The 136,510-nt window shown below is 43.6% G+C and overlaps 1 protein-coding gene, 1 long non-coding RNA gene and 1 pseudogene across 6 annotated transcripts; all 3 read right to left on the bottom strand.

The window, feature by feature from the left end:
• Window positions 1-5,381: 5,381 nt before the first annotated feature.
• On the bottom strand, window positions 5,382-7,138 carry LOC118792103. Its single transcript, XR_005005594.1, has 4 exons — window positions 6,928-7,138; window positions 6,650-6,805; window positions 6,283-6,400; window positions 5,382-6,032 (listed from the first exon to the last, which is right to left on the bottom strand). It is a non-coding gene; the product is annotated as an uncharacterized LOC118792103 (long non-coding RNA).
• A 19,768-nt stretch (window positions 7,139-26,906) lies between these two features.
• On the bottom strand, window positions 26,907-110,182 carry LOC118792089 (signal-induced proliferation-associated 1-like protein 1). 5 transcript variants are annotated; one of them, XM_036549798.1, is made up of 24 exons: window positions 109,954-110,182; window positions 92,140-92,269; window positions 85,632-85,686; window positions 57,543-59,233; window positions 56,365-56,495; window positions 53,615-53,803; window positions 52,940-53,114; window positions 50,769-50,872; window positions 50,002-50,159; window positions 45,270-45,849; window positions 42,494-42,768; window positions 41,916-42,194; window positions 41,635-41,778; window positions 37,400-37,542; window positions 35,615-35,709; window positions 35,018-35,460; window positions 33,812-34,021; window positions 33,330-33,489; window positions 32,686-32,908; window positions 31,936-32,088; window positions 31,655-31,772; window positions 29,829-29,910; window positions 29,417-29,571; window positions 26,907-28,940 (listed from the first exon to the last, which is right to left on the bottom strand). In XM_036549798.1, exons 4-23 carry the CDS (start codon window positions 59,011-59,013, stop codon window positions 29,428-29,430), a joined length of 5,277 nt encoding a protein of 1,758 aa, XP_036405691.1. In that variant the 5' UTR covers window positions 59,014-59,233; window positions 85,632-85,686; window positions 92,140-92,269; window positions 109,954-110,182; the 3' UTR covers window positions 26,907-28,940; window positions 29,417-29,427. The 5 variants fall into 5 exon arrangements, with proteins under 5 accessions (XP_036405691.1, XP_036405688.1, XP_036405692.1 ...); XM_036549795.1 differs by having other exon boundaries at window positions 26,907-29,571; XM_036549799.1 differs by having other exon boundaries at window positions 26,907-29,571; window positions 29,829-29,907.
• An 11,652-nt stretch (window positions 110,183-121,834) lies between these two features.
• On the bottom strand, window positions 121,835-126,775 carry LOC118791867 (annotated as a pseudogene).
• Between the last annotated feature and the right edge of the window lie 9,735 nt (window positions 126,776-136,510).

The raw sequence follows: 136,510 nt of genomic DNA, 5'->3' as shown, positions 1-136,510 counted from the left end.
TAGGTGAATAATTAGGTGAAAAATGGATACAGTACAGTGAGGTTCTCAATGGAAATTTTTCCCCTAGAGGTCAATAGGAAAAAAGCCAGAAGAAACCCAACCCTAAAATGAGCCATCTGTATCTTGATGCATTGTGGTAGTACAGTTTTGGTTTTAGATTAATTTATTCCCTCTGTGTCTCAAAGTCTTGACATTATTTAGTCAACAATGTAGTTCACACTATACCAGGGTGAAAAATAACAAAATCTGAACGAATACAAAAAGCCTATTGGAAACCTTTTAACAGACAAGGAATTTTTTCAGTGACACCAGGACTTTTCTTCCAATTCTGTAGGCTGTCAGTGGATGGGAATCATTCAGGTTCTCTGGATGTAGGACTTCCACCTCTGTGTAGTGGTTTTCAACCAGCTCATATGATCTGTAATGTTCGATGTAGCAAGATGTCAGTTTTCTTACAAGAAATGACACCTCACTGGCCTCAATAATGACATGTAGAATCTTGTAGAATTCTGGTAATCCTCCACAATGTCTTGCAGATATAATCATACCATCCACATATCTAACCCCATGGAAATGTACATCAGAGGACAAGGATACTGTAATTTGTTGAGGGTGCTGTTTCTCAAAAGTTGATTTCAGTGGTTCAGCTAAAGAACATACCTTCAATGACTTGACTTTCTCAACACAGAGTGGTGGTTTGAAAAAGCTTGGGGCATCAAGATTATATACCACCATCAGCTGCTTTTTTTTCCCAAAGTCATCAAGATGTTCTTGAAGTTGTGTGTGTCGTGCACTATTCTCTTAAAAAACTGTGCTTAGCCTCGAATCGCATGGTCCATAAGTCAACTAAGGGTCCAAAGCAACATATTAAGTGAGGATAATGTTCTAAGTAGTGGTGTTTTGGCAGTAGTTTTACATCAGGAAAAGCATCGGTGAGCAATCTTTTATGATCACCTATTTTGCTCTCAAGATAGCACAAGGTCTCCTCTGAAAAGTTTGTGGAGGCAACCAACTCTACAATGTCTTTCAAATCCATTAGGACTTCCCAAGAGGGCTCATGCTGTGGCACAAGGTTACCAGTCATTAGGGGGAGTAGCCTTAACAACACCCAATTTTCGTGCCCATTTCCACCTATGGTTCTCTTTGAGAAGCATGATTTTGCAATTTTCTGAGGTTTGTTAAGTCTGTCAGAGTGCTTGTATGGAAAGGACTTGATACGATCGTTAAGTGCTTCAAGTGTAAGAAATCCTTTTGAAATCAGTTCTTTTATGCACAAAGCTAGTTCAAAGGGGACTATTCCTTCAAAAAGGTCATGGAGAACATCAGGGGGAAATCCAGTGACTGGATGGAAATGCAACAAATGCTTGAGTAGAAAACACTCACATTTAACTCCATTTAAAGTCTGTAGCTTGTCATCATTCTTGATTGCATCCACATAGGTATCATGTAATACAGGGGTTCTTAACTGAAAATGTCCAATGTCAGTGGTTTGAATGTCATCTCTATTAGCTAGACAAAACGTGCAAAACTTTTCAACTTCCTGGTCCCCAGCAAGCCCATGATTGTCTGCAGAAACACACAGGACAGTTCCTTTTACAAACTGGTTCAACTGTTCAATGAATACTCCCTCATTTTCAAGAGATTTTAAATAATTTATTAATGGGTCTAGAAATTTCGAACAGCCAAAGAGTGCAAGCTGGATTGAGTGAAGGCTGGAGCGAAAGTTTGACGGCAAATTTAGAATAACCCAATATACCGCTGTTATTTTGTGTTTCTTTCTTGAGGTGCCAAGAAGGTTACAAATTTCAAAGTCATCTATGTACAACCCTATTGCAATTCCTTGGTCCTCAACTCCTAAAACTTGTTTTCTTTGTAGTACTGTCAATCTCTAAAAGATTTGTATTGTCCAAGTAAAGTTTCTTCACTAAAAACAACCTTGTCTAAAACATCTCCTCTGTTCAAAAGATTTGCCAAGAGTTGGGAAAATGAAATGTACACAAAACTGTTCTTTTGTTTTCGGTCATAAACATATTCAATTGGCTCAATTACTGAAAAACATTTTCTGAAATAAGCATTCCTCCTATGATCGGTTGAAAGAATTCCTTTGTCTGATGTAGTTACAAGGATGAGGTTGATTTTAAAAATGGCCTCTGATATTTCTCTAACAACAGAAGGCTCAGTGTTATTGTTGTATTGAAGCTAAATATCTTTGATACTTTGCTCAGCATGAAATCTAGAAAATGATACTATAACACTTAATTCTTCAATTATCTGCTGTGCTGCACTTTTTGAAATATGTAGAACAGTTTGCATGCAAAGGAAAAGTGAGGCAAGTTTATGCTCAAGTGTCTTTTGAAAATCTACACTGCCTAACTCAGAGTCAGTACTTGACTGCGAACCAGTGCACGTTTCAAATTCAAGACTTTCTTCAGGCTCTGAGCTTAATGATTGTTCACATGACCCCTCCTCAATTACAGTTGACAAGGATATTTTCAAGTCTTTAAGAGAGTTGTTTTTGTGTTTTCTACTTCGGTGCCAACTGAAAGATGAACTCACATTGCTTTGGAATTCACAGCCTATGTAAGGGCATTTAACAGTTTCATGATTCCTGAGGTGTAGTCCAATATGACTGAAGAATTTATCTTCAGTACAAATGTCCTTAAAGTTGCATAATTCACAACAAAATGTAGTGATTTCTTGCCTTCTCTGTCTCTTAGAGTGTGACCTTGATAAGTGGGATCGGAGCACACCTGAGGTCTTGAATGAGCAAGCACAATCTGTGTATATACAGGGCAGTGGCCAATCTGTTCCTTGGTGTCTGTGGTGGAGTTTGTGATGTCTAAGGAGAACCTCAGTACAGGTGTGGCGAAACTTACAGAATTTGCACTGCATCCATGTATGGCTGGATACTCTAAAAATACAGGATAAAAGTATTAGTACAATTTATTGGTCCATATTAAATATTCCAGAACAACATTAACAACTTATCACTAGTTCGATGCCCAGTCACCTCTACTTCATCAGACATCAGAAAAGAAAACATTTAATATTTTTTATTGGTGTGGTATCACTTTACTTGACTGATATTTGATCTGATACATGTTCATAAACATGCAGTTAGTTTATCAATTTTGGTGCATTCCAGCTAGCTAGCTATCTGTTACACAGAAAAGAAACCGCTGCACGTGACTTGTCTTGCCAGCTGCCAACTTTTTCTGGAGCTAAATTAATGTTACCCAAATAGGAATGACTTCTATTATAAGTTACAGCCTATAATGTTAGTTTTTGCTTTGCTATAACCGTCTCTTGCTGATAATGCTATCCTTTGACCTTGCAGCGATCAAATAACTTTAACGGTTGGCGGGTCTAGCTAGGTGCCTAGGTAGATATAAGGTTAAGTATCTACCTAACTCCAGCGGTTGTAGTGCTTGCTACCTATAAAACAAGTAAACTGTCGCTAGCAATTTTACCCTATGTAGAAAGATACCGGTCATACATTCAAAAAATACAGCTAGCCAAACTCACAAAAAACGAACATGAAGACGACATGGGTTGTGCTGAGCATGATTCGGGAAGGACTCAGCCAGACATTTCTCCGTTCTCGGCTGAGATGGACGGCATAGCGCTGCAACGTGTCTTTCGGTTTAATTAAAGGCATTAATTTTTAAGGATTCTGTTATTCTACAGTATTATTGTTTCTACAGTCATGCACCGCTTAACGTCCATTCGGACAACGTCCGTTCGCATATACGTTCGTAGTCCCATAAGGTTATAATAAAGTTTAAAAACCCGATCGCAGAAAGGGACGTAGCGGACGTAACCGGACGTAGTGAAGGCAACGCTTCCCGCACGCAACACGTGTATCTCATGTCTCATGGAAATAAAGCGATTTCGTTGCCAGGAGTATAATGGTACAGTACATAGTATAGGCCTACCAAATAGTATGGTGTTCGCACAACGTCCAAATCACATAACATCATATTTCACAGAACGTATCGTGGACGTTAAGCAACGCATGGCTGTATTGTTATTTGTTAATAAAAATCATTTTCCAAAAGCTTTGGTGTGTTTTTTTGCATGTTCGTAATCCCGAAGGGTTTGGTTGAACGAGGTCCTATCAATGCACTTTTTGTGACATAATAACAGCATGTGACATTTTTTCTTATCGGATAAATTATAGACCTTCATAATTTACTCATAATAGGCTCCGAAACAGAGACAACAAAGCGCAGTGAAACAGAAGCGCAGAAACAGCATTGGCTACTAGCTCCAACAAATTTAAGATTTGAGATTTATATTTATTTATAACTTCTTTATTGTCATTTCTCACTACTCGCATACATTGAAACGAAATTTGTTCTCTGCATTTAACCCATCCTATACACTCATCGCCGTCACTGCTTACGGAGCCACAGTATTTAAAAATAGTCTCAAGCCCCATTGGAAGCAGAGGGAAGCATGGCATTGTTGCAGCTAATATCCTCCCAGGGTGACAAACTTAGCTAGGGGGCGGTCTAAACCATTACGCCCATTACGCCCTCTGTTCGAGTCCCAGAGTAGGAACTACTAGGCGATCGCCGGCTACTTTTTATTTCCCATCGCCGTCTCTGCTGACGGAACCAAGATATTTAAAAATGGTCTCACGCCCCTCCAGAAGCAGAGGGAAGCATGCCATTGCTGCAGCTATCATTCTTCCAGGGTGACAAACTTAGCTCGGTCGAAACCGACCCTCTGTTCGAGTCCCAAAGCACGAGCTCGGCGATCGCCGGCTACTTTCCCCATCACCGTGACGTTCACTGCTGTGAGTGAGAGGGATGTCAGGCGCCCAAGTTGAGATGGTATATATTTCCACATTTTAACAATGCGATTAAAAAGTATAATTTTAGTACAAGAATGTGCTGATAAAATGTATTTTGCAGTTCGCCTTTATTGACAGCCTACACTTAGAAAAAAAGGAATATCCGAATCCCAAAATTGAAAACCGAATACCTACACTGTAAAAAACAACTATAGAATCTACCCAATAAATCTGAGGTAACAATTTGCAGTTTGTTTTGGGTAGATTTGATTCCATATTTTAAGTATATAGTACCTTAAATCAAAAGGTATGAAACAGTAAAAGAAATTAGGTAAAGTCTACCTTACATTTCTCAGTATATTACACAACCAATTACTCATAAAAATTGGGTAATATTAACTCTTGATCGTTTGTAGGCAATTGGTAATCTGTTTAATAATTATTCATAATTAATCAATATAACTAATTAACCATTACTTATTCATGGAAGGTTAGATTTACCCAAAAACTTATTCAGACACAGGTAATCATGTCAATATTTTTAATCAATCAAATGATCAAAAAATAAAGAAAGGTGGTGCAAAAGAACCCTCTTCACTCTGCATATTTAAATGAAAAAACACATCTGGAACACCTCAAACGTGGATTTCAGGATTTTTCACCCAAATACTCAATACAGTCCTAATGCCATTAACAGCTTCAAATGGAACAACTGGATCACAAAACATTTCCACCGATACGTGGATAAGCCATTGCTGTAGCGGACAGGAAGAGAGGAAGGGAGAGGGCAGAGGCAAGAGAAGATGTCAACAACTTCAAATCTGGAAGTTTCTTGAAGAACATGTGCAACATTATGCACAACAAGATCACACATTTCAGAACTCCATTACAGTTTCAAAAGTACAAGTTTCTGTGCCAGAACATCCTTGCAAACAGTTCATTCCATTAGCTTATTTTTGAGGCTGTGGACCTTCTTGAGCAGCTTTGCTCCATCAAGCTCCAGAAAAAGTTTCTGGAATACTTCGAAGGTGTTCTTGAGCGTCTTGGGATATTCAAGGTTGAGGCCATAGATCAATCCCATCAACAGCATACATGCCTTGGTTCAGTTTCCACACCCACTCAGCACTTGGTTGCTGTCGATCACAACGGACACTTCTGTTGGATCCTCCTCAGCCGTGACATTATGGATCACTATCACCTTCATGGTTTGGTCCGTGTAGTCCTCATATTCGTCCTCCATGTTAAAAAGAAAGAAACAAAAAGCATATGCATTTTAATTTAAGCATATTAACAAGATGCTGTTCCAATACATTTCAGTTTTCCTGGTCAAAGCATTCATTTCAACACAAGCAGGTTTTTTGTATTCATCAGCAAATCAATAAAAGTAGGTGACAAATTAAAAGGCCCAAAATTTCACAAATGGTGTTTCCACATTTCCCAAGATGTAGGAGAGGAGAGGGGAGGATGTGTAGCCATGTCAATACCTTGATCAATCATTTAATTACATTCCTGGCGGTCTTGGAAAAGCTCTTCTTGCCGTTCCCCAAGGTACTCAATGAGGCAACAAGCAACTGCATCCCTTTTTTCTCAATGCTCTGGGACCTTAAGGAGATGCATTTTAGTGAGAATACTTACAGTTGAAGTCAGAAGTTTACATATACTTAGAAGTCATTAAAAACTAAAAAAAAAAAAATTATCACTCCACAGATTATACGTTAATCTATAGTTTGGCAAGTCGGTTAGGAGTTCAACTTTGTGCATGACACAATAAACCAACCAAACTGATTATTTCACTTTTAATTCACTTAATCATTTATTGCACATTTGTGAAAAAGTTAAACAAAACTACACCTCATTTACAGTGTCCAGGAGAGGATGCATCCTAGAACCAGCAGCTCCTCCTTTTGCACACATCAGCTGCAGAAGATGTGGTGTGTACCCATCAAGTTTCAGCATGAACGTCTCTTCCAAGGAAATTGAAGTTATACGACGGAACTCTTCTTTGATCTAGTAAAGGAGTAAAGGGACAACATAAGAAGCTTTCAGTGATAGACACCAATTCTCAAAGTTTAAGTAGACAAATGAATGTTTCTTGGTGGAAAAAATAAATATTTATCAAATATTCTTACTTGAGCCTCATTGAATAATGCAGGCCACCTTTCTCTGAGGACACTGACAGATGGGCTGAGGGTCACCACTTCGAGTCTTCAACTTGAAAAGGTTTTGGACATTTTTCTGTGATTATCTTTGCATTATTCTTCTTTTTAATTTCACTAACTAATTCAAGCCTCTCCTTCCCCAATGTGTCCTGATTTTAACTAACCAAGCAACCAAGGTGCTCAAAATATTGTCTTTCGGTGTCGAAACAGCATGAATTATACAGTAGGCACGTGAAGGAAAGGAGCTGGCCTGGTTTTGCTGTCTGTGAGTGATACCTAGACAAATGTGTCCGTAATGCACCCATGTCCTAAAGGTGCAAGGGCAATCAGAGTGGAGACAGGATATGGACTGGTTTCGACTAAAACGCCCATGTTGTAATCTGGTGTGTTTCCATAGGTCCAATCATTTTGATGTGGTTAAGTTACATATTTTGCAAAGCCAGTTCATTTTCATTAAGGTAGCACTCCCATAATATTCCTCAGGTTGGAGTCTTTGGTTCTGGTAACTAAAGTCTTAAAATCCATGCATCTTCTTTTATTGTGAAAACTTGCATATCCAATATTATATAATATTGTATAAGTTTAGTTTGTATTTAATTAGGCGTCGTATAAGCCACGTTTTATATTTTTAGAAGCGAATCTTGAGATCGCCATTTTCCACGTGGGATGACTGTATCTGTCTCCAAGATGACTGACTATACATCTCTATATTATTTCCCCAACATTGCAGGTAAATGTTCGTAATTTTATAAACCCTTTAATTGTATTACTAGCCTTGAAGAGTGCACTTGATGTTCTGTGCGCGTTTCAAATGTTAGCCAGCTACATGGTGTCTCGGTGCATTGTTATTTTTAGCCACCAGATGTCGCCGTAGATCAAGGTATTGTGTTCCATTTAATGTAATTCCGTAATACAAAATGGATGGTAGTAGTTTTTTTCAATTGCTGTACGAATTTAGTGTTTTTCAATTTTATTTTCTAAGAGAAATACTCAAACACACTATACGATCATACCACCAAAGTATTTGTGTCTAGAAATATTTTAAATGTTGGCATTGTATAATATAAACCCATAGCACCACTCTGAAGAACAGCTATGGGATGACTGTATCTATCTCCAAGACGACTGACAATATATCTCTATATTATTTCCTCAACATTGCAGCTTGGTAATAAATACTGCATCCACAAACGCAAGTGTCCAGTGTCGTGACTGGGGAGGCCGGAACAGACAAGAGAAAGTCACAAAAGCACAGCAAATACACACGTGCATGCTCACTTCGTCTTGTAGAATGCACAATGTAAGGGATAATGGACGACACGGTGTTCGTGTAGCATAATGCACGTTCGAAGTATTAATGCGGCCACGACGCGAAGCGGAGTAAGTAGTTAGTAAGCCCAACTTACTGGCAGTTCAACTTTTTACATTGGAATTCCTACGAATATGTTTTTTCTCCGAGCGATTTCTGCCCTTTTATTAGACAGTAAACAGGTGTCTGTTGCTAATTCAAATTTTCGCTTCAAGCGTGCACGCCGACTACAACTCTTGTGGATTATCTAACCATTTAATAAATTATCGTTTACATTCCCGATATTATACACAGCAACATCTTAAACAAGAATCGTATTTTACCTTCTGTCCAGCAGCTCCACAACCGACAGTCGACAGCGGGAAGCAGAGTAACCGTCACTCCAGACAAATCGCTCTGACTTAATCCCACGGTGTAACGCATGCGCACATACAGCATTGATGGTGTTTGGGTACATTTTATGATAGTTTTCTGTGTAACACTTTTTACTGTTAACAAATAGGTAGTGCATGGATGATGTAGCTATTATTTTACGTTTCACTTGCTGACTAATACAATAATATAATAAAGGAAATTTTAAACGATTTGCATGGATTGTATTTACCACCCTCCAAATTCATTTTTGTACCCAACGAACGAATATCCGAATAGTCAAATATTCGGGTCCAGCTCTATTGTACTGTTACGTTAAATAATTAATTACCTTACACTGACTGTATGGAATTGTTTTAAAATGAATAACTGTCATTAAATGACTGGACACCTACCTTAACTATTCTTTGTGTAGGGAAAGATTGAGCGCGATCTCAGTAGCAAGACTTTCCGCAGTTGCTCGTCTTCTCCTCCCCCATTCCGCAACACAGCGAATTCATTGATTGACAGAGCGATCCTCTAATCAGACATTACAGCAACCGTAACCATACAAGCAAGGCCCGACAAGCTCCAACAAAAAACAGCATATATCTGTGATATAGCAGGGTGGGGTTTTTACTAGGGGCAAAATGTTTAAAAAAATGTGCCCGGATAAACTGTAAGAGCGATAATCGATAGGCCTGTATGGACAGAAGAGAGAAACGTCAGCTTCATCTCTTTTCCCCAAACCGAAAATGAATATCGAAAAAATGTCGTTGTGGATTAAGTTATGAGGATGACCACACTCGCAGCACAACACCTCGAACGGCGACAAACACCCATACCAGGATACCTAACGTATAGTTTATGTAATTAAACTGTTTAGCATATGGGCTAACGTTTGCAATCTGGTGAACGGTAACCACAAACGCAAGATCTAATGATCCACTCGTTGTCATAGTTTGCTATAACCAGAGATGTTCACAAGTAATTTTTTGCAAGTCCAAGTCAAGTCTCAAGTCTTTGAGCTCAAGTCCAAGTCAAGTCTCAAGTCTTTGAGGTGCAAGTCCAAGTCATGTCTCAAGTCTTTCGCCTTGAGTCCAAGTCAAGTCTCAAGTCTCTGGTTGAAGTGAGTGCCCTTTCACTCCATTTGGTCTATCCATAACACTGCATTGTTTTATCCAATGAATTCAAAGCATGTACTGTACCATCATCTATCCACTACAGTATCACAATTGATCAGTTGTAGGTTCACTGTAAAATGAGTATTGCAATGCAATGTGAAGAATGTGTGTCTGTGTTACTAACTGGATGTATAGGCCAACCTCACCATGTATTATATTTTTCAATATTTAAAGTTTTAGAAAAACACCTGTATTGAAAGTGACCACACCATGGAGCAAAAATATGAAGACTGATACTTGTTGTTATTTAACACTAATACAGAATGAGAAAATAACCAAAAACGAAATAAAACAATTACAACTGATACTTTACTCATTGTTATATAACAATATTACAGAATGAGAAAATAACTAAAAATGAATTGAAACAATTACAACTTGAAAGTCTGCAATAAGACCACTTGACCTTCTAAACCTTCTCGGTCAGTCAAAACATGGCAACAAACCTAATTGCCCTTCAGTGCCTTAAGACCTAAAAAAAAATTGAAACAGAATTGTTACATTTTAAAAAGACCAGGCTTGATAGTGTCTTTGCTGTAAGTCGGGCTCATCATAAGTCCTCCCTGGCTGAAAACCCTCTCCACAGGGGCACTAGTGGCCGGCACAGCCAGAACCCTCATGGCAACAAGATACAACCTCGGGAATGTCTTTGAATGTCTCTTCCAAAACTCCAGACAATCAACTTTGTCTTCATCAGACGACACCTGGATATAACGGATGAGCTCAGCCTTAACAGATGAGCTGTAGTCCACGCATTTCTTGGTGCTTTTCTTCCGGTAGCCAGAGAACAGACGTGGAGTTTTAGCAGGTGGTGGCTCCTCCTGATCATCTCCACTACTGCTGCTGTCAGGTACAGTCACTTTCCGAGCCTCAGCCAAGACCAGGCCTGAAAAAGTTCAATAAAAACCTTGCTTAGTCATAATATCATGCGACTGATACAATCAGTGCACTGTAAAAAGTGATTTGTTAACTTTACTTTAAAGAAGTATGGAAACCTGTTGCCTTAGAAAAACTAAGTAAACTTGTTACGGCTAAGTAATAATCCATCATTACTTAGCCATAACAAGTTTTTTTCTTAGTTTTTCAAGTGCAATGGGTTTCCACACTTTTTTAAAAGTAAAGTCAACTCTCGCTTTTTACAGTGTGTCAATGAATCAATCAAGGAAGACAATATACAGTACTTGGCATTTTTAACTTTGCATAATATGGTTGTCATATGTTTGGAAATGGTGTATACCTACCTATTATCATCTCCTTAACTTCACTCTTGAGCTCATCTGGTACTTGGACATCTTGCTCTAGCCAAAAGAGGCAGAATGATGGATCTAGTAATGCAGACATCATGTACATAATATCTCCAAATGGAAGATCTACTGCCGGTTCACTGGAGTCAACCATTTTGACATTCACAAACATCCCCTTAAACCGGTGTTGGAGGGACTTCTGCAGCTCTTTCACGAGTGACGAGTTGCATTCAGCATCCTGATGAGATGGCTGTTCAGTGAAAGCACACAAGGGAGAGCTGCACTGAGGGTCACCACTTTCTCCCCTTGAGTGAGGTCTGTTGCTTGAAGAAATGGGGCCAAAATTTCCACAAGCTCTTTCAGCTGACCCCATTCTCTGGCTAATAAACACAGGCCTTTATGATCTTGGGCCTCCAAGAGTGTATTTAGGCTTTGGGGATCCAAGTCAGTGACTGCCTCCACAAGGCGCAGAGTGCTGCTCCATCTTGTTGCTACAGAGGAGGGGATGCTGCGGTTGGCTCCATACTCTGCCTCAAATGCCTCTTTTAGCCCACAAGTGGAATGGAGCAAGCTGCAGAATTTTGTTACCTTTGCCATTGTGCTGTTCAGAACTTTTGTATCTTTAAGTCCATCTCGCACAACAAGCTGTAGTGAATGTGCAAAGCACTGAAGTCTCTTTTGCCGGCAGCTGCTCTGGATAGATTCCACATCATCATTGTAATCCTCACTTACGTCCTCCCAGAGGTTCCCATTTTCCAGGTCATCGGCATCATCTTCACTACTTGTAGCAGAAGGAAAACACACCGTGAAAGCCTTCTTCATGTTTGACGCATTGTCAGAGATAATGTAGTCTAACTTGTGCTTGATGTTGAAGTTGTCACATACTTCTTCAAATTTTTCACTTATTCTCTCACCAGTGTGTGACCCTGTGAATCTTTCGCAACTTAACAGAACTGATTGAAGACTTGGGCTGCTTGTAACGGGTACCGTGACAACGGCACCGTGCGTGAGCAGATTGACTCCTGTAGCACAGGAGAGAAATGAGGAGGCAGCGTGTCAGGTTCATAAACTCTGCAGTAATTTATTCAAGAATTCCATTAAACAAATGTATCTCTGTTACTTAAACTCATTTTATGATTCACATATTACAAATGAAATGTCTTTTTAACACTACCATGAATTTCAGTATCTATATCCATACAAAACTCAGAATAAACAAACATTCCAGCACCACATACGTATTCACTCACTCTTCATACTGATATTTTACACTATTTATCAAATAAAATGTATAGACAATGGTAATATTAACCAGCTAAGTGACTAGGATACTTGCAAACTTGCAAACAATTACAATGGCTTTTACCATCGCAGCACTGCAAAGCATACGTTAAACCAACATGAAGTGCTTCGTTTGTAACTTCATATATTCATAACTTCAAATATCATTTTTAAATCGTAACGGTTCTTATATAGACTCGTTGAGCAGAACAGTTTTCTAAAATGGTGGGGAGCTAACATACAGTGAGCTAAACGATACACTCTAACAAGGTAAGCTCATAAAACATTTTCGCGTGCACACGCGCGTGGGGAAAGTGTGGACGTTGAGCTGATTAGCTCTAACAAAATGCATATGTCGTCAGTAAACGGCTATTTCACCGGCGCTTGCTCTCTCGATTCAAACTCTTTACGTACACAGTCAAAACAAAGCGCTAACGAAAATTAATCGGCTAAAACAGTTCACTTACATTCCAAACACATTTCTATGTGACTAAACCCTAGTTTTGTGACAGTTAAGTATATTAACCCACCTGTAGCACAGGAGAGAAATGAGGAGGCAGCGTGTCAGGTTCACAAACTCTGCAGTAATGAGGAAACCCACCATTCACGCAGCTACCCGTCACCCGACCCTGCCCCCTGCTGGTCCGGAGCAAATATATCTCGCTTCACATAGGGTAGAAAACCAGCTAGAATGCATAAATTTGGGGGATACCTTTTTTTCCCAAAATAAAATACATTAAATTGTACTAAGAGAAAAGACAAAGATTCTTCACATTTTCATATTTCAAACACCAAGGTGACACTTTTGTGGTCGTCACATCTTGTTATGGTGTACCGACTGACTGGACAATACCTCTCATCTACCTGGACATAAAATTCCTGAAGCTGGGCTTGTCAATCAAAGACAGTGGCAGGTTGCATGAAATGATGAGGTCATGAATGATTGATTCAGTGATGGCCTTCTGTCTAGGATGACCCTGGTGGTACACTTGCACGCCTCTTGTCTGAATCAAAAATGAGTCAATGCTGCTCTGTCCCTCTCCAGTTGCCTTTTTTTCTAGCTTTGCTGAATTCTGTAAACATGTAGATGAACATGTGAAAATAATTTGCTTAAGTGCTCTACAAAAATCGGCTCTAAACTGATATTGCAACGTTTCAATCATGTTTTCTGTTGAATAAAAACGTGGGCAGCTAAAAGTGGATATGAACTAATGTCAAAATAACAGGGTTTTTATTAAGTATGCTTTAATAAAGCTAGCCCATTCTTTTAAGAGTAGGCTAAACCCATAAGTAGGCTACACTTAGGAATTTGTGTAGATAGGCTACTAAGGAAATCGTATAGACTAATATTCTGCTGCTTTAACACATCCCATCTAGCCCTTAAAGCTAGTCAAATGTTAACCGAATAAGACTGTAGCGTCATGTGGTCAACAATAAAGATACAATTTGCCCGAAGCCGTCTTTAGTAGACAGTTGTTGCAAGTGTTAGCTCGGTACTGGTCCGCACACCTTACATATCCCTGCTCGTTTATTTGCGCTCTGCGTGAAATCTTTATATCCAGAAGTGATGATAAATGGCACAGCAGCGGATGAAGCTGCTGTCGCCATGGTCAGTGCTTTTTGACACCTGAGGCTGCGCGTGCTTGGTGCATGAGTTACGTTGCGCGTAATGGTAAGTGAGATTGCATTCAGTTCGCTATGTTTCCCCAACGTTTATGCACCAAAAACTGAAATAAATTAAGACAAAAAATACAATAATTACATGAACTAAAGATTGTTTACGAGTCTCAAATCTCGAGTCCAGGTCAAGTCTCAAGTCATTTGAGGTCGAGTCTCAAGTCACTGTTTGTGCGACTTAAGTGCGACTCGAGTCCCCATCTCTGGCTATAACCTACTGATTAATATGTAGCTATATGCCCTATATTTTAGAAAATACTGATACTGTTGTTTTTTGTAGGTAATAACTTAGTGATAACGTTATTATGTTAGTTTAATGTAGACTAGTGATAGTTGGTTCTATGTGCGACAAAGCGTTGTCGAGTAATCCGGTTTCGAAATCACAGCAAATTTCTGCATTGTCTCCAACATAGTGCTGACATTACATCCGACGTTGTACGAAAAATAAACACAAAATGATGCATTTCTCCCATCTCCCAGTGCCATCCCGTTTTGTTGTTTCTCCCGGGAAACTCCCGTAATTTCCATTGCAAACTTTATTATTAATAATCGTCATACACGGATCCATATATCTTGTATGTTTGTCTGACGTTACCCAAGTTGCCAGATCGTCTATGAAACACAATCTACACATACTACATACAATTATTTATTTACTTATTTATTTACTATCCAACGCAACCCCCCCTCCCTCCGCCCTACTACGAAAGTTGTCAGAACAGGTTGCTTGCAGTGTCTGTGGTAAAATTTACTATTTGGTCAGAACAGACGTGAAGAGGGTGTATTAGTTTGACAGCTAGCTAGACAGCTATTAGTAATATGACAGTTGAGAAAAGTGCGTGAAAGCCAAGTTGGCTAGCAAGCTGTCTAGCGTTCTACTCTGAAGTGGCTATTCTTACGAGTCGTAACAATCAATTTTAGTCTGTTCTTACGGAAAGACATGGATGGTGGCGTTATTTTCGGACTTAGACAAAGACATGGAAATGGCGGCGTCTGCTCTCCACGAAGGGGCAGAATTTGACTCCTACGAGTCACTTAAAAAGACCGTGGGGGAGTGGGAGTAGGCGAGCAGACCTCAGTGAATCTGACAGCTTATGCTGTGATGCATGCCTTGATTCGTAGCCCATCATCTAAAGTGTGTACACAAAAAAGCGCCAAAGCGTAGAATGTACTTCTGCAATTCATGTCATGCTGCTGAAAATTTCTAAATGCAGTTTTGACTATTGCTTTGCCCGGTTGACTTTGACTTTTTAGCTCACAGAGATGATTATGTCATGGCCAATTTCTACATTAACTTTAGTTTCCAAACAGATAATGCTTGCAACTGAGTGGTTGTTTTTTTTCTCACAATCTCATCTAGTCATTTCTATGGAGATTCAGACATTGACTCAGACAAGGAGGAAAAATCAGCAAAAAAGCGAGGAAGGATTCCAAAATCTCTACCATCGTGTCCAGCAGCTCCTCATATTCCACCACCACCTTCCACTACCTCTCCTCAACCCACTGAGTGCTTTAGAGAAGACTGTCTGGGTAAGGACTCAATTCTCCAGTCCATGCATGCTGCTGGTGTTGCCATTGTATCTTACTGGTCATGATGCTACACAACGTTCTTTGGACACATACTAAAATTGATCAAATTTCATGTACAATTAAAAAATGCATCAGTTTTTAATAATCCATGTCCATGTTATTTTATATACCTACACAAACAGTGGATATGCAAGCTTATCCATAGCTCAGGAGTAAAGTGTTTGTTTGCCATGGAAAGAGTCATGGGTTCAAACCAGCCAGTCACATGATGTGAGTTGGTTCAGGAGTCCAACTCCATAATGTTGCAAATACCCTTGTTCAGTTTCTCAAAGCTCTTGGGCCTGCTGTTGCCACTGTGCCTAGTCACAAACATCATGTTCATAAGCTGAGCTCTGCTTGGACCTTGTTCACTGCTGCTGGCAGCTATATTTATAATTATATTTCTTACCAGATGGTTTCCACCAGAGTAATTTCGATTAAATTTGAACCAAACACGTAACAAAATATGGCAACACTCTTACAGGTAGCTCACCTCTCCCTTCAGTGTGGTGACTTGCTTTATATTTTAACCAAATGTCTAACAAAACACACCAACATACCTTGAGGTAGCTCACCCCTCCCTTCAGTGATCCCTTCAAAAAATCAGACCGTTGTACACAAGCAATTGTATGGGTGTTCAAAAGAATTTGCTGTTTGTATAGAGAAATTACTTGCAAGATGTGCAAGTGACCACATGATGTTGAACTTGTAGGTTTGAGAATTTCAGTTCTGATCTGAAAAATGCACTAAAGTGACTAAGAAAAACTGTAATGTTGATGAAGCTATATCTATGATGTATGATAAGAACCTCTCTCTCTCACCACTAGCTATTATTACTATTCCACTTACACCTTTCCATGCTCCCCCTCCTCCTGGCACTCCTCCACTCACTCCACTACATCTGAGGAGAACTGAGTCCCCTTCCACAAGCCAGGGTTACAGGCCTACCTGGCGTGGGCAAGAAACCATTGCCTGCTCCGGTGAGTTTTCTCCAGTTACAGCTTCTATGTGACCTTTATTATTATAAATAAACTTGCCATTCTCATCTACTCAATGAAATCTTCTTTAATGAGTTGTATGGAGCAGAGTGAAATATATCCATATATACTGTATGTTCTCGTATGTGTTATTGATAGCTGCAGAAGTCCAGATCCTGAGTTTGCTGCAATATTTGAAGCACCAGCAGGATCAGCTGATTGGTAAAGTAAACTACCTAACTAGCAAGCTTAGCCCAGCTGTGGAAACAGACACACCTCAGCCAATTAACTTTGTGCTACAAACAATGGAGGAGGTGGACCAGTCTGAGGATTGGTTGAGAGATCCTGCAAACTCTCAAATGAAGCAGAAGCTGGTGAGTTTTAATCTCATTACAATTTTATTTTATATTAATTCTGAACAGTGTTCAGTTTTATAATGATTCAGCTGTAATAGATTTGTTTTATAACAATACAAACATTTTCCCTGAGATATTGATTTCACATCTTAAGTGTTTCTCTTCAACTTCAAATCTCCTAAATGTTTACAGCAGTGCTCATAAGTTCACATACACCAGCAGAAATACTGATTACTTATGGGAAATATGACTGGTCATGCAGACGACATTTTATTTGTTTGGGAATAGTGCTCAGGTGAAGCCATTAATTATCAAATGGGCTCTTTTTACCCATTAAAATCCATGTGTGTGAACTTATGAATGTACTATCAGACCAAACATTCAGTGGTATGTAAAACTTCACCAGGGCCAGTTTGGTGTTTTTAGGATCATTGTCAGTTATCATTATGTTAATATTGATCATTATGTTATCATTATGTATAAAAATTCCCAATTATGTTATAATAAATCACTTCATTTCACCACTGTTCCAAAACTGAACAAAAGCTTCTATGTAATCAGAGAGTGAATCATAAGGTGAAAGGTATCATTGATCCTAACAGATTCACAGATTATGACTCTTCAGTTTCTCTCAGTGCTGGCAAGCTGTTTAACCTCTTTAATTATTCCACTTTCAAAATTTGAGTTTGTGTAGATGTAACAGATTTTTAAAAGTAATCAGGACTTTGAAGATCCCTATTACATTACTTAATCTTCAGATTTTCTCTGATTCTCTGCATATTACCATCTGGTAATAAAGTGTAACTTTAGGTTTTGCGCTAGGGTCTGCTGCTGCTTCACCTTTAGATTCAAACTATAGATGAATATCATTTAGTTTAGTCTTTTTTTTAAGTCCCTTTTTCCCATCATAGAGTTCCTCCCTGTCCACCATTGGGGGCCACGACACCAAGAGAGTCACCTGGAATATCCTGACGAGGATATTCCCAGATGAAGTTGCCAGAGGGATCAGATGGAAGGGTGCGAATGGGAAGAGAATCTTCAGCCAGATGGAGACTAAGACATTGCTCCTCCGTAAGTAATTTTGATATGATAAACAAGTCTCACAGCAGTCATAAAGGTGCGGTCGGAGATGGCAGGCGTTGCAGGCGTTGGTTTGACTCCGAACAAGGGGGGTGGGACCTATTCTCTAAATCTAGCTTTCTTGTAGGGATTTTTTGCAAATCTCCGACCCTATCTTTACAGACGCTGTAAGCGACATTGGATAACATTGCATTTGTTTATGTATATATTTCTTACCAGATGGTTTTCCCTTTATTATACTATCTTGTCATATCTTACCTCTATCTTATCTTTGGATCTATGGATCCAAAACGGATGCGGTCCGGATGTGTTGGTTCCGGACTCATCCCGTGGTGCAAGTGGACTCCGTTCTGAACCCGCTATGCAAATCCGTTCCAGAGTCTGTGATACCTCCAGGGTGGATCCGGGGCGGAGTCAGTTTGCTGTCTGGGGAAGGTGCGGCATGTGTTTTATCTTTATTTTTCATATTTGTACACGTAACCATAGGAACAGTTGGAGGTTGTGAAGTGTCTCATAAACAATAATCAGCAATCGCCTCTATTGTACCCTCGGAATAAATCGGTAATTTCCGTCGTAAGAATAGTGAAAATTTTTATTATTACAACAGTGAACGGCATCCAAGTCCGAAAATAACCTCTTTGCATGCGCCACCAGAAATCCAAATAATGCCATAAGAATAGACTAAAATTAATTGTTACGACTTGTCGTAAGAATAGCCACTGCCTTTTTTATTGTAGCTAGCTAAGCTAGCTATGTGTTTGTTTGCAAGGTGATATTTGTATTTGTCAGCGGAATATGATAGTAGCTAGCTAGTTACATTTATTGTTTTGTTTGTATTGTAGCTAGCTAGCTAGATTTGTGTTTGTAAGGTGGCATTTGTACTTTACAGTTGAATGTGCAAGTAGCTAGCTAATTTGGCTTTCATGCACTTTACTATCAACCAATACCGCTTCATCATGTCTCTTCGGGACAAATTTTACCATTTGTACTGCAAACCAAGATATTGACTTCTTAAGTACCAGTATCTTAAGTACAGTATCTTAAGTACCGTTTGCTAGCTAGCTAGCTAGCAACTTAACATTAAGTTTTTTTCCAGTCTGGGGCTTGTGTTTTTACCCACACACCATCCCGTCACCAGCATCACCACGTACAGTCCCAAAAGATTTTTCAGTAGTAGTAGTATTGACAGGTTAGCTAGCTAACTAACGTTAACTTTGGCTAACTGGATTTCTGTGTAGTTAACATTAGTGGTTGGTCTTACCTATATATGTTTCTTAAAATTAGATGTTGAGTCCTTGGATGATGACAGCATTTACACAGCTGTAAGGCATAACTTGCACTGTACTGTGATGTTGTTCCCCTTTTCTGCTTTAAAGACAAACTGATGGTGAAATTTCCACCCAGTGAGAGCATTTTTTCACTAGAGGCCATGATAATGAATTGGTAACTGTAAGATTGGCTATGGTTTCACTCGACATTGGAGTGGTGTTGAGACTCGTTAAGTGTTGTAATGTGTGCGTATGTGCATGGTAGTACATCGTTTAAAATGTATTTTAAAATTGTAATCCTGCTAATAATCCTCATTTTTACTAAATGTATCGGTAATCTGATTACGTGTTTTTTTCTGTAACTGTAACGCCGTTACATATTCCGTTATTCCCCAAGCCTGCATATAATTTATCCCTTCCTTTAACTTCCGTAATTTCTTTACAATCATCTGTTTGTTCCAAAGCTGTGCAGACTGATGCCATCAACAACTGTAGACATAGCAGTTTAACTGCTGTAAACGTAGCAGATTAGCTGCTATCCTGTGAAAAAATATGTGTGTGTGTGTGTGCACGGGTTAGGGTGTACCAAAAAAAAAAAAAAAACTAATTTAGTGCCATGTGTAAAATAGGGATGTGCATTTCCATCACTGAGGCCAGTGCACAGTGGTGGAGCAAGCGGAGGACAGAGGGTGCGGCTGCCCCGGGCCCACGGTTCGTCCAGTTATAAAGGGGCCCATCTTGGGCCCAATCTGCCTGACTGAACATGCGATTTTTGTTGTTTAGTTTAATGTTTTGAATAAAGTTTGCAGTGGCGCCCCCAGAAAATGTTCAGTGGGGTGGCCAAGTGGGGCCAGTGAAAATCTTGGGGTGGCTCTAACATGATAACCGCCGGGGGTGGGGTATGTAATAACAGCAATTCATTTTCACAAAAACAGACTCGGATATTTCGCTTTTAATGGCCAAATGCAATAGAATACACTGGATTTTTGGATTTAAACAAACTGAATTTATGGATTTAAATGTTTGAAGTTAAAATCCATGGATACTGAACACAATATTTTTCTCCTCATTACAAAACGATTCTGTATCATACGGGATGCTTGGCAACACTAAGTGACACAAGAAGGCTGTGGCATCTGGCATGAGTGAATTATTTTTTTTTTTGTGTTAGCTAGCTACATACAGTGCAATTGTGGGTAAAAGCTATGTAGATAATTTGATTCTCTAAGCCTAAACACGATTAATGGCGATGACAAAATAGGCTATATCTGGATTGAAACTACAAAAACACAGTTATGTTTTAAATGGCAATGTACTACTAAATGATGTGATGTAACCAACTGGCTAATAGGCTATCTGCAATCAACGTAGCCTGCTTATTTATATATAGCAACCTAGGGAGACCAGACTTAAACACATCCATCTTACAAGAGGAAAAAACAACAAACATCTGAAATCTGCAGTAAAAACAATAAAATACGCACTTTTCCAGTTCAAACTTGGACAAGTCCTGTCATTATTGATATAATACATTTATTACAAATAGCCTAAATAAATGTAAAAACTAATTTAAAAAAAAATTGGCTAGTGGGGTGGCCAGTCATTTTTGTGGGGGGGGGGGCATGGCCACCCCTTGGAGGCGCCCCTGAAAGTTAGTTTGTTTGTCTTGATTGCCGCAAAAAAAATAAAAAGTCAGACTGAGGGCATAATGGTTTCGACCAACCCCTAGTTAAGTTTCGTGCTGCAATGTTTATTTTGAATGAGCAGAGACACAATAGAGTTACAAAAAACTATTCGCTGTCCAGTATGCTTGTGTAAGTGTACAAACAGAAAAATTACGCCCTCTGTTCGAGTCCCAAAGTAGGAACTAGGCCATCGCCGGCTGTCTTGTTTTAGCCTATTTCCCATCGCCGTCACTGCCTCATTGTAATCCGCATTTCTCTCCGTTCTGCCCTTCCATCTCCGTAAAAAGTTTCCCCTTGGATCTGTCTTGCATCTCCATGCAGCCTATAATAGGTTGTATAAGGGCCCACTAGAGGTCCTCTCCCCCTCTGCAATGAGCCATCGGCTCCGCCCCTGCCGATGCGATACACATCTCGATGTATTGCCAATGATCCGAAACATTAAAGATACATATGAGGCAACTACTAATGCGATACGATATGATTCACCCCTATTGCAATGCAGTGCAATTCAATATGATTTGATCCAACACAATGCGATTCAACGCGATACGATGAGATGCAAAAGAATATGATGCTATGCAGTTTAATATGGTACATATAGTTTGATTTTATTTCTTTGGTTCTTCTTAAGCAGACAGCAAATCATAAATTAACTAAAAAAGTGCCAATTGTACTTAACATATTTGTTTCTCTAGCTTCAGGTGAGTACTTGAGCTAATCTTGCTGCCTGTGTACTTTATAGCGGCACGGCATATTTTTTGTAGCAATTCGATTGAACATGTAGCTCTTCCTCCTCCATGATAGTCTGTGACTCGCCCCTACACGCCTCCAACTCGCGCGAGACTTGGCCGAGAGACTTTATGAGAATTGGCCACTGACAGCAGCGGAGATGAGAGCGTGAGAAATGGTTTAGAGAGGAGGAATCAATCCAAATATGAACTTATTGGTCACAAATTATTGGTCACATTTCTAATATATTAATAATAATGGCATAGGGCCTCCACTTATAGTTATATATGAATAAATCGGATTTTACAAATGCAAAGATGTTAGAAACGCTGCATCCTGAGTTCATCCCACATTGTATCCGGTGCACACTTTTTTAATCGAGGCAATCGCATCTTGAACTTTTAGGCCGGTGCACCGATGCGGAATATTACATGGCCCACACGGGCAAACTCAGGGCGCACTGGCATACACACAGCCTTTACTATAAACAGCAATGCTACAGAAAAAAGGCATTCACAGTGCATCTGCAAGCTGGTAACAGCTTTTAGCTTTCTAAACCAACAAGTACAACATCTGCAGCAGTGCAGAACACCCTGTTTTACTGAGGCAAAATCACAACATCCTTACAGAGACACAAATCGAGCCGCTGTGCAATACTCGAATGAACCACGGATGTCATTGTCAAGCATGGGTGTGCAATAATTCATACGGACAAGGAAAATATGTGATCAATATCCAACATCCATATTTTTTGTTCTTCTAAAAGTAAATAGGTTCAGATATCATGGCACAATGGTTTTGAGGCTCTGCGGGAAAACATGGCCTCAGCATTTTATTTTAGCAAAGTTTGTGCTCTACATGGAAAGGGCTTTATTTTAACACTGGAGAGGTACACGTTTGTTAAAGGCTTTTACAGTGAAGAGATGTTTTTAGTGGAATTCAGACATTAGAGAGGAGCCAGTGGCCTTCTTGGGTGAGAAACCACTCCCCCACTCATTCACTCACTCAGCAATCAGAGTGGAGGCTTAAAGAGCAAGCATAACCGCCCTATAGTAGCAGTGTATCTGACCAGCTCACAGCAGCGCTGCAGGGTGCTCTGAGCTTTCCATTACAGGCTGCACTTCACCACCGTGCAATACCGATACAATCCTCCACAAACAGGAGAGTGGTTTCTGCACACTCTGGGGAAACAGTGCCTCCAGAGTTGATCCAGCATCACTCAGTACAGTACATGATTCAGTTGTACTCTGGACCCTCAACCATTTTGTGCAAAGAGTTAAAGCTGATCTCAAGTCAGCTCTGACTGGACACACTGTTTCCTTCCTTTTGTGTCCATCTTTTGATCTGTCTTGCCATATTTGGTAAAAAAACAGGCCCTGTAATCCTTTCTTATGGATGAATCCTGATTAGACAGACACATGGGCCCAGTTGTTCAGAAGTAATCTGATCGGATTTCGGCTATCGGATTGGATCAAATCTTGAAAATGGGTTGTTCAAAAGAAAAAAAGGAAATCGGATTAGATCACGTAATCCAGTCTTGGTTTTGATCTGGATCAAACCTTCAGTATGTGTTGTTCAAAACCTTTTAGTAGGATTGGGATACCTTTGATCCAAAAAATCAGGATTATCCTGATCCCAGCAGAAGGGTGGATTCAGGGTGGATTTCAGGAACAAAATGTAATAAAACTTTAAAATTGGTTAAAGATTAAAGATTAAACTTTTTGAACAACTGGGCCATGATGATATGTTCTCCTTCAAGGAATAAGTAATGACCTAAAAAACACATTACCCAATGATCTGCATTCCTCTGTTTTTAACCTATAGGCTGAAATAAGAGATCTGTCCATATGTCATGGAATCTCAAGTAGCTTAGTGGTTATAGTCATTCATTTTTAATACAAACTAAGCTGTATGACCTCGGTTTTATCCTGGCTGTATCATCAGCTGATGATGACTAGGAGCACAAACCGGAGGAACAAACTGGCTTTGTTCCACTGGGGATGGGTTGGCTATGTTGACCAAGGTTTGTCCATCTGACTGCACACTAGTGACCCTTGCTGGTCAGTCAGGTGCCTGTAGTCTGTCTGTATAAAGCTGTCCATGAAACGTCTCTACTCATGGCAAGTTTGTGCCATAATGCTCGCCGCACATCAGCTAAGGTGGAGAGGGAAGGAACCATTTAAAACAATACAGCCAGATTGAAAGAGCCTGATTGCGTGTTTAGCCAGGTAAAACCCCTACTCTTTGTAATAAGTGCCACATGATCTTTAAAGACCACCAACCAGGACCTCTGTTTAAATGCTTGTCCACAGTCATAGTTTGGTGTGATTAATGGGGAAAGTGTCAACATATTACCATAATCATTCTCCTTATGGGTGAGAGGTCTAAATGAGATAGTAACTGCTGCAGCCACCTGTGTAAGATCCTACAGCACTTCTACTCATGTTTACATACTGCTGCAGGTTTGAGTCATCCCCTGGGGGTGGACTTAACCTGTCTCAGATGCCTGCCTGCAGATGGTCAGGGAAGGCACAGAACATCTACAAACAGAGAGCTGATTGGAGAAGAAAGGACAATGGCAGCTGCATGGGGAGTTGGAATTTCATGTCACAATAATGATGTTACTGAAGCTACACAACAGAATGATGTAATACCATAGTAATAATGCTACTGAAGCTACACAACATAACAATGTCATGGGACTGACAGCAGTTTAGGTGCAGAAACTGAAACATGGATCGCACAGTAATTTAAGCAAATTATAGGGCCAACATCCTTAAGCTCACCACTCTCTCCATCCCAAAGGCCTATCAGCTCTCTGGAAGATCTCGTGCAGCTCTAATTTTGGCCATACAGATTATGTAACATAACAGAGAGAATGAGGAAGAAGTGTTCTTTTCAAATAATGTGAACTGTGAAAAGATCCAGGCAACATGAAATCTATAGAATTCTTAAGAAAGGAGTCCGCTTATGTTATTGATTTAGCCAAAGCTCAAAGGTAACAAATACAGCCACTCAAGCACAGAATATCAGTACAAGATCTGATGTATATCCAATTCTGAGCCTCTAAATCAGAGAGAGTTTCCTCCTCTGCATAACAATGATGGTTATGTGGTGTCCATTGGAGCCAGTGGGCAATATGAAAGACCCCAGCCTGAACACAGATCAATCCTGTAGAGAAAGAGATTGAGCCGTTATCTGGACCCTCTTGTCGTGTGGGCAACAATAATACATCAGTCACACATGTAAAAAATGTCTACTCAAGTATGGTAAATATCAGTTCAGCAGAATTCGGTATTTATGGGGACCATTAGCAATTACAGCCAGACTGGGAGCCAGTGGTGGATCGACCCCCATGGCTAAATGCACTGGCCGGTTATGATGGAACTGCAGAGACAGTTCTTTTCAGACATAGCAAAGTCACAGGATCTATAGGTCTTGCACGTTCCTAGCAGAAAGCAGAAAACTGTTAAACTTTTGCCACCCTCTTGGAACCCTCTTGGAATGCAACTTCAGTGTAAATACAGCTGAGGTGGGGACCACTGTAACTATTTCTAAAGGATACATGATGAATGTGCACCTACAAGCACTTTTGTGCTCTGTATTTATATGTTAAATTTAATCATTTAGCAGAGGCTCTTATCCAGAGCAACTTACAAAAAGGGTGGGCTAAGAGCTAGATGTTAAATCATCAGTATCTGAACTTATAGTGTGAGTCATTACATAACTTACAGCATTCTGCTATAGGGAGAGGGTGCAAGAGGGAGACTGGGGATTTAGTGTTTTTATTTAGTAAATATATTTGAGGATGTAACTGTTGAGAGTTTGGTGTTAGTTGAACCAAGATGCCGATTGAACAGATGAGTTATCAGTCTGCGAATTAAATGTGCAAACCATGCAAATTAACTGTGTGATGGAACATAGTTGATTATGGCGCAGTCCATCAGCCATCTAGTCCTTTACTAGGCAGGGGAATTTCATAACATGGAAAAATAATGAAATTTAGCTGTCATGGACATTACACAGCCAAACTGGGCTAAGACCAAGTCTGGCCAGTGGCCCAGAATGAAGCCTTCCTACTTCCTACCTTTGCTTCATGATTCACTGATTCGAGTGGCCTACTCAGTGATGCCAACAAACATTTCCCTCTCAATGGGGGCCCTCATGAAGGAGGTGGGGGTGGGGTGAGGGGGAGCAGGGAATACTGAAGGATGTGTGTCAGATTGGTTCCAGGAAGCAGAATAAAACTGTGGGCGAATCCCTTCTTGTCTATCTCACAGTGTACTCGTTAATGCTGCAATCAATCCATCTCTGGTGAAGAGCACTTGAAGCCCTCGGAAATCACTTGCAGGCCCCTGGTGCATTCAGCTGAGTGATTACTCACCATAAGGTGCAATTATCAGATAGTTACCTTGGAAAAATCGACCTTCATCTGTCCAGATGAAGCATTGTAAAAAGAGAAAAAGCAGTCTACTGTCCAATACAGACAAAACAAAAGCTCAGCCCTGTGCACTGGAGTGATAAAACACAGAAGACTTCACACTAAGTTGTCCTAAAAACATATAAATTCATTTATTGAGTGACCGCAAAAGTGATCACAAAAGACACTTCATATCCAGCTGCAAGCAAAACCTTGTCTGACCACATGCCAAAAATTACAGCACCTCAATCTTTTTTTGCAGAAACTTTAATACTGTGATCACTTCCACTGTATTATCTTTAAACCTCTACATCTTACAAAAAGTAACAGAATATGTAAACAGTAAATCATTAATTATATTCTTTAAAATAGACATGTTAAAATGAGATCTGTGAGAGAGTTTTTCACTTGGGAGAAAATGCAACACAAGAAACACACTCAAACTTGCATTTAAAGGCAGCACACACAGGAAGCAGCAGTCCAGTCTGCCTTGTCCAATCACAAGCAGACATTTCTGAAACCACACTGAGGCCACAACAGCTCAGAAGAGGAAGAAAATAGAAACAGTTCTCAAAGGATTCCACACAATGTGTTTTTCTGACTAATCATAATAATCATATATACAAAACAGACTTTGTGCAAATAAAATTTAAAAACAAAAAATAAACATTCACATTTTAAAAGTTATTGAAAAGGCAGAATACGCTAGTAAATGCAACTGAGCCAGAATGCAGACATACAAAAAATGGATAACAACACATTTGCTGAGAATGGACTAAACCCTGATTCACTAAAACAAATAAAGCTCACTTGCTTGCTACAAGACTAACATTGATGGGAATTCATTTTGTATTGATTTATACTTTGCAGACACAAAAATTAAATGAAGGATAAAGATGATAAAACTGACTTTTTGTAAATGTAAAATAGTTACTACTTGATCAAAAATAGGAGACCAAAGTGTCCAATATTCCTAAGATGTTCACTTGACCATCTAAAGTGCTCAATGCACCATCTGAATTGTTCACTTGGCCCTGCAGTGTTCACTACACCCTCTGAAGTGTTCAATAAATCCACTGAAGTATTAACATGGCCCTGCAGAGTGTGCACCTAACCCAGTAGTGTTCATGAGGACCTACAAAGTGTTCATTACACCTTGTGAAGTATTCACTAGACCTTCTGCAGTATCATGGCAACAAAATGAAAACTAGAGGAAAGGTTCTCCCACTTCCAATGATTCCTAGAACAGAATCAATGCTTAGCTATAAACTATTCATTTCTAATCTAGATGGGGACAGCATTTGTGAGAAATTGGAAAATTACAACTTCTGCACCTCAATAAATCTTTTTAAATTGCCACAAGTCTTGTGTACACAATACTCCGTGGTGAGTAGACTGACCGTGCAGATCACCCAGCAGCTGTCTGAAGCTTTGAAAGTAAACCATGAAAAATCAATTGACTGCTGACTGCATAACCACTCCACGGGTGCAAGTGTTGGGGGTAAACAAAAATGCGAGGAGTTTTAACAATATTTACAATTAATGTACAAGCCAGACAAGCTCTATAGTGTTGCCCACAGGATTAACATCTGCAGTTTTAGCAGTCAGAGGGTAACAGAGTATTAGTGTATGGATTCAGCCTGCCTGCCACACCTTACTAACTGCTCCTAGTTGGTAAAAGAGCTGCTAATCTCACACTGTCCACACCTCAAACTCACAGAACCCCAACTTTACCAGACAAAATAACCTCACTCTTCTACATTGCAGCTTACCCCTAAGGATTTCTTCAAATCATTTTCTTTTTCCAGACATTTAAGAGTTCTCCCTTTAGAAGTGTAATGGGATTTGTTTGAGAATGCAGGCAACATAGTGAATACATATTTAAGCATGTGGTAGAACGTGCTGAACTGAATCAAGGAATAAAGGGAACATTCCTTGCCAGGAGGACACAAGGCCATCTTGGACCGATCCAATGCCTTTGAATGTGGGCGATACAGACATAAATTGATTTTTAACTAGACTGTTATATTTTCTGTTCATCACTAGATGGCACTGTAGCTACACAAAAGCAGGCAAAGGTAGATCACCACAACCACAAGCTCCACAGATATTTAAAAAAGAACATTCAACTGAATCATCATTTAAAAAAAACTCAAATGGCTACTGAACTCATGAAACTGACTCCTCTAAATTAACTATACACCTTGACATCTGTTGAGTTGAACGCATAGAACAACTTGGCATTTCCATATATAATACAAAGAAATAAATTCATCTGTAACTATCCAAACATGATTGCTCCACAATGTTATATTCTTAGAAATGGCCAGGCTGGGAGTTCATTCATCTCCTCAGTACCTTGTACCACAGACTCACCACATGGAGATGTAAAAAATCCTTTCCCTTTTTGACAAGGTGCAATTAGAATAACCATATCCACTTGACCATTAACATTCATTATTATCTTATGGCCCTCAAATGATCTGTCTGTCTGCGTAATATTGAATGAAGCCAGATATGTCATTATGTTACATCAAAATAAAGAGCTGTAATATCACATTGCACCCTGGGATTATAACATTAGATATACCACTGCACGCTGGTATCTGCTATACACTAGAAACCCCCCCCCCCCCTCCCAAAAAAATGCTTCAGTGCCCGTCAGAATGCTGCGGTAAGTCGTGGTGAGTTAGGCTTCCACATGCAGGGGGAGATCCACAGAGTCCTTCAGGAGCTGTGGGCCAGTCAGGTCTGGGATGAAGAGGATTGGGCATCCCAACAGCCTGCCTGCATCCCTGGGGATCACCCAGACCCTGGGACCAAAAGGCTGGCCAGGTCTAAGGCCTCCCACTCCTGATGGAAACAGAGGGAGACAGAGGTGACAGAGAAGCAGGAAGGAGCAGCTTGCTTAGGAGGACAGCTCTTCCTGCAAAGTGTCCACAGGTGTAAAGGACAGGGACAGCTATCTGCTAACAGCAGGAGAACTTTTTTGTTCATTTTTGACTTTTTTTTGATTGAGTACTGGAAACACCAAGTACCCATAAGAAGGCCCTTCAATGGCTGCTGTGTAAGACCCAGTTAAATATGTCCACATTCTGAGACCTGCAAGAGGGAGAGGCCAAATCTTCAGTGACTGTCACAGCAGGGAGGGACTGTTGCTCTGAAAGAAGAGGTGGAGAGTAACACAGAGTGGGGCTGGGGCCACTGGGCAGTGACCGGTCAGGGCTGGAATGGGGTCATGCAAGCTGTGGCCCCACAAGGCTAGGGGGGAAGAGGACAGCAGCTCTTGGTCTCTTGCCTCCCTGAGGCAACTAAGGCCTGGACTCTACCTCTGCACAGCTCAGTTCATGTCGATGGTGTTGAAGACCCATTCGGTGAACTTCTTGAGCTTAGCTGAGGCATTCTGGGATTCCTCCTGCAGGCGCTGGTTGTCCTCCCATAGGCTCTGGATCTGGGCCTGGAGCTTGGCCTTCTCCTCCCGCTCCTACAGACAGAGACAGAGGACCTGGGAAGTAACACCAGCCACAAGCTACATAACCTACTGGGCTGAACCACACAACTCAAGCTGGAATGGTCTTGGGCACTAAAGATTCATAATGCAGTGTATTTGTGCTCTTTAAAAATCCAACTATGATACATAAGCCAGCTGTCATTTCCCACAGGAGAAGAATGGAAGGATGTGACCCCAGCAGCGTGGTGCATCATGGCTGAATGGGCAGCCTGGCCGATGGCCTCTCTTACCTTCTTTAGCTCCTCTTGCAGCATCTTCACCATGGCCTCCAGCTGGGTGACCTTACCCAGCAAGCTGCCAGGGGGCTCACTGCTGGAGAGGAAGAAAACTGGCCAATCAGAACCAGAACTGCAGGGATGAGCCATGCCCCTGCCTTCTCCATAAGCCAGTCTTACCTGTTCCAACAGCCCCTTAGGTTCTTATGAAAAGATCCTCCTAAAATTGCATTTTTCTTCTCCCATGAAGTTTGAGCAAGAACTTAATGAGAGAGAGAATTCTGCAAAGACAGTGACTGGAAAAATGCACCTCCTCTCATAGATTTGCTCAAAAGGAACTTAGGCATATTACAGAGCTACTCTCCAGAGAAACTGAAGAACAATTGATAATCAGGAAAGTATCTGGTATTTATAAACACCTTTTGTTCTTGAGTATATGTGTAATAAACACCTTTTGTTCTTGAGTATATGCGTAACATAACAATCCTTTTTCCCTTATTGTAGATCATTGCTGAAGGACAGTAATACTTCTAACTATTTGATCTATTGAAAAATATATTTTAAAAACACACTGTCTTCCCCCTCCTGTGTCCAGAACCCTTCAGCCACTTCCAGCTTTTTGTTTCCATGGTTACTCAGAAAATTTCTCCATGAGATATATTCTTGGTCACATCAATATCACTGGCTGGTTTTGACTGAACAAATTATTGGAGTGTCCTACATTTTGAGGTTGCCCAGCAATATCCACATTATCAAGGACGCCCTCACCTGCAGTACACAGTGATACATTTGGGTTACAAGCTAGCTGCTATTGTATGTATCGGAAAGTTACCTGAAAAACTACATAAACATTGGTTTACTGGTCATTACCTACCCTACAACAGTCATTCTAAACTCCTTATATTTAAGCCATTTGTGACGGTGCCGTCACTATAGTTGAGTATGCGCTCTGACTGTCATACCAACAAGCTCTTTGGCATCGCGGTCAAAGTCACATGTTTGGTACCCCGTAGACCCGGGTTTGAGGCCGGGTGGGGTGACTGCTCTCGCCCTTCGCTACAAATGGTGTCAGCAGAAGTGGGATGGCTTGCCGCAAGGCCATCGGAGGCGTGCCCTGTGTGTGAGCCGTATGAGGGACCCCCAGGTTCAGTTGATCCTGGTGTGTGAGGGACCCCAGAGATGGGTGAAGCACGGTGTGAGGGACCCCAGAGATGGGTGGGGCACCCTGGGATGGGAGAAGTATGGCAAGGGAATGCGTGAGGGACGCCTTGGTGTGAAGTGCATGGGCTTCCCGAAGGGAAGGGCAGTGTGAAGGAGTGCCGTCACTACGGTTGAGTATGCTCTCCGACTGCCATACCAACGAGCCTGGCTCTTTGGTGTCGCGGTCAAAGTTGCATGGCTGGTACCCTGTAGACCCGGGTTCAAGGCTGGGTTGGGTGACTGCTCTTGCCCTTCGCTACACCATTGTTTGTTTCATGTTACATTTTTATGAAGTTCTTGATATAAATATTTGAAGAGATTGAGGGGGATTTTAAAGACATTAACTTCTTGACTCTTATGAAATTAATAAAGATTTTCCTACAGAACAATTGATCATTAATAACTAATCCTACATAATATTTTCATCAGATGGATCTCAGAAAGCGTTTGGTGCATCTTGCCTGGAGGCTTCAGACACATAGAATGCTGATACTACCCATACACACTAAACAGCGCATACCTTGCTGGGGTAAAAGTCAGTACTAATCCCAAGTATAAAATCACACTAATGCTGGACCCTTTACCAGAACCACTGTGTCTGACAGTCTGGACTGGGTTCAGTTCCATGTGCAGATACCCACCCATGGGAAGGTCTGGAAGGCAGGGCAGCCTGCAGCTCAGCATGCTGGGGGCTGGAGGCAGAGCTTCCTCCTCGTTGGTTCCCATCTCGGGGGGCGAAGAAGGAGGAGGAGCTTCGGACTAGGAGAGAGAGAGGGTGAGGGGGAAAATGATCACTCTATTGAACAGACATGACGACACAGAGACAGAGAGGGTCCAATTAAATGAGAAAAGTGACATTGACAGGCAGTGTGAGAGGCTGTCACCAATCACCAGCAGGCCCTGCCCTGTCCTGCTCTCTCACCCTCAAAGGCCTTGGCAGCGTCCACCAGGTTTGTCCAGTCTAGGCCACTGTCTGTATCAGCGTCCGGCAGGGGCATGAGGCCCAGGTCTTTGGGTGGCTGCTTCCGGCGGTCATGCAAGTCAGCAAGGGAGGTGTCTGAGGCAGAGAGGTCACCTGCACAGAGGGGGCAGGACGATAGCGTTGTGAAGGCGGAGTTGGGATGCTCTTGGGGGGTCCGACTCTGCTACTACACACCTCCTGCTCTGGGCAACCCCTCACATCCAACACATGCTGTTCTGGAACCTCATGTGTGATGCCAACACTGTTGGAGTATTCCATGTTAAGGCTGATTCATGCTTCAAATTTGCATGCACTGTGGCATAGTGGTAGCAAGCAGGGTTCATAACCAAAATGTCACTGGTTCGATTCAAATTGGCCAATTTGCATTCCAGATGTGACAATATTCATGAGTCATCAAATGCAGCAATTCCGGTCATCTGCATAGCAATTCACACTGTTACAAAATCTGGGAGTTGTGTGCATTGTTACTCGTTACAACATTGACACACCCAGCCTCAAGGGTTTCCGTGACATGCTACTATCTATTCAGACTTCAGTTTCAGAGAAATGCAGTTTGTAACCACTCTTTTCTCTCAGTGTAACCAGTAGGAGCTTTTGAAGGACTTATTTTCTGTACATGTCTGGCATGAGCACACAAGTGCACTTTTTCCAGGGGGACCGGCCACCTATGTCAGCCAGGGCAAGCCTCACCATGCAGGGTGACGCCCAGCTTGTAGGATGGGCGTCGCAGGGGGACCCCGCGGGTGGTGGGTGAACGCGGCACTGTGGAGCAGCCAAACAGCATGTCGCCTGACAGCACCTCCTCCAGGACAGAATCTGCCAACGACGGCAGGCGCTGTCCCCGGTAGATACTCTCATCTGACAGCGTGCGGTGGAGGGAGCGGCGGTTTGAGCCCGGGACTGGGGACGAGGGCTAGGAGAGATAAAGAGGGAGAGAGAAAGATAGATAGAGAGGGAGGGAGGGAGACAGGTAGGGAAATAGGGAAAAAGAGAGAGACAGATGGAGTTTGAGATTGGAAGAGACCACGATGGAGAGAGAGAGAGAGAGGGCGGAAGAAAGCCGGTACAGAGATGTAACCAATCCTGATTCTGTCACTCAGTACTTTGCAGCAGCACTATCTGTTGTAATAAAAATTCAACCAAAAGATCAATCTGAGAAAATGAGACAATCTGGCAAAAAGAGGGTTTTCAGAAAGATAAAATGCTTCTTAAACAGTTTGACTCTATAGTGGTGTGGAGGTGGTATAAGGTCAGGGACAGGGTTAGGGTTAGCAAAAGGGTACCTGTCACTCCTCCCTGTGGGGTGAGAGAGTTAGGATTAGGGTAAGGGGTACCTCTCTCTCCTCCCTGCGGGGTGAGGGGCTGTCCACAGTGATGAGCTTCTTCAATTTCTCGTCCACACTGGGTTTGCCCTGGCGCTGGGGCGAGTGCAAGTCTCGCTCAGGCACTCTGTGATGGGGCTGCCCACTCTCCGGACTGTCATTCTGATGGCGCCTGTGGGACAGAACCACACAGCACACTGACTGCTGCTTCCAATCACATTAACCATGACTCCTTCAACATTAACACTGACCCCTGCTGTGGTTACATTAACACTGACTCCTGCAGCGTGCCACATTAACACTGACCCCTGCTGTGGATGCATTAACACTGACTCCTGCAGCATGGTGTATGAACACTGACCTTTGCTGTCAGTGCATTAACACTGACCCCTGCTGTGGGTGCATTAAGACACACTCCCATGGTATCCCAACAGCATGGTGCATTAACTCTGCAGATTAACACTGACTCCTGCTTTCCCAACCCTCCTGCTTACTTGCGGGTGTCACCAAAGTCCACAGAGTTGATGGTGCTGCCAGGTTTCCTCCAGCCAATCAGGTACTTGCTGGTGGCACCCTGCCGGGGGTAAAAGCTCTTAGGGCCGGGAGCAGTCTGGGAGGATGGAGAGGTGGCAGTTTCCTCACGGGGCGAGCTGCGACTGGAGGACAGGACCATGGGGCTGCCAGAGTGCCGGGAGCTCAGGGCACTAAGGGAGACACCAGCCACATGAAAACACCATCATCACAGAGAGACTGGTCATATCAAAACATCACCTACCCACAAAGAGAACAGACTACAACATCATCCCTATACACAATGGGCTGGTAGGACTGGAGAATAAAGGTAGCATGGATAAGTGTAGGTTGTTGGGACTGCAGGGAAGGTAGGTTGGGAAGGTAGCATAGTAAAAGATTAAAGGAGTAAAGGATGCTGGGAGAGTAACAGACAATGTGTGGGAGTGGAGGACGCAGAGATGAGTGGCTTAGGATTTGGACTATGTAACTATGCAACCATCCAATCAGGGAGCACAGCTCCTCAACAGACATATTTACTGGCATCTATCAGATCAGGACAGTGTGTTCTGATATGGTCTGGATTGGGTTGTGTATTCTGATGAAGTCCACATTGGGCTCTGTGCTCTGATTTGGCCTGGAATAGGATGTGTGTTCTGTAATGGTCCTGATCGGGTCTGTGTTCTGATGTGGTCTGCAATGTAACCTACTATACGTAGTGAATCATGCCATATTCAATCAACAAGAAAACACCGTCAAGGACACAATGTATCTAATGTATGCTTCTACTGTCTGAGATTCCTCAGCCAGCTGCTGAGAAAAGTCTGATTCAGCTGAGAGACACCAAAGCACTTCTATGCAACTGCATAAAGAAGAAATGTTTTGATGCTTAGCACATGCACAAGCCTAATAGTTCCCCATTGTCTCATATTTCCTTTGTCTGGGAACAGTGAAGCATGGGCTTATTAATTCAGAAAGGCATTTCTAGCAAGGATGACACTACAGCAGTTAAAGGCCACAACTCCTGCAATTAACTGATTATTTGAGATTTGGAATTATTATTTAAAACTGTAAGGGACTACACTGCATTAGTGTCAGGAAAAAGTCTGCAGAAACACAGCTATCATTTCCTAGAGTGTTAGCGTTGCCCCTCGGGGCAGCCTTTTTTTCAGGGGGTTGGGGGGGTTTACCTGGAGTGGGATGACATGTCCCCCATGCTGTAGGAGCTGCTGTCCCGCATCAGGGGGTGGGCGGATTTGGGCCTGATAGGGCCCTCAGCAGCTCCAGGCGGGATGGGTGACTCAGCGGCCGGGGGGGACCTTTCCAGCATGCGCCGGCCCCCCTCAGTGGGGCTGTGCCAGGGGGACGTGGACCTCTCACGGGGCCCAGGGGCCCCTGGCGCCAACAGTGAGCTGGAGCTGCCATGCACCGCACCATATGAGCCGCTGCCATCAATGCCACTGTCTGACAACGCCCCCTGCAGGATGCCGCCCCCGAAGCCATTGATCTCAGAGTCAGCTGGCTCACCAGGACCACCCCCCATGTCGTACCACTTGTCCTCACTGTGGGTGCTACTGGAGGCTGTGCTGGACAGAGTGTTGCTGCTGGAGTGGGCGGAGTAGGGTGACTCGGACTGTGCGGGACAGGGAGGGGGCGGTCAGGCAGAACACTTCCTTTACACAAGGACACTCTTCCTATTCTATTGAAACACCTTTCCTCTGCAGTATACATAAATATAGTAACAGTTACGCCACAGGCCAAGGGTAATGTATGAAGAGCTCCCTCACCTGGCTGCTCTTTTTCGGGGACAGATGAATGACCTGCTCCTGCCTCTGAATGCGAGGGGCACCAGAATATGGGGGGCCCGACTTGGTCACAGTGTCTGAAACACACACAGGAAGTTGAAATTACTGCAAGTATAGGTGCAAACACATGCACTCTCTCACACAGACACACACAGACACATGCACAGACACTCAAATATACACACGCATGCACACACTCACATATGTACCAACACACATGCACACACATGTGAGCACACACACACAGACACCACTGCTTTCTTGACCATCTTGCACATCACACACAGCCTCAGTAGACTTTACAGTTATATCCCTCTGCAAGCGTCACTAAGACCTCATATCTAAAAGCAGCCCAAATCTTGTGTGGTTCCATATTTACACTACTTAATCTCTTTTATGAGGATGTACCTGGAGTAAAGGAGGAACAATGTTATGTAACTGTGCAAATCAAACACAGACATGCAGATGGCTGCAGAACACTGAGAAATAGCGCATTCTGTTCCAGAGGCATGTATGAGGTCAGAGAGATGCAGTGGTCTCTCACTACAAATGGGTCTGCCGCTCTCTGAAGCTGGGTGGATTCAGTGACTTCCCAGCATGTATTTGCCCACTTCTTTGATGGATAAAATGGAGGCAGGGGTTTTGGCATCAATCCTGGGGGCTCCCAAAGGGAAACATCATGTCTGTCACCTCCCATTTACCAGAACCAGCAACAGGGGTTAGATTCACACACATGTAAAAACACAGACTATCTGAGAATGGTAATATACTGACTGCATACAGTACAGAAGACCATAAAAATAAGCCCAACAGCAACAGTCAGTCAGAGCCAGACAGATTTCTCAGAGAAAGCAAGGTGATGTTTTGACAAGGCTGAAAGGTGAGCAGAAGAGGGGTTTACACAGATCTATGTCAGGACTGATTTCTGTGGTGGATGAAACATCCAATAGAGGACAATATGTCATGCACCAAAGGGTTCCTGATACAGACAAATCGGCTTCACAGACTCTTCAGGAAAGATAGAATAGACTGAGAGGGGATGGGACAAATTATGGAAAAGGAAATACACAGGACAGGAGGGCAATGAGGAGGAGAGAAGCCCTCCTATCTTAGGACAATTATAGATCAGTGTTAGGCACTGTGTGACAGCTATTGTGATGCAACTGTGATGTAAGTCCAGAATGCATCTGGTGCTAATGGTTGCTCTTGTCAGCCAGTTTCCTTGTGATCATGTGCAATGATCAGAGATGTTGTATCTGTTTTTAAGGCATTTCCTCTTTACTGCCTTACTGCACTATATCCAAGGGCAGCTCTCTAAGCTGAATTGTATGTATCCTGCAGAGACAGCCTTGTACAGCTGTTTTATGTTTTCAACATTAATAACGAGGATTCCTTTGGGTGATGAATAAAATTATTACGTTTGACACTGTTCCTGTGTGAGTCCAGTTCAACACAAGCAGCACAGCAATCAATCCCTAACCTATACAAACCAATACAAGTCCTTTGCCCTTCACAGTAGAGCACTGTGATTGGTTCAGATCAGTGTGTGATTGACAGCACATGGAAGCTCTACCCATTCTGGGGTTCATGCAGCCTCTGTCTCCTGTTAGGTATAACAGCAGAAAGCTTGGACTTAAACTCAAAATTCAGAGGTCTGGACCATCAATGTTCTAGAGACCTCTGGAGACTAAATCTCTAGTCAGCTGAAGTTATCCTGCCAACAACGTTCCACTGCCCCACCCCCTCAGGTTCTGGACTCATTCTCACCTGCTGATCCTCGGTCAGATCCGCCCCTGGCTCCGCCCCCTTCATCTGCCTTCGGCCAGCTGGGCATGGACTTGCTGCTGCTGCTTGTCTCTCCAATACCTGGCCTATCCACAGAGACAGGGGAGTGTCTGCTGCTCCCAAACCTGAGAGACACACACAGGTACACATATACGCACAAATATACAAATACGCACAAGTACACATATACATATGTATGCACACATATATACATATACACAAATATACACACATATGTACACATGCACAGCCACAAATATACAAGTATATACTCACACACATACACACATAAGCACACATATATATACACATGCACCGGTCTTCTTGTTCATCCATCATAGATAATGAGACGTGCTATGGTCATCATCGTGTTTTTGGTGGGTGCACATATGGCTGAACAGACTAATCTGAGCCCGGAATTCTCTGTGGCACACTGGACAGGTCAGGGAGTATGCAGAGCTCTGAGGTACAGCCACAAGTCCTTCCTTGGCAGATTTGCGCTGCTGCCTCTTCAACATGGCACAGGAGCTTCTTCTGCTCACAGCGGACTGTACCTTCCTGGACTTTTCTTCTCCAGGCAGGCCGGTTCTGAGCTAGGGATTCCCAGCTTTTCAGGTAAAATCCAACGCTCTTCAAGGAGGCTTTCAGGGTATCCTTGTAGTGTTTTTTTGGGCCACCTTGCGCTCGCTTGCCAAAGACGACTTGTTTTGGCAGTCTCGTGCATAGCATTCTGATCACGTGACCAGTCCATCTGGGCTGTGCCTTCGCAAGCAGGGTGGGGATGCTAGGAATATTGGCCCTCCTGAGGACTTCAGTGTCAGGGATTCTATCCTGCCACTTGATCCTCAGCAGTTTCCTCCAACAGCTCAGGTGGAGATGGTTCAGTTTCCTGGCATGGCGCTGGTATACTGTCCAGGCTTCGCACCCATACAGAAGAGTTGGTAATACAACAACCTGGTAGACCTTCAGTTTAGTCTCCTGCTTGATGCCAGTCCTTTCCCATACCGAGTCACACAGACGTCCAAAGGCTGCACTGGCTTTGGCAATCCTGATGTTAACTTCATCATCTATGTGCACAGCACGAGACAGAGTACTTCCAAGGTAAGTAAACTTGTCAACAGCTGAAAGCTTTTGGTCGTTCACAAAGATGGTGGGCTCAGTGTAGGGTTTTCCAGGAGCAGGTTGGTACAGGAATTCAGTCTTCTTTGTGTTGATTGTCAGGCCAAAGTTGTTGCAAGTTGAGGAGAAGTGGTTTATACTGGCCTGTAGTTCTTCATTTGAGCCAGCAGCCAGAGCACAGTCATCAGCAAACAAAAGTTCTCGAACAGTGACTTCCTCCACTTTGGTTTTAGCTTGCATCCTCCGCAGATTGAATAGCCCACCGTCATAACAGTAGATGAAGCTAATCCCAGTGTTGTTGTTCCTGAATGAGTCTTGCAGCATGGCAGAAAACAGCAAACTGAAGAGCGCTGGCGCTAAAACGCAGCCTTGCTTCACTCCATTTGTGACTGGGAATGGATCAGAGACTTCTTGCTGGTCTCTGAGCCTGGCCATCATGCCTTTGTGGAGTTTGCGCACTATGCTGATGAACTTGTCTGGACACCCATTTCAACTTGAGGCAGTCTCGCAATTGCCTCCTCATTTATGCATGATGGCTGATTGAGGACTGTGCTGAAGTGCTCGGCCCACCTTTTAAGTATTTTGTCCTTCTCTGTGAGGAGTGTTGTTCCATCTGCACCCAGGAGAGGAAGTTCCTGAGTGTTGTGGGCCATAGATCTGCTTGAGTGCATCATAGAAGCACTTGGTGTTATTAATATCAGCGTAGGACTGAATCTCTTCAGCTTTTGTGCACAGCCAGGTGTCTTGCATGACTCTGAGTCTCTGCTGAACAACCCTGCGTATGTTGAAGAAGGCAGTTTTCTTTAAGCTTGAGCTGCTGTCATTCAGGAACGCTTTATGCAGGCGATGTTTTTCATCAAGGAGTGCTTGGATTTCTGCATCATTCACATTCACACAAACCAATCTTGATGTATGTGTGTGAAAACACCAAGTGATTCAAGGGCTGTAGAATGAGGCACAATCTTGAGGGCAGTCCAGTCTGCCTCAGCATCTGTATGCTCAAAGCTTAGAGACTCCAGATGATGGTGTAGAGCCTCAACAAAGGCCAGTCTGGTGTGTTCCTGTTGAAGGCGAGTGATGTTAAGACGCTTGACACGTCTTTTTCCTTGGGGGCGTCTAGGACGCTTGATCCGGAGGTTAAGTTTGGAAATGATGAGACGACGGTCAGTCCAACATTCAGCACCACACATTGCCTTGGTCACCCTGACATCTTGCCGGTCACCTCCTCACAATGACGTAGTCAATCAAGTGCCAGTGGTGTGAACGTGGATGCATCCATGAAGTTCTCTTGCGCTTTGGTAGTTGGAATATCGTGTTGGTGATGAGCAGGTTGAACATGTTTTCAGTAGCAGAAGGTTGTTGCTGTTACATTTTCCAATGCCATGTGCACCTATGACTGCATTCCATGATTGATGGTCATTTCCAACTCTGGCATTAAAGTCACCAAGTATCAGAAGTTTGTCAGAGCTGGCTGTGCCAGCAATGATGACTTTCAGGTCATTGTAAAACTTGGCTATGATCTCTTCAGCGTTGGTCATGGTTGGGGCATAGGCACTAATGATGGTGGCCTCCTTTTTGCCCAATAGGTGGAGCTTTAGGGTCATTAAACGGTCATTTATACCCTTGGGTAGACTTGCCAGTTGGTCAACCAGGTGGTTTTTTACTGCAAAACCAACACCTGCCTCACGTCTCTACTCCTGCCCATGTCCACTCCAGAAGAACATGTAACCGGCACCCACTTCAGTCACCCGTCCAGTATTGGCCAGCCGGGTCTCACTAAGGGCAGCAATATCCACATTATATCTGGCTAGCTCTTTGCCCACGAGGGCAGCACTTCTCTCAGGTCTTGATGGCGGTTCCATGACTTGCGCAAAGAACTTGGATTTAAGTGAGGGAGATTTGCGCAGTGTCAGCCTCACTCTCTCGACCAGCCCCATCTGTACCCAGTAGCAAGACATAGTCAAGATGACTGGAGGTGGTCCTGGTTGCAGTGGATGGCCCAGAGACCCTTAGGTGGAGTTTCCTCCACCAGGGGTTCTACACGCCCCGACTCAGACAAGCTGAGTTGTCTGGGTTAGTTAACCAACCCCGGGGTTCGGCGTTGGCAGCTGCTGACTGTATCGACTCACCAGGGATGTTGAGCCTGATGTGCGCCTACGGTAGCAGCTAGAGGGTCGGCCCAGATGGAGCAAGCCGGAGGCCACAACTAGCTGGTCAGACACAACATGCACAGGTACACATATACACACATACACACACACACACAAATATATCTCACATATACACATATACAGATATATACACGAGCACAAATATAGACACATATGCACACATGCACAAGCACAAATATACACACATATACACATATGCACAACCATTAATATATACATATACACCCATGTACACATATGCACACGCACAAATATACACATACACTCACGTGTACAAATGTGCACACACAGCCACATGTATACACAGAGATACACGCATACATACAGGCCTCACATGAACACACATACATATAGTGACAAACATACAGACACACACACTCATACACACACACACGCACACACTCACACACTCACACACACACTCACAAGTTCATCTCTGAATGAGTCATTACAACGCTGTGGTCTTGGTTATTATCAACACATCCTCATAACCCTGTAATTGGGTGTAATCAGAGATTTCCAGAGAAGTGTTAATAAAAGGTGGACTCCTTAAAGCTGCTTTGGACTAAGGAGTCTCATTAATACTGATGTTCCTCAAACAAAAATAAAACCAGGTAATTGGCACAACTTCTAACACCACAAAAACTATGCAGGCTTTTTAAATATACATCCAACATTAACAAACTGCTATGTTTATAGTCTCAAGTTTCCACATTCTGTACTTACAATCACTACAAAAATCACTTAAAATCACTTAGCACCATAATGACAGTATTACACTATAAGACAGGAATAACAAAATTTTACAGAAAGAAAGAAAAGAAATCAAGCTTGCACTAAATAAGCCATTCAGGACATGTTCCCTCTGTGCTCCAGGGGCCGAGAGAACATAATCCATGCCCCTAGTTAAGAGTTCTGCAATCTTACCCTTCAGGCATGGACTTCTGGCGCCAGTGGGCAGGGCCTGTGTCGCTGGAGCAGGAGAGGCTGCTGGGAGAGCTGCGATTGTGTGGAGAGCGGCCAATCAGAATCGAGGAGGCCAGACCGTAGTTCTCAGAACCGGGAGAGTTCCTGAGAGGGAGCAAAAGAATGGTATAAGACAGAGGGAGGGAGGGAAAGGAGAGACAGGACAGAAAGAAGGAATGTCTCATTAACCCTCTCCTGTGGCTGAGCTGTGCACTGTGCCTCCATTGCAGGTTGGGGCCCACCTCTTAGGGTCCAGGGGACGGCCATCGCTGGACACGCTGCGTGGGATGGCAGGCCGCTCAGCAGACAGGGTCTTGCCCATGCTGCCCCCAAGACTGACAGCGCGGTTGGGCGTGCCCCCGTGGCTCTGGGGGGAGGCGGTGAGGGACTGCTGTGGACTGGATGATGTGCGCTGCCACTTGTTGTTGTTGTTACGGAAGGGGAACTTGTACTCAAAGGGCACGTTCTCTGAGCTGGACTTGTAGTCTGCCGCTGGCATACTTTTCAGCTCTGAGCAGCCCCTAGAGGAGAGTTGGGTTAAACAATAAATGCACAATACCTCCCAGCAACTTCTGCAGGAAGACCGTCACACACTATATGTACTACATCTCCCAGTAGCATCTGCAGGTGGGGTGTCATACTCAGAACTCATAATATCTCCTACTTACCTCTTCAGGAGGACTGTCTCACACTATATGTACTACATCTCCCAGCAACCCCTCCGGGAAAAGGATCAAATGCTGAATCTCCCTGCAGGGTGAGAGGTGCCTAAAGGCATACATAGCAGCGTAGGAAGTAGAGGTGTGAGGGCATGCTGTACCTGCGGGGTGTGGAATCCTCATGCGGTGGGATGATCACCACCTTGACGGACATGGAGGTGCGCAGCATGTCAATCATCTGTTCGTGGGACAGTGTGGCCACGGACACCTTGCAGATCTCCACCAGCCGGCTGCCCTGCCGTAGCCCCGCCTGCCAGGCATAGCCGTATGGCTCCACCTCCGCCACAATGCCCTCGTAGTTCACATGGAAACCTAGCTGGCCCAGGCCGTTCCGCCGCAGTGTCATCTCTGACGTCTCGCAACCTTTTGTCAGGAGCTGGAGGGGACAGCCATGGCCAGCATTCAGACACGGCCCCTACCCCATACTCAAGGTCACCTTTAACCCTGCTCCATAGTAAATGTTACATTGACCCTTCCCTACATTGAACATTACCTTAACGGCACAGGATACAGACACGGTCCCCACCCCAGTCTCAAGGTTACATTAACTGCCTGCGATTCAGAGATGATCCTTACCCCACACTCAACATTAAATTAACTGCACATGATTCAGACAGGGTCCCTACCCCACACTTTAGCAGTCAGTCAGAAGGCTAGGCTTTTATACTGCTGTACAGAGGCAAAAGTATAACAGGGTGAAGCAGGGTGCAGGGGGTTTGGGTTTGGACAGAATGAGAATGGCTTTAGAATCAGTACAGACAGACAAGAAGAATGTTGACATCTGAGATATCCATCTCAGGCCTTCCAGAGGCTTCTGGTAGCGTAAAGATGTGTGTTTCCAAGTGTCCCAGAGAGGGTGTGTTTGTACCGGTGCAGTGTGTGAACATTGATGATTGTGGAATAGGGCAGTCACACATACGCACACATCACAGCTGTGCTATCTGCTGCTGGCTAGGGCCAGGACTTCAAGGGGAGCTGCTTTGTGTTTCCCATTGACATGGGCTTTCTTCCTGCAGTTCATTCACAAGGTACACAAGGTAAATGCTTCACTAGCCTGCTCCAGGCACAGACTTAGCACATGCAGGTAGCTGAGTCAGTCTTTCATAACACACATCTGTGTGCAGGGGTCAGGGTTCAGACTCCACAATATGGATTCTACATAAAGAAACAGGACGACTGCTAAAACACCCACAATACTTCAGACAACTACAACTACTTCAGAAAACACAACATTATAAGGGATCTTTCACTAAATGGGTGGCTACACACACACACATTAAATGTATGGACAAACAGATACAGACATGCACACGTGCATACATACACAAACATGCACACACACATGCAAAAATGTGCATACATACACAAACACACACACACACACACACACACACACACACACAAAACATACACATAAGAGCTGGGTGGAGCTATGAAAACATGACAGTATTACCACTGTGATACCATAATCATGAATGTGATCACAGCCCTCAGTATGATATCATGGACTTGAGTGAGATACTATAATCATTAGTGTGATATTATAACCCAATGCCAAGGCTTTACCCAGCTAAGACCTGAGATCACAGAGGATATATAACCCCCCTTTCGATGCAATCTGAAGGTCCCTCTTCAGTGATGTTAGCATAATCACACAGTAGCACGGCAGCTGCTAATTGTGAGAACCTTGTTTTTGTGTCATAACGATGTAAAGTGCAGCTACCAAGATGCACACAACAAATGTAAAATGAGTAGGGCTGGGTGATATAGCCGTCGCAATATATCGCACAGCTATTTTTAGCGCAATGACAGCTATCCCCGGTATGTGGCATTAGGTTTCTTCCCGTATGTTTTTTCTCTTTAGTCATACCTGATGCGGGAGCACACCTCCAGTTTTCCGAGGCCATGTGAAATGCTTCCAGGGGAAAAAACGCCACTCATATCTATTCAATGTTGATATCACAGCAACAGCACTATGCTGCTTCCATGTGGCAGATAGAAACACATGGCTACAAAGATAAAGAGTGAAAACATGTGCTATGTGTTTATCAAAGCTAATAGGTAAGTTAAATAACATATAGATACAAGTGACCCCGCCCCAGAAGCATTTCAATGAACTTTAGAAGTGTGCTCCCGCATCAGGTATGACTAAAGGGAAAAAAATACTGGAAGAAACGCCACATACCAGGGATAGCTCTTATTGTGCTAAAAATAGCTATGCAATATATTGCGACGGCTATATCGCCAAGCCCTAAAAATGAGTATTTACCTGTTATCTTCCCATCCAAATCATTATTTGCAATTAGCTTACTGCATGTGCCTCATCTTGCTGCAGGCAGAATGAGACCATCATGATGACCAACAACATTAATGTCTGTAATCTATCCCATGAAAGCAAGCACAGGCTTGTTTTCCTATAATCAATGGTGTGCTGATTGATTAATCTTTACAATATGTGGATTGGCCGTAGCTCAGTAAGTTGAGCCCATCCGGATGATGTAATGACCCATGAATATATACATCATCGCATCACACATCACAGCATTGAGTGACTCAGTACTCTTCTGAGAAGCTACAGGTGCTCCATGAAGACATGGTGCCCCCTGCTGCTCTACAGTGGAAATGGCAGCTGATCTTGAGACTGGGCCTTGCTCATCCTTTACCTTTTCCACATACAGTAGTGTTATTACAAATACCATGGCAATGTCCATTTGTGCTTCAGTCTAATGACACACACATGAACGATGATGGTGCTTTGGTCTTTGTTACTGCCTTACAGTAAAGGCCAAAGCTGCTAAAAAGTGGTGCATTTCCAAACAGTTTAGTGCAACGGCTCACCTGTACACACACACACACTTCCATGTCTCTGATACTCACCTCCAGACGCTTGACCACCTCGCGGAAGTCCTCTGTGTTGTTGTTGATGGAACGCAGGGATATGTTCTCCCCATGCTCGTAGTAGATCTTCATGGAGGCAGGGCTGCCCATCGTCCAGCCAATCACATCGCGCACGGCGCAGTTGAAGACCACTGCCTTGGCCTCCTGGTCCACCAGGATGAGCAGCTCACTGGAGATGGCCAGGAGGGCCTCCAGCTCACCACCAGCGCTGTGGTCCTCAGCGTGCACGGGCCAGGTGATGGCACCCAGGCTGCGAAGCTCTGCCCCTGCGTAGGGCCGGCTCTTCTCCTTGCGTTTGTGCGCCAGAGAGATGAAGGGGAACTTGCCTGATGGGTCAATTGGCGTGTTGGTGACATGGTGCTCAGCCAGATCACGCAGGTACTCCTGCCGTGTGCGCATAGCCATAGCGCGGAACTTCTCTGACTTGTGGGCGGCGTTCTCCGCATTGATCACCTTGGCCAACAGGAAGTCCCGGAACACGCTGGACTTGGGGAAGGTCACATCCTTGGGGATGGGCGGGCCGAAGGAGGGAACATCCCGGGAGCGTGCCACTGCCACGCTACAGAGAGAGGCCATTAAAAACGCTGGCACCTGGGGTCTGGCTACAACACAGGGATCAAGTTACTGGCAAATTTAACTCTATTCTATTTTATATTTCTCTTTTCTATTTTAGCTGTATTTGTAGATGAAAAAATAGGAAATTCTGACTGTTTAAAAACATTGTCATTTTGCAGAATTAATATTTTGTCTACTATATAGTAGGACACAGACGTGTATACTGTGAGTGCTAAAGTAATTAAGAGTCCTTACAGAATGTCCATGTTTGAATTCCATTAAAGATAATGAGCATATCTGCCACATCACCTCATCACGGATCCACAAGCTACTAAGGAAATGAGAACGCAATACCTCAGATGGTGATAGCTTCAGCACTGGACCCAGTACAGGTCTCAGAGCTGCCACACTGAAGCTGACATGGACGCTTCCATCACATATGCCACTCCAGCACTATTACCACCTTTAAAGTGATCTGTCTACTGCTAACAGAAACCCCAGATTGTATTCATACTGCACCTTCGGTGGAGGTCATAGTGCTCTATAGTGAGGTGATACAAATCACACTAATCTGTAGCCCTCATGTGAGTGATGCAGTTGTGTCATTTTGCACCAAAACACTCACCACATCTCAGCTGAGTCAGAGGTGATCATTTGGAAAATTGAACTGAATACATGGTCAGACAGACCATTTGGCCTGAACTCCAGGGAAATCTCTCAGAGGCAGGTAGGAAGTCTGTTTCACATCTTGCCTGAAAGCTGGATGCCCAACTGAAGCTCCGTCACTTCTTTCTTTTTGGTCTACTTGGTACAGAGGCAAGACTGCCACCTACTGGCCAACCAACACCATTTCCAGCAGCCAACCTTGCTTTCTAAAGAGATCTCCCACCCAAGTGCTAAACAAACCCACACCTGCGTAGCTTTAGCAGTCAGGCAGGAGAGAATCACAAGGCTGAGTGGGTACTAGGTATACAATTCATCATCCATTCAGAGCCTGCACCTGTTCAAGTCTCAAAATGTCTGCTAACTTCATTTGTTACTTACTAGCTCAAGATGGCGATGTGCACATACGCAGCGGCTTTGAGCTCCTGTAATTCTTGTTCTGTAATTTCATTGTCCTGAATAACAACAATAAAGCTCTCTTATCTCTTATCTTTCAACAATTACTGGAACTTCAAACAGAAGACCCATCTTCTCCTAGAGGCTCCCTGCACTTACCAGACTGAACAAAGGGCTTGATTTAGGTGTTCTGTTGATCTGAAGAACAAACAAAGCTCTAGGAACCTCATACTAACATCTCAAAGAATTGTAAATTATTATCATCAGCTCTCTGATTTTTATGTACCAGGACAAAGTAGAAATGAGTTGAGGACTCTTGCTTGGGGATACAATGCACTTTAAACTAATTATTCAAAGCATCTGATTTTCTTTCTGTCTGGGTATGTTGGCTGAAAATATTCTTCTGAGCACACAAATTCCATCTTTCAAAAATAAATCTTCTGGTTTTCATATTACAACTTGTCTCACAGGGGCTGTAGGAGAGGATTTGAAGGGCTTATGTCTGAAAAATAAACTAAGCCCTGAAGTGTGGGTTTCCAGTTCAACTTTGTGTTCACATCGGCCCTCTCCAGCCCAACAGCACATATGGCGTGCTGGGATCAATCTCACTCCCTCTCTCTCTCTCTCTTGATCTCTCCATTTTCCTCCCCTTTCCTGCCATCAATCTCTTGAAATGGATGTCTGAACCTTTCCTGTGCTGTCCGGTATGCCAGGAACTCGGGTGGTTTCTGTGGTGATGAGAGCCGAGACGCGGTTTGTTCCAACTGAGGGGGGGGCAGCTGCAGCTATCCATACAGTGAGAGGGGAAGAGAGACGCATACAAAGGAGGGATGGGGAAGCAAAACAAATGCCTTCATCTGGAATCAGACATCTTCTTTAGACAAAGCCTACCCTCACCGAGGATCCACTCTGCTCCACTCTCATTGGCTGTCATCCAACACTGTCCAATAAACATGGCCAGTTCATCGGAAAAAGAATTTCCAATCACAGCGTCAGCATTACTCGAGTTACCATCAAGATATTGACCAGGCTCTGAGCTATATAACAAGCCTAAATGACACACTTCACACATCAAGAGTCACTGACTGGGTGAATCCCATCAGAAGTCATCTTTACACTTGTGCTTTTTAGGGTGTTTGGAATAGTGGTTTGTTAATATATGTAAGTGGTAATGAGCAGAGCTAGTAACTGCTTGCTTGTTTGATTCCCCACTGGGCCACTGCTGTTGTACCTTTGGGCAAGGTACTTAGCCCACAATTACCTCAGCTAATACCCAGCTGTATAAATGGACAAAATTGTAACCTGGATATAAACATCTTAAATAACAATAATGTAATATGTTTGAGACTGCAATTCAAAATTACTCATAACAAAAGTCCATGTGAAAAGAAATGTACCTCTGCATTACACATAACCTTGCACGGTGCTGTAGGACATGGCCATGATGGATTTCTGTCTGTGTAAAGATTAGTTTACACAGGGTTTTACCATCATGAGAAATCTAGGGTGTTGTGGTACCTGCTGGTTTCCATACCAGGCCGCCGCATTCTGAGTGGACTGGGGTGTGCACAGGTGTGAATGTCAACATGCTTCTCACACACCTTCATGCTGTGACCACTTCAGTACCGCACCACTTTCCAGCTGCAGAGTCTGCAGATACCAGAACAACTCTTACCTGACTCCTCCTGTTTTTGGGTGGGTGGGTGCACCATGCGGGCACGTTTCACATGACCTGCTGCTGGCTCAACCCAACTTCAGCTCCATGGCTCCATGGAAATGGACATGCCACCTTAATGTCTTGCAGTGGACACTATTGCCCCTTTCCCACAGACATTCTGTTGCTCCCTTATAGTTTTTGAAGGGGTGACAGAACCTCTGTGTGCATTACCCATAGGTCTGTAGCCTACAAAAACAGCTCTAGATTTGAAACTATTAGCATGATTCCTACAGAACACATAATCCTATATTAGTCCATTAAACAGTGACTGACTATGGTATGCACAGAAATAACAAGCAATTAAATCCTCCTATCAGTGGCCTACATTGAAATGATTACAAACCAGTAATCTCTAATGAAACAAACGAGCCATGGAATCCTCCCACCACACTAACTTTAGATCCATCCGTTAGCTGTTCCAATAAAGACGTGCTCTTTTTGAGTTTTCTGGGGTCCCCCTGGATAGCACACCCACTGGATCGCACACGCTGTCAGGTAACAGCCAGTCAGAGGCGGTGCTGAGGACTGACCTGCTCTGCTCAAAGCCTTCCAGCCAGGTGCCTGGCTCCTGTCTGCACTGCAGTGTGTCTGCTCACAGTCACAGGGGAGAAACACCCAAGTTTCCTAATTTGATGAGGGAGGGTTACGCGACTGCCATGAGCCAGAGCCAGGGAGGTGACACTCGTGACAGGGACGTTCCACCTTTGCTGGATGGTGACAGATGGCCAGGGAGCCCTCCACACTCGCCCCTTCTGTATGCTTTTTGCTCTAATTTGGTATGCTGGCGCTTTCTCTCTCCTGAAAGCCACCTGGTGCACTTTATGAGGGAATTAGGATGCCTTCAGGGAGTGATTAGAGCAACACGCCATGGGCCTGATTAGCAATTAGCACATCTATTAGCTGCATGGTCCTTGGTGGAAGGTAGAGATGGAGGCTGAGGTAGACATAGAATGCCTTCTTCCCCATCACTGATCACAGTGTTATTCTTCATTTTTCACTCTTTCACTAGCTCTGTGCAGTGAGAGATCATTCCCATTGAACAGCAAATTGAGCAGATAAACGACCCTTGGCAAAAGAGAGGTGATCTGGTCTTGCTCTCCCAGGCAGTCGCTGTCAGGGGTGCGCCGCGGATAATGACACAGCGAGGGGTGGTGCAATCCTTCACAAGATCCATAGGAACATTGATGCATAGACTAAAACTGACTGAAACCAGCTGTTAAACAGCTGAGCTGTGAGAGGGGGTGATCATGCCCATGCGAGGGAAAACACTAAACAGCATCTGCTGGAGTCAACAACCACCAGAAAAGCATACACAGACAAACACACACACCATCTGGGACTTCTGGGGGGTCCGTTCTGGGTCCCTACCATGTCGCTCACCTGTAGCAGGTGTTGTCAGAGCAGGGGTTGTTCACGCGCACCACAACGAAGACATGCTGGAAGTGGGAGCGAATGTTCTTGGGGGTGAAGGGCTGGGCGCCGGGCTCCTGGAACACAATGGTGACGATGTCGTTCCCAATGTGTCGCTTCCGCAGCAGCTGTGCAGGACCACGAAACATGTTTACATACTCTCACAGGAAGGTATTCTCTGTTTGAATACTCTCACAGAAAGGTACTGTGTCAGGCTGCTGTTTAGATATTCTCACAGGGAGTTATTCTATGTTTATATACTCTCACAGGGAGGTACTGTGTCAGGCTGCTGTTTACATAGTCTCACAGGTAGTTATTCTGTGTTTATATACTCTCACGGGGGAGGTACTGTGTCAGGCCTGTCTACATACTGTCACAGGGAGGTACTGCGTCAAGCCGCTGTTCACATACTCTCACAGGGAGGTATTCTTTGTTGTCATACTCTCATGGGGAGGTACTGTCTCAGGTTTCTGTTTACATACTGTCACTGAGCACCTTGCCAGGGGTATCTAACTATCGAACAGGGAAAATCAGCTTCAACTTCATTCTGCTTCACACAGGACAAATCTTGAAGGTTTGACTAGGTTAACTGAAAACCTTGAAAGTACTCAAAAAGGTGATTTCAGCTGTGCTGGTCTTCATATGGATGTTAAAGAGTGGCAGTGGCCGTGGCTGAGTAACAGAGAATGTTTTGAGCATCACCTAAAGAGTGACAGGGGATGGGGCTGATGGATTACCTGCTGCTTGTTGTTGGGAGTGTAGGGGAGCATCGTGGACACATGGAACATGATCTCGTAGTCCTTATATGTGGTGTACAGAGAGTGAGTGCCCGTAGAATCCGCTGCAAGATAAAGTCAGGTCTGAATAAAGGAATAGAGCCATGCAACCTCACCTTGCCAGCATCAACCCACACTTAGAGAGCCCACACTGGAAAACATTTAGGCAAATAAATGACCGACATTTTATTAGCATGGACAATTGGGGAAAACATGTCAGTAATCTGTCACTTAAACACAAGCATGCAGATAATTAGCTTGTTAGCGATACATTTGGGAGAACACAGCAACAACAATGACATAGCAAAGTTGCATTTCCCAGACAGTGCCGCTGCAATTTAATAAAGCTGATTTCTGCTTGTGGTTTTTGAAAATGCTGGTTTATGAGACTACAATTCCAGTACAGACTGACATTTCAATAGCATCAACAATGTTGGGGGGGTAGGGGGGGACCAAAACATTGGAGACTATCCTTCATGTCTAGCCAGCAACTACACGAGACATGACATGGCTAGTCAGGCTATCAATAGAAATTAAGCACAATTACTCTTCATCTCTGATTAAAAACATTGAAAATATCGGCTATTATGAGGCAAACCGAGAGTCTCAAGCCTCAGAACACAACTGACCAATGAAACACACAGAAAAAACACGTCACGTTACGTCACTTCCACCTCCACTGATTGCCACCTCCACTGGTAGGACATGTCCAACCAGTGGAGCCTGCAGCCAGACTCTATAATGGGGGGTTGGACCAGCAAGGAAATATTGGCAAGTTTAATTAAGTGTGTGATCCGGGTCAGGGCAGATTTCCTGCTCTCATTACAGCCATACAGAGATTTAAGAGAGCGAGAGCGACAGATGCAGCGGGGGGACAGGATGCTCAAGTGGGGAGGGAGGGAGAGATGGGGAACAAGACAGAGGATGAGGAGATAGGAAGGCATAAACAGAGAGGTAGGGATGATGGGCAGAGATGGGGGAGGGGGGAGAGAGAGAGAGACAGACAGACAGACACAGAGAGAGAGAGGTGGGGTGATGGACAGAGACAGGCAGAGTTTCTGGTCTATTACTATCATCAGTTTTAGAAATTTAAGTATACCTCTGTTATTCTTCTTTATTGTTACTGAATTATTGTTACTGGTTACTTTTTTGGATACTGCTTCGTCATGCCAAAAAAGCACACTGAATTGAAGTGAGAGACGGAGAGAGACTGAAAGAGAAAGAGAGTGTGTGGGTGTGTGTGTGTGTGTGAGAGAGAGAGAGAAAGAGATAGGTGTGATAGGCAGAGAAGATGAGAGATACAATTCTAATTTACCCCAGGTGACGCTGCCCTCGATCACACCCAAAATTATACTTACCTAGGTCTGACAATTAATACCTCAGGGAGCTTTGGCATGGCAGTCAACATACTGAAAGAAAAAGCTCGTAGAGCGCTATTTGCAACTACACAAAACTCAATAAAATACACATGCCAATTAGGCTTTGGTCAAAATTCTGTTATCTGTTATTCTGTTATTAAAGTGTTATCCAACCAACTGCATAATATAGGAGTGAGATCTGGGCCCATCGGACACCCATGCAACAGAAACCCTACATGCAGAATTCCACAGAAAAATTGGTAAGTACAATGACAAAGTACTGCAAACTCCCATACTCCAAACAGGGCAGAATTAGGAATGTTTCCATTGACATTTAACATCCAAAACAGCATCCAACATTTAATATCCAACACCCAGGAGTTGAACCTTGAAAGGAATCCTCTCAGTCAACTGGATTTAGAGCTCACTAACCTTGCAATGCCTGTTAACATACACCAAGCATGTACATCATGAGGCAGACTGGTAGCACTTCTATAGTCAAAAAGCTTTGAAATGAGCCAACAAGGTTCCAGCTCTAAAGTGGAAAATGAGTATAATGAGCCAGTCTGGCTTCAGCTGTACAGTGAGAAAGAAGTATAATGAGCCAGCCTGGTTTCAGCTCTACAGTGAGAAAAAAGTATGATGAGCCAGCCTAGTTCCAGCTCTACAGAGGAAGGGAGCGTAATAAGCTAGCCGGGTTTCAGTTCTACAGTGGGAAAGGGGTATAAATGGCCAGGCTGGGTCCGGTTCTACAGTGCTGAGAGGAGGACGTACTCTTAGTATCCAGCTGGGCGCGGTACTTGGTGAAGCCCTTGAGGCGAACACGCTCCCCTAGCAGTTGCAGGAACTCCTCCAGGGCGGGGCCGGCTGCCTCGTTGTTGTACATCTCCTCCTCACTGCTCTGGCCTGTCTGGCAGTACATCACGCCCACCTTCAGCTGGAAGCTAAGCTGCAGAAGGAGAGGTGCACTTCATCAAGCCCTGCCACGGCAGCCACAACCTCCACACTGCAAACAGCATGTTAAGTGAGAACGAACCAACCAACAGCACAGAACACAGCACTATATAATGCAGCAGTGTGGTGTAGTGGCAAGGAGCAGCAGTGTGGTGTGGTAAGGATGGTGAGGGATTTCCTGTGTCTGTTAAACTGTGGGATGAACACATGGCCAGTTTCAGAGAACTGCCAGTACTCTGGGGAACCCCCTATGCTTGCAGTTAGGGTAGTTAATTTTCTTTAACAACACCTATAAATCAAGGCTTCAAGCACCTCCTACAACACAGTGTCCCCTTCCCCACACCACTCAGGGCTTTGTCTGCTGGGTGCTGTTTTTTTTTTTTTTTTGAGGAGGTTCTCCCTTTCAAGGGCGTCAGCAGGAGAGGCACATAACATTGTGGAGGCGGTGCACATGAGAGCGTGAGAGCGCGAGATCAGGGCAACTCAGGGACCCACCCCTTGCTCATCCAGCTTCATCAGCTGCTCGGTAACCTTGGGTGTGTTGAGGGCGAGCCGCAGGCAGTGGGCATTGAGCTCGGGCACCAGGTACTCCAAAACCTCCTTGAGGGGCAGCCCGCGTGGCGTCCCATGTTTGGAGGTGGAAGGGACCACGTCCTCCAGGATGGACCCCCGTAGAGTGGTCAGCTGCAGCGGGGACGGGGGGAACAGCAGGAGGACAGTTAGTGCATTTGCTCACAGACAATGGCTGGTCTTAAATAATAAAACCTTCAGAACACCATCTCCTCTTCAGGTTGCTCTTTTGGATATACTAAGAACCAGTGATTTACATGAATGAGCAGAGCAGAGAAGAGCACTTTCATAGCCTCTCTCTCCCCAGTTAAAGCGGGTATGAGAATATAACCACCACTGAAAGCCTCCACTCTACCTCAGACTGGAGAGATTAGGTGGATGTTTACACAACCATCAAAACTGGGGCGAGTGTGCCATCCTTCACTTAGGTGTTATGCAGGCAGAGAACCTTGCATAAGAAAAGAAGTCAAGGGAGGGGGGATCTATTTTAACTTAAAAGTAACAACACTGCGCTCTCTGTGTACTGAACTAAGCTTGAACTCAATCACTCTGTATCGTAAGCTGCTGTAGCAGAGAGCAACCAGCCGAGAAACTCTCGCTCTCTCTCTTTCCCGCTATAATAAAGCCGTTTTCACATATGAACTCCGGACAAAGTGCGGAGAATCAGGTCCGCAACTTGGGCGGAATTGCCCTTTCACACATGTAGCACGCAACAGGAGATTGTCCGTCACAGACGCGTTCTCACCTACAGGAAATACTCCGCTTTGGTTTAGGTGAGGGACAAAAAGTACGCTGCAGAAATCGCAGTGGCTGTATTCGAAACCTCCTACTGCATACTGTGTACTGCGTGCTAGGCTATAGTAGGCTATATACTGTATAATGCATGCTATTTTTCAGTGTAGTACCTAGCATGCGACCATTAATAATTACATTTGTAGTATGTTACATTGTCGCTTGAAATCATTGCGAGTTTAGAAACATCCAGATTTCCTCGTGGTATTTTCCAGTTAGACGCCACTTGCATTCTCACGAGTGAAAAGTATTGACGAGATCACCTAAAGTATTCGTGAGTATTTTCAGTATTTTTTTTTTCTTTTCAATGTCTTACCTTTTGGTGGTACGGGTACATAATATGGCATGGAGGAGGAGAAGGCGAACATAGCTATTGTACTTTTGGGTAGCCTATAAAAAAATCACACATAGCCATCCAAATGGTGCTACTGGTACACATAATTTATTATTAATTATACATTTATTATAACAATAAGGTAAGTTTTTGTTGTTTGCTATGTAATGTTAGGTCACCAGTTCACCTATCTCACTATACCTATCACTATTACTTAGCTACAGCTTAGCTAGCTACTAACCAGATAATAAACTACTAACCAATGTTATTAATCATTGTAAGAGTCAAGTTTTGGCAGCATAGCTATAGCTAACTATCTCTTTAATGATCATTGGACTCAAAATAGCATGTATTTGGACATCCGGAATGTCAACGAAACAGTGGAAAGCTATGTACAGGCATGCGGAAAAGAGTATGAGGCAGATGTTTGTATTCTTCCGGTTTCGCGCCAGTCGCATGACAGAAACATCACCAACACGCCCACTCGCTCGCGGTGGATTCTCCGGAACGTTACCTGCTCTGTTCACACATGGGCTCACTCTGACATGAGACGGACTTTGTACTAGGGAGCTGGCAGAAAGAAGTCCGTCACATGTCTGATTCGGACATTTGCGTTCTCACATACAGCTCCTCCGGCTAAGGGCCGGATAGGTTCCGGCGTCCAGTGCATGTGTGAAAGGGGTTTACAGAAGTACATGACTCTCTCTCTGCTCTCCTTTGTCTCTGCCTCCCTCTCTCTCCCTCCCTCTGTAATAAGAGTATAGAAGGATCTCAAGGATTCACAGAGCACCATGCTGCCCACATATGCATCTCCGCCTACTTGTACTAGTATTACTTGCTGCTTAGTTACTTGCAGTATCACTATTTGTTCTGGATATTGTGATCTAGAGACATTGAGATATATGGTAGTGTATGTACTTGACTTACCATAGTTTCTAGGTTGTCTAGTTTAAGGTTAGCACAAATTAACTTGTGGTAATACTTGAATGTTGTCCTCACACTCACTGGTCTGGGAGTGTTAGCCTGGTCTGACACTGTTGCCCATTTATCTTGAATGAATAAACTTCTGTTCTCTTGTGCTGGAAGTCACACTGGATAAGAGTGCTAAATGAATAGAATGTAATATAAATGCAGCCTAAATCGTCCTCTTCACCCAGAGTAAACCAGAAGTGGAATCTGCCAGTCTACAGTTCACGGTTCTATGGCAGCTCCAGCGCACAGCACTGTGCGAATCAAGAGAGCTCTCTCAAAGTGGGGTGGACATAAGGTTGGGGCTGCATGCATTTGCAGGAAACGAGCACGTCTTACAGCAAGACACATGCATGCAGAGTGTGGGAGGATTCTGCCATTAGAACTGGCGGGTGCACTTCAGAACCCGTTGCATATCATGGCAGTGAATGTCAAAGACAGGCAATGCCCTCGGCTCTCTCCGGAAAGGGAGCACAGTGGCAGCCAATCAGCAGGGGCTGGAAAGGGAGTGAGTGCAGCTTTGAGGGCGGGGCTGGGTGAGTGGCAGTGAAGCATGCCCAGGGGTAGCGGGGGGGCTCACCTCGCTGGTGCGGAAGATGACTCGGTAGTTGTACTGGGGACCGTGCTCTTTGTGGTCCTCCAGCTTTTCCCGCCGCAAGCTAACTGCCACTGGGCCCAGAGTCTCATCCACCCCAAGGTAGTTCCAGTGCTCTGAGAGACAAAGGGAAGCAGGGAGAGAGAGAGAGGGAGAGAGAGATGTATGTGTGTTTATGTATATGTGTGTGCACATTTTTTCTATAAACTTTAGTTTTGTTTGCATATTTATGTTAAAATTGCTTTGGCAGTACCGTACATCTGTGTTGTCATTCCAATAAAGCTTGTTTGAATTTGAGAGCCAGAAAGACAGGGAGGGAGGCAGAGAAAGAAAGAGATAGAGAGCAGGAAGAGCAGAAACAGACAGATAGAGGGGTAGAAACAAAGAGGCCAAGAGAGAAAGAGCCGGAGAGATAGAAAGCAAAAGAGGGAGGTACGGAGGGAGAGAGAGAGAAAGAGACAGAGGCTGGAGGGAGAGGTAGAGATGTGGGGGGCTGAGCGAATTAGACAAACCAGAAAAGAGGAGTCCTTCAGGTGGATTCTGGGGGAACTTGAGTGAGTGGCTAATGAGACAGTGGTGTGTGTGCAAGAGAAGGAAAGTGTGTTTGTCTTTGGTTGTGTGAGAGAGAGTGTGTTTGTGTTTGTGCATGTGTTTGCTGGTTATGTGTATGTCACATGGGTCTAATTTTGGCAGTGACTTCAATCCAGCATGATACCTCACAAAGCTCTCTCAATCTCTGTCTTGTCAAGGGGAGGATGCCAAAATGCATGGCCATGCCCCCTAACATCATCCATCAGAGTGAGCGAGGAGAAGAGGGGTCAGCAGGAGGCCAGGAATGAGAATGCAGTGCTCAAAGACCCCCTGCCAAACTTCACCTGACCGCACTGCCTATCATCTTATCAGTACTATTGAGCTGAGTATGGGCACACTTTGCATACATAGGGTAGAATGCAGCAAGTCATGTGACTGCATCAAAAGGACAGTAGGAAGTCAAACACAAGAATATTTTTTGTTCATAAATAAAACTTAAAAAGTAAAAGGACTCCAAGACAATGAGGTAAGGCCTGTCATAAAATATACAAAGCTTCTATATGACCGAGGGCTCCAGAAGTCTCTCTTAGACATGGCATTCACTCAGTCCTGCCAAGACAGGAAGTGCTCACCTCTCAGGTAGAAATACTTCCTGTAGTAGCAGGAGCCCAGGTCCACATGCTCCAGGATGTAGTGCTTCCCGCGCTCGCTGTGTAGGCCCTGGCTGTCCTTGGATGCCTCCAGCAGGGCCACGCCGGCGTTGGTGCAGTGCACAGCAGCGCCAGGGGCGTTGGGGACATCAGCCGCACTGTCCTCGCCCTCACCAGCTGCCCCGCTGCCGATGCTGCCCAGCTTGGTGGGGCTGATATTGCGCTCGCCCTCGCCGCCGATCTCATTGCGGAAGCAGGGGCAGCTCAGCACCAGCTCGTTGCTCTTGTCATCGCCGGGGTCAAGGGTGGGGCTGTCCTTGGCACTCAGCTCTTCCTGGCTGCCGCAGGGAGAGCTACATGCACCGCCCTGTGAGGAAAGCGAGGGCGAGGCGGAGGAAGCAGCAGAGGCAGCTGAGGCGCCTGTGGTGGTGTTCTTGCGCTTGCCAGCCGCCTGCCGGCTGTGCACCACTGCATTCAGGTCGAACAGGATGCTTTGCACATCAAAGTGGGCGAAGCCCTTCTGGCAGGCCCAGGGCTTTGGGGGTGGCCCTCCATCCTCGGAGCGGCCATCCTCAGCATCTGACCCTGCCCGTGAATCTCCTCCCTCTGCCCGCTGCACGCTGCGCAATTTCCGAAAGATGAACTCGCCCCCCGTCTCTGACTTGGAGCGCCGCTTGGGGGGCTTCTCGCGCTCTTTCAAGCGGGCCGAGGGGCTCCCCCGTGGCGCCCCTGCTGCCCCGTCTGGCAGGTCCAGTGCCGTCTGCTTGTGTGCGACGCTCAGCATCTCACCTAGCCTGTCTGGTGCAGGGCTGCGCTGGTCAGGCGAGCCACCGCGGTAGCCCTTCAGCATGTCAAAGAAGCTCTCGCCCGATGCACCGTGCTTGTCGATGGATGAGGTGCTGCCGTACTCACGGTGCACGGGTGACCAGCCTGAGAAGGACCAGTGCTCCCCACCATCGCTGTCCAGCTCACTGATGGTGATGTCGCTGTTGCTGCGCTGCCTAATGCGCCGCATGCCCTTGCGCGGTGAGCCCAGGTAGCCATCAGGTGACAGGAAGCGGTTGTCCTTGCCACGGCTGGCGGCCTGCATCTTGCTCTTGAGCGTGTTCTGGATGTTGCGCAGCATGGACGAGTCTTGCGGACTGATCAGGTGGCCCAGCTTGGACGACAGGTTACTTTGTGCACCACCCACTGTGCTGGGCGAGTCTGTCTCCACAGTGATGTGCCAGACACCACCCCCACCACCGTCCTTGCGTGGGGGCCAGTCAGCTACACGGGCACGTACGCCCATTTTGGGCACGCCGGGCGTGCCACCGGACAGGTGGGCGCTCTCACTGCGGGGAGGCGGTGCACCACCATTGGGCAGGCGCAGGCGGCGTGTGTAGAATTCGTCGGTGGCAGGCACTGAGCCGCCGACGGACCGCTCGGTCTGCGAGCGCTTCAGGCTGGTCATGGCCCTGGGTTGCCGCAGCGCTCAGTGGGAGACCGTGCCTGCTGCCGCTCGGGCTCAGCGCTGCGCCCAGGGGACATGGGCTGCCCCTCAGCCTCCACGGCAACAGCAAGGGGGACAAGGGGTCAGGAAGGTGCTGGCTGCTGTCCTCCTGAGGGCCTCAAGGCAGATGGGCTCACCTCTCACAGCACAGGAACCTGAGGTCAGTCCTCCATACCATGCACTGCAATAAGAACAAAGTGGAGATGGGTGACAGAGAGCCTAAACAGTACCAGAGCTCATCCCAAACTCACCGGAACAGTAAACTCACTGGGAGAGGGTGGTGAAATGGCTTATCAGTGCATAGAGGATCCTAGATAATTAAATCTGTCTGCCATAATATGCCGTATAATGAAACATGAAATTCAGCTCAGTCGACAGTAAAGCATCACCCTGGTTACCCTTTAACAGCTCCATGCCAGTTACACCCAAGCCTGAAATGCTGGGGCTCTGAGGAGGCGCGTGTTAAGATGCTATGCTGTGTGTGTGTGTGTGTGTGTGTGTGTGTTGGGGGGGAGGCGGGATGAGAAGCCTCCACGGGGATGGGGGGGACTGAAAGAGAAGTGGCTCACTCAGACAGAGGGGACATCTGTTCCCTCACAATCAGAGTGGCTCACCGTTTTGGGTTGCCGCTACTGACACCCCCACACGCCCTGAGTTCTCGAGGAACCCAAGCCTGCCACATGGCACTGCCGGGCAGCCAGCCCGGCACACAGATTGGCACCTCCTGGCTGGGAAGCACATCTAATTGGTGCCGTTTAGCATGCTTGTTGCTGCTGTGGTTTGTGGCCAGATCTCATTTCTATGCTAGGATGAGTCCGGAACTGTGTCTGCCTGAGGGCACAGGGTCTCTGTGCTAGCCTTCTTCTTTTCTGTTTCTGACATTTCTGCTATTACATTTGCATTTATTCATTTGGCAGACACTTTATCCAAAGCAACTTACAAGTGAGGCAGAGTACAACACAAGTGAAAGCCATACACAAAGTCACAATATTAGAAGTGCTGCATGATAAGTTTCAGTAGTTAGCCAACAAGGTACAACTAGCTGGTAGAGACACAAGCCACAAACCATTTTTTTAAGGAAAACAGTTAAGGACATAAGTGACTGCTTTAGGTGGTAGTGATTCCGGTGATCAGGTAAGTGCGGAAGAACTGTGTCTTCAGATGTTTCGTAAAAATAGCGAGGGATTCGGCAGAAAGGATGAAGTGTTGAAGGTCGTTCCACCATCAGGGAACAACGGCAGTTCTGGATAGTGATTTTGTGCCGCAATGTGATGGCACCACCAGATGCTGTTTTGTAGCAGAGAGTAGTAGGCGGGAGGGAACATATGCTTGTAAAAGAGAGTTCAGGTAAGTAGGTGCAGCTTTGTTGGCTGCTCTGAATGCAATGCGACGGCTACAGGAAGTCAGTGGAGTGAGACAAAGAGAGGTGTAACATGGGTCCTCTTTGGCTGGTTGAAAACCAGATGCGCAGCTGCATTTTGTTTCAATTACAGAGGATTAATTGTGCATGCAGGAAGGCCAGCCAAGAGAGCATTGCAGTAGTCCAGTCTTGAAATGACAAGAAGCTGTGCAGCATAGTCAGATAGGTAGGGCCTGATTTTCCTGATGTTTTACAGTGCAAATCTGCATGATCTGGCTGTTGTTGCAATGTGGTCCGTAAAGTTTAGCTGGTCATCAAACACTACCCTCACGTTCCTTGCAGACTTGGACGGAGTTAGTGTCATTGAGCCAAGCTGTACGGCGATGTCATGCTGAATGGATGGGCTGGCTGGGATGACGAGGAGCTCCGTCTTTGACAGGTTGAGTTTGAAGGTGTCGTTCCTTCATCCAAGCTGAGATGTCCTAAAGGCAGGCAAAGATTCGTACTGAGACTGTGGGGTCATTAGGATGGAATGAGAAGTAGAGCTGGGTGTCATTGGCATAGAAGTGATAGGAGACCATGCACCTAAATGATTGGGCCCAGTAAGGTTGTGTACAGTGAGAAGAGAAGGGGTCAAGCACCGATCCATGAGGTTTTCCAATGTGACTTAGGCCCTGTTCACACCTGGCATTAACATGCATCTTGGGTGATCCGATCACAAGTGGACAGCTCTAAGTACAGGTGTGAATGCACCCAAGACGCATTGAGGACGCACTGAGATCCGATCGCTCAGACCACATTCGGAGGTGGTCTGGGCCGCATATGGCCACATTCTTTTAGCAGTGTGTACACAAATGTGTCCTGGGCCACATTGAAGGACCGAATACTCACAGGGATTAAAGTTCTCCGTCGCTATGACGCGAGAGAGAATGGGTGTCCCCAAGGCTATACAGCCGCCGGGCTCACAATGTCCCGGACAACAATATTTTAATGCTTCAGAAAAGATTAATCCCTGTCAGGTCAGCAAAGATTTGTGTATGTAGATAAAGCTTAGTATCGTGTCTTTTCAATGAAGTTACACCTTGGATTGACTGACAGTGATTAATCTTTTCTGAAGCAAGGCTCTATTCATGGTACTGTCATGCAAAATAAGCTAAAAACACATTATTATACTAATGAAAACACAAAGTTCAAGTATCCCTATGATTCTAAAGAACAGCCTTAAATTAACCCCGTACCCATTTCCAAAATTAAATACACATACATGACATCTTTTTTTTCATTTAAAAATAAAAGCATCACTTTGATGCACTCCCATGGTAATCCGCCGATTAACTTTGCGGCAGTTCTAGTGTTAAATAGGCTGTTGGTGTCAGGGACACTGTGAGCCCAGCGGCTGTATGAAACCATGAGATATTAGAACGTAGGCTATTTGAAAGGTAAACAGACAGTTAATGAATACCATTTTTTAGTATTTATTTTTAGTAGTAGTAAACAACAGCGAATATTCGAAGCTTCGGCAGGGGGGTGGGTGCTGAGCATGACTTGGGAAGGACTCCATTTCTCCATCTCTGAGATGGACGGCATAGCACTGCAACACGTGTCTTTCGGTTTAATTAAAGGCATTAATTTTTAAGGATTCTGTTATTCTACAGTATTGTTATTTGTTAATAAAAAAACATTTTCCAAAAGGTTTGGTGTGTTTTATGCACGTTTGTAATCCCGAGGGGTTTGGTTGATCGAGGAACTATCGATGCACTTTTTGTGACATAAGAACAGCTTGTGACAATTTTTCTTATCATGGATAAACTATAGACCTACATAAATGCTCATAATAATAGGCTCCGAATCCGAGACAACGCCTGACAAAGCGCTGTGAAACAGAAGCACAGAAACAGCATACTAGATTTGAGATTTATATTTATAAGATTTATATTTATTTATAATTTCTTTATTGTTATTTCTCAGTACTTGCATACATTGAAACGAAATTTGTCCTCTGCATTTAACCCATCCTATACACTCATTGCCGTCACTCTTTACGGAGCCGCGGTATTTAAAAATGGTCTCATGCTCCACTGGAAGCAGAGAGAACCATGGCATCGCTGCAGCTATCATCCAGGGTGACAAACTTGGCTAGGGGTTGGTCGAAACCACTACGCCCTCTGTTCGAGTCCCAACGTAGGAACTAGGCACTCGCCGGCTACTCCTTATTTCCCATCACCGTGACATTCACTGCTGTGAGTGAGAGGGATGTCAGGCACCCAAGCTGAGATGGTATATATTTCCACATTTTAACAGTGCAATTAAAAAGTATAAATATAGTACAAAAATGTGCTGACAAAATGTATTTTGCAGTTCGCCTTTATTGATAGCCTAGATTTAGCAAAAAAAAAAAAAAGAATATCCGAATCCCAAAATTGTAAACCGAATACCTACCCAACGAACGAATATCTGAATAGTCGAATATTCGGGTCCAGCTCTACAAGATACCTTGAAGGTTCTACCTGTCAGGCAGAATACAAACCAGCGGAGTGCAATGCTGGTAATGCCCAGATCAGCAAGAGATTTCTCAGAAAACTCCAGACTTATAATATCCTAACCCTACATGATTCATTTACCTTATTTTCAAAGGATCTGCAAGTAACTACCTTCATCTAAAATGACAAAAATAAAGCTGATGAATCTGGTAATCATGTTAGAGTTTTCAAATCAACAGACAATTTTCTTACATGTTCCTTTCATTTGAATTTAATACTAATTTAAGATGAATTCAAGATTACCAACATGACACTTAGAGGGAGGTCAATAACAGTAGTCCATGGTGAGAAGGTGATAATAAGATGAAATTTTGCACACTGACAAATCATAACCATCAACTCAAGTGGTTAAATCCTTTAAAAGTGCTTTCAGTCTGCGCAGGGGCAACAAAACCCCCACTCAGAACTCTTCCTCTCATATCACTCAAAATGCTAATTACATGGGTGGTTACTGCCTAAATACATGACAGCTAACTGTGAGCTAGCAGCAAGTATAGCAAGTATAGAGCACTATATCACATACTGTGCCAGCTAGCAATAGTATATAGAGCACTACATCACATATACTTTGTGCATCACCTTTAAATGATTATTTATCCAAAGTATGTTGCCCTAACTTTTAACTGTGAGCCGGGAGAAAACTACAGATGCAGATAACACAGCCAGCTAGAAATGTCTGCAGAGTTTGCTGTTGAGGAGAATGCCAGAAAAAGACCGTCATTAACTACTAATAGAGGATGACTTTGCTGCAACTCATACTTTTCTGTATCAGTAATTCTGAAGATGACTGTTGTGACTACTTTCAAAACCCAATATAGTAATAACAGCTGCTATCAGTAACAACTACCCTGAGCCGTTTTGTAATTTTGCGATTAGGCAGTGAGTGGCATTTATCTTTCCTCCAGTTTTCAAAGTGGGGAGCAGGTGAAATTTGATCACTATGAAGTTGAAATTGCAGAGTACACTTCACCATGGTGAATCACAGGAGCTGCCTTTGACTCAATATCGATGATAAAGTCTACTAAACCCACCTGACTTTTATTTATTCATTTTTTCCCCCACACAATCATGTCATGGGATCTTGTTGGTATAAATTTGGCCAGACTAAACAGCGCCATCTACTGCCAGCATGCAACTCAGCTGCTGGACAGAGTCAGGGGAGGCTATCAATCCCCCTCCAGATCTGGCCAAACTCTGTAGTGATACCACAGCCTTAGGGCAAAGGGAACCTCTGTGCTCTTGTAATAGCAGACAGAATAACAAGGCTCAGTCGCAAGAAGAGAAAAACAGGAAATGTTTCCAATGTGTTTTGTGGGGCAACAGTATGGCATAGTGGTAAGGAGCAGGTCTTGTAATCGAAGGGATTCTGGTTCAATTCCCTGCTAGGGCACTACTGTTGCACCCTTGGGCAAGATACCCAACTCACACTTACCTCAGTAAATATCTAGCTTTTTAAATTGATAACATGTAAGCTATAAAAATCACTCGATATGAGCATGTGCTAAATAAAATTAATGTAACATAACTAACATAACATTAGCCTTTCAGATTTAGCTAAGGCTCCCTGAGTTCTCCAGAGCTGGAGAATTTTCAAGGTCTGTGAACACGCTGGGTGAGATTGTGTCCTTATTATCACAGACAGAAGTAGGACTGGGACCACTGGAATTCGATCTACCCCAGTCCAATCCACAGATCCACCTCCCTGCTAATCGCTCATATCTGACATGCTCAAATGGAATATTTTTAATACTGCAGGTCTAAAGACTGTAACATTGCACTTCCACTGAGAGAAATATCTGCTCTGTGAATACTAGCCTGCAGAGACACATTTGCCTAGGATTTGTACCATTTTTAATTCAGCAAAGAGTCGCCCACATGCTCATGTTCAGATAACACATGCAGCTCCAAAATGAAAATGTGAACACAAGCAACCGGAGACAACATGAAAGCATAGCTGAATCATCTCATTTAAAGCGTTAAAGTTAATTAATCACAATTATATTGCAAAAGCTACAAAATAAATCCAAAATTGACTAATTCTAACTGACTGCACTTGTACTAGTATTTAAACCTGCAGCTTGTACAGTGGCTTATGACTGTGTCACAGTTTGTGTTCACGATCATGATTGTGTTAGTGTGCCAGGCATGAGGTCTCCTGCCCCCGTGGCATGGGTCAGCTCAGGGCACGCCGAGGAGGGTGGCGATGGATGGTGGGTTTGGTGGCAGTCAGCGCTGGCGGCACCCAGTGACACACCATGGCTACCTGATCCAGCACACTGAGACACAACTCAGCACCTGAACCCACTCAGCCCCTGCACAGTGAGAGGCAGGGAAAAGCCATGAGTCGTACGTGGTGGAGAAACACTGGCAGTCCTGTAACAGGGTTTTACTTCCACCGCTGGAACGCACCACTGCAATCCTGTTTTTCACCTCAGTTTCCCGTAGCTCTGCTTTAAAAAAAACATGATTTAGCAATTAACATTTGTGGAGACTTACTTTCCACAGATGTTTTTGTAATTTTTTTTTTTTTCCCCAATTTTAAAATAATGATTAAAAGACAAGGATTTATGAGTGTTTGATATTATGGACTAAATGTTCTAACACTTAAGAAATCTGTATCCATCCATTTGTATACTTGTTATCCACTATACTTCAAGGCATGGATGTAGACAGTGATGCTTACAGTGCAAAACAGCTAAACAACAGGGGACAGTAATGCTTACAGTACAGAACTTCAATCTTGTTTTTGCATCACCAAACAACCCCCAAAGTCCAGAGCCATGGCACTGGTGTGGAATGTGAGGCTATTAAGCCCAGGGTGGAGGAACAGATAAGGAAACCTACAGAAAAGTGGCCTAAAAACAGGAGCGCCAGAGCGTGCATCAGTGGAGAAGCTACAATACAATATGTGGGATGATGGGATGGTACCTGTCAGCATAGCATGACTCAGTGTTATTGCACCAGGTGCACTTACACATATTTAAAATATGTATTCAAAAGGACAAACCCCAGCTAATCAAATAACCATGAGTAAAAAAAAAAAAAAAGTAAAAATCCTGTAAGATGCATTTAAATCAACATCATCCAAATTAACATTTTGATCGTATCAATGAACTGCATTAGGCTGGGTGTTTTTGCTTTATAAGTGCAGCCTGAATGGTTCAGGTTAGGTTTTAGGTTCATGAATCTGCTCCTAGATCAGTACATACTGCCTCAGGCTGCTACAGCAGCCCTATGAGGGGCTAAATGCAACAGCTAGGGAGGAGCTAGTCACTGATAACAGTTACAGAGAATATAACTACTGATAACAGCTAAAAAGGTGCTAACCACTGATAACAGCAAGAGAGGAACTAACTACAGAGAAAGACATAAAAGGAAGAAAAAAGAGGGGGAGAGGGAAGGAGAGACACAGAAAAGGAAGTGTCCAGGGTTAGGAAAAAACCAGGGGAAGATAGTTATCAAAGGGCAAGCTGAATCAAGCTAAATCAAGCTGAATTTTACAGAACAGATCAGGATTCAGTTCAGTCCTCACCATAGACAAAGAGAGAGAAGCAGGAGCCTGTGATTACTGAAATTTAAAAAAAACTGCTCTAATCTCAGGAGAAGTAAATTCAACCAGGGGGATGAAGAAAGGGAGTGTGCAAAGTCTGCATTTAATCCAAAGCACTGTGAGGAGGAACCAAACTGATAGTCCCACTGCACAAAGGAACCGACTGAAGAGGACAGGAATCCCACACAGGATTGACAAGGGGGAGTCCCAATGAAATGTGCACCATCAAGTAAACCAATCAGAAGACTGATGTGTTGTAAAGCCACCTGTTCTAGGTCAGAAGGTTGGGGCTGGCTTAATATACCAGCCAGTGTTTTCCTCCAGAACAAGCTGCTTCCAGCATCCTTCCAGACTGCTCACTGCCTCACCGTGATGTGAGATGATGGTCCTTTCCTTGCTGGTGAACACAAACACAGACAACCGTACCTTCTGGGTTCCCATGTAACTTTGTGATGAGTAATTCTTCTGTTTAAAATACAGCACAAGGGAAATACTGCTGCTGTTATATCATAGAGCGGTTACTTTTAGGATAACCAGTCCTTCCTGAAGTGCTAGGATATGGAGCCAGATATGTAGTAACATTCTAAAATGAATTTCTCCTGGGACAGCATATTTACATGTATGCTTGCACATGCACATGCACGTCATGCACACACACATGTGCATACACACACACAGACACCAAGCAAGCACACAGGTGCACACAGACACAGACACAAGCACACAAGCACACACACACCAACTGGAGATGCGCGACGAGTGAATCATACCGTCTCCCCAGCATACTGACAACTGCAGTGGGAGGTGTAGGACTGGGCTGCGTCAGAGGCCTGGCAGAGCATTGGGAAAGCGTTGGCAGAGCTTTGGGAGAGCATTAGGAGAGCGGAAGCATGTCGTGTGCAGCCTGTGACTCACCCCAATCATGAGGAGCCGTGTCTCTCCTCAGCCCCCCCTGACAAAATAAGACAGAATGCAGTATTCCTCCCCAAAAATTGAATGGAAAGCAACATTCCGCTCAAAAATCAAACAGAATGCTAACCTCTGTCTACAGCATTGGCACTGTTGACCAAACATTCCCACACTGCACTCTGATGTAATCGACCCTTTTGGTAATATTCTTTCCCTGTGGAGGTGTGAGAGAATGTATGAGTGAAATAGCACTAGGTGCTGCTCCAACTGCCACAGGTGGGGACAAGTTGATCCTTGTCCCCTTGGGCTGAGGCTAAACTGAATGTTAGCTGGAGGCCACTTAGCAGGAGATGACGCTCAGGGTCACCCTCATCCGAAAGTGCAGCAGTGAACCACAAACATAACAACACTGCACAAAGACTGGCTGAGGTAAAGCACTGACCAGAGAAACCACGTAATCCTGCTGCATCATGTTTATCAGGCCAGTGCTAATAACTCAGTGCATGCTTATTTGGGGAATCGTATAAGGGACTGGCACAATGTGTCAGTACAGCTGTGCCACTGAAGTGCTGCAGTATACAACAGGCTACAGGGGCTAGAACTCCACCTTCATGTATTCTCAGATTGATGAGAAAGCTTTCACCAATGAAGGGGTAGAAACAGAATGGGGTGGTGACACAGAATGAGCTAATGCTAGAGGATATGAAGAAGTTTCAGAGGTGATGCAGGAGTTACAGAGGAGATGGAGAACTGGGGAGCACTGTTTGGAGAGCTGAGATACATCTGCTTCACAGGGGATTCTCAGTCTAGTACTCTCTCATAAAAGGCATGCACCCTTATGATTTCATATCTGCTTCTTACCAGTATGCTAGTTTCAGTCTAGTCTCAGGAGGAAGCATCTCACCCCTTGCAGCCATGCTCACAGTGGGGGATACGCTATTGCTCACAGTACCAGAGGAGACACTGTACACCTCACCCAGAAAGCTCATGGAGCTGGTCCACATATAACTTCACTGAGCACAGCACACAGCTGAAGGAAGATCCGGCGAGCAATAGCACAGTGCCAGTTTACAGAAATGGCCGTAAGCGTTAAATTCACGAGGGCCTCGTTCTGGTGCTGCCCGATGGTTTGGGGATAAAAGGCCACAGTTGCTATGGGAGACCATGTGTGAGGAAGAGAGATTAGGCAGACTGTGGTTTCTGTGGTTTTGACCCCTCTAAACTGAGTTGAGTTTTCCATTTTGGCCCAGATGACAAAGCAAGGAGTGTCTGAACTGTCTGCGCAACATTCTCACTTACACTATCAACACCAGTGTGCTCATCTGCACCATAACCAACAGCACGCTCACCGGCACTATAAACACCAGCACACTTGTCTGCGCTATAACCACCAGCACGCTCAGCTGCATTATAATCATCAGTACGCTCACCGGCACTATAAACACCTGCATGCTCGTCTGTACTATAAACATTAGTATTCAGACTGACATTTGATCTACCTTTATCTGTAGGATCAGTTCCAGTCTGAAAAATATTACTGCTGACCTACAAACATCTTTAGAGTTAATTTCTTTTGCACTGACACATGCCTGTATTGCATTTGGCTGTGAATAAATTAATGGGAAACCCAGCCAGATTGGTACATTTCACTCTTGCCTTCACATGGGAGGAAATCCTTATGCTTCTACTCCTTATGCTACTATCTCCTGGTGTCCATACCCAGGTGGCTACCTACTCTTGAGTGTAGACCACTGCAGGCACCTGCCAAAACTGATGCACAAGGAGCCCACAGAAAGGACCAAATTAGCTTTGCTCCACCAGGGACAGGAGTGGGTAGGATAGGTGGGATGCTCTAAGCTACTCTGTGATTCGTTAGCTTCATCAGATTCACCTACAATTTGCTCGGATACAAGTGGTTAACACAGTGACACAAGTCTAATGTACAACCATTGAGTCCAAGCATGGTTACATAAAGAAGAAAAGGCATAAAAGAGATGTTTTTCTTCATATCATGGACATTTCAGTCCCTTTTGAGAACAAGAATAGAGATTCGAATTACAACAACAAACCTCAAAATCCAACTGCTGGTAAAGGCTGGCTTTGTTGCAAGTGTTCCAAGCCCCGAGACCACTGTAGCTTTCTGTTTCTCAGATCCAGGCTCTGAGACAAGGCCCAGAACACTAAGGAATGAGGTGAAAAAGCTTCTATGAGGTGACATTTATTTTTAATGATTTCAGGCAGTTGCAGGCACTCGGACATCAATAAAACGTGGACTCGAGAGGCCGAGCAAGAGGCGAAGACAACAGCACAGCTGCCTGCACACAGATTTTAAAAGTCAGAGACACACATTGAGCCTGAACTGCAAAAGGATGCAGGGCAAGAAAGGATTACAGACTACTCCTGCCAAATTACTTCATGCTCACACCTACATACATTGTAAAAAGTATTTTTAAGGCTATAAGCAATTAACCTTTCATTGTAGGTAGGAACCTAATCAGAACTTGAAATTCATTTTAAGCTTTCTGGAAAACATCAAAAGGCAGAAAATGAACCACAGGAAAAGGGATTAGTGCCATGTACTGAGCACACTGGGCCTTTAAGGGCAGATGTAGAGATGTTCAGTAAAATACATGGCATGTAAAATAAATGGTGAATTCAGTTCCTGGTTTTATTTTCTAACACCAGGTGCTCTTTAGATAATGTGGCTTACATATGTGTGGGATACAGTAGCCCATACTGCAGATTGCTGAGGATTAAAAGGCTGTCCTTACTTACCATTACCAGGTAAGAGTATCGGCTTTCGCTCTCTTGGTGGAAGGGCTTATTTATAACTGTCTGATAGTGTTGTAATTACGCTCTACCCCTGCATTTAATATGTCGCTTCCTGCTCATTTAAGAATCTAGAGGAGCAGCAATGACAGAACAGGCCATTCACGTTAGTCAGCTGACATTGAAAGCCACTTACCTACAAGCTACAATTCACGCCATGCCCTGCCCTGGAGTGCCCTCGAGCACTGACTTTATATGGAGAGGAAATCTCAGGCCTGTGGAAGACCTTGAACGTACAGGAAATCACTGGGGAAATGCGGGGTTTTAGTTTTTTCCCCACCTTTGCACCCCCTTTTTTGGAATCACCAGCTAAATACAATCACCACTGCACTCATGCACTAGTGCTGAAGAAAGACAACAGTACCAGTACCTCAATCCTCACACTCACATATTTTCAATGGCTTTTTTCACACTATAAGTCCAAAAATGCACCACAATGAGGACTTGAGGATCGATGCAGCTCTGCTGACATCATTTGAGTGATTCAAAGTGTGACCCCTTTCAAAAAGACAACTGGCATTCCTATTAAGCCAACCAAAAAGATGAAAAATATTTACACTGTTTTAAAAATACTCTATTATTCTACTGAAACCCGAGCATGTAACATCAAAAGGAGTGAGCTTTGAGTCCCTCCACTAGCGACCGGTTGCAGCAAGGAGCAAGTTTAAGACCTCGCTAGTAACTTTTAAGGGACTTAATGGATCAGCCATACACAACAATACATACACGACATGATCAAGGCCTACAAGCCAGTAAGAATGCTGCGCTCTGATACCTCAGGTCGCCTGTGTGGCCCAGAATACAGGGGCAGCATCTCTCGGACCTGCCTCTTTTCAGTACTGGCTCTAGACTGGTGGAATGAGCTTCCTGCTGAGATTCGTACAACGGATCTCAGCAGGTTCAATCCCAGCTGGGTCGCCTGTCAAAACTGATGCACAAGGAGCCCACAGAAAGGACCAAATGGGTGGGTAGGATAGGTGGGATGCTCTAAGCTACTGCGATTCGTTAGCTTCATCAGATTCACCTACAATTTGCTCGGATACAAGTGCGGAGGTTAACACAGTGACACAAGTCTAATGTACAACCGTTGAGTCCAAGCATGGTTACATGAAGAAGAAAAGGCATAAAAGAGAGGTTTTTCTTCATATCATGGACATTGCAGTCCCTTTTGAGAATAAAAATAGAGATTCGAATTACAACAACAAACCTCAAAATCCAACTGCTGGTAAAGGCTGGCTTTGTTGAAAGTGTTCCAAGCCCCGAGACCACTGTAGCTTTCTGTTTCTCAGATCCAGTCTCTGAGACAAGGCCCAGAACACTAAGCAATGAGGTGAAAAAGCTTCTATGAGGTGACATTTACTTTTAATGATTTCAGGCAGTCGCAGGCACTCGGAGCTGTATCTCTAGTCTACCTTCCTCTCTATTTATCTCTATCTATCCTATCCCTATTTTCTATTAAAAAAGCACTCTACACTAGTTTAGCACTTAAGTTAGTATGTTACTGACCTCTTGTAATACTTCTTGATAACTACTCTTAGCACAGTGATGCACTTATTTGAAAGTCGCTCAGGGTAAGAGTGTCTGCTCAACGATGTAGTGTAAAGTAAAGACATTCTGCACACTGATTTGCCCTGGGTGTTACGGCGAAACTCCCTTCAGGACAATTCCAAAGTCAGTACTGGGAAACTGTGTTCTAGCATAATGTCCGTGCCTGTTTGCAGCCCTCAGAAGGAATAACAATTCCTACCTATCCGCCACATTTGACACAGTGAACCACCAGATCTTCCTGTCCACCCTCTCTGAACTGGGAATCACCAGCACTGCACTTCGCTGGTTTGAGCCCTACCTCACACACAGATCCTTCAAGGTATCCTGGAGGGGTGGGGAGTCCAGCCGGCTAACCACTGGGGTACCTCAGGGATCGGTGCTTGGCCCCCTCCTCTTCTATCTATACACAACCGCACTGGGTCCAATCATTCAAGTGCATGGCTTCTCCTACCCCTGCTATGCCGATGATACCCAGCTCTACCTCTTGTTCCAACCTGATGACCTCACGGACTCAGCACAGATCTCAGCCTGTCTCTCAGACATCTCAGCCTGGATAATGGAGTGCCACCTTCAATTCAACATATCCAAGACTGAGCTCCTAGTCATCCAGCCCGGAGATCCAGCACGACATCACCGTTCAGCTAGGCTCAACAACACTAACTCAGTCCAGGTCTGCAAGGAACTTGGGGGTAGTGATTGATGACCAGCTAAAATTTACCAACCACATTGCTATAACTACCAAAACATACAGAATCATACAGATTTATGCTGTACAACATCAGGAAAATCAGGCCCTACCGATCTAAGTATGCTGAGCAGCTCCTTGTCCAGGCACTGGTCATCTCAAAACTGGATTACTGCAATGCTCTCTTGGCTGGCACTTAAACTTGATACAGAATGCAGCTGCATGTCTGGTTTTCAACCAACCAAAAAGAGCTCATGTTACACCTCTCTTGGTCTCACTCCACTGGCTCCCTGTAGCTGCCCGCATCATGTTCAAGGCCTTGATGCTTGTGTACAGGGTGACCCACAAAACTGCACCTACCTACCTGAACTCACTGCTGCAACTCTATTTTCCCTCCAAACCATTACGCTCTGCTACCGAATGGTGCCTGGTGGTCTTGTCGCATCGTGGCATAAAATCACTAATCCTTCTCCGCATTTGTCCCCTGATGGTGAAATGAACTTCCACACTTCATCCATTCTTTTTGAAGACACAGCTCTTCCTCTCTCACCTGAGCACCTGAAACACTACCCCCTAAAGGAACTTATGTCTCAGATGGTCTCCTACTAAACTATGAAATTAAAAATAAACAAAAAAATGTAATCTAATGGTTTAACACACTTGTTAGTTTTACCTGCTAGTTTGTACCTTGCCTGGCCAACCTTTGAAACTTGGTCATGCAGTGCTTCTAATATTGTTGACTCTGTATGGTTTTTCATTTGTGTTGTATTATACCTCACTTGTAAGTCACTTTGGATAAAAGCGTATGCCAAATGAATAAATGTTAATGTAAACCAGAATGGTGTAGGGGGTGAGAGGCTGGGCATTGTTTCTGCAGGTCTGCACATTTGCCATGAAGGATTTCTCCTCAGCCTGTCCCATTCCTCTCTCCAGCTCTTAGCTTACTACAGTCTCTTGGTTCACTTCAAACTTCCGTCACTCTTGGACAGCCCAGTGCTAAATAGCTGTTTCATGGCCAAGAGCTCTACATATGTGCCTGCTAGGGCTGCCACGATTAGTCTACATAATCAATGACATTGACGCTGAAATTGCCTTGACATCAATATTTTAAACCGACGCATCTTTTTTTGTATTTTTATGAATTTACCTTTTTGAGTTCTAAAATGCTTCAATTCATTATAACAAATGTTGTTCTTTAATATCACTACATAATTGCTGCATGTATGACATCAGTCATTTTTGGCTCCAGTCATTGGTCGGCTCCAGTCAACGCTACAGTTTTAAAACATCATGGTGGCTGCAGCACATTCCAACTCGGTTGTGAAACAGGTTTAGTGTAGGCTTCAAAAGTATGGGAGTACTTCAAATTCACAAATCACAAAACAAAAAAGGTGGTTTGTACACTGTGCAAAGTTTCGATGGCATACCACAGCAGCACCAGCGCTACGCACGAGCACCTGAAGAGAAAACACACAAGCGCTGCGCTGGACGATGGACCACCAGAAAAGGCAAAACCACCGTTAGTGTTGTCTATTCATGTTTATTAAAATACCTTTAGTAGGGAGAGCTTTTGTCCTTGTAGCTGCTAAATACACTCATTATTAAAGCCATAATGTCATCTGGCTGCTACCTTAGAATTTCCATTGAATAAGTGTCAGAGAAAATGTTTAGGCTAGAATCTGGGCTTATTCTATGTTGATTGACGGTGCTCGTGTGTGTGTTCATGCACGTTGGGCTTGTTGGGACATGTACCTTATTTAATTATTTTATTTCTGCCATTATTTTAAGCACATTTGTTTGTGTTGGGAATGCCATAAATACAATAGATAAAGTTTGAATAATTGTGATCAATATAATTAAAGGTAGGGCTGGGCGGTATGGCCTAAATGGTATAATTTGAAACATGGACGGTAACGGTATATATCACGGTATATTCATTTTTCTTGGATGGCAGCTATTACTGTACTCTTAACTGTATTACTAGGAAATATTTCACATAGTACAGAGGTATTTTAAGAACATTTATTGTGCAAAACTGCAATAATACAAAACCATTTCTCAAGTAACTTCCATCTCTGAAAAACACTTTTTCATGAAATACAATAAAATCAAGCTGCACTGTGAAAATAAAAACTGACTCAGGGATTAAAGTTCCCCATCAACTGGATTCCAGAGAGGACATGTATGAAATCAGTGTAGATCTGAAGGGGGAAAAAAAAGCGACGGGAGGGGGGGTGTTACGGGACTTAGGAACTGTGCTACTAGGTGACAGGTAGCTGATTTGTATAGGCATACAATCTACTTGGATGTCAGTAATTTTATATCCATATATGTATGTATATAAATAAATACATATATATATATATATATATATATATATATATATATATATAAATAAATATATATATATATATATATATATATATATATATATATATATATATATATATATATATATAAATAAATAAATAAATAAATAAATATATATATATATATATATATATATATATATATAAATAATATATATTTATATATATATATACACACACACACACACACACACACACACTGGGGTCCAAAATTATTGGGACACTCACTTTTTTTTCTGAAAACCCACAATATTTTTGCTGCATATTCCATCAGACATTGTAAAAGTCATATTTATGTCAATTTCAATTTCAGCTTCATCTTCTGTGACCATGTTCCAACCTTGTTAGGTTTATATAGGCTTCAGTATGAGTGTTATTAGGGGGCAGGGCAACATTCAATCAGGCCTAATTGAAGTGATGGTCATTTTTGTTCACTTGTCTGCACTCAATAAGTTTGTAGGTACCTTTTAAAATTAAATTAATGTCATGGAATTGTCAGTTTGATTGGCAGAATTAATGGCATACATATTATTAAAATGTTGGAAATAAGGGTAGTCATCAGGCAATCGTGTGCCAACCACATAAAGAGATGTTTTGAAAATGTTAATAGTTGCCAAAACATGTAACTGTTTTCGCCACACCATAAATTAGGTTCGAGTGATAAAACTAATAGCTACATGGACACATCCACACTTAACCACAAAATGCCCAGGTGTCCCAATAATTTTGGATAATATAGCCCCACGGTGTATTGTCAATTAATCACGTCTTGGCGGACATGTGCACATTCAACTTTAGTCTACACACAAGCTAATGTTAGATTAACACCAAAATATACATTTATAAACATGACAAAATACCCCAAAGCCCCCAAATTACGAGAGTCTTAATGTCCAGCAAGCAATAGAAATAGTTCAAATACGAATAGTTAATCAAGATTGCAATCAAAGTCAAAGTTTGTTCAAAGTTTTTTCAAAAAGGAGCAACCTGCAAACTCACCACTCTGACGAACGAGAAGAAAGCAATCCTTTTGCAACCACCCACATCTTCCAACCGAGAACAATCCACAAGGAAAGTTTATTCCAGCAGCTATGAATCGTGAGCCCGAATGCCCTGTTTACCTGCATGCGCACACTAAATTCCCTGCATCCCTAGCACTTGGCCTGTGAGGACGTCCCATCCGTCTTCATTATACAATATAATCAACTGATAGCACACACAATGCATTGCATAATTCAAGAGTAATGGAAAGAGAATAACACATTATTATTAAAAGAAAATAACATGCAGATAGACTTTTAACGGGTGGCCTTTATAGTGGGACATAGTGGTTTTGTCACGTCGTTGTATGTAGGCTGCATTTTGTGAGGTGCTTTGTGTGTGTGTGTGTGTGTGTGTGTGTGTGTGTGTGTGTGTGAGAGTTTGCTTTACTGTCAAATGCGCACCCATTCTCTCTCGCTCACACACAGTGTCCTGTAGGCTGTACAGCCACTGGGCTCATGGTGTCCAGGACAACAATATTTTAATGCATCAGAAAAGATTAATCACTGTCAGGTCAGCAAAGATTTGTGTGTAGATAAAGGTTAGTATCGTGTCTTTTCAATTAAGTCACACGTAGACCTGTGAGGGCTCTACCGGTCAGCACGGTATAGTCAAAATCCATACCATAGGGCAAATTCATACCGGTGTATTTTCTATACCGTCCACCCCTAATTAAAGGTGTAAGTTAATTAAGCAATATCACACGAGAGGGAGTGCTGTTATACTGTAATATCAGCACAGCTTTACAATTTGTTTTGTGCTGTGTTATACAATGACATACAGTTTGTTGTCAAAATAAAATGAACTTAGATGAAATGGTCAATTTGTTTTTTTGGAGTTAAATTAATCGTTTAGATGAATCGACTAATCGTTAAAATTAATCGATAGAAAAATAGTTGTTAGTGGCAGCCCTAGTGCCTGCACAACTTCTCGTGACCTTCACCGACCTTCTCGTGTGTTGCAATTGGTCTGCGGTGGCAGCAGGGGCGAAGCTGAGAGCGGAGTGCAGTGGTCTCTATGCTCAAGCCGTCATCTGAGGCCAGCCCAGTCTGGGCTCTGGAAGAGCAATCCAAGCTGCAGCCCGACATGGGGTGAACTGTGGGAGACCATGTCTGCAGCCCAGAGGAGGGGACATTAGGCAGACTACAGTTTCTGTGGTTTTGTCTCCCTCGAGTCAAGTTTTCCCTCGAGCAGAGTGTGCTTGAACTGTCCCCACAACATGCTCACCTACACTATAAAAAACAGCATGCCCATCTGGGCAATCTACTCCCAAAAGGCGCAAGCTAAACATGAATTTACAAGCAGCACTGACATGGCAACAAGCCGGGGGACGGGGGTCCGGCACCAAGATAGCATGGCAGCATAATTACCAGAGAGACAAGAGAGGCAGCTCACACTGTGTAATTCCACAGGTTTCAGATGCAGAGACATGGTGAAGAGCCAAAGATCGGGCTCAGCTCGCACCTTAAATCTCTTTAAGATGGCAGGCAAAGCAAAGCTTGATTTCAAACATATTTGGCCAAGGAGTTGCTTAACAACCGTGCTGAATTGACGCTGAGGCCAAAATGAGAGGGGTAGACTCAGAGGACGTAATTGATTGGTTCTGTTATATTATTGGCTTTTATACCGAGGCAAATCAACTGCACCATTGTAAGGCCACTGAGCTCTCATCTCTAGAAAATGTGTTTGCTTGTTGCTGAAATTAAAAATTAAATCATCGATTATGATCATTGACCCTGATTAAGACAGGACCAGAGGAGCACTATTTCCAACATTGCCTTGCAGCAGATGGCGATGGTGCACAATCGGATGCTCTGACAGACATGCCAGTCCTGCCTCCTGAGGTGTCAGGCAGAGGGCAGTGATGCAACTCTGCTTTCCCATAAAGCCTTGCTCCAGTCCCAGGAGTTTAGTTTTTGGACATCCACATGCATATAGTGTGAAGGAGTGGGTTTGAAAAAGGAGAAGGACTCAGATTTAACAGAGCCATTCATTTTTTAACAGAACGTTCTTCCTGTGTTAAAGATGGTGGGAAAGCATAGGGTAGCAGCTTGGTCTAATTATACCATGTCTGGGGGTGAAACCAGCCCTCCCCCTGTATTCTCGAAACTGTATGTAATGTAACGAGATGCATTCCCATTTCTCGGTCAGCACCATCCCCTCTTCCTTCACCTCTTTGACAGCAGCGGACTGTGGCAGGAGAGCTCAGTGTGGGACAGCCCCATCACTGTACTTGTCCTGCCTCAAGGTGGCGCTGTAGCAGGGGAATGGGGCTCTTGATCAAAATTAATGACCTGTGAATGTGTTTGTGTTTAAAGGGCCCTGTAGTGTCATTATTTTTATAAACTGCACAATAACCACGCTTATGACATCAAATTTATTTTTTAAGTGGGCCCAGAAAACATGTGTCTGTTCAGATCTGAGTAGCCCTCAGACTGGCCTTGCCACCTAATCAAAGACCAGGTGGCAGAGTCCCCTTGATTGTGGGAAGGAAGAGCAAGGGTACAACAGGCTTTTGTGGAAATGCTGTACTCGTTTTAAAAAATAGTCCTTGTTTGATACCATTTTATATATGCCTGTTTACCTGTTTTTAACCTTTGTAACTTGTAACCCTCTCTTTGTAATTAAAATAAATGAATTTTGTTTTTGAATTTTTATTTCCATGTTTTTAAAGAAAACTGTTTTTTAAGAAAATCTGAGGCACAGCTTCCTCAAATGTGCACAGACCTCATCTGCCATCAACTACGGCACACACCTGTTTGTGCAGGGAATGATGAGTTGTGATGAGTTGTGTGATAATTAATTTCACAATGTCGCAGGCAGCAGTCTGGCACAGGCATCAGAATCAGACATGGCAGATATTAACCTTAAAACCAACAGATGTGCTCTTCTAAAACCATATACCTCTGGGAGCATGGCCATTCTAATCTGGCCCTGTAAGATCTACTGACATGGTATGTGCATTCCCAAAAGTTTTGAACTTTTCTTTCCACCTGGGAAAGATAAAAATAAAGTTTTTTTTTCCACAGGAAAATTCATTTCAATGCCAAATTAGATGGTAAATTACAATTCTGCAACAAACAATAGATAAAATATTTCATAAAGTGACATGGCTTACTTATTGTGAAAGTGGTTTCATTTACAGCTTTACCTTCCTTGATACTTCCTTATTTCGATCCATGGAAAGTCTCCTATAGACTCTGCGCTCCAAAGGAGAGACCATATTATGAAATCATATGACCGAGATGAAATCAGAAGCTTAAACCATCACTTAGCATGAACCCAAAGTACAGACCACCATCTCCTTTTCTACCTGCAAGTTCTGACACTGCATTGTAATCGTAATTGTAAATTTGTAGTTGTGATTTACTTTGTACAATTACATTATGACAACTGTTATTTCACAGAAGTAGTTTTGCTCATTAAGCCAACTGTGTCTTGTTGGTAGAGCATACCAGTGATTTCTCACAGCTGAAACGTATACCTGATATCTCCGACTACCTTCGCCATCACAACAGCAAAGGTTTTTGCATGGTCTTTTTTTACACCTTTTGTGTAAACCTTTCTGCTTCCCTCAATGAATACATGTTTTTCCCTGGAGTTGTGTCCTTAAATGTGGTTCTGATGAAGGAAATTAAGCAGCATACTCGGGAGACCCATTGCTGTTTTCTAATATGAAAACAAATAAATTCCACATAAGAGCTCACACATTCATTCATCATTAACACGCACGTCGATTCATTACCTAACATGCAGCAATGTTAGTGCGTAAGATGAACCATTTTGCAGGAATCCTGCCCGCTCAATCAGGCACAGACCAACCACATGGACATGCCTCTCACCTCAGCTTCCTTCAGCTCTCCCTGAGACACTGTCGCTAGCCTGCTTTCAAGAACATAGTCACAGATCAGCAGTCACCCCACCCCCAAATAGGCACAAGGAGGCAGCTGCTTTCATCAAAACTAACCAGACTGCTAATTCAGCGGTAGGTCACGCTCAATCTGCAGGGGCCAGTGACTGGTGTGGCAGAGGGGTGGGGGTGTGGAGGGATGAGTGTGAGGTTACTCCTCCTTGGTGCCTACTTTACAGAACATTCCCTGCTATATTCCCAATGGGTCTGTAATCAGGCCTGGGCCAGGCTCGACTGGCTGTCACCAGCAGGATGTTGAGCTGCGCCCCAATTTAACAAACCCCAGCACAGAACAGACTCTCAGGGTGAGGGGGGGGGGGGCAATCTGAGGTGGAGCTTTTGCCTCTCACAGTGATACAACAGTGTGTAAAAGCTGTCTGGAGCAGTACAGTTCACCAAAATACGATGGCAGTGTGTGGTAACGTTCATCCAGTTAAACCTTTAAAAGCAGGACGCTGGGAATTCTGTAATTCTGTCCATACAGTGAATCACTCCTCCTGAAGGGACTTTACAGCCACACAGGACTCAGGGCTTGGCAGACAGCAGGAAATGGCTGAAGCTGCCATATTTCACTGGCGTTGTTGTTCCTGAAATGAACTCTCCTCCCTGTTCTCCACAGCATTTCTGTGGTGCATCACAGATCCGTGTCCAGTCAGCTATGAGGCAAACAGCTCTGAGGTCTGCCCTATCCTGAGTGGACACACAACTGAGTCCATTTCTCTACTGCAAGTGTGAGGGGACCAGACAGCCACACACTATCAACACTGAACAGGAAGCAGACCATGCTACTTCCTGTCTGAGGAAGGAAGAGCCAGCTGCAGGTGGATAAATGGTGGGTTGAGCAAAGCCAGAATACCCAGACAAACTGTGGTATTCCAGGCAACCTCAACCATGGTGAGGTCAGTGCTTTAAATCGGCGACTGGAGCAACATGCCATCCACAAACAAGCTAGTCCGTGTTAAGGTGGCACTCAATGTATATCCCATAAAAACAAGGTCTACATTTACTATGACAAATATAGCCCTGTCCTTTTTAAGGTGGCGCTGAATGTATCCCATAAAGATAGGGTCTGTCTAAGCACAGGTTTCAGTGGCAGTATCCACATATTCGAGTGCATCCTAAGAATTATGACATCTGGATGGGGGAGCCGGTGGTGAATCCCTGTCCCTGCAATTCACCTTTAAGTAGGTGACTGTTACGGCCAAACTGCAGTCCCTGCTGTCCCCATACAACGGCCTGTTGCAGCATGCTGGAGCTTTCCACTTCCGGTTACACTTCTAGCCCCACCCACCTTAAACCTCATTGGTCACATGTTTCACTTCCATTTTCCTGCAAAAACAGCAGAGCAGCTACTGTTAGTGTGAACCTCTGGAAAAGGACTATAGAGACACATTAATCACTGTCTCGACAGAAGAGAATGCAAAGCACAACATGGACAGACAGCACACATTCTCAATGAACCAGCAGTGCTTGAGTTTGTTTACTCTCCACTTTTGGTTCTGGCTCACCTTTAGGGTCTTGACATGCTTAAAACGTGCTGGGCTGCAGTGTGGCGTTGTGGTAAGGAGCAGCAATGTGGTATAGTGGTAAGGAGCAGGGCTGCAGCGTGGTGTTGTGGTAAGGAGCAGCAATGTGGTGTAGTGGTAAGGAGAGGGTCTGCAGTGTGGCATTGTAGTAAGGTGCAGCGATGTGGTGTAGTGGTAAGGAGCAGGGTTGCAGTGTGGTGCAGTGATAAGGAGAAGTAATGTGGTGTAGTGGTAAGGAGCAGGCACTACATTTAAGACGTTCCTCTGGATTCAGCAGCGGAAGTGGCAAATCACCCCCTAACACAGAGAACTGGTCCACTGTTCTACCTATTAGCTCCTTGGCAGCATCAGTAGGACAAAATGGTGGCAATTCATCAAACTTCAGCTGCACTTCCCGCTAAAAGGGGTCAGTCACTTCAGGGGGCTTTGTCCCACACAAATGAACACAGCGGGTAAAGCTTGTGCAGATTCAGACATTTCAGAGGCATTTAGCAGACACACATCGGTAATGTCAGATTCTGAAAAACAATAAAAATGACCTTTCTTTCCCCAGGCCATTCATGTACTTTCCCGAGTACTGCAATTGCATTGTGATTTGTGTATAAGTTTCTGTTTGCGGTAAGCTGAAACTTAATAAGATTTTGTGTAGGTGCTGCTGGTCTTATAAAACCGGGCAACACAAAGAGCAACCAGTCAACCTGTCTTTCAACTGTCAGAAGAACCCAATCAAGCTCAATGTATGGAAGGTGCTAAGATCACCCCAGGTTCCATTCAACTTCAGTTCAATACACAGGTGATACACATACACATACACACACACACACACACACACACACACACACACACACACACACACACACACACACACACACAAAAGTGCAAAAGTGGTACTTGTGTGTGAGACACACAATATTCATATGATCACACACCAAATTATTTCAAAATTTGTGGAATGAGTATGTAAAATGGGGATTGTTGGATACAGGCTGGCTGACCTGGGGCAGGAGGACAACATGGAAGGGGCCATCTAGACCTGACAATAAGCAGGAGAGAGAGGATCGGCTAATTAATGCTCCTCTTCAGACTCGCAAATAACTGCCTGCTTCTGGGAGACGTTCATTACTTCTCCACTACACAATGAAAGAAAACTATTTTAATTACACTCCAACAACAGATAATTAAATAGGGGGCTGCAGCAATTAAAATTTCATGAATGCTGCTTTCCAGAGAGGATTGAGTGCTTTTTATTCTTTTCACTTGACAAAGCTGCACTCAATCAGTGTTTGCAGTGTTTTCTGCTTTAGAGGCAGTCATCACTTTGACTGCAGCTCTCAAAGACGGAGAACGATGGCTTACAAATCCAGTCTTCTCAGCCATGAATCCAGTGGGAACTGAGTCACCTTCTCCCCAGCCTATGATCTTGCCCCTGATCTTGGGCTTAGCCGCTGTGATGGGGTGGAGGAATGAGTTCCATCCAAACCAGAGAGCATGGGGAAGCCATAATACTGATGTTTGAGACGCATGACATGGATGTGCTTTCCCCTGATGCACCTGCAGCACCACAGCCTGCTCACACATTAATGCAGTAAGCTGATGTATTACAACAGAGTGCTCACCTATTAACACAGTGTGCACACGCTAGGACATTTTACATTTATAAAAGTGGAAATTCACTGAAGTGACTTGGGTGGTTGAGTAAAGGGTGCCACACCAGTCCCCTTTTCAGGATTTCAACCAGCAACCTCTGCCCCCAGCCATCACACTACACAGCAACAAGTGTATATTCCCAATATGCCACGCACTCATAACATCACAGCTTGAAGGATTTAAATGCCACATTCCTTTACACTTTGACGTGGATCCTACTACAGTATCCATAATTACCTCTGGTTAATACCAGGGGGTGAATATGATTTCAGGCTGAATGATAGTGTTACCAGCAATGGGCGTTTTCAGGGGGAGGGAACTGCAGTGTCAACCAAGGAGAGCTCATTTTTGTGGGTATAACTCTTGTTTCTGTCCCTGAGGCCTAGCAGCAGCCCAGTGCTGCAGATCTTGGCCTCACAAGCTGCCAATGTTTCCCTGACAGTAAGCACAAAGGCTCCTTGTTCTGGCTAACTTTGTAAAATTAGGACAAGGCGAGTTAACATACCTGCCCCCCGGCCCACCTTCTCACTCACGCTCCACAAGTTGACAATCTAAAAACACTCAGGTAAAGAAGGAGAGTGAGAGGAAAACAGAGGTGTGCTACAGATGTGCTGATTAGATAGTTTGTTGGGGGCGGGCAGGGTTCACTGGAGTGTCCTGTGTGTGCCATTTATCTCAAGAGCCAAGGGTCGCCCACCTATTTTCTTCCCCTCTCCCTCAACATTGGAATGTGCAGACCAGCTCTCCGAGGTCTTCACAAAGATCTTCAACCTGTCCCTGTCTAAATCCATCATCCCACCTTCCCTGAAGTCTGCCACAATCATTCCACTGCTATAAAAGACTGTCATCAGCAGCCTCAACAACTACTGTTGGTCGCACTTACTCCGGTCATCATGAAGTGCTTTGAGAGGCTGGTCTTGCAGCACATCAAAGTCAGCCTCCCACCCACCTTCGACCCACATCAGTTTGCCTACAGAGCGAATACGTCCACAGAAGATGCCATCGCTACTGCTCTTCACACTGCACTGACCCACCTTGAACACCAGGGGAGCTATGTGAGGATGCTTCATAGACTTCAGCTCTACCTTTAACACCGTCATCCCGGGCGGACTGGTCACTAAACTCAATGAATTAGGACTTTCCCAACCCACCTGCCACTGGATCAAGGACTTTCTGACAAACCGCCCCCAGCCTGACTAGGCCCCCACCTCTCCTCCAACACTCACACTCAGCACCGGCATCCCACAGGGCTGTGTGTTGAGCCCCCTTCTCTATGCCGTCTACACTCATGACTATGCCCCCGCCCATCCCACCAACACCATCATCAAGTTCGCGGATGACACGACTGTGGTTGGACTTATCTCGGGAGGAGACGAGACAGCCTACAGGGATGAAGTCCAAAGACTGGCTGCGTGGTGTTCAGAGAACAATCTCGCTCTGAACTCCTCAAAAACAAAAGAAATCATAATAGACTTCCAGAAGAACAGTGCAGACCCCGATCCACAAACAACCTGCAGGAGAAACTGCTGGTGTCCTACTACCACTGCTCCATCGAGAGCGTGCTGACGTACCGCATCTCTGCATGGTATGCCAGCTGCTTAGCAGCAGACAGGTGAGCCCTTCAGAGGGTCATCAATACTGCCCAGAAGGTCATTGGCTGCTCATTGCCCTCTTTGGAGGACTTATTCAGCTTTCGCTGCCTCAGTAGAGCAGCCAACATACTGAAAGACCCATCCCGCCCTGGACATCATCTGTTTGACCTGCTGCCCTCTGGTAGACGCTTCAGGTCCATCATATCACGGACAAACAGACTAAGGAACAGCTTCTACCCCAGAGCCATACGAGAACTGAACACTACTAAACAATGACACAGACTGTTTGGGACCTACCTCACCTCAGTACTTTAACACTTGCAGTTACATTTATAGTACACTGCACAAATGTTTACATCTCAGATTGCACTACTTGAACATAGGGCCACTGCAATACAGTAAACATGCAATATCCCGATGTGCAATACATCTTCTGCTATTAATAAGTTTATCTACTGTTTACTGTTTTATATCTTATTGTTTTATAGGTTCAGCAAATATATACATTTTATATTTTATTTACATATCTAGCATTTTTTAAAAATTAGTTTAGCTTGAACTCTTTCCTATTGTTCTTAATCGCTGTTTGTTATGTGTAAATGCACCACCAGGATTTTGCTGAAACACAATTTCGTTGTACTCTGTGCAATGACAATAAAGGAATCTTTATCTCTATTTAAAATGCCATTGGAAAAACTCCACTGACAGATTCCGGCACTGTCAAGGCACAGGAAGTCAGCACACGCTAGGATCATTCCTGGAGGCTCCTCCCGCATAGCAAAGGCCTCCAGGCTTCCTGTCCACCCAGACTCTGATATGCGCAGCAAAGCCAGTGACTGACTATGGCTTGGCCCATGGCATTTACCAGTGAAACACCAGAGCTACGATGAGCTCAAAGGGATCCCTTCAACCAAAAAAGGGGAGCCACAATTCAGCTTCAATGTCTGCATAGCAGATATAGCAGCTTGCTGAAGGCCATCTATGAGCCTTCAGTTGGTACCTGCATTAAAAAAAACTCATTTCCTGAGCTGTGTGAATCCAAAGCTGTAAATGAAAGAGTAAAGGCTACTCACAAGAAGCGTTGAGATTTACTGGGTGTACCCTCTCGTCACCTTCTCTCTGTTTGATCTGAAAGGAAAGCGAACAAATGCTTAGAAACAAAATATGGACATTGTGAACAGCGAACCAGACGATTCTACTCATTAGCTAACCGTAAAACATCCTGTGTAGACCAGCATTTCTCTGCAAACGGGCAGACATATTGAGGCTTCAAAAGAGGATTACATAGACTATCTGCTGCTGTTTGCTGTGTTACTGGGAAAGACATGAGACCATGTGACAAAACTATGCAAAACACACACACACTCTTACAGCTCTAATTGTAAAGAGTTTCTGTTTTGTCTAAAGAGAAAATTTTCCATATAAGAACAATTACGTGGGTAATCCACTGTATCCTGATTCACTACACACCACGGAAATCCACTGTGTCCCAATTCACAACACAACATGGCAGTCTGCTGTGCCCTGGTTCACTACACACCACAGCAGTGCTGGATATCTGTGAGGTTTGTTATTATAAACACGCATTCTGCAATGATGGAATCGCAAATCAAATCATCAACTGGAAAAAACACAATCATTAACACACTAAGCTATAAAAAAGCATCATGGAAACATCTGTGCATTCATAAGATGAAATGCTGCTTATTTTAGCACCTGCTCAAAGACATGTTCGAGTCTGTGTTCTGGTGTCTCTGTGCTTTGTATACACCTGATTTCAATCTGTGACTCACCTAAATACATATAGATGAAACATTCCCAGCAATATGAATTAATTCCCACCCTTAGTGTGTCACTCAGAGCAGAGCACTATTCAGAGCAGAAACAGATGCACACACAATAGCACTCTGTGTCAGGACCAAGGCAAGCAGAACACAGCTCCTGAAACAGGTGAGTGAAATGGACACCAGATACTTGGGTGATTGGGCCGTAGGTGACTGAAGACACTACTTCTTACTGCAGCCTGTCCTATAAACTGCTGATCTTACAGTGCAGTGTGTCTGTGACCACTACAAATACAGCTTAACAAAATGTGCCCGAATAAACAGGATATACCAGCAGTTCTGGATTCTTTCAGAATGTCATGTCAGTTTTGAATGAGCAGGTATATTGACTTTTCAAGGTTGTGAGAGTTGTTTTGGAGTCACTCTATGCAAAGGGAACCAGTCATGTAGTGCTCTAAGCTTGTGTAAAAACATACATAGAAGCTTTTGAGCCTTCTATGGTCAGAAATTACTTTTTCTCCCATGTAGTGACCAAACAAAGGTCACATGGCAAAAGACACCCTTATCGCCTCATAAACAGCAGCGCTAATGGCTCCTCAGGACAGACCTCCAGTGTGTCTTCATGTTCATGTGTGAAGCCCTTATCATTACGAGGGGGTTCATATAATGAGAGCATTCAGACCGAGCACAGGGTGATACATCCCAGTCAGCTAGACACTCACAGAGTCATATCTCAAAGGCAAAAACAAATGTCCCCTAAACTTGGCAAGCCTCAAAGTTCCTGCAGGATCTGCAGCACATGAGCTTTGACACCACCATTCTTGACATAAAATGACTCACATGCATTACTGTGCATGTGTTAGCCTACCATTTCAATTGTGCCTCAATGTTGTTCCCCATTAAACATATATGTACATTTATATACAGGAACATGTACAAATGGGGAGAAAACACATTGCATAATTTCTTCCCTAATCAGTTACCCCTGTTCAATACAGGATGTATTAGTTCCGTCAGAGCCATGGTTCACTTCTGTTTATCTTTGCCCACCCCTCACCTCATTTTCTGCTCTTTGCACAGATGATCACCCGTCATTTAAATCCAGATTCACCTTGATTGGGTGAGACACCTTGCGCCATTACCCCCAGGGCAGAGTGTAAACCCTGCATATTAATGTGGTTGTTAATGGTAATGAACCCAAACCTCCAGAAGCATGGTTTAAATGAACCAGGACAAAAGACACTGAAAACATCCTATACCTCAAATCATACTAACTCCTTATTAATGACATATGGGGGTATAAGGCTGAAATGTCAAACAAATTGGTATAAACAGCCAGAGAAGTGTACACAGATGAGTCAGGCCAGTGCTCTATAATGACACCCCGTAGTGCAGACCTTGAATGCTCTGTGCATTTTGAGGGCTGTAATCACTGGGGACACCTTCCACAGAGGAAGTGCTGATTTCCAGTGTGTTCACATAAAATTACACTTTCGCTCCTGGCTACAAAGGGGGACCTGGCTCTGCGTTCTATTTCTGTACCTGTCCTACAGTTCGAAAGGAACATGCTGAACATGCAGTGCACCCAGGACACTCCCACCATCTGGCCTGATGAGCCAAAAGAGCTCACGCTGCCGTTTCTGTGCTGTCTGCTGTATGGGCCGCAGGGAGGTTATACTCAGCTCAGGGGCACATCTACGTTGCTGCAAGCCAAGGGTGCAAGCAGGCAGGATAGCGGGGGAGCTAATGAGGAGCTCCAAATCAACACTGGCAAACTGGTGCTTCAAATCGGAGCAATGTGCTAAAACCAGCACATTGTTCTTAACCAGCACAGAGCCATCAGCAGTTCTCCAGGACAGAAGGGAGTGATGGAGTCCTCAGGTTTCAGTGCCAAGGGAGAGGACCTGTCAAAGCCAATGCTACCCACTGCCACTGTTTCCAAGAACATTCTTTCAATGAGGCTTCATTTCACTCCTGAGGTGCGACTCTGTGCCCTCTGGCCTCTTTTCCCTTGCCAAAATCCATCTTCCTAGTCGCTGAGTATGGACAATTTAGGAACAGATTTTACCCAAGAATTTGGGTTTTTCTGAAATTCATTTCATGACAAGACCTGAACAGGCACTGTTCAAGTGCACTGGTTTTACTTATGCCCCCTAGTGGTGTGACATTGTCACTAATGACATTTTGGTAGGGAGCTACTGAGTGAGTGCCCCTTCCACCAGTGATATCCACACGACCACTCACTGCCAGCACAGCCAGATTAACACACACCTTCCTCATTTTACTGGGCTCTTATTTATAATAGGGTAGCGTTTTGTATATTTTGTTTTCATGATGAACGTATTGTACGCTTTCAGGTTTTCCACAAAAAGACAATCAGAAGTAGATTTATTAGTCCAGCCAGTTGCCAGCACCAGCCAGTTGCCAGCACCTACAATTATTTTAAATTGTAAAAATACCTTTGCGTGAGGTTTTATCACAGGCTGAACCAAAGGTTTGCTCCAGTCACTTCTCTACAGCCTTGAACCCACAGAAAGTTGCAATTCATCTGAGTTGATTGTAGGTGAAAAGAAAAAGCTCCCAATAAGTTAAGTGCAACAGTAAGAACATTGGCTATATCATAAATGTGAATATGAAGTCAGGATGTTGTCACTTGGATTAACTTAAAGTAAATTTCAGGGAAGAAATCTATTACAGATGCATATTATTGCTGTTATAGCAAGGATCAAAAAACTTTAATGTATGGACACAACTGTTTACGTAGGTGACTCCTCCAACCACAGCCAAAATGGGCTTTCAGTGGGCCAGCCATGCAAAGAGAGGTGTCAGGCTGTGTCGACTCTACCCAGCTGCAATCAATCCATCTGCTCTGAATGCAGCAGTGACAGACAACACCCTTTCAATGTAACGAATGGTTAATGGCCAGATATTTTGTGAAATGATTATTCAGTTAAATGCACTCTAAAATTATCTATGGACTTCGAATTAGCAAGCGTGGTATATGATGTGCATTCAACGGAGGCAGTCTTTATTTAGCTCATATCACAGGATGTCAAAACATTCGGCAGACTACCGACGTCAAGTTTCTGCCACACCTACGCACAGGCTGGGGGGAAACAATGCACAGCAGACACGTCATCTTAAAGCAGCCCACTTGATGGAGCTTTCCACAGAGACCACACGGCTGCGTCCTCCAGCTTTCTGCAAGCTGAAAGGCTCGGTTGAGACTGCATTTGGAGACATGAGAGATCAGTGAAGATAGCAGTTACCACAGTACGAGACAGTGGAAATAACTGCCCACAATTCCACTGTTCTCTCTCCTGTGAGGGCTTGACATACAGAAGCAACTTCAAGCCTTGTTGGCTTGAGGAAGGAGACAAGAACAATGGCTTTGTGTTTTGGTTGAGACGCAGTTTGAGGAAAAAATAAAAAAATACATTCTTTGACTATACCAAGTTTGAAAACCCCCCTCTACCATCCACACTCCCCAGTTAGGGACATTAAAATGCGATGGCTTTTTCCACAATTAAATTAGGATTAACATTGTGTTGGAGCTCAGCACAGGCTCAAGGTCCATGTGAGAGCAGTCCTGCTGAAGCTCAGGGTCCCTGTGAGAGCAGTCCTGCTGAAGCTCAGGGTCCTTGTGAGAGCAGTCCTGCTGAAGCTCAGGGTCTCTGTGCACTCCTCCTCCAAGGCCTTCCTGTGGAGGTTCGCAGCAGCAGAACCATCAGGAAAATCCAGAACAAATGTGCAACTTAGCAGCCACATAGCCTGCTGAGTGTAACAGCTGTTCCCAATCCCAGAAAAAATGATCAACACTTGCAGTATTAAAGAGCTTTGAAGCAGTCTTAGAAAATAAATTCCAGGAAAAATAACTTTGGATGGATTTTCCGTGACCCCACAGTTCAAGCAGCAGCATCCGATGTTAAATTGAGAGGAGCAGGCATCTCCCAGACTAAAGCTCACCTGTGCCAGCTCCTTTACAGCAGCCACTGGCATTGCGTTACAGTACCAGAGCTCGCCTATGCCAGCTCCTTTACAATGGCCACAATATTGTAATTGCGTTACTGTACCACAACTATGTAAGACAGGCAGGTTTTGGGTGATTTCATGTGATAGTCTAATTCTGCTCATGGATCCTGTAGTGGTTCACTGTAACACTAAAAATAGAAACCACACTAATCAGAGCATTCCCACTGCCAAAGGAGGGGAGGGGTATTATGGGATACAATTATGGCATGGAAATGCTAAAATCACCCGTCCAATCAAATACCAATTCCTCAGCAGGGGTGGGGTTTGGGGTGGTTCTGCCTGTTGAAACAGCAACGGTCAACCTTGGTAGCCTGATTACCAGACTCTTGACAGCAGTCAAGTCTGGATTTGTATCAAATTACACAGTGTTCTTGCCTTCTGTTCCTCTCATGTCTGTCAACTTCAGATTCAGCTACATGGCAACTCACAGCAGAACAGTTAACTTCTCACACACCATTATCTCTAGCACCAGCTTGGATCCCACACAGGAACACTGGTACCAAGCATGGTTCAAGAGAGCAGAAATTCTGAGCGCCCACGAATTCATCACTGATGCACATTATTAATATTCTGCAGCAGTTGCTAGGGAGACGAGAAGGCACTCCATTGTATGTTGCATGCCTGAGAACTGTTAGATCTGACACACACTGCAAAAGCTGTGGCCAAGGCAGAGAGGAATAAATCACTCCAAACCCAAAAAGCAGGCCAGGGAGAGGGCTGGAAATCAAGCTTTCCGCCAACTAGACTCATTCTCATCACCCAGGCAAGGCAGAGAATTCCCACTGTGCACTCAGCTGTCCATAAGAGTACAAACAAAACTTTAATGCCTCTTATTTGTCTAGGTCTCCTGGTTTCCCTTGACTCGATGGGTGCTGTCATGTTGGCCACATGAAGACATATGCTTCCCGTTCTGATTTATTTTAAGGGTCCCGGCAGAGGTTGGCGGCGCTCGAGGGAGGATGAGTGGGCCAGTTTTTCTCAAATAGCTGCCAGCACTTACACCTGGGTTCAGAAGTTCCACAGAATATTGCAACAGCTCCTGCATACACTGAACAGGGGGTGACAAACACCTCATTGGGGCATCCTAATTATGCATGTGAGCACAGACTGGAATGCTGGCCAAGGTGTGTTGCTGACCTGTTCTATCCTGCTCTGTAAGACTCTGGAGTCCTGCTGCTTAATTACAATGAGAGGTCTGCAGGCCTCGCCCTGTGACCCACAACAGTATACCTAGGTCTTCTTCTTTGTGCTTTTCCTTTTCTCTGCAGGGACCAATGGGGGTAGGTAACTGTACATTTGACAGACATTTTGAACTCAAACAACTCAGAGGTTCACCCCCACTTTCTCTCAGAGTCCCCTCCCATAGGGGAGCTCCCTGTGAGAGCAGTCCTGCTAAAGCTCAGGGTCCCTGTGAGAGCAGCTCTGCTAAAGCTCAGGGTCCCTGTGAGAGCAGTCCTGCTGAAGCTCAGGAACCCTGTGAGAGCAGTCCTGCTGAAGCTCAGGGTCCCTATGAGAGCAGTCCTGCTGAAGCTCCGGATCCCTGCGAGAGCAGCTCTGCTGAAGCTCAAGTAACCCTGGCAGCTACCAGACTCCACCCTCCACACAAACACAACGACCCCATGCAACTAACCTTCCCCTGGGAAGCAGAAATGGTTATAATACAGCTCTGTAGCTCTCCTGCAAAATAACGCAAAAGAACCACAGAGGTGAGAAAAGGAGAGATGACCTCATCTGCACATATATACGGAGAGGACAGTCTGTTTACCTTTGGCACGAAGGTGAATCCAAGTTGCAGGAGGTTTACAGACTGCTGTTTGGCCACCAGAGAGCAGGATCATCCACCTGTCACCTGGTTGCACAGCAACACTTCTGACAGCTTCATCCTCTGTGCAGGCCTGTGGAAGAGGCATAGTGTGTGATTCCTCTGCCCTCACATGGCCACCTGGCGACCCAGATCACACACTCACCATCATGGAATACTCCTCCTACACCTCTTCCGGCACTAAACCAAAAATTACTTTATGATCACTGTGTTTTGTTGAAAAAACATGCAGGCAATAATAGCACATGTGAAATGCGCCAGTAATTGGTCATTTCCCACACAACGCGGCCCCTCCCGCAGAGCTCGGCTGGAAGAGTTCTGCCTCGCTACCTGTCAAAAACAAAAGAACAGTTCTGTGCCCACCATTACAACTCACTGAGATCAGTTCTGGAGGTAATTACGGCCTGACTGCAATTGTCGGGGGGGGGGGGGGGGGGGTGGAACCACGCAGCAATTACTGCCAGTTATATCTGTGACTCATGTACTGGTTGTTGTTGAGGGCAGAAAAATGTCTCCATACCATTTCCGTTCTGTTTTAAAACCAATAATCCATGCCTTGCCTCCATATCTGGACAGCTTATTATTTTGTATTATGTTCTTGTATACTCTACAGTAAATAATTCTGCTGGATTCAACAGTCTAAATGAAATGCCAATTCATTACAACAGTGAAAAATGAAAGTGTAGAGCAAATTGTTCCCATTTCTATGAAAACGACGCAATGAAAGACACAGCAACCCTGTAACCATGCGTGAGTTGTGCATATGTTTGTGTGCCTGTGTGTGTGTGTATTTGTCTATACGTAGGGGAAAGTGCATGTGTTATGTGTGGGCGTGTGTGCATGTGTGAGTTTTAGAAGTCCACCCCCGCCATGGTTTAAGCAGCAGGCCTGGAAATCCTGTGGGCGGGGAACGTGCACTGACAGGACCCGCCACATCGCCGTAGCGACAGGCAAGACCTCAGCACCTTGTCACCCTTCCGAGTGACTGCTCTATATGCCATTTCCCCAGTCCCTGCCAAACAGGCTCCTCCTTCAATACAAGTAACACTGTCTGGAGCCGCTATAGGCTACTGGCATCACTGTCTGCACAAACTGTAGTAAGAGTAATCATGCTGTATGAAACCACACCTGTCCACATGGTAATTTCACGTCTGCAATGCAGCACTGGGTGTGGCAATCTTTTCACACCAGAGACCAAAGAACATGAGATGTCATCACAGAAAAAATGTCATTCAAAAAGGAAATCCACTTCTGAGATGGCTGTATTATGTGTGCCAGTAAAAGCACTTATTCCTACCATTTATGATTGAAGCTGTTATTTCACAGCTACAGTAGGGAATGAGTGCTGGTTAGGAGAGCAGTGGCATCCCACAGAGGAGAACCGGCCTAGTAAAGACAATGCAGATGCAGTGACTGCAGAATGTGCTGCTATGTCTCACAGCACACCTCATACTGCTGTGCTTTCATCACTCAGAGACAAGATATGGTCGGATGTAGACAGCTGTGTCCTGTCTCCACCAGCTTTCATGCAGCTTCATTTGATGCATTTTATTCTCTTTCCTTACCTTTGGCTCTGGCTCCCAGCATCCGCTAGGAGGATTACATTACATTACTGTCATTTATCAGAAGCCCTTACCCAGAAAAAAAATTCAAGTTTTATCCATTTGTACAGCTGGATGCTTACTGAGGCAGCTGTGGGTTAAGTTTGCCCAAGGGTACAACAGCAGTGCCCCAGTGGGGAATCGAACCAGAAACCTTTCGATTATGATCCCAGGTCCTTACCATTACACCACACTGCTGCCAAGAGCATCTACAGTTCCTGAAAAGGGAAACCTGTTTAGAAAGGCATTGCAGTGCAGAGCATCACGGTTGCATAACCAGGCCTGTGCTGCGTGGGAGCAGAAGCACTGTGGAGAGCAGCTAACTTCGCACACCATAGCAGACTGTTGGGCCCTGCCATGGGCAGGGTCACGAGGCTTCATAAGGGATGACAGGGGGCCTCCTGTGCGGAGTCATATGGCCTGCTCCTTCTTCACTTCCCCAAGAAGACTCTGTTCACCTGAGGGTTCTGCTGCTGCGATCCTGCACAGGAGGGCCTTGGAGGAGGAGTGCACAATGCTGGCTCATGCTAATGAGGCAGCACTCCAGCATTATGCAACCTGCCAGCACATCTTCAGTGGTCATGTCCAGAGTCCTCTGGCCCAAACACAACCTCCCCCCATGGGGTTCCTGCACACAGTGGCCTCCACATCTGCAGGCTCATTCTCCCCCAAACATACCCACCCCCCATCCTACCCAAGCCCCTCCAGTCGGTGAGGGACCATCTGCTCTTCAACTGCTGGGAGGTCCTTTAACATGGTGTTTGATCAAAGTAAAATTCTACACTTGTGTATTCCACCCCTCCCCCCCTAACTACACACACATACACATCTGTTAATGACTTACAGCCCAAGAGAAAACATGAACACCCATGGTGCTAATGATGTATTTTCAGCACACAAGCTGCTGATTCCTGAAATGAAATCCCAAGTGCAGCAAACAAACAGCAAGCAGTCAATCAAGGGTCAGGAAAAAGCTTCATCAGCTTCACCTGGTTTTTAAGGCTCACCCTGCCACCACCACCTCCTTATAGTAACGCTAATGTTAGGCCATGAGAATATTCCAGACAGCTACTTCATTAAAATACAAGTGCTTCATCAAAGGCAGGTGTGCAAACATCCTAAGATTTGAAAACTAGGAAGCAGGTTGAGAGGGAAAAGTGTGGTTGAAATGAGAGGGAATGATTCCACAACACAAGAGGATGGCTGCCACTCAGCCGGGAGGTGTGGTGGAGGTTCTAAGAGTCTGATCACCACTGCAGCAGGGTGGTCTTGCACAGCTCCAACAGGAGCAGTGAGCAGCCTCAGTAAACATCGAGTTCCTCAGCATGAGGGTTTGCAGTGATTCACTGTGCACTAGTTGCAGAGCACGAAAGACAGGTGACAAAGCCGGGCCTCCATCCAGGAGATCCGGGGGTAGCGGATGACAGACAGTTATCACTATACTGGCCTTCCATCCCGTCACACACTGGCATCTGACCACAAGAGCCACTGACTCCAGACTGGCTCATCCAACATAGAGTCATCAAGTCACAAGCCAAGGCCAGCACCTCATGGCACATCCTTGATGACAGATACAGACAATGCGGCAGTCAGGGTCCCGCACTGAACAAGTAGCCTGGCAGTATCTTCACCAATGGTTACCAACCGTGGGACCAACCAGATGTTCACCTGGATGATGTCATATTTAAATGATGAAGTCATATCCAAATAGCTACATGGTGCTAGCTGGCAGTGCAACTCTGTGGAAAAAATCTGGCAGTGAACTGTGGATTCTCTGTACCATTTACACTACCTACAGTTCTGTTCCTCCCACAGCCACTAAGCACAATCAGCAACATAAACAGTAAATCAGAGCTATATTGTTCTACATGTAGCCTAAATAGCAAAATGAATTAGATCTCTGTCTTGTGAGCCTGAAGAGATCACACACTAAACAATGGGTCTACACCTCATTTTTGAGGACAAAAGAAAAAAAAATCTGATCTCCAGTGGGAAATTCTGAAAGAGGGGAGCAATCAGCAGTTTCATAATTGCTTATGTAACCCCACCATATGCTGTCAGCAGTCAGGTACATAAGACAGAAATCACACATCTAACTGTATATTTCTCATTAAGCGTCAATCACACAAACAGCCCTGACTAATACCTGCAAACATTCCTGTGAAAAACTTCAGGTGACCTGGAGGGCAGTGAGCCTTCACTGAACAAGGACAGCTGATTTTTGGGCTTTCCTGTAACCCCTCATCTGTTAAACAGGCTTAATTTCAGTCACCGCAAACCCCATGAGGAAAAAAGACTTCAGAAGATGCCACTGGCTTCAACACAGAGGTTTAGATTCAGTCCTTGCACAGATTTAGTCTGGATAAAATAAACGCAATGTAGCACAACAGCTAAGACTCTCTGAATGCCATTCAGACTCAATCACACACACTGGCAATAAGATGGCTGCTCATCTCCCTGGCAAGGGAAGCGTCACCCACACTTCCAGCACTGTGCAATAGAACACACTTGGAAATCAGACACTGCCAAGCTAACCTCTACAAATCACACAGCAATGTGGAACATTACAGAATTCTTTAAGCACAATTATGCCATGAAATCTCCCAGAGATTCCTGGATGTGTTCCCTGAGGGAGCTGCTTTTGCGGTCAGTACACTAAACAAAGCATAAAATTCAGTTGAGGAATAAATGTCAACATAAATGATCACAGAGACATGTTATGATTTGTACCTAAACAAAGAGCAAAAGGTGTCCAGTCTTGTCATTTATTAACCACATCCAAACCCACAAAAGTAAATATTTATCAAGTGTTTCTGTAAATTTAGGATTGTATGTGTGTGCATATGTGTACTCTCTATGTGTGCGTGTGGCTGTTGGGGAGGGGTTGGTGGTCGTGGCTGGACAGAACAGCTCTTCTGTGTCACTGAAAGAGATGACCTTGTTGTCACTGTGCACAGAGCTCTCTTGCTGTGATTCAGCTGGGACACACAAGCACTATCCAGACACATTCATCCAGACGTCTTTGTTCCATTGGTGAAGGATCCTGTCAGCTAAAAGATAAAGTTAACAATTATCAGCTATCAGTATGTATGTATGAAAGATACAATGGGTGTCAAATTTTGTTCTCTAGTGGTCACTGGTTGCCTCACCCCAGAGACCTGAATCCACTGTGTTAGCATTCACAGGACTACCAGTACAGATATTTGTTTATGACCAGATATTCAGCTGCAGTGTTCCTTCCACCCTCTAGAAGGTTCTGGTTGGTAACAGGAGGTCCCAGTGCTGTCTCCGACAAGAAAAAGCAGCAGAACAAAGCTTGGGGATAGGTGTGAGCATATCAGCCAGAGTTTCCTCCTCTCACCTCTCCAAAACCACCCTGCAACTCTTAAGGCACCTATCCTCCAATGAGCACCCATGCCGATGTACTGCACTGTGACTCGTAGTGTGAAACACTGCAGTTGGCTGCATGTGAGTGTATTGGAGGACTGCATTAATCTCGCCTCAGGGCTTCTGAGCAAATGCAGTGGATGTCGTTATGAGATGAGCCTAATGTATAATTTATGATTCCAAAACAAAGCAAAGCAAAAAGGCAATGTATAAAACACAATATATAAAACAGCTACTGCTGACTGGATTTCGTTAAAAACAAAGAAGAGGAATTTTCTCTGTCCAGTTCTACAGCAAGTGCATGACGAGAAGTGGTCATTTGGCAGCAGGCTGAGCGGCCAAATGACTTTGCAGTCTTCTCTGAGATGTGGAGGAGCTGGTTGGGGCTGCACAGAGACGCCATGGGAGCGTAGCACTAGCTGACTCTCGCCTGGCTGCAGGCTTGCCACTCACGTTTGTCCTTCCAACACGAAACTCGGCCAGCTGGTCCAGGCATTCTCAGCAGCACACACTCCCAAACGTGACAAAAAAAAAAAAACAGATTCAAGTTGACCCCTTCTCTGAACAGGTGGACCATCTGAGGTCGACCAAATGTGACTGCTGCTATCAGCAGTATGTAAATAAAACCTGGTATTAGCAGCTCTGGCGTACAGCAGCCATTTCCTTTCGAAACATTATTCCAGCTGAAACTGTCAACCAGAAAGAGCTTTGGAAAGATGTTAATGTGCATACAAGGCCACCACAGATGGAGAGGACATCACGACCAAAATTAACCCTCATCAGCCAACACCTACCTCTGGGTCTCTGCTCCGGGGGTTTCAGAGTCAATCTCAGTACCGTTAAACACTCAGGTGTAACAAAAGCAACCATAAAAATAACTCATTGCTGTACTGATACCCGCCTTAATTGCTGAGTATAGACGGTGTACATCTAAACATTCCAGCCAGCTGAACAAGGTTAATATTGGTGCATACAGTTTGAGCACATATTCAATGCTTGGCTGGGGTCTTTGCCAAGTTTTTGACGTATTATAGTTTCAAACCCCTCAACACATCTTAAGTTATAAAGTGTGAAGCCGAAGCAGTTAAATCATTGTTCACATATGCAGTGCTCCTACTGAAAAACCCGGTGCAGATGATAGCATAACTCCAAACAATTACATTTGCTCTTCCTCTACAGCTCTCAGTCCTACCCTCTTCCCACTGCAGAGCTGAAACCAGGCTAGCACAAGCAGGAGAGAGCTTTTCCACTGTGCTACCAGAATGACTCCAGTTTCCTCATCAGAGCAGTGTTGAAAATCTCCACCCTTTTCTTCTAAAAAACACACTGCTTCAGTTCAAAACCCAGAATACATTCCAGCAGGGCTCCATGTTAATCAATGAACAGGACTAAACTAGGGATGCCACCTCTCCATGGTCTGCTCTCTTACTGAATTTCTAATACCATACTCTTTTATGACTACTGGAACATATGAGGGCATCATGGCTGTACCATTATTCCTACAGAAAAACTGCCCATGCAACAGACAGTAAGAAAGTAATTGATGGAAACTGCCAATTTCAGTGCAACTTCAAATCATGAGCCCAGATGTTGTCAGAAATGCCTTACGACAGACCGCAGGAGGCAGGTGCACTGTTCCATTTGCTCTGATAACTGAAGTTTCCTTTCCATAGGTGACGCTGATGCTGAAAAGTTCCAATCCATCTGGAGCCACAGAGCACCGTGCATTGTGAGCTGGAGGCCATGGAGTGCTTTCCATTTGTTATTTCTTGATTGTTTAACTTCTTGGGCAGATTTGCAGCACATGCCAAGAATACCACATTTTCAGGCATGACTCTCTGACCCTTCATGCACTCACACAAACAATCCGGTAGGAGGGCCTGGTGTTCTTCAGTGAGGAGCCACAACTCCTCCGCCTTTCACTGAATGCCCATTCAGACTGAAGAAAGGCTTCTGAAACAGACATCCCCATGTGCTCTCTCTGCCTTCCTGCTCGCAGTCTGTCAACTTATTCAATAAGTGAGGATGACAATAGTAAATTTTGCAACTCAACATATTAAACATCTCAGTAAAGGCAATAACAGAAAGATGTCATGGCATAATCAGCTACAGAAAAGGTCACAGACAAAAATCTTGAAAAGGCGATTCTCTTTCATGTTCCTCTAGATAGGCCTGTTTGATTTCAGCCAATTGCCTGATTTCAGGAAGCTCTAAGCACATCTGAACATATATGGGGGATTCTCACTCTGTATCTCAGGATGCATCATCCTTTGTGCACCTGTGCAGTACCGTGGCAACCAGAGTCAGCACTTACTGGGTCATGGTGAACCACAGATCTGAGGTCCGAATCCTTCCTACAGCCTGCATCAAACAGACTGAGGTCTCAGACAATCAACAGTGAATGCTTTAAGATGCAATAAATGCAACCTATTTGATTACATCAGACAAAATCAATCCTCTGTTGCCTTTAAATGATGCATTCTGACTCACCCCAGTTGAAAGTAGAGCTAAAATCAGAACAGGAGAGAAATTATAATGTGCAACTTGCCTGCAATCATTAAGAAACCCTTGATCCCTGACTGAGGCTGTTAGCATTTGGTGAGGGGCGGACTCATGTCTGAAATTTCACTGAAAAGTGATTTTCTGCCTAGCGCTTGCATAAATTTGCGGCTGTGGCTCGATCTGAGATTTTACCCAAAATGGAACCTGGAAGACAGGCCTGTAATTACCAAGTGCCGCTGGGGTCGAGAAAGAACTTTTATAAATCACAACTGTGCGAGAGCCACTAATTCAAGCTGTTAGAGAGAAATCAGCTCCCTTTTCATCAGCTACCATGGAACATTGTCCGCAGCATCACTTCACTGCCTTCCTTTCATGTATGAACCGACAAGGGTGCTTTCAGGAGGTCCACCAGAACACAGGCAGACGGAAAGAGACATTTTGACTTCACTGTGGCTGCAGTGAGCCTCATGGCTGAGAAGTTCCAGCATTTTTCTTCTTTGCAGAGGTGAAAAGCGGTGACTGGTCTGAGCATGTCTCTCAGTGGCTGAGAAGCTGGCAGCAAAAAGACACAGACCATTAAGTAGATCTTTGTGTTGGCAGATCTGTGATTCCTTTCTCGGAAGTGCATAACCAGCCATCCGCCGACAATTCCTTCATTCCAGTGGCAATGAATTTAAGTTCAAATAATTCATCATAAGATTAAAAAAAAGACAGTCTCGTTGAGACTAAGCTAGCAGCAAAATGAAATCAAAATTGATAAAGTAGAGGCATTCACTCACTTACAAATAGCGTTGCTACCTCAACTTATTTCATGATGCTTTCAAATTAGACTTTATAAGTGGAATCTACACAAAATTGACATTTTTTAATGCATAAATATACATAAGATTAACAGAGCAAAAGATTGTTCTCACTTGCACAAGAAATCAGCTCCTTTGTTTCTGCACTCCTAAATCAGCTCTCGTGCAAACGATCCATTTGAAAGGTCACAAAATCAGCAAACTCATTTCCACCTGTGTGCATTCAAAGTAGTGTTACCTGTAGACACATTCCCTCTGTTATAAGAAGCACTTTCCAACTTCAATACAGTGCTTCAACAAAGCAAGCATGAAGACAAAGGGGCTGGAAAAAGCAGTCAGGACTAAAGAAGTGGAGAGGCACAGAGCAGCAGAATGATACAAAGCGTCTTCCAAGGCACTGTGCTTACTTCATTATTAAGGAGTGGAAGATACCGTCTACACACTTCCCAGAGCAGTTCACCCTCCTCACCTGTCCTAAATGGGGCCTCTTGGCAAGAAGGACACCGATTCAGGATGTTGCTCTGACAACAGCAATAAACCTGAAAGATCTGCAAAGCTGTGTCTGAGCGTTCACACATCAACAATGAGATGGTCCATTCACAAAACTGGCATGTACAGATGGGTGGCAGAAGAGAAGCCATTACTGAAAAAGATACATCTTACAGCACCTGTAGAGCAGGCTTGTGCCGCTTCCAAAATTTTGGCACTGAAATACCAACAGCAAGAACAATGCTGTTGGTATTTGTATTAGTATTTTTCTCTGCCTTACCCGGGATGTCAAGTCTTGCGAATCATAATTACTACTTTCACAGTAAAAGTGCAAATAAATCACACTCCAACTGTTTTGATGCATTTACTCTTAGTAAAACATTTCAAAAGTAGCCTTAATAGAGATATAATAAATTTATTAGGCTAAATGCTGCTGTCATTCATTTAGCTGAACAGGCAGTTAAACTCACAGAAACCAAATTAAAATACAGAAACCAAAAGAAAAACTACTAAGGTGGTCTTGCTTGGTTTACTCATGTTCCTGGCATGTAACACCTACATATAAGATTCTTGCAGACTGAGCCAATCAAGAGCCCAGTGAAAATTTTGTACATTTGTATATTTGGTAAAATGTTCAGAAAACATACAGTGTTGAGTTTGGGTGGTAGAACTACACTCACTACATTGATTATTTGAGCCAATCACTGATGTAACATTTTGCATTTTATTATTTTATGATTAATATTATTCTTATTAACACAACCATAGCCCCAGATTATTAGAACTACATAATCTGGTTTGATACATTTCAAGGCTGCACAGCTCATATGCACCTAACTAAACACAGATAACCCTGTCTCAAATTGTGTAGCATTCACTAGACCAATGCTGAAGTACCTGCATTCTCTCAACTATGCAGCAAACAAACATCAGTTGGACTGGACATGAGACGGACTTCGTTCTGCCAGCTCCCTAATAAAAAGTCCGGCTCATGTCGGAGTGAGTCCATAGCCGTTTTCACATATGAACTCCGGACAATGTGCACAGAACCAGGTCTGGACATTGTCCAGAGTTGCCCTTTCACACATGTAGCACACAACAGGTGATTGTCCATGTCAGACATGTTCTCACCTACTGGAAATACTCTGTTCATTTTAGGCTAGGGGTGGCGCCTGGGTAGAGCGTGCAGGAGGCAGGTAATGACGCAAAAAGTACGCTGCAGAAATTGCAGTGGCTGTATTCGAAACTGCCTACTGCAGGTTTTGTACAGTGTACTACACAATTATATACTGTATACTGCATGCTATTTTTCAGTGTAGTACCCAGTATGTAACCATTAATGATTACATTTGTAGTATGTTACATTGTCGTGTGAAATCATTGCGATTTTAGAAACGTTCATTTAAATTGTTATTGTAAATTGTCCAGATTTCCTCGTGGTATTTTCCAGTTAGACGCCACTTGCATTCTCACGAGTGAAAGGTATTCATGAGTTCACGGATCGAATCATTTTTCGGATCAGCAAATAAAAGGGAGACAAATATAACTTTGCTTTCCATTTATTACTTAAAGAACACTTAAAGCAAGGAACTTTTGCCCATGGTCTTAAATGAAAACAACATTCAAGATGTCCAATGTTTAAATAAAATCTTAAAATATTCAATACTCAATTGTTAAGCGCTTGTTCTGCTGTTCTTAGGCTGTGTCCAAAATTTGAACAGATGAAGCTGGGTGCTAGTGCTTTCATGATAGCTAGATGGCTAGCAGTATTATCTAGCTAGCAAGTTAACGTCAGTTGCAACTAGCTAGTCACTTAGCTAGCTAGCTGGCACAGTTAGACACAAAGATGTTCATACAAATGTTCAAATAAACTTGCAAACATAAAACTATATCCAGAAAATTATTAATTTATTGTATGACTGCTGGTTTTTAAAATGGCACTTGTATCTTTTCACTGAAAATCCGAGATTTAGGGAATTATTACTTTAAAAAGCAACAGCGGCAGTAAAACTGTATTTCACACTATTATGGTAAAACTCAATTAAAACTGCAATTAATCTGCTGTTCACATGCGTGCCGAACCGGGGGTGGGGGGATCCATACGGATCACGGATCAACTACGGTCTCTTACACCATTATTAATTATACATTTATTATAACAGGAAGGTAAGTTTTTGTTGTTCGCTATGTAATGTTAGGTCACCAGTTCACCTATCTCACTATACCTATCACTATTAGCTACAGCTTAGCTAGCTACTAACCAGGTAATAAACTACTAACCAACATTATTAATCATCGTAAGAGACAGGTTTTGGCAGTATAGCTATAGCTAACTATCTCTTTAACAATCGTTGGACTCAAAATAACATGTATTTGGACATATCCGCAATATAAATGAAAGAGTGGAAAGCAACATACAGGCAAGCAGAAAAGAGTACGAAGCAGATGTTTGTATTCTTTCGGTTTCGCGCCAGTCGCATGATAGAAACATCATCAACACGCCCATGCGCTCGCTGTGGATTCTCCGTAAAATTACCTGCTCTATTCACACGTGGACTCAATCCAACATTAGACGGACTTTGTACTAGGGAGCTGACAGAGTGATGTCCGTCTCATGTCCGGTCCGACTGATTTGGACATTTGCGTTCTCACATACAGCTCCTCCGGGTAATGGCTAGATAAGTTCTGGCTTTCAGTGCATGTCTGAAAGGGGCTTCTGTCCATTTTGCAAATGGTAGTGTTGTTTGCAAGTTCACTAGCGTGCCAGATAACAAGAGGAAAAAGATTTCATACTATGGCATTGAAAGGATTACCTGATTACAAAGACATTTATTGTATTGCTAATGCTAGAACCACACCAAAGTAACGTTGAATTATTTGAGTAATACTTATCAGTGCTCTGAAACTAAACAGATAGTACCAAGTAAGGTTAACCTAATTAGAAACAGTACTTGACAATCAAAGCAATGAAATATAGTTATGTACATAGGAAGGGGATAGAAAGCAAGAAACATATTTTGTTGCGACAGTTAAATTTGCATAAACATTGGCTAGCAACACAAAGCAAGCAACATAACTTTGACTCTTTATAAAACAATGCAATCAACACAATGGAAATCCTGAACTCCTCAGGATTGCAAAAAACTGGAAAAACCAGAAGCCATGTTTTATGGTGCAAGCTACTTAGGCCTAGTATATGCTTGGAGAGATTAGACACAAACATCCATTTTCAATGACAAGTGTGTACACAAACAAGTGAACATACGTATGAAAGTGTGTTTTCAGGAAAAAAAAAAGGTTTCTCAGTTTTTCAGGAGCTGCCACAGCTCAGGGGCTTTCCATTCTGGAACATTCATAATTCAGATGCACATTTTGGGGGCATGTTTAAAACATTTATGTTATTGTAATGACAACATTCATATTTCGAGATAAAACCCATACTTGTGATTGTTCGAATATTCAGGTTAATACTGGGCAGAGCATTTGGTAGGTGTAGCCCCAGCTTTCTCTGATCCGCAGGACTGAGGCAAGTGGGCTGCCTTGGATAATGTGAGCATGTCACACAGCACCAAGGAGAGGGACCCTATTAAAATCAGACAGGGTCCTCTAGCTAACATCAGCAGGTAGATGCTGATGACTTAGACACACTGAAATACTGCTGGAAACATACTTCCAGATGTCATAGCTATTTCATATGTGTTTGTTTCCTGGTCTGGTTCCTCCCAAGGAGCCATCTTGTGACAGTAAGTGCAGCATAAAGGACACAGCACTATGTTTATAACGTTTCCCCTGAAGGAGCCTGTTCACACCATACTGCTGTGGCTGTAATGACACAGGGCTCCTGACACTCTTTCCAGTCCACCTTATTCCACTTCACACTTCACTGTCAGAGCAGGCTACAGGATTCAATGAAACAGAACAGTAATCTTCAGGTTGGTCTAGCAACCACAAACCTGTTAAATTCATTAAACTTCATGGCTATTTCCTTGGATAATTATTTGATTTTCCATCTGTTAATGTTTACATGATTAGTTTGTTGTTTTTAATCATCATTTCTAGTGTTTATCCAAGTATCCATTGCTGTTGAGCTCTTGGTCATCACAGTTATTTTCATTTCAGGCTTATCAACCTGTTACAAGATCTATATTCCCATTTGTCCAAATCAGAGCAAACATTAGTCTAAGAAAGAGCTGGAGGTTCTGTGCAATAAAACTTGAATAGGGTTATCAAGTGATTAGCAGTTGTTTACATCATAAAAGGCCATTTCAGTTAAGTTTTAAAAAACACAATCTGGGAAAGAAATAAGACAAAGGCACCACTATTCTTACTGAGCAGAATTTAAGGGAAATAATTGACTGGCTGATGATATCTCATCATTTTTCAGTCCTCAATGTCCTTCTCTCAGACAAAATGCAAGAATTAATACACACAGGGCCACATGTATCAACGGTGCATACACACTAAAATCATGCTTTTCTACACATAAAACAGTATTTATGAAAAGATACTTCCAGCGAAAACATGCGTACCTCTGCCATGGTCTCGAGGTGGCGTACGCATAAAATTTGTAATTTGCAGATTGGCAACACCAAGAGGAACTAACGGTGATGCAAGTAAAGGGGTCTTGTGTCAATCGTTGATGAGTGTTATTGCGCCCCGTCCTGGTGCCAGGATGAAGTGACTGAAGGGGCAGTTAAAAATGGCGAGGGGACAAATCTTTTTATATAGTAAAACAGTAGATTATCATCCTGCTATGCCTATTTCTGCATTTTTTTCATCCTGCGGGTGGCAATATAGTGGCATTTTGACTAGAGGTGAACTATTCCCTACTTTACCTTTTCCATGTGTTTGTGCCTCATGGCCATAATATGAAATAGGAATAGTTGGGGCAGATTGCCAGGCCACCACCTAAAATTGGTCTGGTGGTAGGTTTAATGAAATTCATTGATTTAACCATGCAATAGCCTCTGAAAAGCTAAATAACAACAAGACTACTGTTTCAAAATCAAATAATACATTTATTTCACAGCAGTAGTGAAGCCAGTATTAAACCTGAGTGTCCCTGCACAATTTAGGGAATCAGAGCACTCGGAGCGCAGGTCTACAAGACGCAAAATAGAATTTATGAACGATTCTAACCACTGAGATATGGCTGCTAAAATCAACAAAATAATAGCCAACAGTGTCAGGGTCATTAAGAAGAAAAAAAAAAAGATCAGATCGTTTTGTCTGTCTTTCTGCTCATGCCATGCAGCTCTCTCACTCTCTCACTCTCTTTGACCGAAACTTCACTTCTGTGTCGTTTCAATTAAAGGCGTGTCTCAGTCCATAAAAGAACAATTATGGGAGTGGATGTTAAGCGCGTTCATGTGCACATAGTCTCACACTGACTCGACTTATGCTCAGATTTATGAAGACAGTCAGGTGTATGTGGTGTTTGATAACTCGGACGAAAAACCTCCGTACACAAATCATGGGATTCTGCGTACACATGTTCCTACTGCAAGTTCTACACAAAGATTGATACATATGGCCCCCAATCTCTCACCCCGTCATTGGTAGGGTTGTGTTTAGGCCTGTACATTCAATCCCCTGCAAAAACCACTTACATAGCACTAAGTTTTTGTTGTTTAGCTCTGCAAAACAAAGAATATACCATCCAGCATATCAACATAAACTCAAAACATTGACAAAATGTATTTTTACTGAGGATTGTCTTTTGCTACTGAACTTTGATAAATACACCGCACACCTTCCACCCTCCGCTGTTGTTCTACATTGGCGAGACCCAGCCTAGCTCCTGTGGAGACACCAGAGAAGTGCTGTGCAGGCCCACCATGCTCTTTCATCACAGCAACACTGCATACCTCACAGAGGCCTTTTGTTCATCTGAAACTGTAAACTAATATTCTTGGCAACAACCTCATGAGAAACGCAGTGTGTCGCACAGGGCTTTTATCACAGGAGAGTGAACAGCAGAGTACAGCAGGAGTAGGAAGTGTTATACAGCAGCAAATCTGGAAATGGAATTAGGAGAGACATAAATGGTGCTGAAAGGTCCTTTCACCGGCCTCCTCAGCACCTTGGCCTCCTCCTAGCCATGCCAAATATCTCCTGCCCTACTTGCAGTCCTGACCAATGGGTTTATGTAACAAAGTGCAAATCTATGCATCTTAGGTGGTGAGTCATTCAGTTTTATGCCTGAATTAAAACCTGCTTCTGCCCCAACCCAGGGTGGTAGAGGCATGAAAACCCTCTAGTGTGGCAATGACAGCATATGTACTACCAGACACTTTCTGCTCTGCATGTAAAACTGCACACAACTGACCAATAAAATTCACACACAGTACTGACACATTAAAAACTTCTGATTAAAAACCTGCACAAAATGCGCATCGCTGAAAACGCACACAGCTGATCATTGAAAACCACACTCAGCTGGTCATTAAAAACCCCACAAAGCTGATCGTTTAAAAAAAAAAAAAAAACCACACACACACAGACACAAAAAGCACTGATTGTTTCTAGTCAAGCATGAGTGACTAGTCTAACCCCACATCCACTTCATGCTGGAACACCTATACAATTTGCAGCCACTCTCCTTTTGAAAAGCACTTGTTAAGCCTTCAACTGTCAGTCACCGGCCCAGGCGCTCTCCCCCTCCTTTTTCTTTCTGCATGTGTTGCGCAACGAGTGTGCCACCACCTACACACTGCCTCTCAATAAGCTACTTAACACTGCAATGCTCCGCTGCCAATGCGACGCATCCTTGGCATTCTGTGGCAGTGGGCTGATGCAATCCTCGCCTGCCAATGTGTCTGATTAGATGTAGCCAGAGAGGAAACATGCCCCGCTTTAATTCCTGTCGGTTGGTACCGGACTTATCTAGTGATAAGGGGATGCATGTTGCATTTTTACGAGGGATCCCGGTTAGTCTTCACTTGTTGGGCTAATGAGTAAATCTCCCACGCGAACCCAAGCCTACTTGATACGGTCCCACAGGCAGGCCTCCAACGGCTCAAGAGGTATGCCATTAGTAGGGGGCTCTGCCAGCAACAATGCGTCTGGTCAAAGTAATTAGCTGATGAGCCCCTGGGCAACTGCATAAACTAAGCTGGGTGAGGAGGACCACCACAGTGAGTGTGGCTTTGCCATCCCCTGCTTTGGGACCTGCTGATGGGGGGATTTTTCAGAGGTTACTTGGTCCAGAAGGAAAATGGCTGGGGTGTGAGAGAAGGCACATCAGTGGACTCGAACACTTCCTGCTGGAGCCCAGCAAAACACACTCCACCCATTAGCTGCTGACCTCACAGCTCGCAGCTCAGTCACTGACCCACGAGGGCATCTTGTCACAAAGGGCCCGATCCTCACTCTTCATCTCTACTGCCTGCTACGTGCTCCAAGCACACACCACCCACACACCACAGCACTGTGGAGCGCGGTGATGTAACTGACCCAAAATGAACAGGGGAGAGCTCCACGGTAGACATCTTACCGGGCATCTCTGCTTGCCATCTGATGCCTCCACAAAAAATATCTGGTACACCAAGACACCTCATTCATCACAATGTTACCTTTCAGTGCCATTACATTACAGTTGCTCAGCAGTCACTCTTATCCAGAGTGACTTACATAGTTATTATATATTATACATTTATAAAGCTGGATATTTACAGACAGAATTGGGGTAAAGTGCTTAGCCAAAAATTCTCCTCCAGGGAATCATACTGGTAACTTTTGTCTTACAAGTGGTGCTCTTCAACAATGGACCACATTGCTGCCCTTTTACACGTTTAGGTTGCACTGTCTTCACAGAACTGGGAGTGTGCCCGTAGACAGCAGGTGTAAGCTGTGGGGGCAGTGGGCAATTATATTAGCATGGTAGAAATAATAAGGTACAGAACAAAACCTAATTAGCTGATCTCATCCTGTGTTTACTGTTGCAAAGGCCAAAAGACATCGTGTTCGTTTTCATATTCTATTACCAGCTCAGTCACCCTATAACACAACCATCATTACAAACCATTAATGATGGTTGTTTAATTGTGACCTGAAACGAGATAAAAGTACAACGGGCAAAAAGTATAATACCAGCACCACCAAAAATAAGTATCTCTATCTAGTAAGAATTCTAAACTTCTGCACAGAATAAATGATTTTACATGTTACCCGATGTCGATCTGTGACGCGTAGGCTAAAATAAACGAAATTCCAAATGTATTGGAATGTGTGGAATCACCCAATTTGAACAATACAGTAGAACAAAACAATACGTTCTCAGCGATATTTTCAGCGATATTCCATATTATTCAAACCCACTTGCAATAGTACTTCACTATGTGGGCCATTTTTGTTCAAAGTAACTTGCAAGACAGACCTATATCACTTTAATTCAAATTAAATGTTCATGAAACTAAGAAACTACACACAAGTCCCAATGATCCATTAATTTTTACTATATAATAAAACCCAGCAATTAGCATTCCCTAAATCCAGTCCCAAGTAAGGTGGTTTGCATATGTTACCCCGGGCTTGGGCTATGGACCATTGAACACTAATTATTTAGCCCCGAGCTACTTCTCACACATACCAGTTTGCTTTGATACACGTAAAATAATGTGGAGCAAGGTAGATCCAGACTACATACGTATGATGTTTGCCTGTATCACGTCGCGGGAGATAGCCAATACTCAATCTGGCTGGCCGGTAACCATAAACTAGCGAGTCTGTGTTTAGCTACCTTTCAGCGTTCCCTTCTCTTTGAATCTTTCCCAATATTAGGTAGAGTATAGAGCTGTCACTTATTTCATACTATAATAAACAATTAAAGTTGCTACCGGTGGGTGATTAACACCGAATTCGAACCAATCCGTTTCCATCTCATGTCCACGGAAACGAAATATTGCACATATTGACCACCGTCCACTAAAAACGACCCCTCTCCTAGACATTGCAAACAGACCTCGTTTTCAACTCACCTTTGGCTCCCTCGGGGGTTTTGGATGTAATAGCTGGACGGCTACGGAATTCCAATCGCCCCCTCCTTCAATCACAAATTTCCAGCAGCGTGAAAACACAGGCGAAGATTTCAAGCATTCAGGCTTTTCTCCACGCACTCTCAAATTGCCCCTGCACTCCGACGGCAGCTCGTCCCTCTCCGTTTCTCTTTTGCAATAATTGTAACTTGGAAGTTCATACAAAGTTGCAGCTCCGCCTCGCTCTGCAGCCGCTGGAGGGATGAGGTCACCGTAATCCAGTTTCCACCCTCTCGAATCTCGCGAGAAGGACGGAGTCAATGGAATTGGGAAACGCGAGATCAATATGAAACGAAGCAGGGATAAATACCTACACGGGGATATAACCCCTGCGCTACGTTGCTCTGGCAACAGAGAGATTGCAACGCTGCAGTTAGTATGCAACAGGTGTTTTAGCAATGCGATGTGCATTCGACATGAGAAGGCAGACAAATTTCGGACGGACAGAGTTAGTGAAGAGAAAAACTGCATCTTTAGCCTCATCTTTCACCGATACTTACTTCTGCACTATTTATAATAATATGGAATTCATACATGCATTCCCTTGATTCCTTTAATTACCCCATAGGCTTCTGCCGTTTGATTAACTTGGCAAATTAATAAACTGTGTAGAAAATCTGTTTTTTTTTCTCCATCCTTAGCAATAATACAGAGACACAGGGCTATATTAATGACCAAAACTTTTATTTTGTTAATTAATAAAACGGATTCGCATATCGCAAACAGATAATATCGCACATGTTGAAGCAAATTAAAAATAAGTTGAACGTCGGTCGACTCCACCGTGCTGGTGAGCGGCGCATCAATGCAAATCTAGATTTAAATTCAGACAATCAATTTAAAATGCACTCTTTTTTTCTAGACAAAAAAGACTCGCTTCAGTATATGCTCTTCTTGCACACCAATCAGACGTTTAACTATATTACAGACATTTGAGGGCGGGGTATTTGTCTATCTGAAAATACTCAGGTGCCTCCATCCACTGGTAAATCTACGGTGTGCACGCAACATGGTGGTAAAACTATGGTTTGCATATCATTTGCTAGCTCAAGGCTAACAGAGCTGGTCAGAGGCTTGCAGAGGCCGGTCCCTTGAGTATTATAGTGTGTAGAGAAAATTGAGAGCTTGGAGCACATAAGGAGCTCCCACTGTCACAGCAGATGCCCCACGAAGGGCTGAAGTCATAAATTATATTACAGCATTCTCGTGTTGCCGCGTTAATCTGCTCCGACTCCGTAGATACTAAAGTGTTGAGTTCCGTCCACCGCATATCGCTTTTGTGATTATGACCAATTTCCACTCAGAATGCTTCAGGATTAGGAAGCGCTAATCTAATAAAGATAGAATAGATCGCTACCTCTCTGGGGGCATAGCATCTGACCATAACTGTGATGACTGCCATGCCACCTACGCAGAGCAGAAGTGTGAAGCAATTATTGCAGCCATTGTGTCTTAACCAGAGGTACAGTCACACTATTGGTACGTTGCTGCTGATATACCTTCATGAAGGTACTTGACGTGTATTATCGCAGCTCATAGAGCTTTGTCTTTAGACAACCGTGATATTGAATGACAGTGTGAGCCAAAATAAAAGACAGTGATTGTAAATACATGTAATCATTTTAGTCTTCCCTGTAACAAGGCACATGAGATTTTCACTCCATTAAATCAGACAAAAGAGACCATTTCTCACAGCAGAGCAGCATATCACAGTGGGGGTTTAAACACTAACATCCCTTGCAGATTAAAAAAAAACTTGGAACATAAGAGTATAAAAACACTTCATGTTGTATATCAGAGATAAGTTCAATTCTTCCTGAAAACATACAAAGGGTTTCCTGCTAGTGTCTTCCATCCTACTGTGATTTCAGTTAGAATTTCATAGTGGGCAGAGAGTGGGAAATCTCCAAGAGATGTTATTCTATAATGTCGCATCCAGGATTTCATTCTTCTCATTTCTCTTGCACACAGACACAGATCAGAGTCGGCGGCTCTGTAACAGTGTGGAGTTACACATGTCTAGTGACACCGATAACACATAGCTGAGGAACAATGAGGATGCGGGAAAGTGCCTTGCTCGCTTAAGAGGATGACCACAGTATTGCAGGTGTGAACTCCTGCTGTGACAGGTTTTCGCTGGCACTTCTGCCGCTTCTGTTCAGCCCAGAATGGGTCAATGCGGACCAATTCCTGTGATAAACCTCCCTTAATGTTTTGCACTCACAGCTGTCTGAGGAGGTGATGAAAATTGTTTTGGTGTGGATGATACAAAGGGAAGCATAAAACCACAAAGTGTGGTAGATTTTGATGATGGGAGCATACGCTCTTCACATAATGGGAAGCAGACCACGATGACACAAGCAGGACCAGAAAGATGCCTACCAGTGGTCACTAAAGCACGCCTCCAGACACAGACTAGCTTTCCACACACTGACTTACAATGGAAACAGCCTTTACCCTGGAGGTCACATCAGATAATTATAATGATAGCAGGTATACATGCTTCATAACTTCATAACAAAGCTTATTTCATAGCCTCTGGTGAATGTTATAGGATAACCAAAGCTGAATCGTAGGAAATGAGAATTCAAGTGTGCAAGTGCAATATGAAAGCATTCCAAGTGTAATGTTAAAATAGTCCAAATGTAATGTGAAAGTACTCCAAGTGCAACATGAAAAGTAGTTTTTTTCACATGGGTCATTTAATTTTGCTTAGTATAATACACCCAGCTTTTCATTGGCTGAGGCCCCCTTTCCTGTTTCCCAGAGCATAACAAACAAATGACTCACATGGAAGAGATTTGCAATCAATTTTATTTTTACATAAATTTTTATGTTGACACTCTCTTCAGCTGCCAAAGTAGGAAGAAAAATGTAGAGACAAGGAAATCTTCAGAATGCACAATTCGTTTGTGTGCAGCACGAACAACACCATCACGTGCTTGCCATCTCAAGTTCGACCGTGAGAATTGTAAATAAGTATAGAATTTTCGTTGACTTTCTCAGTATCCCCTGTACTTTAGCTCCTTTCTTATCCTCTCTTTCTTTCCCTATCGCTTGCTCTGAATAATGATTTTAATTAGGTACACATACATATGCTACAATTTGCCACAATTACTGTCTTCACATGTTTAACTTCTCTGAGAAGGCCCTGTATCACATAAACAGGTTAAACTGAGTCCATCATGTTGCTAAAAATGATACCTGCATCCTGACAGTTCTAATGTTCTGTCTGGCCATATGGATATCTATGCATGTTAACAGGTGCTAAATGTATAGGAGACAGAATGATATTAAATATGGAGGAAGCCTAAATGACAGAATGCAATTTAACATTGGAAAGGTCATCATCATACAATTTGAATGTGAGTTAAGCGAGAGTCTCACTTGTATGTTCATTAGCATGATAATGACAATGTCCTATTTTCAATCTCCCAGTTTGCAGAATGGAAATGCAGCCTTACCAACCTTTGGAGTGTGATAAAAGGGCGTCTTTACTACGCAACAGGTTGGAAATCTCAAATGCTGTTTTTTCCTCTTTAAAGATTTACAGACATTCCAGAAGGTTCCACCCCCTTCCTTTGTCAGGCTGGTGTCTCATTCGGTGTTAGCAATGACAATGTTTCTGTGACAGCACATCCCTGCAGAGATGGGCTGTTGGAATAGGCAGTGGCCTATATTGGAGACATGCCTGCAGAACGCCTCCCCCCCTCCCCCAGCTATCTCACAATGCCTTCTCAGTGTACCCAGTCGGAAAACGACGGTGATGGGCTGATTTCAGAGCCTCCACTGTAAAACAGCAAAGCTCAAAGCAGATCAAATGTGAAGGCAAAACATGCTCCAATAATTGCAGGCTTGCAGCAGCATCAGGTACAAACCCTGGAGTGGGGTTACCACTGGTTACCATCATATCCAAGGCTTTCTCAAGGCGGGTCTGAGTATAGAAGCTTGTAGAACAGTGAGAAGCAGGCATTCACTGGGGGGGGGGGGGGGGGGGGGGGGGTAAAGCGCTAATATTGAACACGGCGGTGTCACTGTGATCGGATCAGACACTGCAGACTCCTTCCTGAGCAGTGGAATGAAAACTGTATGTTCCAGAGAGCCTGAGTTCCTATTTTACATTCTGCAGCCAGCTCCTAAAGAGCTTAGAAGCAGTGTGACTCATTCTAGTGTGAAAGCACAGTGGCGATGTGGGAGGAAGATGACATCATCATGCTGGGCATAAGTGCCTTAAAGCTGGACCCCCCACCCACGCACACGCCCCCGCCGCATGCGCACATGCCTAAAATACCACACAACAGCACTTTCTTCCTGGCTGTCCTGAAAAAACACAATGTCTTGTTTCTTAATGTCACCATATACACTGAACCAGGGAGGGGGTATCAACCAATGGTGCAGCAGGATTCCTCTACGGTGTGACTGGATTTAGGGAAGGAAGGGTGGGCTGCCTTTGTCCACCCTTTTTGAAGTGCCAGCCCTCCCACTCTTCTAAAAGTGGCATGGGATGGGATCCAGCTCCTGGGACGGAGTGATAGCAATAGGGACAAAAGAGGATTGATTTATCTGTAACTTCCTGCCTGTGGTGTTTGCAGGATTAGAGCTATTTGGAAGGAGGATATTAGTAATCTCTCCCTTTTCACCTTTTATTGATTACTGAGGCAGGGTTATCCACAACCTTATGATAATTAAAAGACCTTTAAGATGATTGTTTTGATAATATGCTTCTTTTGCAAACACCTCTTGGTTTGTGCACAGAACCCCCCAAATGTATTTATTCTGGTGCATGCATAATTAACCCTCTCATATACAAGCCATGCCCTGTCTTCTACGCAGTGTCTAGATTTCAGCAGCAACACAGAGAGTGACATGGAGGTGGGTGAGATGGCTCATCTTGGAGAACCAGTCTGGAGTTTTTTTTTATTTACAACCTATTTAAATCCATAGTTTGGGGAGATAATTACACTTACTGTGTGAAGCTGAGGAAAGCTGTACTGCTAATAGCTGCACACACACACACACACAAACACACACACACACATATGTGTGTGTTCCCTAATGATCCCTCATTATCAATGCCTGTTAGCCAGCCACTGACTGACAGACACATCTTGCTCAAGTGCCCAAAGCCAGTGCGATCAAGTCCACTGTGACATGCAGTGGTAAACAGCACATATGCATCTGTCAGTAACACTGCATGAGGCAAACTTGGGGGGGGGATACGACACTTAATCAGGGCTCCTGAAAGACGACCAGGAAATAGATCAAGGTCATCTTAAATCAGAAGATTCATGACATGGCAGAAACTAGCCATTTGCAACCTTTCTATAAATCACATCTTACTTCCAGCAATTTCACTCCTGCCCACGTCCTCTCCATCTGCAGAGGAGAGTCTTGCAGCCTTCAGCTAAGATCATCTGATGCTAGAACAGCCATGGCAGTGCACTCACAGTGGGTGGGGAATAGTGTCTCTCTAAAAAGATCATGAGTACTGGTTCAGATTTAGTCACATTTTTGCCATTTGGTGTGGATAAAAGCGACCATCTCTTTCAGATTCATTACAATGCTTAGAGATATATATCTGTGATGATCTGTGATGCTTATTAAAATGCATAAAAATGTAAAAGAAAAATGCAAAGGACAACAACACAAGGAAAGGAACAGTGATCATTTTTACTGGTTCAAAGTACATAGCTCTCAGGTTTTGGAAATGGGCGCTTAGAAACTCATGTCATTGTGTCCACAGCCGAAGGAGGGCAGAGAGAACTGGGTCATTTCTTTGTGTTTACCATTCTTGGAAAGTGCAAAGGAATTACACTGACATATTATTGGGAGTATATTAGATGATGCATTGCAACCGAATGTGGGAAATTGAACCTGTGACTCTTATACTGCCAGCATGACAGGAACCCAGTGACAGGTGAGCCAGCAGTTACAGTAAGCACAGTGTACCCAGAGTCACTCAGTGTTCCTCCCTATTGCAGCAAAGCACCACAGAATGAGCTGAATGGGCTGGCAGATGAGTCATCTCAGAGAGAGACGTACATGCAGTTCTACTACTGTGCCTTCTCAGTCCTTCTGAATAACACACACCTTACTTCTTTCACGATGCATTCAAAGTTATGAGATTATTGGTGACAGATATTGCCTAAAACTATGTTGCGATGAGAATGTTACACTTTCTTTATGGTTGTCATTCAAATGTTTTGGACAAGCCGCAATGGGGAAGGATCAAATCTATGCCAGAACGACATACTGAGTTTCAATTTTGAGAGCATTGCCATCTGCTGGAAAGAATGGGAATTGGGGAAGCATTGCTTAGGGTCCATACATGTCACATTTCCTAAAAATGGTTATAAAACTCTGACAGTTCATCAAAAACTCCCCAATCTTGGCATATGTGTGGAGGATAATAATCTACATCTGAGCCAAACACTTACCCGTAGGTCACATGACTTGGGTGCAAAATATGCCTGCCAAATTTTGTCATTACAAAAGAAAATGACAAGAAATCAGCGATAAGGTGCACAGTCCTGAAATTTTACATACATGTCCCTTGTCATTAGGAACATCTCTTATATATGGTTTCGCCAGGTCAACCATGCTCGATTTTCCACCATTTTCAAAAATTAGCATATTAGTCAAAATGATATCTTCTCATGAACAGTAAAGCCGATTTGCATTAAACTTGGCACACATGATCTATACCTATAAAGACCTTAATTCCAATGGAATAGTGAATTGTCATGGTTTCAGAGACTGCTTCTCACAACAACCAACTGGCATTCTTGTGACAGCCTGTCTGGCCCTCTATGGGTGTTTTCACATATAGTCCTTTTAAAACCAAACTCAGTCCTGTTAAAGTGGACCAAAAAGTGGACCAACAGAAAAAGGACTCAGTTTTTTTTGCATTCACATTGTGAGTTCATTTGAAAGAGGACTCAGTTCTCTTTCTGGTCCACTTCAGCTCTGATGGGGCCTCAGTCCTCCTGCTGCTCACACTATAGCTCCTCTGGAGCTCTCAGACCTTTACTGCTTTGGATTATGGGTAGCTTTAACTTGGAACAAGATGGCTGCTGCTATACTTGTCTTATCCACATCCCTGTGGTATTTGGTTAAATTAGCCCACAGACATAGGGAAAACCAAAACAGAATTGTTCAGATCACATTTGAACACAAAAAGGGACTGAGGAGACTGCAAAGGAGACAGGAATGGAGGAGAAGAATTTTGCAGCAACATGACAAGCTGATCAGACAACATCTGATGCTACTAGCAACACTTGTGATACTTCAGCTCTCACCTGAAAGGTAGGTATTACATATAAAAGTGAATTCAGAAATGCCAGTGGTGGACACCCTGGCTTCAGAAAGTAAAAGTCCTACCATGTATTTGTTCTAGCCATTCACTAAACAAGGTGATTTCACTAATTAGCTCCTTTACCTGGCTGAAGAGTTGTGCTAATTAAATTCAGCTGGTGTAGTGCATGGGTGGAACAAATACGTGGCAGGACTTTTACTTTCTGAAGCCGGGGTGTCCACCTCTGAGAAATGCACACCTAGCTAATTCTCATACTACCACTATCAACATCCTAATGGTAAAACAAATTAACAGAAGTATAAAAACTATGCTTCAAACATTAGCTCTTTTTGGTGGTGTTCTTTGTGTCAAACAGGCATCTTAACTTGATAATTAAGTTTGACTCAGATGCTGATTCTATATTAACAGATCATGCTGGACAAAACCAAGGTCTGACATTTCGTGGGAGAGCACAAGTGCCTGGACTGACACTGACTGGCATCAGAATTTCAGAATGGGCAGGGACACATTCCGCTACCTCTACCAGCAGTTGAGACCTTACCTTGAGCAGCACAGAACTCAGTACAGGATACCTTTGACAGAGGAGCACCATGTTGGTGTTACATTACGGAGGTTCTCCACTAACATAGAATACCGTTTTATCTCACACCTGTTTGGTATAGGTCTCTCCACTGCCTGCATGATAACCCATGAAACAGTCTCCACCACTGTACGTGTACTCAAGTCAAAGTCCCAAGAGGGACTGATTTGAGGGACATTGTTAATGGATTCAGGGATAGATGGGGTTTTCCCCAGTGTGCTGGGGCTATTGATGGCACACATGTGCCCATATAGCCCCAAATGTCAACAACTGTTGACATGAATGCCTGTCGATCAACTATGAATATGTTTTCCTTTTCCACAAGCTCCACTTGCAAGTCTCCTGATTGCCACCAAGCCCTCTCTAGTCTGCAGACTCCTGGCCTATGGGAACCCATGCAGTTGGGTAGGACCCGTCTCTCACAGTCAGACCAAGATTGCAGAATGCAAGATCAGTATTGCCTGTACTGTGGGGCTCACAGACATTTTCGTGTATCCTGCTCAGAGCTTCAGGGAAAAGTCCAACCTCACTCGGGGACAGGAGATGATGAGGCAAAGTCTCTCTCTCTCAAGTATGCTACTCCTGGGTTCCTGTAGATGGTGTACCTTTCATGGGAAGAGGAGGAGCAAACCCTGGATGCCTTTGTGGATTCTGGAGCAGTGGGTAATTTCCTAGACCTTGCCATAGCCAGACACCTAGGTGTCATCCTGACTGACCTTGATCGCCCACTTTTCATAACAGCGGTGGATGGGAATCCACTGGGCTCTGGTCAGGTGTGTCAGTGTACTGTCTCTGTTCACCTCCGGATAGCGCACTGCCATGAAACCATCCTAGTTCCATCTCAGTGACTCTCCTGAGCTCCCTCTGACACTGGGGATACATCCATGGAGCCCTTGCCATGGGCTTTATCCATCCCTCCACCTCTCCAACCAGAGCGGATTCTTTCGCACAGCTCTCCAGCAAGCGTCTCGTCAGCAGCATTCAGGGCTGGGTAGTAACGGATTACATGTAATTGGGATTACGTAATCAAATTACATCAAATAAATAACTATAATCAGATCAGATTACATTTGAAAAAATGTGCAATTAGATTATAGTTATATTGTTACATGATTACATTTTTGATTATGTCTTTAAAATATGGCAATTTTAAAATTATGAAACTTTTTTTCATGATAATCAATGCTATTAACTCATGAAAAGTGTGTCTGACATAGGCGGTGTTGAGTCAAGATGCGAGGTTCAAGCAGCAGCAGTCCCTCCAGAATAGCCTTCCATTCCTGGCAATATTGCCATCACTTCGACTTCAAAAATGTGCAACACAAGAACGTCTATGTCCAATACAATTTGTTCAAGCCAAAAATAAAGTTGCTGTCATCCGTTGCTGTCATGTCCTTTATCAAACCCCATGTGACTAGAAATGAGTAGATAATTCACATTTCTCTTTTGATTAAAAGAAAGCTCATGTTACGTTTGCTAGTCTAATTCGCCCCCTTGTGCAGCATGGTATACATTTAGGCAAATCTGGCATTACATATTCAAGTATATTCACATTCATATAATTTTTAGAAAGTTAGATAAGTTTGAACTCAATTTTATACTACTGTTGACAGCCCTATAACATTATCAATATTATTATTAATATTAATACCATCCAATGGTTTGACTCAACAATTAGTTTGAATGTCAGTTACAACTCAGTTACTAAATGATTAAAATGCCCCAATCCCAAATGATGCCAATGAAATGTCTCATCTCAGTGCCATGTGTTTTAATAAGGGTAGTACTAGTCAGAGTAGCCTAATTTATGAAGTTGAACACATTTTCAATTATTTTAGAAGCAATAGGATAAAACATATTATTTCTAATGATTTATGATCAAACAATGAAAATAACTTTCAAGTGAAAATAGCATTTTTGTTTCATTTTTTCCATGTATGTATTTCAGAGAAAACTGGGAAATTTACAAAGAGCACACTGAGGGCTGACACAGAAGCTTCAGGACTTAGCAATGCAGATCAGCAGACTCATGGAGAGCCAGAAGCGAAACAAGCAAGGCTTGAACAATTTGTGAATAATATTTCCCAAACCAAAGTAAATTCCCTTGTCTTCATTTTTATTGTGGATGATGCCCAGTCATTCTATTTATTGGAACAGCATGCATTCAAGAAACTAACTGAGGGCATAAGTGGGGGAAAAGATTGTAATGACCCGAAAGACACTGATGGCTAGGCTTGATAAGGCATACACACACATGAAAGAGGAACTTAAAGCAAAGCTAGGTAAAGTGCATTCAGTGTGCACAACCGCTGATATTTGGACAGCTTCCAGGAGCTTTTTTTGCCATTGGATCGAGGACGACGAGCTGGAGAGGATTAAAGGCAGACACACTTATGACATTGTTGCTGCTAAGATACATGAGATTCATGTGGCTTACAACATTGAAAATAAAGTCCCGGAAGGTAATGGAGTAACAGAATTTCTTAGTTTTCTCTGTGATCATAAAGCTAATAAAGAAACAGCATTTCTTTCCTCTGCTGGGTTCATACTCACTTTGAAAGAATACTGAAGGTTGGACACAGGGTGGATGGCCTGAGTCATGACACTGTCCTGCTGGCTCAATGAGAAACTCCCACAATTCCAGCACGCCTATCAATGGGGCTGCAGCTCAAGGTAAAACTTGTGCTGATCTTGGACGAAGATTCCTCCACCACAATTCTAACCATAACCATGATTGATGGTGTATGTAATAAAACTGGTCCAAAACGAACATTTATCAGCAGCTTCTGCTTGGAGAGAGGCTTCATGTCAGAGATCTGTTAGACAGGACACTATTGTTCCACAGCAGGTTATATTTCAGATTAAAGAAAACACAATGTTGGTGTACCATTTCTAGAGCAGCAGAATCTCCACCTGTGGGACATGCAGTATATACATCAGAGAGCTCATGAGTTCCTCTTTCTGCAAAATATTCAGAGATTGTGTCAGTTTTCCGATCTTACCTCCAATCTGCAAATTCTCCAGTGGTAATGATACTGTCCAGATTCACTATTCCTAAATATAATTTTATTTCTATTATGAATGCTTCAGTTGAATCTAATGATTTGACTACAATATTTAAAATAGACTGTAAAAGCTCCACTGAGAGAATGCAAGAAAAGAATGAATGCGTTCGAAATATGAATGGCTGCTTTTAAGTTTCTGGAAAAAAATACCTTTTGAAAAGCTATAGCGTCATGTGAATATCTGGCAAAGCTATATGCCAAGAATGCACCTCCTGCTGTTCATTACATAGTGATTTGTAAAGGCATTCTAATTTCCATTACAATGACATGAACATTCTGATTTCCATTACAATGACATGGCCTTTTGCATTTCCATTACAATTATATCGAGAGCTTGCTACTAGACATTGTTGTGTATGGGAATGACTGAGGGTACCAACTGGTTTAGCATGCAACTGCTCTCTTTACTTCACAATAGCCGACTGCGGCCAACTGGCTGCATGCCGTAAACTGTTACAGGCAACGTAAAGCAAAACATGACGTGAAACATTGACACTGTCATAAAACAGTAGAAGTGGCAGTGGACAGTGGACGTAACATCCCCCCCTACCCCCCCCCCAGAGAAAAGAAAAAAAAGAGAGAACAAAAACAGTCCATCCCTGAGAGCAGTAGGAATACTTACAAATTAAACTGATCAATGTCAGTAGGCCGTGTTAACAGTTGGCCGCAGAATTTGTTTTTTTTAACACAACACAACAAAGGTAATTACAGTATAACATTGCAATCCTTCAAGGTTTGCAATGTTATAATTAAAATAACAGTGGCCGGTTAAAGGCTAAAAGTCAGTGACGTAGTCCCCGAGGTAAGCCGGCCGGGACCAAACTCCGTGGAGTTGGTTCCCGTGGAGGTGGTTCCCATGGTTGCTCAGCCTGGGGTGCTGGTGGCACATAGGAAGTCCCAGTCCAGAAGTGAGAGGTCAGTGCATAGGTCAGTGCTAGTGATGGTGGACTGTGGTGTCACTTTTTGTAGGCGGCTGGCATCCCACCATGACCCATCTGAGAGGCGGAATGTGGCTGGGCCCAGCTGGTCTGCGACCTGCCTGGGTGAGGACCAGAATGAGAGGAGTTTATGCTCACAATGGGGCTGGCAGATCCGGACCCAGTCACCTACGGAGATTCCCGGAGCCTTCACCCTCCGTGTTTTATCAAAGTGGAGCTTCATCTGGCATTGCTGCTCCAAGACTTTTCCATGCTCACGTGTTGGAGGGTGTTGCATTACCGGTGCTCGCAGTCTGTCTAGGGGAAGCTGCAGCTCTCCTCCTGTCAAGAGAGGCTGTGTCCCGATACAAAGTCAGTTGCCTGCTGCCTTAGAGGTGAGCTCCCTTATAAGGTAGCATTCTAACGGAAAAGGGACCTCAAAAGGCAACAATATCAGGACACACTTTGAAGGCAGGATGACGTCATAGATCGTTCACGTCCCTGGAGAGAAAATTAGTTTAACGTTCGTGTAACTAAATAACTAGCCACTAGATCAGTTACTTTTTTTCCCCAATTGAATCAGATTATCATGTTAAGTATTTCAGTAGCTGTAAAATACTTCACCTTTGTTCGATGGGCAACCAAACTACCGCTACGTTAGCTAGATAGCTAGCTTTTTCTATTGGAAAGTAATGTGATTACTAGCAATCTAGCTAGCTAGTTCATGGAAAGCTCACCAAGACTTAAAAACATTACGGTCATTATTCCAGTGTATTAAATAATTAAATGTATTTTTTTAGATATAACCGCAACAAATTATTGAGTTCACTGTATACGGTCATTTATAATGAGCTCCTCTGCTACCACCGCATCTACCACTGTGGTGTATTCAGCCGCCATTAATTTAATGGAAGTTGAGAAGCTTGAGGAAATCGCAAAGACTTATGGGATACACTACCTGGCGAAGGATACATCAGATGCTGCCTTCAAATTTAACAGAAATAAGGCACCTTAGAAGGGCACATTTTATGATGATTTCGGTTTGGGACATGCCTACGAAGGGCAAGTGTGCAAAATTGTGAAAATAGTGAAAATGCTCCCTTCAAAAGCTGCCTTCTAAGGGAGCTGACTTCATATTGGGACACAGCCAGAGTGCTAAGGAGTGCTGATGAGAATGAACACCCCTCAGCCAAGTGTGCCCGGATGCTGTTTTTCAGAGTTTGGTTCAGTCTCTCCACCCCCCCCCCCCCCCCCCCTCGTTTGCCTGGGGGTGATAGATGGCTGTGCAGATATGGCGGATGCCCTTGACCACGTGGTGATGGCTGCGGGCAGGCCCCAGCAGGCGAAAAGAGACTCCAGAAAGTCTGTGATGGTTCAGGTTGTCACAGTCTGTGATCACAGACTGGCGCGGGAGAGCAGGTCTGCCACCACGTTTTCACGTCCAGGGGTGAACTGCAGTTTGAAATTGTAGTGTTGGAGCCGCTCTGGCTAGGGGTGATTCCGAAGTGGCGTGTGCCCTGTGCCCAAAGTCGCAATAAGGGCTATCAGATGTTGGATTTTGTTCTAATTTTAAAAGTAAACGAACCGGACCAAAAGCGCGCTTGGAGAAAAAGCTTTATTCGGCGATGGAATCCGGCAGCATCTCTGCCTGCGAAGCTTTAACTCAGAGAACTGTTACCGTGATCGGCCTTTTATACCATGAAACAAATGGCAACAAACAATAGGTTTTACACTGTTGCAGCATCAACCTATGTTCCCAATGCAAAGCGGGATCCTTTGATGCTGACCGCCCCTTTGTGTGGTGATGATTGCCAACTGCCCACTCCCGGTTGTATGCTAGACTTGATGGCTGCTACCTGCCTTAATCAATTGCTCTTGGCTCCAACTGTAGCGTGGCACCAAGGTGTGGAGCTTCCTTTGTAACTATGATAATAAGGCCATCAGGTTAACAGTTCTCTGATTCTGAACCATGTCTGGTCAGAAGTTAGAAGCACTATAATCTTACATTCCCCCCTTTGATCATAAAAAAATATGATCACAAAAATAAAGAAACAGTTGTAAGAAAATATAGGAACGGAAGGAGGGAAAGAAAAAAAAAAAAGAAAAGAAACCGTAACATGTTGATATTAATCATGTACACAGTCTAATACTGAGCACAGGCACCTCTGCTTACAGTATAAAATAAAAGAATATCATTTTATGATGATACACGGATACATTGAAAGATGTACAGAGAAATGACATTGGTGGCATGGTGGATGATCGCATTCCACACATGCTGCTGGATTGTGCTGGTGAATGAGGTCTCCTGACACAGTCTGTGATATTGTGGGCTTGGTTGATGCAGATGTGTCCCGTGTCCCGTGGTTTTTCAGCAGATGTCAGCCAGGTGTCAGGTACAGTCCAGCGCAGGTGTCAGATGACAGCCAGGGCACCCTTCTCTCTCAGCTGTTTGGAACCCTGCTCTTCACTGGAACATCTGCAATGACACACAAGAGAGAAGGCGGGAACGCATCTTGCCAAAGTACATAAACATTTTTGAAAAATGGATCGTTATTCCTAAAAAAATGCCTAAACTGTCCCTATGTAGTTTCGGCGGGACACTACAGTATTTATCAGTGGTGGTATGATGACCTCTTCATCCTCAGACGACAAGCTAGAGCCTAGACAACTCTAGTCCCGCCATGTCTGGACTCTGATAAATACTACCGCCATTCTATCCCTCATCTCTAGGCGGATTTCCTAACTTGCAATGGCTGACATGGTACCACTTATCTTGTCCCTGTACCTTAACTGCTGCATTGGTTACTAAAAGAACCTGGTACGGACCCTCCTACTAGGGTTCTAACGTTACATTCTGAGGTTTGTGTGCGAGAGTTTTTCGCAGTACCGGATCAGGCTGTCAGAAATTAAATGCACGTCGGCTTTGCACAGATCCATTGTTCCGGGTCGGGGCATGGGCCGGCCTGTGATGACTGATGATGATGTGATAATTCAAAAGGTTTAGTCCAGTTTCCAAGGGATTCCTTCCTGGTGGAGCTTGGACAGATGTTCTGTGATGACGATTCATTCTCTCTGTTCGACCTGAAGCTTGTGGTCTGTAAGGACAATGTAATTTCTTGTATTTATCATGCGACACATTGTGAAATGTGTTCCTTGGTCTGAGTCTATGCATTCTGGCAGGCCCCATCGAGGAATGATGTCCTTCACCAGTGTTTTGGCTGTGTGGGCTGCCGTTCCATGTTTAGTTGGGAATGCTTCCACCCATCTGGAGAATTTATCTACAAGTACATCCTGAAACCTCCCACACTTAGGCAGGGTTATGTAGTCCATCTGAAGGTGCCGGAATGGACCCGGTGGGGCTGGTGTTCCCCCAGCAGGGGTCTTAATTCTGGTTCCAGGATTGTTGTATTTCAGAGCGTTAGTTTGTAAGGCTCTGAGTTTGGCGTCCTGTGTTCTTTCAATCCTTGCTGACCATTCCACAACCTGATTGAAAGCTGTCCCAACACCATCCCAGTCATCATAACGGACTTTAAGGGCTTTGGATAACTCTGGCTTTAGTCCATTCACAAATGAAGTTTTTAAAGGCATGCCAGTATCTTTGCCTATATCGTCACTGTTGTTCAGACCAGCATTTTCCAGCCAAATCTGCTTAAAGCGTTCCTCATATTCTGCAACACTCTCTCCTGCTTTCTGTGTGCATGAAGTGATTTTGGCCCAATTGACTTCTGCAGGTTTAAGTTCATATAAAAAGGTTTGTACAGCCTCCCATCCTGCATCAACATTGTCTTGAGACTCCCCTGCCCTTGTCTCTACACTTTCAGTCAGCTTCTTTTGATCGCTGTCCCTTAAGTTTACATTGAGGATCATAGCAGCATCCAGTGGGTGTAGAGTGTAAATTTTTCGTAAGCGTTCAAGAACTTGCCAAGCCTTGCGCGGCTGTTTATATGCGTCTGGTAATTCCTTGGACCATTTATCAATTTGTTCTGGTGTGGCTGGTTGGTAAGTCTTACATGGGAGGTATCTTTTGACCTTCTTTGTCACAATACGAGTCCGTCTCTGGCCATCCTCCTCAAACTCCTCTTCACTTTGAACTTCCACTTCAGTTCTACGATGTTTGATTTACGACAGGAGCAAGCCTAACCTTTGTGCTTGTTGTGGAGGTAGATTTGACCTGTGCACTGCTGTCCTTTGTCACAGGTGCAGCAGCAGGTGTGTCATTGGACAATTCCTCACCGTCTGAGCTGCTACCATGGTCATGTGGCAATTCCTCCAGCAAATGACGGTGTTGTTGTTCCTCAATGGCTCTCAGCTCTTTGAATGGGTAGAGCAGTTCCGGTCTCCTTTGCTTAGCGCCTCCTTCATGTGTATTGGAAGAGGCTGCTGCTTTATCACAGTCTTTTGATTGTAGCTGTTTGGAGATTAGATCTAGCCATTTTTGATTTTCAGCTAATAGTCTCTCTTTTTCCTTTTTCTCTTCCTGTAATAGAGAAGCTAATGCTTTAACTTTTGCATTTTCCGCAGTGATTTCACGTTTCAGTCTATCAATCTCACACTTTTCCAGATGTTGTCGAATTTGTTTGCACAAAATAACAGACCATCCATCTCGTCTGCTGCTTGCGAACATGCGCTGTGTCTTTCCCCAGGCCTTTTTGATGTCCGGCAAGGTCCAGAGTCTGTCCTCGGAGGGTTTAATGTTGTATTTCCGTTGGATGTCGTCATTGCATTTCCTTAATCCAAGCCGTTTTTCCAAGTATGAATTTAGGCTGTCCATCATCTGATCGATGGTTGTGCTTGGAGGAGCTGTTCCGTGACGTTCTGTCGTAGGTTTCAATGGCCCAGCCCCATGAACACGGATCTGCGCAGCCGACGGCAACTCAGCAGCCATGACAACAGATTCCCTCAGATACAAAGCAGACAGAGCAGGTGTTAGTGGAGCTGTTTAGACTGTTTATTCTAAGTGTGAATACCCACAGCTATCTTTACTTCAATGCAAATGAACAGAACAGAGTTAGCTAGAGGAAATTGGAATTATTGTACTTTTGTCTTAATCGAGGAAAAGACTACAGACAATTTTTATCTTCGAATGAGCAGCCTAGTCAAAAATGTAGGCTATTTTCAAAATACAGAGTACGCCCACAACCAGGAATACTTTGAGATAAGTGGATATGAATATACTTTAAAAATACAAAATCATTCAGTGATATAGACTATTTGTCTACTCTTGATTTCCTCTTAATAATATACTGCGTTTATCTTAACACTTTAGTTAAAGAAAGAAATCACGTGTTTTTTTTTTCTGCTTGCACAAAACAGAAAATTAAACTTTGCCGGATCTTAGTCGGAAGGCTTATCACTTTACCGTTTAAAATGCTAATTCTTTCCGAACCTCGGTCAGAAGGCTACGCTTACAGTTTTTACGGTATTAAGGAAACAAGATGTCATTCCAAACCAAATTTGGAAGGCTAAAGTGCTTACAATTTCAGCGACTTAAAAACAAATACAAATTCTTTAAGCATATAGCTTTTAAGAAAAGTATTCTTAAGTATGCTTTTACTGTTATAAAATAACTCCGTTTTCCGAATCTTTCACAATTGGAATGCCACCTCGCGATCAAAACCAATTTTTCTAACGTTACTTAGAACATTTACTTATTACTTACAGTCGGAAAAACAACGCTCGCTTAACAACTTATAATACTAGTATGATGCACTAATTCTTAACTTTCTCACAATCAAGAAAAGTACCAATTTTAGTTCTCTAACTTAAAAATTTAATTATTCAACCCGTGCAGCGAAGAATAATTATACTTAATAATAATATATAATAATTAACCAACAGCCTTTCCTAACCACAGGAAGGTGTCCAGCAACCCAGTTGCTTATACTAGTCTCTCCATCAACCTCCGATTAGTCTGATAACCGGCACGATGTGAGATGACTATATTACTAGTACACACTCCGTCAACCTCTGATCTAATCGAAAAAATATAAGCGTGTCAGTAGCCTGTCACAACTAAATATTTTAACGACTAGATAGCACGACGTGAGCTGACTATAAACTTAGTTAGCAACCCCGTTGCTTACACTATTCACTCCATCAACCTCCGATTTCACGTCTGAAAACCGGCACGATGTGAGATGACTACGTTTGTATAGTACACACTCCGTCAACCTCTGATCTAATCGGAAAATATAACTAAACATTTACCGGCTAGATAGCACGACGTGAGCTGACTATCCGAAGCTCAATTAACAACTTACAATACCAGTATAATGCACTACTTCTTAACTCTCTCACAATCAAGAAAAGTACCAGTTTTTAATTCTCTCACACTTAAAAACTGAATTCTCCAACTCTCTCACAGCGAAGAATAATTATATAGTACTGAATTCTGTTCCAGAGCTTACACCAAAAACCTTTCCTAATCATAGGAAGGCGCCCAGCAACCCGCAGTTGCTTACACAAGTCTCTCCATCAACCTCCGATTATGTCTGATAACCGGCACGATGTGAGATGACCACGTTACTATAGTACAAACTCCGTCAACCTCTGATCTAATCGAAAAATATAACTAAATATTTACCGGCTAGATAGCACGACGTGAGCTGACTATACCAAAAACCTTTCCTAACCATAGGAAGGTGCCCAGCAACCCGCAGTTGCTTATACGAGTCTCTCCATCAACCTCCGATTGTGTCTAATAACCGGCACGATGTGAGATGACCACGTTACTATAGTACAAACTCCGTCAACCTCTGATCTAATCGGAAAATATAACTAAATATTTACCGGCTAGATAGCACGACGTGAGCTGACTATCCGAAGCTCAATTAACAACTTACAATACCAGTATAATGCACTACTTCTTAACTCTCTCACAATCAAGAAAAGTACCAGTTTTTAATTCTCTCACACTTAAAAACTGAATTCTCCAACTCTCTCACAGCGAAGAATAATTATACAGTACTGAATTCTGTTCCAAAGCTTACATCAAAAACCTTTCCTAACCATAGGAAGGTGTCCAGCAACCCGCGGTTGCTTACACGAGTCTCTCCATCAACCTCCGATTATGTCTGATAACCGGCACGATGTGAGATGACCGCGTTACAATAGTGCACACTCCGTCAACCTCTGATCTAATCGGAAAATATAACTAAATATTTACCGGCTAGATAGCACGACGTGAGCTGACTATAAACTTAGGCTTTCCCTAGCCTAGACTTCGGTACCTCGGCCTATTTTTTTAGAGCTCTTATCAACAGTGTTAACCAAAACACTGTCAGTTACATATACGTATATTTACTGGTTTGTTTACTTATAAAATAGCTAGGTTCTTCAAGAGGAGTGGTACGTTTCTTACCGAGTTAAGGTCTTTGCGATGTTTGCGGACCCGCAGACTCTTGTCTTGCCGATCTTCGACTTGAAAGTTCAACCGGAAAAATCTCCACGATTCTTCTGCTGAATTGTTCCACTTCGTAGATGTGTCCGTGAGTTTCTCTCGTATCAGCTCCTCCTGGCTGGCTCGCCAATTGTTGGAGTTTGTTCTAATTTTAAAAGAAAACGAACCGGACCAAAAGCGCGCTTGGAGAAAAAGCTTTATTCGGCGATGGAATCCGGCAGCATCTCTGCCTGCGAAGCTTTAACTCAGAGAACTGTTACCGTGATCGGCCTTTTATACCATGAAACAAATGGCAACAAAAATTAGGTTTTACACTGTTGCAGCATCAACCTATGTTCCCAATGCAAAGCGGGATCCTTTGATGCTGACCGCCCCTTTGTGTGGTGATGATTGCCAACTGCCCACTCCCGGTTGTATGCTAGACTTGATGGCTGCTACCTGCCTTAATCAATTGCTCTTGGCTCCAACTGTAGCGTGGCACCAAGGTGTGGAGCTTCCTTTGTAACTATGATAATAAGGCCATCAGGTTAACAGTTCTCTGATTCTGAACCATGTCTGGTCAGAAGTTAGAAGCACTATAATCTTACACAGAGCCTGGTGGTCTGTCCGCAGTGTGAACACCTGCCCGTACAGGTATATGTGCCATCTCTCACAAGCCCAGATACAGACAAGGGCTTCCCATTCCCCCACAAAGTATTTTTGTTCTGCCGGGCTGAGGGCTCAGGAGGCGAACGCAACGGGCCACTCTGTGCCGTCGTGCAGCTGAGACAGCACTGCTCCCAGTGCTGTGCTGGAGGCGTCGCAGGTGACATATGTGAGGCTAGAGATGTTGAAATGGACCAGCACTGGTGTCGAGGTGAGTTGGGACTTCAAGATGGCATCCAGGCACAAGGTGCATCCTTTTTCAGCACCTGGTGCAAAGGGGCTGTGGTGGTAGAGTATTGGGGCAGAAAGCAAAGGTAATAGGCCATCATTCCCAAGAACAAGGCCACCTGAGCTGCAGTGGTAGGCTCAGGGATGCACTGTATGGCCTCGACATTTGACTCGAGAGGGGTGAGGCCCTCTGCAGTCAAGTGAAACCCCACAAATTCAATGACAGGTGCGGATAAGACACATTTCTCTGCATTAAGTGTGAGGTAATGGCTGGCGGCTGTGGGGCCGTGCACGACATGTCGTCCAGGTAAATCACCACCCCAGGGATCCCAGCAAAGATGGAAGACATGATCTTCTGGAAGCAACTAGGGGCGTAACTGAGTCCCGAAGGGACCCTTGTGTAACAGAACACCCCCGTGTGAGTGACGAATGCCATGAGATCCCGGCTATCAGGATAGAGAGGAACTTGCAGATACCCCTGATGGAGGTCCAGCTTTGTGAACATCGTGGACTCGTGGAACTGGGTGGTGAGTTCCTCTGCTGTAGGTAGACCCCCTGTAGAGTTCTAGTTAAGATACGAGCAGCTGTGTTTTGTACCAGCTGAAGCGGTTTTAGTGAGACATTTGCACATCCTGACAAGAGGGCATTACAGTAGTCTAATCTGGATGTTACAAAGGTGTGGATTAGCTTTTCAGCATCATTAATTGATACAATTTTCCTGATTTTGGCTATGTTTCTCAAATGAAAGAAGGCAGTCCTAGAGGTGTTAGTTATATGAGATTCAAAAGAGAGCTCAGGATCAATAACAACACCAAGGTCTTTGATAGCTGCAATTGAGGCAAAGGAGACACCATCAAGGTCTAGTGTAAAATGAGTGAATTTGCTCCTGATTGAATTTTGGCCAACAACCAATATTTTGGTTTTGTCTGAGTTAAGGAAGAGAAAATTTCGGGCCATCCAATTCTTTATGTCTGTTTGGCAGGCCTCCATGTTTGATATATTCAGAGGGACATCAGGTTTGACAGATATGTATAACTGAGTGTCATCCGTGTAACAGTGGAAGCTAATGTCATGTTTTTGGATGATAGCGCCTAGAGGCAACATGTATAATGAGAAGAGCAGAGGCCCAAGCACGGATCCTTGAGATATACCATACCTTACTCTGAAATGTAAATGTAAATGAGCAGAAGATTCATTGTTAATGGAGACAAACTGATATCATTCTGATAGATAGGACCTAAACCAAGATAGAGCCTGTCCTCTTATGTCAACCAGGTTTTCAAGGCAGTCGAGGAGGATACGATAGTCAATGGTATCAAAGGCTGCACTTCAGTCTAGTAGCACAAGAAGAGAGATACAGCCATTGTCACAAGACAGTAGAAGATCGTTGAGTACTTCCACAAGAGCAGTTTCTGTACTATGATGAGGTCTAAACCCAGACTGAAAAACTTCCAAAATGTTGTTAGAGTGTAACAATTCACAGAGTTGCTTTGATACTGCTTTTTCCAGGATTTTTGAGAGAAAAGGAAGATTCGAAATGGGCCTATAGTTTGACAAGTCAGTGGGATCTCAGTTGGGCTTCTTCAGAATAGGCTTGATAACTGCTACTTTAAAGGACTAAGGTACATGTCCAGATGTAAGGGAGGCATTGATAAGATTTAATAGTGGTGTGCCAATTGCAGATAGTAGTTGTTTTAGGAAGCTGGTTGGTATGGGGTCTAGTTGGCTGGTAGAGATTTTAGATGAATTGATTAAAGAAAAAAGTCACTAAATTCAATGGGTATGGAAGAGTCAAAGCAAGAGGTTGGCCTAAAAGACATACCTACGTTGTTTGGGACGGGACTGGCCAGGCAGAAGGGAGTAGTCGATGGAAATTTTTGTAATGTGTCTCTTATCTTTGTGATTTTACTATCAAAGAAGTTCATGAAGTCATTGCTACTATAAATTGCTGGCATGTTAGGGTTAACTGATGCAGGACTCTTACTTAATCTAGCTAGTGCTAAACAGATACCTAGGATTGTCTTATTTTTCTCAATAAGGGTAGAGAAATATTTGGATCTGGCAGCTATGAGGCCTTATAGGTTAGGAGACTTTCCTTCCACACCTGGAAAAAAACTCTATGTCGGTCGCTCTGGCTCCAGGAATGCAATTGACTGTGGTCGTTGGCATCTCTACTTTCACATTTCTAAGAATAGAATCTCCGATAATCAGCATTCTTTTAACAGGCTTCTCAGCAGGTGCGTCACTGAGGGGGGAGAACCTGTTTGAAATGTGAACCGAGGGTTGGTGGTGCACCACTGTAACCCACTCGCCTTGCTGCGATGGCTCTGCCGGAGTTGAGCTAGGGGAAAGGCTAACTGACACATCTGGTACCGAAAAAGACTCGATAAACGTTTCACTAGCTTTAATCTCATATAAGGTGCGGATGTGTGCTTCTCACTCTGCTACCTTCTCCGTCAACCTAATGTTTAGCTCACATTTATCACAGGTAAAGTTAGCAGTACTGGCGGAGAAGGAGTAACTATACTGTTAACACAATGTTGCACACTGAGCAGGGAGGGGAACTAAGGATAGGAGAAACGGAGCTAAGAGAAGCCATCGAAAGAACTAAAACTAGCTGGCTACTTAGGTGTATAGTCTTTACATTATGAAGGTGTTGGAATCTGCAAATACTCCAGGTTTGAGTCCTGGCTGGGTCCTAGCCGGCATCTTGCGTCTGGCGTTCAGGTGGTGAGCAACAGGAAGTGCGAAGCAGGAAACAGCTGACCAGCGAGCAGGTATGATACCATCAGCAACAGGGAGCAACGGAGCCAAGGGAGACTGCTTTTGCCGCACTTATATAGAGCCACTTCAAACGTTATAGTCCACGTAGGCACACAGTTCGGTCATTGGTAGAAAACCCGCACCTCTAATTACCGCGCAATCTGATTGGATGATAGGAGCCCATGTTGATGCTACGTGATAAAGACCTGAGAATCTTCATTGAACTGTGTGTGATCCCATAGGGGCCCACGTGTCAGGTGCCAAGTATTGCACGCATGGCTTTGCCAGGATGTTTGTGTTTAAGTCAAGAGCAATGTCACGAAGCCCTTCAATAAATGGCTTGGTGTTCTTTTATGGCCTGATGAGGGTGAAGGATCATGTAGAGCTGAATCCTCTCCTTACCAGATGGCCATATACATTCCGAATATGCCAGGAGTAAGCATTGTAAATAACTTGATTTTGGTTGTATATATGTGTCGATATTCACTACAGATGGCTGTTTACTGTTTGTTCCATGTCCCAAAATTAGTACTGACACAAGGTGTGTTTGGAACATGAGGAGAACACTTAGTGTGAGTTGTAGACATAACAGACACACAGTGTGATTAGATGAAAATATATATTTATTTGTGGCATAAAAGAGATCATGCTTTAAATTGGACTTCCAGGTCATCTCCATTGTTACATTCTTTCAGCAAGCAGTAAGTGCAAAGCTGCCTCTGTAAAAGCCACTTCTCCATGTTCTCACTGCTGTTTCTACCAGTTCCAGCACCACCTCCAGGAATGTAGCATCTCTGTTTGGGCATAGCATCCTCTCCTGAGGGCAGATTCCACACCAAAACCTGCCTCATGCATATTAGTCACAAAAAAGTCAAATATACATTGAAGTATGCTTTTATGATGGAGAACTAATTCCACATACAAACATGTCCATTTGCCTCACTAACAGGCAGAATGTGGACATATTTGTGAACTGTTGTTTACACAGTTAAAAATGCACAAGGACTCAGATTTGAAAAATATGCGGTTATTAATATGTTTTCATTGATTAACATTGATCCTGCAAATTTGCATTGTATATTCCCTGTACAGAAAAAGACTAATGATTATGATGATGTACTGGGTTGACATGATTGTTTATTTGCTCATCAATGTTAATGTGGAGATTAAGTAAAATTTGTACTTTACAATGATATGCATTTATAATTAAAGGATTTCACTCATATGTGAGTCAGGCAAAGGAGTGCACACTCTAAACACATGGCCATATGGGCTTATGGGTACTGTAGTTTCTGGGCATCTAAATAGATAGGTGAGTGCATTTTACTTGTATAATTAGTGTAAATATTATTGAACATGAATATTTGTGATTGTCATATATGCATAATTGCCTCTAGGTATATGTAAGTCAGACTGTTTACTGTGTTTGCCATTTAAGCTATTTTGCTTCTTTATTTGAAGAAATGGTTTAGCCCTAGGGAGATAACTGAAGATCAATTGCCTCATTCTAGAAGAGGATGAGGGATAGGCAAGGCCCCACCTGGAGTCTACACATGTGGTGGGTATTTAGGAGTGATTGCCTTTAAGTCTATTGGATCCGAATGGATATGTAATGGATACAACAAGCATTACATACAGTATCCATAGTTACATATATGCATGTAAGTACCAAAAATTGAAACACATTTTCTGGTTGAGAAGGCTCTTTTGGTGAACCAGACATGATTTATCTACATTTATTGAATACACTTTTTAAATTGACGCAATATCAGGCCATATCCAAAGTTATTGTTGTGCCTTATCATGTCATGTAAGCGAAGACCAAATTCCATCACACATTATAAGAGGACAAAATTACACAGCGATCAAGGCATAAATCCAGTGATATTATTCCAGTAAAGGTAATGTTCTTCTTTCATTAGAAGCATTTAGATTTCACCCCTCATTGGACTGGTGTTAGTACATTGGAGTGGTCCCACTTGAGAGAACCACCTCCCCTGGAACATATTGAATCCTCTTTCTAATGTTCAGATGGTTGAAGATCTCCACACTGTGCACCATTTTTTAACAGTGTTCCAATTGCAGAAATTTTCCTCTTTTATAGGCAAACTCTGGGCTCCACCTAAATGCAACTAAATGAGAGGCACTGCTCTTAAAAATAAAATTCTAATGCCAAATGTCTCAGACACCTGTCCTTGTTTGTGTAATATGTAAATTTGGAGTTCACCATCATCACATAAGAATCAAAAACATTTTTAAAAATTTCATGACAGTGTTATACATTTTATCATATAAACTGATTCCTGCTTGTGTTAAGCTCATGAAATTAAACTGAAAGGGAATACTTATAATACTCTATGCATTAGCCAATAATAATGAATTTTGATCTCTGGTGGTCCTGGTTTTTGAGTAGCTGGAAACTGCTGACAGGCCTGTCTATAACATGGCCTTCCAGGGCAATGCTGTAAATTAGTAAGAGGGGTTCATTTTGGCCCATAAAACATTCATCCTGCCATTCCCTCCCTTTCTTAGCTCCTGATTAATAATACATGAAGACTCAATATAACTTGGCTGGTCCAAGATAAGCTCTTCATTCTTCTGTGGGACATTTGTCTCTGAACTGACCTGAATTCAGACACTGTAAAGAAATCTGAGGGAAAACTCAGCTTACATTTTACAGCATTCATCATGTTGGGCAAATGCTCCATATCCTCACAATAATGTTATTAATAATAACATTAATAATAATCAATAATGTTAAAAAAGAGGAATGGGAATTATTACCGGTAAGATTGAGGCTGACTAGATGTAAAGTAAACTATGTTGCCCAAACTTCATTTTAGATTTTTTGTGGAAAAAAAAACTGTGTGGAAAATCGCATTTTCAATACACAGATCTCATGAAGCCCTGTCTATCCTGAAGAGAGATCTTAAACTGATACTGCTGTACTTGGAGAGAGACATGACCATGTTTCGCAAGTACATTTTTCCTCGATGGAGCTCCATCCCAACCCACATGCATTCTTTCCAACATAAACCCCAATACACCAATGTCATTAAATATCTATGAGTATTTATTGTTAAACATATGCAAGTCAAATTTAAAAGGAATCATTATCATGAAACACATATATTTCCACAATTCAAGTAGTCTTCAGAAGTAAAGTACATTTTTCTTTTCTTTGTTTGGACATCAGACAGAAGCTGAAACAACAAAAGTTTTGCTTCTACAGAATAATTCAGTATTTGAATACAACATACCCATAACATCACTTTTATATATACACATTCTGAAGAGTACTGGTAACCTCATGACCATGGCTACAATAGGATCTGTGTGTCAAAGCATTAGGTCCATTTCAAAGAATGGATTCCACTGGTGTGAGAAAAGTGAGAGGTTTCGTACCAGCACTAGTTATCAAAGTCATCCATATAAACGTAAACACACACATTATATTGACAAATACTTTCTCTCAAAAACAAAGATTTGCGCCACCACATTGGTCATCTCCTTAGGCATTAGCATATTTCAAATTGGGACTGCAACCTGCAACAGCACTATCTGCATTGTATGACCTGTACACAT

This window comes from Megalops cyprinoides, chromosome 17, assembly GCF_013368585.1.
Source record: "Megalops cyprinoides isolate fMegCyp1 chromosome 17, fMegCyp1.pri, whole genome shotgun sequence".
Classification (NCBI taxonomy): domain Eukaryota; kingdom Metazoa; phylum Chordata; class Actinopteri; order Elopiformes; family Megalopidae; genus Megalops; species Megalops cyprinoides.
Note: the sequence above shows the minus strand (reverse complement) of the source record. Positions and strands in the feature narration are given on the sequence as shown.

Excerpts from the sequence above, each read along its gene's own strand:
- LOC118792089 (XM_036549795.1), bottom strand. The coding sequence starts at position 59,013 with ATGACCAGCCTGAAGCGCTCGCAGACCGAGCGGTCCGTCGGCGGCTCA. Across the intron at positions 53,115-53,614 it reads TGAAGCTGGATGAGCAAGGG|CTTAGCTTCCAGCTGAAGGT; the intron begins GTGGGTCCCTGA and ends CTCCTTCTGCAG. Across the intron at positions 41,779-41,915 it reads CGTCCCCTGGACCCTAAGAG|GAACTCTCCCGGTTCTGAGA; the intron begins GTGGGCCCCAAC and ends GCTCCCTCTCAG.